The following is a 126,027-nucleotide window of genomic DNA, read 5'->3' as shown; positions in this document are numbered from 1 at the left end:
CTGGTTTTCGTTTCTGCTGATTTGTAGGTGACATTCCCTCTTGACACGCCCACGTGATGTGGTGCAGGAAGCCCACGATTTCAGTGTGTGTTGGATCAAGGTTCAGAAAACGCGCCTGCAACTCGCGTTTCCTGAAGTCGCGTTTCCTGCACAAATCTTGCAGGAATGAAAACGCGCTTCGACTCGCGTTTTCTGAAGTCGCGTTTTCTTCACAAAACTTGCAGGAATGAAAACGCGCCTTCAACTCGCGTTTTCATTCGAGTCGCGTTTCCTTGACTTAAAAAAAAAAAAAAAATTTCCCTTTTTAACCGTAGCCATTCTTTTTCTTTCTTTCTTCTTTTCCCTTCTTTCTTCTTTCTTTTCTTTTTTTTCTTTCTTCTTCTTTCTTTCTCTTTTCCTTCTTTCTTCTCCTCTGTTTAGCTCTGTCCGCCGCCCGTGCCCATCGCCATCTCCAACTCCACCGCGCGCCACCCTTTTCCTCCTCCAGCTCCACCTCGCCCACCTCTTTGACCGGATTTCAGGGAAGTGTTGCTGTCCTCTCACCCACTTTTGTTGGTTATTTGTCACATTGAGGACAATGTGTCCTATAGGTGTGGGGGGGTCTAATGGGGTGCTAGTGTTTTTAGTTTTCTTTAGTTTTTAGTTTTATTTCTAGTTGCTCATTTTCTTTCTTTCTTCTTGGTGCTTATCTCTCCTGAAAAAAAAAACAGAAAAAGAAAAGAGAAAAAAATTGATTGGATGTTGGCTCATTGACTCTAATTCTACTTTTGCCAAGTTTTTAAAATAAGTATGTATCGGGTTGATGTGGTTGGATCCAAGATATCTCCTTGGTGAATATCGGATTGCTTGGCTCTTTTGATTTCTTTGTTAATTTTTCTAGGCGTTGGGAATGACTGTTGGCATTTTAAGGTGAACTGGTCCAATATTGACTCCAGTTCTCCATGTTTGGCAATAATGAGGCGAGTTGCCCCTATGCTTAGTTGCTAGTGTTGGTATTTCGTGTTTTTGGCTTTGTTTGGCTGTGAATAATCTGGACTGTACTCCGCTATTAGTCACTACTGAGTAACCGGGGATCTGCACCTAAAAGTGTCGATTCTCGCGTCAAAAGGTGGTACTTTCTATGAGTATGTGGTCGTATAGCGGTAGAAGCTGAGTAACCGGGCTCCTTCATCTAAAAATGTTGGAGTTCGCGTCAAAAGGCTCCGGCGGCTAGAGACTAAGTCTTCTTGTGTCAAATATTATGATTGCTTGAAAAAACGTAAAACAAAAAAAAAAAAAGAGAATAAATAATAGGAGAGCTTGCTGGTTTATGGACTTAATATGGGAACTTGTGTGAATAGTTGGATCATTAGCTGATAAATGTTGCGTGCCATTCCCTTTCCTTAGATTAGTTAATTTGGAAATTGAAGAAGTTTGTGGTTTAGAGGCTAACTGAGGGGATGCCTCTCGGATTTTAATTACTAGTGCCCGATATGTGGTTCTCTCTTGAATATCTTGGCAGTTTGGTAGATTGGGGCAATGACCATTATCAAATTTTGGTGTCTTATGCTTGAGGACAAGCATGGTTTAGGTGGGGGGGGAATTGATAGGTTGCAGTTTCAGCATTTATTTTATTATTAATTCCTCCTATTACCTGACTTGATGTGGATTAATTGCGGGATTCTACTCACTTTTAGTATTTTGCATTTATTTCAGGGAGTAGAACGAAAATACGATAACAAGTGCCAAGTTTGACAGAAAAGAAGTCCAAGCCACAGAGCTTATTCCAGGGATATTGTTGGCAAAGAAGATATGATGCCCATTTTTGTAATTTCCGCAAGAAAGGACGGACGGAGGGCTTGTCACTCCTGGTGAGCCGCCGCAATAAAAAGGAAGAAAGAGGGATCAAAAAGGGAGAGCTGTTTTCTCCTCTGAGCTTTGTCGGCTGGAGCTTAGCACAAATTGTTGACTTTTCCTTGAAGTTTTACCTTTTGTTTTTGGGACTTACGAGCTTAGTTTTGAGTCTTCCGTCTATAGCTTAGCTTGAGATTGTTGACTTTTCCTAGTTACCTTACTTCTAGCTTTTTTGTCACACGAATGCTAGCAACAATAAAGAAACTCAATTGTCACTTGCAATTGCCGTGTGCCTTATAAGTGTTCGACGAATTGCGGATTCCTAAGATGCAGACTAGGGCCGCGACTCTGGCTGAAATTTTCTGCGGGCTTAGCTCATCCAATATGAGCTAATCCCCTCATTCTAGTCAAGAAACGACGAAGGCTCTGGATTGTCTGAAAATTGTGAGATCGATTTAATTTAATCTTTCCCTTTTATTTATTGGTATTCGCATATTCCCTGATTGCTATGCTTATGGTTATTTAATTAATTGATTGTCTTGGATCCAGATAATTAATTGATTGGGTAGTGTATCGCCAATTGGGGTATTAAATCCGTAATTGTTTAATTACCTCAAAATAGTGACAACTGGCACGATTAGATTCGCGTCAGGGGGATACGCGGGCTAACTTAAAATAACCCTGGTAGTGCGTTATTTGGTTAGAATAGGGCTCCTCTAATACGTAAGGCAATTGGGGAATTAAATTCTACGGGCGTACCTAGGATTATTTCTCAATTAGAGCAGTGATTAACGGGCGTACCTTGATCACCGACACAGTAAGGAGGGGTTGACTGCCATCGCTTGTTTGGTAGTTATAACCTATTTATTGATAAATAATTGGAATTGCCTTTGATCAATTAGGTGAACCATTGCTGAAGTTATTTCTTGGCTAGATCCTTAATTATCACTTTTTTGATTTTAATATTTTGTTATTTACTTTTTAGTAGTTTCTTAGATTTTATTTGGATTTCTTTGAGTGTCACCTTCTACACAAAAACACCCCCCTTTGTCACTGTGAATTTGAAAAGAAACAATTACTCCCAGTCCCTGTGGATTCGACCCTGCTTACCACTATCTACAGAAATTATTTTTAGTTTGAGCAGGTTTTTATTATTGCACAGGTTGACGACCTGTCAGTTGGTTAAGATAACTAGTATCCAAACCTCAACCCATAATTATTTAGTCATTTACTACTAATTTAAGTTACAAGCCCCATTCCATTATACATTTTATTTTTCATAACTTATAAACTTGTATATTTAACCCTATCTTACATTCACTTTGTCAATTTCCTATCTTCGTTGCCACTAATTTCATGTATTCTACTACTCTATTTTTTCTCTTTCTTCAAAATTCCTTATCATTTCTCATAAATTCTATCCACTTCACCACTCTATTTATTTTGTTTTTAATTTTTTGAGATTACATTTTTTGTTGTAAAGCAACCGATTATCCTCAATAAAAAATGAATTAATAGATTTCAAGAAGTAGAAAAAATGAAAATAAATATTTGGAATATTTTATGTTTTAATTATCTATTATGTTTTGATTTTTTATTTTGTTGGTGGTTTTTTTAGAATTGTAGGATTAAACACTTTTATTAATTTGGACAATTATTGTATTGTTTTTTTTATTAATCTAATTTTTCTTCTACAAGTACGAGAGAGTTAGATTACCCTGTATACCCGACGTTATTCTACGGAGGTTGGGGAATGGAATATTTTGTGGTTAAGTTAGCGATAAGGTTAGGGTATGGAATATTTTGTGGTTAAGTTCAGCGAAATTGCAAATAGAGTGGTTATCCGATCCATGAACACCCCTAATTATAAGGGGGAAGCCTCCTCCTGCACCTCTTGTAACAACTTGGGTCTAAAAGCTGGACCAAGCAAATTTTGGACCGAAATCCATTGGTTCAAAATGGTTAACCAAAATTACTATGTAACTCAAGCACCTAAGTCCTTAAACCATTCTTTTCCTCTTTCTCTTACCGATGTGGGATATCTCACCTCTGCTGCATCTGTTTGTCGACCTACAGGTTAATCAGTTAACGGATAGCCAATTGAATAGGGTTGAGGTATGGAATATATTGCTAAATTGCTACTTGCGTTTAGGGTCGACATTGCAATCGAAATTGCAAATAAATTGGTTACCGGTCCATAAACACCTCTAATAACAAGGGGGATTCCTCCTGCTGCTCCTATGCTATACCTAACTACTGAATTGCGAAGTTGCGAAAAAATTTGCAATATTGACAGATGTAGAAATCTTTCCGTCCCACATTGAAAGATCGTGGGGTAGTTACTCTGGATTTAAGGTCCACAGGCGCCCGTTCTGTCATCAATTGGCTGAATGTGGTTGATGTGTGGGTCTCCCTTAAATTGTCCTTTGGGCCGTTCTTTGGTGAACTTCCTGAGCGTTAATCTAACTGTGTGTGGAGGGGGATAGGGACTTCCCGTCCCACATCGAAAGATCATGGGGTAGTTACTCTGGGTTTAAGGTCCACAGGCGCCCGTTCTGTCACTAATTGACTGAATGTGGTTGCTTTGTGGGTCCCCCTTAGATTGTTCATTGAGCCATTCTTTGGTGAACTTTCTGAGTATTAATCTAACTGTGTGTGTGATTTCTTGAACGAGAAAAAAAAGACAGATGTAGAAATCAAAACCCACAGAGTTAAATGATGATGAATCTCAGATCCTTGTACGCGTGTGGATGCTGCATAAAAGGACCCTGTACAGCATCTTCCGTGCACTAGACAAACTTGACTTAATTCCCTTTAAAATCTGATCATGGGCTGTTGACATCTGACTGAAGGCATTTGAATGCAATTGCATCTTCCAAGTCATTAAGGTTTTCTTTTCAACAACTTTTAACCGTCAAATGAAACCCCGGTCAATGGGTTGGAAAAGACTGGAGCCAATTTTGTTGAACTATCAAACGCTGTCTACTACTCTACGTCTACTATCGCCCCACTGACAAACGCGTTCCTGAGGCTGTGGGCTAGAAAAGTTCTTCATCAGATCTTTTTATTGACATATAAAACCACCTGCTGCTACATCATGCATTAGGGGGAAAACCTTCTGACTTGTTTGAACAACCATTTTTCAAAGAAAAATTACTATATTTTTCGTGAACACATTTTTAAATCACCTTTTTATTTCACATATATTAAATCACTATAGTAATTTTTCTACAAAAAAATCTAAAAAAATGCAATCCAAACTAGCGTTCAGCTTTCCCTTATTTCGCTATCTCTCATTCTCTCTACACACATATATATATATATATTATATGTCTGCTAGTTTCCTAATGATTTAAAGAAGTTAATTGTCTTATTCTAATGAAGAAATTTTTTTGTCTTATTTAATTATGTGAGGCCGATATTGAATTGTACCGGGCTCGGACAAGTTATAAAATGAACAAAATTAGTTGATGAATTTGGTTCGATAAGAGCTCAAGATCTGCATACCAACTACATAAACCAAACACAAACAGGACTTAATTTTTGTTAAAGTTTCAAATTCAACTCGAGTTTGGCTTTATTAACACAATATTCAAATGTATAAGTGAAAAATAATTAAGATACTCAAGTTCGACTCAATATTGAATTAGGCTCAAGAGATAAACAAATCAAAATTTGAACACATGATCAAATTCACAAAAATTACAAAATAAAGTGTGAACAATATAGAATTCGATTTGATTAGGCTCATTTTACACCTCTAATCATGTACACACAGTTTCTTCTTGTAATGTTTTTAGTTACCTTTACTGGAGTATATAGAAACAGAACAGCATATAACTAACATACTTATCGGACAAATTATATATATATATATATAAAAGAACCAAAAATTACCATTTCACTAAAAAAAAAAAACATCAATTCTTTATAGGTCAGTTTCTTCGACCCAACGTATTATGACGGCATTAACATTGCTTTCTCTGTCGGTCTCGACATTAACAGCAAAAAAGAAGAAGAAGAAGAAGAAGAAGAAAGCAACCAAAGAACACATTGGTTCATTAAATCTTAGTGCAATGAAATTCATCTCAAAATCACAATAATTTATGTACGCACGCATAGAATGAAATGATAAGATTTCTATAGCGGTAGGAAGAAACAATTACTAATTAATTTTCTGATCATCAAGAACTGGAAACCATCATAGTCCTGAACTCCTCAAAATCAAGCAATCCATCCGAGTTTGTATCAAAAATGTTAATCATGCTCTTACAATCCCGGCCTTCACGCTCATCCCACAATCCAAATCTTGACAAAACCTTCTGCAATTCCTCACAAGAGATGAATCCATCTCCATTTAAGTCAAACACCTTGAAAGCTTCAGCTAGATCTCCATCAAAGCTGTTTGTTTGATTGCTTCTGCCAATGTTGCTCTTGACAACAATATCATAGAAAATGAAAAACTCAATTGAATCAAGACTTGTTGTTGGTCCAACCAGTCTTTGCAGCTCCTCAAGGGTAGTGTGGAATCCAATTCTCTCTAATAGCCACTTGACTTGATCAATGCTTATTAGCCCATCGCCATTTTTATCCAGTTTTGTGAAAATCTTGTGGAGGTCATTGGCACTCAGGGATGACATGAAATCAGGAGTTATAGCAGGCGAAAAATGTTTGTGGATATTTGGATTTACAACTTTCTGCTGCCAAGAGGAATGCTTCAAATATTCTTGTTGCTCAAGATGATGAATGCTTGAATGTCCAAACGGTATTTATCTGTAGTCTAAGGTTGAACATTGAAGCCAAGTCCAAGCGTGCGTTCTAGGCCATTAAAGTAGCTACAATTGTATGAAAGACAGATTCAAGCGTCGAGAAATTGAGGGTCAGGTGCCAGTGAAATTGAAAGGAAGGTCTGTAACGCTGAAAAGAAAGTGCAAAGAAATGAGAAGGAAATTTACCATCCTAGATAGGAGATAAAAAGAAAAGATATTGTTGACAATTATTTTGGCCTTTTTGTCAACAAAAGGAGGAACACGTCCTTGATTTCAAACAATCTTTTCCCACTCTTTATTTAGAAGCTGATCAGCTAACCAATGAGAGACTCATTTCCATTAATCAAACATAAAATGGGGACTCGTTAACATATGAAGATATATTGACTAAAGATGTTAAATAGCTGGATTGAAGTCCTTTTTCTCTCAAGCCCTCAAATGAAAAGTTGTATGCATATCTTAGCAATTTAATTAATAGCATTGGGTTATATTATAGGTCCGATGAAAAACGTAGGAGCAAGAGATGGTTGTAGTTATGCTTTAAATGGACTCACTGTATTGATCATGTCATTATCAGTAAAACAATAAGAACTTAATTAACAAGAATTTGTGTGGAAGTTTCCACGTGTTTATCACCATATTGGCAGCCAAACCATGACAAGGAGATTAGTTAAATGTGTGATTGATTACCTCAAACTTGGACGACTTGTGATACACGTTGATGGATACAAGAAACAACTCACCAAGTACCCCTTGCCCTTGGCCTTGGTAATATATCAAGGCAAAGGTCGTTCGCCACGTTCCTCAGGCACTACTGCTCTAGGGTCGTAAACCAATTGAATCCTAATGCCACAAGCTAGGCTGCATTTGACTTTTTAATATCGAGCTAGAATTCATCAATTTAAGTTCATCTAACTCCATTTGATGTTGCCCATGAAGACCATAAAAAACAAAAATCGATTTGATGTTGTATTGGCAAGGCTCGACGTCAGCTTGAAAGCTTGGTTTAGTTCTTGACATAAATAGATCTGACTTTGGTTTAATTCTTAACATATATAGATCTGACTTATAAATCCAAAATGACCTACATGTAACAAATGTTATGTCAACTACATGCTTCTTTTTATGTTAAATAAAATAAGAGTAAATCTTATATACACTAACAGTGTATATACTATATCACGGTTAAATGAACGACACATATACAAAATTTATGCTTCAAATTCAAATTCAAATTATGTGTTATGCATCAATAGGTGAAGATACATACACTGTTAACGTATAAAAGATTAATTTATAAAATAACCATATGCTTTCAATCCTAGTGCACGATCTTTCAAGATGATATGTATAAGTTCAAGTTTGATTTAATAAGTCATTAACAATATCTATGGATTAAATTTGATTAATACTCATTGGCATTTGAAATCAAATGAAGCCCCCTAAAAAATAGATTCCGAATTATTAGTTGCGAGCTCGATTTATTCACAGCTCAAGCGTTCATGCCTAAGTCTCATGCTCAAAGTTGTATCACTTAAATTTGGTGTAAGATACTCATCGAACTCTATATAATGAGATGAACAATTTTGCACATTTTCGGTTAAGAAGAACTGCAATGATAAGAGGCTCATATTCCTTTTAGGTAGTTCTACTATTTGCAGGATGTATGGTGAATTCCATCAAATATTTTCCAAGAAAGTGTAATCAAAGACTACTTGGCATTTATATATCCATTAGGTCAGTACCCATGTCATGCCTGGCTGTATCCAAGGACCATCCTGGATACGTCCCGCTTATAACTTATTGACGGGTTTACAACTTATCAGACGTCGATTTTGCTATTTTTTTTAATGAGCCTATTGGAGAGGAGGGTATATTCCCCCCGAATTTTCTTCTTCTTGTTTTTTTTTGTTTTGTTTTTTTTTTTGTTTTAAACAAAGGGTCTCTATCTCATTTTTTTCATCTACAATTTAGAATTTGAAGTATTTGAATCTGACACGTAGTCAAGTTAACATCTTTTATGGATTCAACTACAATGGCTGAACCTCCACTTTCTTACATGCCTAACTATAGTTTGGATTTTAGTAGCATAACATACACCATAACTACTTGGAAAGTTAGTACAAAACTCTCTCAATTATTATTTTTCTATTAGTTTAATTTCAGAAATTTATGTGGACATTTAAAAAAAAAAAAAAGTGGTAGAGATGCCTAATTTAAGGATAAGAAGAAGATAATCCACTAGGCCTTTGGCCCGGTGGTCACCACCAAAGGCTTAAGTTTTGGTGGTGTGGGAGGTCAAGAGTTTAACCCTATATGTGGCGGCCTTAATTGGATTTTTTCGATGGAGTCTATACTCACATCGAGTCCCTCTTTCCTATCCCCTAGATTAGGTTATATTAAACTATAGAAATCCTATCGTTGCGACAAAAAAAAAATTAAGGATAAGAAGATCGAATAAAAATAGGCTTGTAAGAATTAGTCATTAAAGATGGTTCATAACTTTCAAAATCACATACTAGTGTCTTTGTAACTTTCCCATTTCCCTTACAATTATTTTTTGGTAAAATAATGATGTGCATTGAATTAAATAGAGCTAGTTACAATCATCAGAAGAAATCAAACTCCTCTAATTAATATCCTCTAAACAAGTAGCTTTAAGAAAATGGGGAATCTGTTGAACAAGACAAAATTCCTATCAAATTCTAGTTCCCTGTCAAATTGAATTTCCTTGTAGTTTACAGTTTCCTAGTTAAACAATAGCGTGAAAGGTCAACCTTGAGATTTACCAATGTATTCCTTTTTACCAATGTATTCCATGGAAGCTACTTTTATCTTTCTATCTCTTGTGTCAGGTACCTTCAGCAGTGACATGATGACATGGTGGCTTCCATTAATGCACAATGGGAATACCTTTGTGCTGGGCAGCCCTTTGACCGCGCCTACCATAGGCACACGGTTTCCGTTTGACACGTGTTCAGAAGATTGTCAATGTGGACCATGCGAGGCAAAATGCACACAGTTCCTGCCATCAATGTTTTAAAAATCGGACCGTTAATTGAACCGATGAAATAAAAGAATCGAGGTTTAATCGGTCGGATCGGTTCAACTCCGATTCAATGATTTTTTTAAAAAATAATTTATATAAATATATATACGCACAAAATAAGACATGTAATAGGCTAATTTAATACTTTATATGATGAAAAGTTTACTATTTTTAATAATTTGGATTTTTAAAAATAAATTTTTTAAATTATAAGTTAAAACAAATAAATTTCATCTCAATTTCAATTATATCTAAATCCAACCCAAAAATATCACAATATTTTGAAATTATACAAAATTCACGTCTATGAGAATTTAGATATTGTGAACTTAAATTTTAATTTACGTTTTGGGATTTAGAAATTGCAATTTAAAAAAGGAAGTTTGGAGTTCGAAGGAAGTCAAGAGAATCGAAAATAGAAATGTAAACTTGATAAGAAACAAAAAATGAGGTAAAAGTGAGTGGTTGTAGCATTAAATAATTTGGGTTAAAGAAAAATAATTTTTTTTAACTTTTTTCAATTTAATGGACAAAAACAAAATTAAAAGATGGAAGAAAATATCAATAAATTAAAAATAAATAGGTTTGATTAAAAAGGGAGTGACAAAAGAAAAGAGGATAGAGAGAGAGAGAGAGAGTTGAAGATTAAAAAGCAAGAGTTATGAAAGGATGAGATTTTGTAAGAAAAATGGAAAAAAAAAATATGAGTGTTTGTTTTATATAAATAAGTTATCAAAAAAAACTAATAGGATGTGATGGTGCAATGGTTAATACATTGGTCTTCTATTACAAAGGTCTTGAGTTTGAATCTTGATAACTGCATTTTGCAAAACTTTTTTTTTTTTAAAAAAGGGGAAAGTTGAAAACTGGAAACCATCGGTTCAATCCAGTTCAGCGGTTTTCACGGTTCGACCGTTTTTTGATCAATTTTCTGACAAAGTCAACTATGACATAGAACCGAACCGGTGACATGGCCGGTTTGCGGTTCAACCGGTCGAACCCGGCCGGTCCGGTATGGTTTTCAAAACATTGCCTACCATTGCCTTAACTTGTATCTCTCTATATACATAAATTGTTTCACAATTAAAATTAAACAGTATTTAAATGAAGGTCAAAAACAGGGTTAACAATTCATCTGAGTAACTTGCGAATTTGGATTGACCTACTTAGTTCACACTTAACTCTACTGCTTTGTGGTTGGGGCAGTAATTGATCTGAAAAAATTAAATAAAATACAAAAAAAATCAAATTTTTACCGCCGACGAAGAACATTTTTACCGACAACTTGTAAATGCAAATGGTTATTTGTGCGTATCAACCAAAATTCGGCTGCCAAAATAAATCAACAGTACGAATTCCAATGTAAGTTTTATAAATGTTTGTTTTTTCCTTTTTACCCTTTCACCCCTTCCAACACCTAATTGCTAAACATAACATTTAAGTTCCAAACCTGACAATAATAACGAAAACCCTATAACTCAAAATTTAGTATAACATTACTTGTCATTATTTATTACAATTTAATAATGCAAATAAAGCTAAATAATAACACCCCAATAATGTATTACAATTACTATCAACCATATTTAAATTAAGTATACAATTTATCAAACCACAGTATTACATTCTTTTGACTTTTAATTATTAGACAGCATAAAATGAAGTACAGGATATGTAATTAAGGTAAATATAGTACATACATTACAAATTTGTTGTCATAAAAAAAACTACCACATGTGCAAATCTATATGATTTGCACATATAACCACTAAACATGTTTAATGTAATTAAAAAAATTCATAAATAGTCCATTTATTGATTTTTATATATAAATCTCAATTACTAATCAGTTCCCTTCCATATACATTTCAATTAAGTGCGGCAAAATACATACTTATTGCCGCACCATACCAAACTATCATCAAATATTTACATTTTATGACCTATTAGATAAATGGTGATAAAAATGGCCTATTTATCACAATAATTAAGCAATCATGGTAAAAACTAATATAATTATCACGGTATGTTACTATGACAGAAGAAAGTGAAGTACAGATTGTGACAGCCCCACCTTCCCCTAAGGCGAACCAGAGGGGTTAGCGGACTGCCTGCCCAACTCTCGCCAGAACTAACGGTGCAGTTTAGAGCGATCTATTGCGTTCCGGAACTTATAACGAGCGTAAACAAGTCAAAATGGCAAAATATCCCAAAATAAAAAAAAAATGAAAATCTGGAGTCGGTCATGAATAGTAACCGACCCGTCAGCCCCAACCAAACATCAAAGATACATATACAACATCAAATACAGCGTTTACAAGCCAAAATGACATATGAAAGTCACTCAAAAGTTAATACATGTACGGTTGCCAAAATAAAAGTGAAAACTGCCCCAAAGGCACATTTAGGGTTTAAATTCATAAACTATACAAAAAAAGATATTCATCTAGTTCATTCGGCAACCAATTATCAAAAGTCATTCCAAAAGCAGTCAGATTCCTGTAAGGAAAACAAAAGGAACGGGGTGAGCTAATTGCCCAGTGAGAATACTATCACTCAAGCATCCAAGTACATATAAGCATCAAACTTTTCATTCAATACATTAAAAGTAAGCAAAGGCACACATCACATGTGGTGATAAAAGGATACAGGTGGCTCTCAAGAGCCCTTTTTCCCTCATTTGCATTTCTTGATCAAACGTCATTGACTCTCCGTCAATTCAAAAGTGACCAACCGTAGACTCCACTTTACTTCCATTCCTTCCACCTAACATCCCACTTTACCGGGCTCGAACTCCAAACACTTGCACTTTGGTATTACTCGAGTAAACCGGAATCGAGAGTCTCGCATACTACAAGATCCCATATAACACTTCCCCAAGGCACATCAATTGGCACGACCAAGCCCTCGCCGGCTCGATTTAATCAACTACCAATGGGGTTGAGCTCAAAAATAACAATTGTAGTCGTTGGATACTCGTCCAAATAACACCAAGCCATGTACTTTCATTTCAAGTAACACTTTGTGTAACATTCCAATCACATGATAACAATGATATAAGGCATATAAGTGAAAGTGATAAAGTACACTTTCACTTCAAGCAATTAACATTCAAAGCACCAAGTTCAAGTATCAAAGCCATATATTAACACACACAAGTGAGTAGTACACTCACCAAGTTAGCAAATGAGGTTTCATGCACTTTCGTCAAAAGAACGTCGTGCACCACCGTCACGCCCTAAAACATGTAAACAAGTACAATGAGACTCGATAACGAGTCATAACCCAATGCCAAATACGATCCCAATAGGGTTCCATAAGTATATACAAACATTAGAGGAAACCAGAAAATCCGGAAATGCAATTAGCTTTGGCCCAGAAAAAAACAGTTTTTGACCCCATTTTCCGGTAATGGCACCAAATGCACTACGATTACCGGATGAAGGTGTAAGATACACCGTTTTGAAGCTAAAAGATAGGGCTACAACATTACAGAAGGTCACTCAACCCAGTTTTGAGTGCAACCATGTCAAAAATGCAAGATACTACACCAAAAACGTAAAACAGATTCACAAAACGCATTCTGGTGTAAACATCATAACTCAGCCTACTTAAGTCCAAATCCAGAAATTCCAATGCCTGCTGAAATCTAAGAAACAGGGATACATTTCATCAGAAGACCTCAACAACCAATTCTGAAGCAATTCCAGCCAAAACAACCAATTACAGGCGCAATTCTTACATTCGGATAAAACCAGAACAGCAAGGGTAATTTTGACTTTTCTCATTCTACGCTACTCCGATTGACCTGAAATTTTGTAGGCACCTCTAAAATGTCATTCCCTAAAACTTTCATGTTTTAAGCCAAGGCCAATTCGGCCTCTAACTAGGAGCTATAAATTCGGGCAGAATGTTCCCTAACCAAACCCTAACTTTCCAAAATTTCTTCCAATTCAACAATTGTTTGCAATTAACCACTTTTTCCACCTCCTAGAGTCATTATATACCATTTCCAATCATCATTGATACCCACACAATCATGTTCATATTAAAACAGAAAAATTCCCAAAAATAATAAAACTTCATCACTTCAACCACAAATCAAGAAATAATCCATAAACTTGCATCTCATACTACCACTAATCATGATTTAAGCATCAATAAAGGGAGGAGGGTGGTTCTTCACAACTCACCTAAGGAACAAGAGAGAGAGGGCAATTGACCACCTTAGCTTTCCAAATAATTCCACACAACAATTCACCAACATTTCCTTAAGTGGTTTTATGGAGCAAAATCAAGGTTGGATGGTTGAGTAAGTTGATTGAAGCAAGATTGAAGCCAAAATCTTGAAGAGTTTTCTTTCTTTTGTTGCTCAAGGAGCTCGGCCAAGATGAAGAGAAAATGGTGAATTTTTGGTTAGTTTTTTGATTTATTTGGTCAATGGTAAGAAAAGGAATAGTAGTCTTACTTAAGGACCAATCCAATGGTGACACTTGTCACCTCCATTAATGCAAGTCTATCACTTTGTTTCCTCTCACACCAATCCAAATTGCAATCTCTACTTATCTCTTAACACCCGGTAAATTAACTCCAGTATCCAAAACTTAACCTAGTTGGCCGAATTTTTCCGAACTTTTCGCACTAGTGGGTCCCACGTCCGGTATACGCTCTTAATTTCTCAAAATCTATTTGATACTAAAAAAATCATCTAAAAACTATATCTGCTCCTTAAAATTATCTAGAAATTTTCCTACTCACGAAAATGCAGAAAACAAGCCATGAAAAATAATAAAACCTAGAAAATGGAAAAATTTACGGGTTCTCACACAAATTCTTTTATTACCACAAATGCCAATACCTCGGTATTAACGTCACATATTCAGTGTTGATGCAAATGAAAAGGCATTAATGATATTTCGATGTTTTCAATTCAGTTACAAAATTGGTTTGAATGAAGAACTGACAATTGAAAGCTCAATCGGATGTTTAGGCTGAACATTTGGGTACTAAATATACGTATTATATAAATGTGTGAATCGTTTTCTATTTTAATTTGACGCCCAACCAGTACATTCACCTCCCGTTTTTTGTTCTTCCAACTTCTTTTCCACCACACGTGGCAAATTTGAAATTATTTTGTGTTCTAAATTCGGAACGTTCTTCACACACAATTACATTTACAGGGAGTTGTGGCATATTTCCATTCCTTACAGGTTAATTTGCAAATGCTGTGTACTTCTGATTCAATCCTGCAATTATCCCTTCCTCTACTATCTTAAGCGGTCAACAACGTACAGTATTCCTTGGGAATTGGATGATCCACATCCGAACACGGTATTTTGGTTCCATTTGTCCACGCGCGTTTGCAAATAGACAAAACGTCTCCGTTACCATAAAGGGCATATGGACCACATCTCATACTTTGCAGGGCTACTTACGGTAGGAACGGTCAACACCCTTCCTACCATAAAGGTTTTCGTCAAATTCACCAAAAACACTGCAAAATCTGTCTGTAAAAGATGGTCACCGGTAGGGGTCGCAAAATTATCTACTAATTCGAAAATTCATTATATCCAATCGGATTCAACCCGAAATTTAGGATGTCCGATTTATATTATTTGATCGGGTCAAAAAGGGTCGAGTATCCTCTAAAATGCGGTGCGGATTAGGGTCACATAATTAAAAATCCGCGGGTACCCGACCCTCTCCACATATTTTTATTTTTTATTTTTTATTTTTGTACACATCTTATAAAATAATAATTTAGAATTAAATAAGTAATTTCATTGAACAAATTGCATTACAAATATAAGAGACTATAGTTTATATACAAGATTCATTTGTAGATATCATGAACTTATGTTTTATAGAAAATAATTTAATTAGTGTGGAACATATATTTTAAAAAAGTGCGCTACTTGTTTCAAACTTTATTGATTTTGAATTCTTTTAATTTTTTTCATTTATCATGTATTCTCGTCGCATGCTTGTTTTTTGGTAGGAGACTTTTTTTGAAAAAAAAATCTTTATTAAATCTTAGATGAATGTGTAAAATATAAAATTAAATTATTATAAATCTTTTTTTTTCAAAAAAATTAAATAATAAGTAGGGCGGGACGGGTACCTACTGACATTGGGTCGGGTCAACGGGATGATATAATTAGTCATAGGTTTTAACATTTGCAATAACAACAATTATAAGTTGAATACAAATTTTGTGATGGAGTTGTACAAATTTTTCAAGTTTTGGCAATATGATGAATGTTTTTATTTTTGTGTCATAAAAATAATGAATAATATTATAATACTAATATTTATACTTGAAATAAATTAAAGAAACAAAAACTTTGTCATAAATTGAACGGGAAGGAGTGATTTAATGAAATCCAAATTTTGTTCAAATGAAAGGAAAAAAAAAAGAAGCGGTAGAATGGATTCGATGCGCGGTAGAATGGATTCCACGCGTGTGGGACTCTCCATGTCCATTATGCCTAGCATGGTCCACATTGACAATCTTTCGGACACGTGTCAAACAGGAACCGTGTGCATATGGTACGCACGGTCAAAGGGGTGCCTACCATAAAGGTATCCCAAACAAAGGGTGCTTTCGTGTGGTCATTTTGGCAGACTTTTTTAGAGCGTGTTTGGAGAGGTCGCAACTTAATACAAAGTCTACGCTCTTTCTTTATGGACTAAGCAATGCGATCATGAATAGAAGCTTTTCAAGCATGTCATTTTTGCCCCTTTCGCGGTCCGTTTAAATTTATTTGGTCCCTATTTCTCCAATTCCTACTTCTTTTCTTTTTCCTAAGGGCAAGTTATACTTGACTTCGTTGACAAAAACATATTGGAATCACCACAACCGACTTTGACTTAACTAGAAACTTTGATTTAAGGGCATCTGGAAGCTGTTAGACTCAGACCGGATCGATCGATTTGATCAGTCCGACAAGAACCGATATTCTTCTCGAGTTGGTTAGTAGTACGAAATCGTTTTGGTCAAAAATCAGTCAAATTTATCAGAAATAGACCAAAACAGTTGCCCAATTCGACTGTTTCATCCGGTTATCAGACTTTTCTTTCTTGTTTTTTTCAAATATAATTTGAGTTATGTAAATTATAAAATTTTTATTTATTAATAGGAATAAAAAACGCCATCTACCTAGTGTAAATGCCAAAATCACTCACATTTGTAAACGATCTCTAAATCAAGGAATTTTCATCCATATTATCTTATCAATTTATCATTGGTGATTCCAAATTGCATTACAAAGCCATATTCTCAATAAAAGGACATACTTTAGACATGAATTCACATTTTTATATACAATTTTTAGATGTATACTTGATTGCAAATCTAATATTTTTGGAACATTTTGTATGGTTGGCTGAAATATAACTAAGAATTTAATTTCAATATTTTTATAATTTATAAAAATATAAAATAATTATGACATCATGCTGATATCAACAACCTTTTTAGAACGGTCCGACTAATTTGACCAGTTTATCCCTAATCTAGTAGTTTAATCGAGTCGCTATCCAGTTCGAGTTTAACAACGTTATTTGGGAGCAGGGGAAGATTGAGTATGTCTGCCCAAGTTTTACTCACATTAAAAAGATACAAAAATGGTCACACATAACTTAAGGGTGTTGATTTAAGTATGATACAACTTGTTCACCTTTATGGAATTAAAAAAAAAAGTTGTTAACTGAAAGGGCTTTTAAATTTCCTTGCATATTTAGGAGAGCACTTAGATAGATAAATTGATAATTGTGAATACAAAGATGATTGAAAGGTGATTGAAACTTAGTATCAAGTTCTTTATTGCTTTCCCATACGTAAAAAATAAAGTTTATGAGCAGAAAATGTTTTTGAATTTTCTTGCATATTTAGAAGAGAATTCAAAATGAATAAGCAAGCAAATGAGTGTAGGGACGGATGAAATGTTTTTTTTTTTAAAGAGCGTGAATAATTAGATAAAGAGCAATTGATGCTTGAAATCAAGAATTATTCCTTGGTTTTGTTTATAATGCTCTCTTTTTTTTTTCTTTTGCTTTTTGTTTAAAATGCTTCTTCCTTCTTTTCTACCTTAAATTAAAGCCTTTATTGTAAGAGCTTCAATCGGGACTCATTCGATATTACATTCTTAACAGTTGATTACCCCAACTTACCACTTTTTCTTCGTTTTGGGGCAACCTAAAGTTATGAATTATTAGTATATTGCACCTCAAACTTTTATTTTGAGTAATTTGCGCCCTAATCTTATTAATTCATCCAAACTAGTAACATCTTTTCCACTACTAATGAAGGATGTATTGCTAATTTTTGTTTGAACAAATTGCATCTTAGAATTATCAATTCACCCCAAATTAGTATATATAGCCCATACTACTATTTTGAACCCTTCTTTAGCTTTTAATTTTGGAAAATCAGTTATGCAATATTTTCAACTATTCTAGACTTATCAAGTGTATTCAAATTCAATAAGACAGATATATAAGGAAAGAAGCGAAAAAGAACTGCGGGCTAGTTTGGATTTTCTACATTCATCTGCTTTAGTACAATTAGGGCTGTCAACGGGCCGGGTTCGGGCCGGAATTCATTATTCCAGGCCCGGACCCGAATTACTATACCGGACCCGGATCCGACCCGTTTACCCGACGGGTCTTTTATTCTATGTTCCGGATCCGGGTCGGGTCTACCCGAACAAATTTAGCAAAATTTATAATTTCTAATAAAAATGAGAAAAAAATATATTTGTAAACTAATTTCTAACTAATACAAAGAAAAAACCAAATAAGAAAAGAAATCAAATTGACTTTATTCAAATAGATCACCCTAATCAAATTATATTGATAAATATATATATTTTAAATTATTAATTCATTTATATCCGAATCCGGGTCTAATACGGGCCGGAATACTATATTCCGTATCCGACCCGTTTTTTTTGTTTGACAAAACGGATCCGGATCTGAATCCAAAAAATGGAATTAAATCCCTACCCATACCCGCAATAATGTCACGGATCCGGTCCGGATCCGGGTCTAGACCCGACCCGTTGACAGGCCTAAGTACAATGAACAAAAAATGTTTTTTTTTTAAAAAAAAAAAGAATAAAAGGGACATACATTTCTAAAATACTTATCAAAAAATTGTTCTCTTTACAGAAGTGATGGACTCAAATTGATAATAAATCATAAATCCACATGACAAACATCTTTTTCATGCCCAACATCTTTTTCAACTTGACAAAAGTCGCCATCTTCAATGCCTTGGTGAAAATGCCAGCCAGTTGCTCTTCAATTATACAATAATCAATTTTAATCTCCCTCTCTCGAACCAATTCACATATGAAGTGATATTTAATATCAACATATTTACTACGCCTATGAAGTACTGGATTCTTGAATAACTCAATCGCTAACTTACTATCACAATATATTTTCATAGGATCAATCTGCTTGTGTTGCAAAACACCAAGCATGCGACGTAATCACAAAGCATGAGTAGTACTATTAGCCGCTGTAATATACTCCTCTTGCAATCACATGTTACTTCTTAGAACTCCAAGAAAACACATCAGAACCAATAAAAAATGCATACCCTGAAGTATTCTTTTTCTCTACTATATCACTTGCCCAATCACTATCTATGTAGCCAAACAATTCAATTGGATCATTTCTTGAATAAAAAATGTCATCACTGCAAGTACCTTCAATATGTCTCAAATTTCTCTTGGTTGCCTGCAAATATGACTGACATGTATTTTTCATGAACTTGCTAATGAAATAAATAGCAAAATTGATATCTGGTCTCGTAGATGTCAAATACCTCAAATTTCCTACAAAACTTTTAAAGTAGGTAGGATTTACATATCCACCAGCACTCTCCTTGGTTAACCTCAATTTTTCTTCAATTGGTGTCATAATCGATTTCGTTGTATCTATCTTGAATTTTTTTAAAATGTTATCTGCACATTTCTTTTGAGATATAAAAATTTCACTGTCAGACTGAAAGATTTCAATTTCCAAAAAATATGACACGAGTCACATATCTATCATCTCAAACTATTTAATCATGACCTCTCAGAACTCTACAACCATCTCCAGATTATTTTTTGTATAAATTAAATCATCTATATACAAGCACACAATAAAAATATCACCACGAGCAGAAAATTTAATATATAAAGTGTACTTATATGGACACTTCTGAAAATCATGAGTTAGAAAATAGGAATCAATTCTGGTACATCACGTTCTCGGGATTTGTTTCAATCCATATAAAATTCTCTTCAATCTATACACCTTATTTTCTTGATCTCTCTGACAAATCTTGCAGGCTACTTCATATATACTTTTTCATTCAGAACTCCATTCAAGAAAGCTGATTTTACATCCATTTGATAAATTTTTCAGTTATTTTGAGCAGTTAGAGAAATTGTCATATGGACTATGTCAAACCTAACAACAGGTGCAAACACTTCAAAATAGCCAATCCCAAATTTCTGCTTGTATTCTTTCACCACTAATCTCGCCTTTTATCTATCAATTTTTTCCTTGGGCTTAAATTTTGTCTTGTATAACCACTTTACTTTAATGACTTTTTACCGGTTAGAAGAAATGTAAACTCCCAAGTGTCATTCTTCTCTATCGCATGAATTTTTTCCTCTTTCACCCAACAATCATCATGGGCTGCCTCCTCATACACAATTGGATCATAATTTGCAAACAAAACAAAATTAATAATATTTTCATCAGAAGGAACATCATCGGGTGTAATAACATAATCTTATAGACTAATTAACAACTATCGCTAATGCTGTGAACGTCTAATTAACTCAGTCTTAGACCCTAAGCAATTGGTGATGGTTGAACATCATCATTAGAATCCTCTTGTTGATTATTTAGAGTCACCTATGCTGTTTTAGGATCTCTAGTAGATTAGTTTCAAATACTTTTTTTGTCAAAAGTCATATCTTTATTCACTATCACCTTCTTTGTCATAGAATTATACAACTAGTAAATTCAAGAGATTTCACTATAATCAATAAAAACACATTTCTTCTCTTTGTCATCAAGTTTCTTTCTTAATTGATTAGGAATATGGGAATAGATAATACATCCAAAAACATTGATAAGACCAATAAATAGTCTTCTACCACTCCAAATTTCTTCAGGAGTTTTTTTGAAAACATTTCTGGTAGGATACCTGTTTAATAAATAAATTGCATAAGAAACTGCCTCTATTCAAAAAGATTTTGGCATATTTTTCAACTTCAACATATACCTCATCATTCATATCCAAAATTTTTTTATTCTTTCTTTCTGCCACTTTATTTTGTTGGGGAGTGTACTTGGTAGACAACTGATGCTGTATCCCATTTTTTTCAAGAAAATCATCACACATCAAATATTCCTAACCCTTATCTATTCTTAAAATTTTAATATGAAACTCGCTTTGCCTCTCAACAAATGTCTTAAAACTTTTAAAAGTGTTACAGGCATCAGATTTTTGTCTCAAAAAATACTCTCAAGTTTTTCTATTAAAATCATCAATAAAGGTAATAAAATACCTGTAACCACCATTAGAAGGAACATCTACAGTGCATAAATCTGAATGAATAATTTCTAATGATCTTTTGACCCTTCATGATTTGTCAGTTTGAAAAACATCCCTATGTTGTTTTCTTAAAACACATATATCACAGACTCTACCAGAATTTTTAATATTAGGCAACCCACCAATTATTCTTTTACTGGCTAAAAATCTTAAACTATCAAAATTTAAATGACCAAATCACATATGCTAAACCAATTACTGTTATCTATCACCGTACTCAAACAGAAAAAATTGGCAGAACTTAAATTCAGTGAAAATAAGCGATTTGAAATCATTGGTACACTAGGGTTCCGTTTGATAAAACTGAATCTGAATTCTGAAGTCTGAATTCTGAAATGTGAATACTGAAACAATTAATTTGTTGAATTTTAAGCACTGAAAAGAAATATATGAATGTCTGAATTTTAATGTTAAACCTATTTATACTGTTTGATAAACATTTATAATTGAATGCTTAATAAGTTAAATTTGACAAATTTGCCCTTATATCTTTTTATCTAAAAAAGAAATAGAACCTATGATTTAATTAGCTAAAAATGTTAGGTATGAAAATGACAATATTTATTTTTAAATCAAATTAATATAAAAGATGAAATATATTATATGAGAAATATGAAGAAGATATGAAAATCATTCAAAAGAGAGAAAAAAGAAATAGAAAATCATTAGATAGAAAATCATTAGATTGTTTAATTAGATAAGAACTTTAAACATAATTAACAAACAAGGGTAGATTTGGTAGATAAGATAAGGTAATTGAAGTAATTCTATTGATTCTTATCAGAATTAAATATTCAGTTAGGATTCTTGTGCTGAAAAAAATACACACAAGTTCAGCATTACTTAATAAGTTCAACAAATGGATTTTCATTTATCAAACACTCAAAACATCTGAATATATGAAAAAATTTAGATTCAGCACTTTTTTATGTTATCAAATAGACCCTAGGTATCATTCCAATATTTCTATAAAAAAATGGTACAAGTGTCATTTCGGATAAGAATATCATATTTTTTTCTTAGACAATTGGTCAATACTCAACAAATTATGATGTAATCCAGGATTATAGAAAACATCAGAAATAAAATCAGTAGACCTATTTTTCAGGCTCATAGGAATTTTTTCCTTGCCACACACTAATAAAATAGTATTATTCCCAAATTTAATTTCACCACGGACATATTTATCAAATTCAACAAATAATTCTTTCTTACTAGACATATGGTTACGGCAGCCTTATCCAAAGACCATTTACTTTTATCAATCATATTAACAACATTGCAGACGAATAATAAAGTTTCAAATTTTTTTATTATTATCTTGTACCTGATTGTAAGCAACATTAGTTTGAAATTTTCTATTTATATTTTCTTCAAGTCTACATTCAAATTGTCTATAATCCAAATTTTCACAATTATAACATTGAATTCTCTGTCCAAAATTATTTTGATTAAAATTATTTTCTCTACTAAAATTACTGCCCATCTGTCAAAATTACCACCTTTGCCTCTACCAGGACAACCTCTAAAATTAAAATTATTATCTTTACAACGTCTAGGATTTGATGCATCTCCTCTGCTTCTATTATTGTTGTCGTGACGACCTCTGTTATTATAACCACCTCTGTTCCTCTGACTGGATTCTTACTCTCTGGTATCATTATTGCCTCTCAAATTCAACTGTGTCTGCAACACCTTCTCTACTATGTTCTTCTTCGGGATATCTTTCAACTTTCCATTAATTTTTTGTTCATGCAGAATTAATGGTCCATGCAAATCTTCAATACTCAAATCCTCCAAATCCTTCATTTCTTGGATCACAGTTATCACATGATCAAATTTCATTGATAGAGTATTGAGAATTTTCTCCACAAATGTTCTATCAGGAAGGTCATACTGATTGAGTTTCATCTCATTTTTTATATTTGACAAACAAGAAAAATATGATTCAATAGATTCCAACTTCTCCAACGTCACAAGTTCAAATTTTCTCTTCAACATCATCAAATTATTTTGTTGGATCTTGTCAATCCCTTTGTATGTTTTCTCCAATATATCCTGATAGATTGCAATTTTGCTATTTTATTTTGTAATTAATTCCCCCTATTACCTTAGCAAATGTGGATTAATTGTCAGATTTTATTTACTTTTGGTATTTGTGATTATTACAGGGAGTTGGAACAAAATGTGGCGAAACTGTGCAAATTTTTCACTCCAATTGCTGTTTGCGTAGTCGCGTCAAGTTAAGGCTGAACGTGTCCAGAAAATGCGGGAAAGACGCGTGGCACCGACTGCCAATTGGAAGTGTAACGTGGGACCGCAAACATTCCATTAGTTGCTCGATTGATTTGAATTGACAAAGGAAGCTTAGTACAAATAGGAGATGTGCCAATTAGGAGATCTCCTAATTTGTTGGCCGTGGCAAAAGAGGAAATAGAAGTCAACAAAGACTAGGAGTCTTCCTTTATTATTCCTCTTAGTAGCCGCATGAGAGGAGACAATTATGTAGATAGGAAGATTCGACAGACCATTTTTCATTATTTTTAGCTTTAAACTTTTTCGTCTTATTGATTGTTCTCTATTCCACCGAATTGAATCATCTTAATTGCGAAACGATGTACGCGGAAATAACTTCTGCAAATCTGCGTGAGATTGATTCACCAGGGATGAACTAAATCTCCTTTTCTAGTCAACGAACAATGGAGACTTTGGTTCATCTAAAAATTATGAGATCAAATTAATTTTATTTATTCCTCTTATTTACTGGTATTTGCATGTTCTCTGTTTGTAGTGTTTGTGGTTGTTTTGTTAATTGAATATCTTGGGCCCGGACGTTGAATTAATTTAGCAACCTGATGTCAATTAGAGTGTTAAATCTGTAATTGTTTAATTGCTCTAAAATAGTGATTGGGGTTTGTGTCAGGAGAATATGCAGACTAATCTAAAATAACCCTGTTAGTGTCTTACTTGGTTAGAATGAGACTCCTCTAATACGTAAGGCAATTGGGGGAATTAAGCCTTACGGGCGTACCTAAGGTTATTACTTAATTAGAGTAATGATTGACTGGCGTACCTCAGTCATCGACACCATAGTTATTAAACCCGACTCGGCCCGGCGGTTCGACCGGTCAACCCGGCGAACCGGCCACTAAACCGGGCCGGTTCTTCAATTGGATCGTTTCTGCATATGAACCGTTGACTTTTCAACGGACCGGCGGTTCAACCGGATTAAACCGAAAACCTGGCCGGTTTTGTGGGCAGACCGGATTTGAGGAAAAAATGTTTGTCCAAACCTTTGCTTGGATTCGAACTTCAGACCTTCAATATTGTTTGTGCGTAGCTCACCACCAGGCCACTTTGTCACTTGTTCATTAATGGCCATTCTTATGCTATATGAATGTTTTGTTAATTTCATCTTTATTTTTTTAAACTCTCCAAAACAAATGTATTTGGAATCTTTTAATAAAACTTATGACCCTTATATTCTATAAATTATAAAATAGATTTCAAAAATAACATATTACATAATTTATTTTAAAGACAAATATTGTTTTTTAAATATTTTTTTGCATTTAAAATTTGTAAATAACCTAGATAATTACAATAAACATCTACACTTGAAGTTTGGTGGATTACTAATTAAATTTATATTTTGTTGATTCTTATATGAATTAAATATTCTATAGTAAATTAAATTAAATGAATATTTGTTATGACATTATTTATTACAATTTATCTCATATATCCTATATCAAAATTTATAAAATATAATATTTAAATATATGTAGTGACCCACTGGTTCAACCACTCACCCACCGGTTGAACCAGTGACCCGTTGACCCACCTCCTTCGCCGGTCTCCTCTCCGGGCCGAGTTTAATAACTATGATCGACACAGTAAGGAGGAGTTGACTGAGGTACGCCCGTCAATCACTACTCTAATTATTAAAACTTGACTAAGGGAATCCCTTTGTATGATTTCTCCAATATATCCCAAATCTTCTTTGCCGTATCAGTCGTAACAATTTTTTCAAAAATTAACAGGTTAATTGCCTGATGAATCTATGACAAAGCCAAACTATCTTTTACCTTATCATTCTCACTAATATCCTGAACAAGTGCAGATTCAATATATCAATGTAATTTATATGTCTTAAGATGGGTTATCATTTGTTTCTATCAAAAATTAAACTCCGCCTTTATTTTGAGTTTTTTAACAGAACGATATTGGGGTTAGAGTTTGCCATATTTTAATCTACGGTAGGTCTAATATCACTTTGATGGATCTAAATTGATAATAAATCATAAACCCACGTGAACAATCAAAGGAAAAAACGATGTAGAGGCAAAGAACTATCTCAATAAATCAAACGAAGTTGCGGCAACAACTTTTTACAAGTAAAAACAAAACAACGAGGCTACACTGGAGGACCAAAACTAGAGGCAACTTCTACTTCGTACAATGACCAGACACGAGACTTCTAACTCTACAATGACTAATATTACGGGATTTGATCACATGTGGTCAACTTTAGACTTGCCAACAAAACTAGCCAATAAACAAATGACATGTGGTCATTGAATAAAACTAACCAATCAATCATAACTTGGTTTATATTTTTACAAAAACGCATGGAAAACTTAACTAAAATCAGAAAGCATCATAAACTTGAATTCTTCAAAATCAAGCAGGCCATCTGAATTCATATCATACATGCTAATCATTCTCTTACAATCTTGGCAATTCTGCTCATCCCATAATCCTAATCTTGATAGTACACTTTGAAGTTCTTCACATGAGATGAATCCATCATCATTCAAATCAAATACCTTGAAAGCCTTGACTAGATCACCACCATCGTTCAAGTCATCACTGGCTTCATCACCTCCCTTCTTTTGCTTCTCGATGACAATATCATAGAAGAAGAAAAAATCAATAGAATCAAGGCATTTCCCGCTGCCCATCAAGACTTGAAGGTCATCAATACTGGTCTGGAAGCCAATTTTCTCGAGAAGCCATTTCAGCTGATCGATGCTTATCAGTCCAGCACCATTTTTGTCAAGCTTCTGAAAAATTCTCTGTAAATCATTGGCACTCAGACAAGACATGCTGGTGCCAAGTGCCAAGAAGACATTCGTGCTGGGGATCAAGCAATTGTGGGGGGAGGAAAAGAAATGCCTTTCATTTGCTGTGAGCTGTCGACTTGAGGAGAATTTTCATCAAAAAAAAAAAAATTGTCTCTCAAATATATTAAAATGTGTTCATAGATTTTAGCACGTGCCAGCTCTAAATGCTGACAGGTATGGGCAGATCATTGTTCTTAAAGACTTTAAATTAAATCACATACTGAACGTTGAAGCAATTAATATGTCGGTAAGTTTTCCATTATTTGTTGCCTTAGTCAATGTCATGACAGCAAATTGTTTGGTTTTTTGCCTTATGATGAAGAATGAGAGCAAGGCCACCTTGGCTTTATTTTGGGCTGGAATCAAATTAGATGTAGAAAAAAAATTAGTTCCCGAAATTAGATCAATTTAAAGTTTTGGTGAAATTTAAAAACCTAAATATTTTATTTGAATTGTAAGAACTGCGTCAAAATTACACATTCATTGAGAATTTGAAATAACTCTTTATTTCTTTTTCCCTTTCTATGAATTAGGAAGTGCAGTTGATTCTAATCTGACCCCAAGCTAATCTTGTCTCAGAGTGACATCCAATGTGCTGATACAATTTCTATAGTTCTTACTGTGTCGTTGGTTGCTGGCATCAGGTATGGTTATTAAAAACAAGACGACTTTCAATTTGCAATTTTATCAACATTCTCCTTTACCACAAATTAAAGGGATATAAAAAGGCTGGATCATGAAGAAGACAAAACGTACAACAATAAAAAGATAAAGAAAAACTTCCGTAGAGATATCACATATGGTGACAAGAATGAAAAAAAATACTTGTACATACATCAATTCACCTGGCAAAAACCTTACTTTAGGCTGCGTTTAGAGATGTATTCCTGATATAAAAGCTTTTGATCACACCCTCGCTAAGAGTAGACAGTAAAACATGAAAATACAAAGAAGCCGCTTAAATCCAATCAGATGAACCCAAGTTGAGAACACTGACCGAACAATAGAGAGTAATTTGTACAAGAAGCGAGCTGAGAACAATCTCATCTTGGTTGAAGTATAGCTTGCTTGCCTAAATAAAGCAAATTAAAGAGAAAGTAGAAACCTGTGTACAGAAAATTGGAGTTAAGGCTTCAATTCAAACTTTCCGGGTTCTCCAAATGATTTCTCCAACTGCTCAATTTTGTTGAATTTGAAACCCCTTATCCTTACTTCTTCAGGCACAGAAGTATCTTTATGATTCACTTTCTCAATGATCCAACCCTTGTTTCGGACAGAACCACTGACTTTAACCTGTTCATAAAGGGCAACAAAATATTAGTTAATCCAGTAAATTCTTGGAGTAGTATACTTATTTATGGTAGTTTGTCTTTAGCTTCCATGTTCGTTGTTGAAGTTAAATCATACCTCTGCTCCATCGACAGCATCAACAAGAAGAGCTCCATCCAAGGAGAGATCCTCAAGGAAAATATCACGCCCCTTGATAGCTATCGTAGACCTATCTGTAACAGTATTGTTTCCGCTCACTTTACTTTTAACTTCTGCAAATGTGATTGCCCACCGTGGCTTCCATACGATACGAGGCCAAACTTCCACCTCTTGTTCGTTGAATGTGTCCAAAACTGGGTCACCTACTTTAACACCAGCCTGTCCAAGAACACAAGACATTTAAATTATCATCCGCAAGATCTGCACAAGGTAGAAGAAATTTCTCTACCGTCACCTATTCTCATATATAATGATTAACCTGACTAATGATTCGTTTGCAATAACAATGTCTAAAGGCTTCCAGCAAGGAAATTAGTAATGCTTTAGAGACAATGACATCCAATAACCAAATCCTGAAGTTGTATTATGAAGTCTCTTTGACCTTTTCAGCTTGTCTTATTCACAGGTAATGCTTAATACAAATATAGTCAATAAGTTGAGACAAAACAGGATTAATGATTCCATGATCCAATTGACAGCTTAGAGTGCCACTTCACTGTAGAAATAAAATTTGTGCAAGTGTCCTCTAGTTTGGTAAGCGCAGCCCCTACAAGCATCCGTAACTATTATGGCCTCCAAACCTTGTAAAAGCGAATGAAAACCCCCCAAAAGTCAACTGTTATCCACTTTCAGCTGAACACGCGTTAATCCTAAACACACTCCCCCCTCTCTGTTGTTAAAAATTTTTAAAAAAAATACCCATTTTATTATGCATGAAATATAACAACAGAATATCAAATTTGAAGTTTCTGAAGAACAATTAATACCTTTCTTAGGATGAGGCTATTTGCCCGATATATGGCCATCTCTCCTGAAGTAGCACTATGGTATGGATTTCCTTTGGGGACCTTCCAGTGAAAAGATGAATACATTAAGATATTAAACTGAGACTCAGGTAAACAAAAAAGAAATGCGTTGCCAGAAAGAAGCAATTGTGAGAGTGACTGATTGGTAATAAAATAACACTTAGTTACAAGTACTGCACATTAATTATGAAAAGATTTCTTCAACCTTGCATAGCCCTGCTACCAAAAAAACTTTCAGTAGCTTCAAGTGATGAACTAATATCCTTCCAAAATTACTCATTCTGACTAGTTTAGCATCATTAAGCCACATTAGTGAGAATAAGAGCACCAAACATGTAATTTATCAGTTAATCATCATTCCGTAGTGGGCATTAAAACCACCTAACTGTATCTAAACTAGTTATTCTTGTGATATCAGCAACTTGTCCAGGACAAACAATAGAAAAAACGCAAAGCCATCTGGCTTGTCAACAATTAACGTATCAAACAACTTAGCAAAAACCTCAAATAAAGGCAACTGATGCAAATTAAAACCACCTAACTGTATCTAAACTAGTTATTCTTGTGATATCAGCAACTTTTCCAGTACAAACAATAGAAAAATGCAAAGCCATCTGTCTTGTCAGCAATTAACGTATCAAATAACTTAGCAAAAACCTCAAATAAAGGCAACTGATGCAAATTATCATTCTGCACCAACTTAAATCCCTAAAGTTGGGTGAAATATTTTAAGAACAAAAACTAGCATTGACTTTTTATCCTCCATGCATTGCCAATTTTCAATTACTAAATTTTCCCACTTCCACAAAATTGAATCAACCTTTTGTGCATGTCTTCACCACCTCCACAGTGCCAACCTATAACAAGCTACCATGCAACCTTTTCCTACTTATCGATTTCTTAGTTTCAATCTCTGGGTACCAAAAGTCACAATTTGTTATTGAGCTGATGCATGCGTATTGATATTTGTGCTCCATAGGAAAAGATATCAAGAAACCTCATTATGCAGAAAAGTGTACAAGGACACATATATGCATTGAAACATGCAAAGATAAACAAAGATAACAACCATCAGTTTGAAATATACCAAAAAGCATGAACAGCAGATCATTATGAATAAGTGACTTAAAAATGAAGAATCCAATTCTGCATATGCAAAACCAATAAAATAATAATCCTGACATTCTACTTAATCTGCAAGCTTCTAATTGTATCCAGCATGAATATTTTTATTACCCAATAATCACTGAGAAAATTATGTACATTTCCAAGAAAAGACATGATTTCCCAGTAATCAAATCACACTATTTAATGAACATCAATTTACCATTTTTTTTTGCAGGCATGAGAATATGAAAAAATTACTTCCTAACAGAAATTGAAAGGTTCAGCATATCTGAGGATAAATTGTTGACAACTATTTGAAGGAGCAGCGGAAAACATGAAACTAAGAGCTCATCATACCTTAGCGGCATCCTCGGGATTGTTCTTTACAGGGGCATAAGCAAGCCATGCATCCATCGCCTGTGATGAATTAAAAACTTGATAAACCAACTATTATGATGATCTGAAAAATAGTAAAACCAGACATCCAAACAAGGCATCATCAGGAAAGAATTGTCATTCTGCTTACTGTAAAGCCAACCCTTGCTGAAGGAGGTAATGTCTTTGGATAATCTTGCATCATACATTCAAGCCGAGTAGATGACTTAAATGCAGTCTTGGAAGAATCTTTATATCTGAAGTGAGAAAGGTAATACTAAAATCGGTCAACAAGTAATATGGGACAAAAGCAGCCTAAAGATATCAAAGGATTGATTAATTCCATTTTTTTTAATTCCAGGTTCTTAATTGCAAAACAAGTAGAATGTTCAGAATGCTCCAGGACTGGGATCACAACCATGGAAGGGGAAAAAGAATAATTGCTCAGCACAACAGTGTTTACCTGCAAATTTGTTTACTTTGATACATCACATTGGTTGCACTAAAAAGGTCTTGGAAAAAAGCATTCTTGGGGAAAAGCTTAAGATGTCATTATTGACCAACTCTTCATCTCTTAATTAATTTTTCATGCAGAAAAGAGTAAAAGCAATTGTGATCACTTGTAAGAGACTATAGGATTAAGAGTAAAAGTTCCTTCGAATTTTTGTCAACAGCTATAATAAATTAATCATGATAATATCAAATACTCATGTATCAACGATATTGATTATTACAATATTAGAAGTAACAATAGTCATAGTAGCAACTTCACAAGATTAACAATAACAGGAGATAACATATGATACATACATTTGAAGTGCAAGTAAAACAGGTCTTACAGTTTTCAAGTAAGAATGAGGTTTCTTCTAGGAACCAAGGTTCTTTGTTTCTTAGATCTACCACTTGAACCACCCTCACCAGAAAACAGCTTAATTTCTTTAACATACGCAATAGAAATTTCTTAATGAAACATATGACATAAGAACATCTAACCTTAACACAGTTTGCTGAGAATATATTTGATAAATCTTGGTTTATCAGTGTCTATCTGTGTGTTAGACCACCCAAAATAATCCACATAATTCTAGGTAAGTTCCTCTAATTCTCTTTAAAATGTGTGCAGGAACCATCTTAAGTACTAAACCCTCTATGAACAACATCAATATCATATCTGTCGTAACAAGATGAACTAAACAAGCACAGACACTACTATGTGAAATAGACAGGAAAGACCAACATCATTAAGAAGTGCAACTCCCTGTGAAACAATTCTGTACATGAATAACTTGTCACAAAACTAAATCTTTCCATTACAGTTTGCAGCACTCATAGATATTCTCCAGTGCAATGAGTAGGATGCATCATTTTTTCAGTTTTCTCAAAAGGTGTTACAGTATAAACTGTATTCTTCTTGAAACAGAATGAGGTTAGTGTGAATAAAAATCAAAATTAAGTTCCAAGGAACAAGCATGAGGAAACCATCACTTTAAGCTAAACACTTGCAGACCTGCAAAGTAGAACAAAGCCACAAAGAAAGAATGCACTTACTTGGGGTTGACAAACTCCTTTATGGAACCTTTTGTTCTGGTAAGCTCCTCCATGTATGGGCCAAGTTCCAAAATCAACTGCAAGAGCATAAATAATAAAATCACAGAATCAGTAATCATCTTATTGCTGGAAATATATCATCCAAAGGATCATATCACATAATCAGCTTGACCATCCATCAAAAGGGTATCAAAATCTTTACATTCCATATGCTGCTAGAAAATCCTACCTTCAAAAAGCAGGCACCAGACAAGCAACTAGAAGCCCAATTCAGGTAGTTTCGAAGATCCTATAGATTACTTGAACTTTTTAACATGCAAGCAAATAGTGGAAACACAAACTAAGAAAATCTTTTCCCCCCACCTAGTAGTGCTGAAAGGGAGAAAGTCTGCATTGGCCTCAGAAAACAAGTAAAGAGATGGCACAAGTAGTGTCCTTTTTCTTGTAATGCTCAACAAAAGATAAGCTGAACACCAGCCTCAGAGATGGATGGGCAATAAGTTTCACAAACAAAGTCATCAAAAATTACCAATCCATCTAGCAAGGTAAATTGAACACCCCAAATTAGCTTGGTGCACAAGGATATAGTAAATCTCAGAAGCAATCAGTTGGTAAAGAAAGCAAAAAGTATAAATAAAAGGATAGCATGTTCATGATACAAATTGAATTTTACCAACAAAACAACTCCTGAGTTGAACATCAGTGAGAACCATCCTAAACACTTAAAACCACCAAGAAAAGGCAGATATCTCAATCACAAAATATGAGACACCTCAGTTCCCATCAAATAATACTAGTTGTAGGGAAAAACAAACGAAAATACAGAGAAAACTGCTGCAAAGGACATACTTGGTTTATATTTCCAGGAAACGGAGAATAGCCTGTTTCAGAGTTGACATCACCATCAGGATGTCCCGTTGCTCTAAGCAAAGGATCCAGCTGGTTGTATTCCACATTAATCACCATTGTCCTCCCTGAAACCAATATATCAATTTGTGAAGCACACAAGATCCAAAAGGAAAAAAGTAGGTTATTGCAGATAGTTACAGAAACATGTTCCTGATGCCAATTATCTTTGTCATAGAACATAGTTTTAACAACACAGACACAATGTACTAGAAAAGCAACAAGAAAACTACAGCGGTAGTTGTGCGTCCATGGTACTGTTTTCCAAGTTAATTACAAATAGTCGATGGCCTGGAAAAGACCTAAAAGTGTGGTAACAAATGCAAAATCAAGACACAGATTTTTTGTAATTGACTGTTGATTACGTTATTAATTAGCATACTAAATCAAGATTTATCGAGTGTAACAATTGGTATAATGTTAAAATGAACAAAGTACATGAACGTTATTTTCATGCCTATTCCCTTTAAGAGGTCACCCTACCTTCTCGTCTATCTGAAAAAATTGTCTCACACAGAGGGCATCTCATCAAACAATATAGTCAATTGTTATAATTCACCATGTTGCACTGCTATGGGGATATTTGAATACCAGCAGTTATAGATTGAAGACTTAATCCAGCAAAGCTCCTGCTTTTCTAGTCACTACAATGGAAGCTATGGAAACATAAAGGCGAAAACAAAAACAATGAAAATATCTTCTATAAATCGCAAGCTGCAGAATATTTCAGATTTTCTGATTCTGTCAATATTTTACTACAATTTATGAATGTGGATCAAGTCCATACTGCCTAAAAGATCAAAGAGACACAATCATAAACTAGGCCAATTGCCTAAGGATGTACCATACTTGAAATCAGGCTCCTAGCACTGACTGGCGAATCTTGCCCAAAATAATCTGACTATGAGTGGAAGAAATTAAGACAGCAGACAATAAAATGGGACAATTCATAATAAAGAGAAATTGCAAGTCCAATCCACTAGAGCAGAAAATGTCACTGTCATGAAGTACAACAGTGCAGAGGAATGTCATAAACATGATATGTACTTTACCATCTTTGTGAGTAAGTCTAGTAATGCCTCCAATAGCTTCTTTTGCTTTGCGAGGAACAGCAAGAGAATTAACATGGTACCCTTTAGTGGCACTAACACCCAATGAAGCTGGAATACCCTAGAAATTAAATTGAAGGGAAAATCAGCGAATTCATTTCCAAACAAATTTCTTCCATACTGAAGGCAAAATCCACAAAATGATTTTCACTAACCTTGAACAGGAGACCATTAGTATCTTGGAAAAATAAAACCCACCTTAAACCAGCATCATGCCTGAAAGATAGAAAACACAAAACATGAAAATTGCTTCTTATTTTATGAGTGTCAGAATAATATTACCAGAAAGTCTCAAAAGCTGATGCTACCCATGTAAATTATTTTGCAGAAGACCAGGTAAACTACATTCTTCAATACCAATTGACTAGACTACTTACAATCCAGATGACAAAAGACGAATCCAAAGCCAATTTTGGTAGAGATACAAAAAGTAATTTTATTTCATGCTGAAAATGGCCTTGTGATCACACCAAAATATTAAAGTTCAAATGTATATTATTGCTGATAAGTATCACCTTCTTGGACCTCAAGCATTAGTCCGCTGAAACATTAATAGTCCCAACTATGTAAAGAAATGGAGAGTTTAACAAACAGGAAAAGATTACAGGGCAAGTTCAGGGTGTGAAAACCAACCATTTATTCAGAAGGCCACTTGAATAAAGAAGTGAGTGAACATCACCATGACCATGAGGTTTTGTCTGAAAAAAGATCAGATAAGCAGAAATTTCATGATAAATCAATTGCCTGCTTGAAATTGCATCCATAATCAACTCAAAACACAGAAAAACCTACCTGTATTCTGTATTTATTGTTTGGCTCCAATGCAAGGTGGGCATCATTGTCAATCAAACAAGCAACTTTTTCCTGCCATAAATCCAGAAAAATGTTAACACTGAAATGTTAGACTATCACTCCTATATGCAATGTATAAGGGCTCACCTGCTTCAGTAGCTTCACCTGAGTTGGTTTCATCCCAAAATAAGCATTAGATTCCAAGAGATCTACTGTCCTTGAATGTGTGTCATCAGATGTCATTATAACTAGAGGAATCTCAGCAGGGCAGTTACCTAATTGCATGAGAGTGAAGAGCAAAGTCCTAATTACTTAGAAATAAATAAATCTCTTTGATATAAAAAACCATTTTCAACGGAAAGATTTTAACAAGGAAAATTCAAAAAGGACTAATCACTGGAAATTATGTAGGATCCAGAAACTACGAAAAGAAACATCAGTCAGTCTTTAAGTATCATTAAAAGCATTATCAAACTATAACAAGACCATGCTCCACAAGTTTCTTTTCCAAAACCAATCAGAGGAAAAGGAACACTAATATGAAAAACCAACACAATGATGAGAATACAAGGAAATAGACAAAAATTCACTAAAAATTGATCAGAACTTAGCGAAGAAGATTGACAGAAGTGACCTACTATGAACAGTGAAATAATATATAACAACAGTTTGTACATGACGAGGAAGACGAATAGTATATGTGATGAGGTCATTCAGACAAATATGATCTTCCGTCACATCATAAAGACAAGATTTAACAGAGATTTAAATGGAGGAAAAAATAATTTATGCAGGCTTTCTCAGATAATATTTATTAACAGATTGAGTCGAAACATGTGGTTATAATGACTTCGTACAAATTTAAATATCACTGACAAAAAATGGTTATAATGGGCAAGTTAAAGCAAACAAAGACAAGGTAATATATCATTATACAAACAGCAGCAAAAGGTGCAGGAAATGAAAAATTTCTGTCCAAAATAAGATGACTAGAGTATAAATTCCCACTCCAAAAAGCTACAAAGAAAAGCAAACCTTGAACTAGCCTACAGCTAGCATCTTGTAGAGCTAAAATTGATTCAATATAGTGCTGCAAGAAACATGTTCCGGCAACGGACTCTGAAGGAAGAGCTACCTATAAGAGGTAAAGGATGATAATTAAAAGATGTTAAACTGCCAACTATTTTCATGACAATAAAACTGTAAGAATCTAATAAAGAGCAGATCCATTTTTCTGAATCAAGCAGGAATTTATAACATCAATCTAATAAAAGACACTATTTGCTTGAATCCTTGGGAAACTAATGCATCCTGAATCTGGAATTATGCAGAGCCGAAATGCTCATAAACAGCCAGTCTACATGTTTTACCTTTATACCATTGTATCCTAGACGTTCTCCAAGGCCCCCAGCAACTAGGACAAATGCAGCCTTTCGAGCTTCCCTAACACCAGCTTCCTCATATTGAACAAAGTTGTCATCACCAAAAGTCAGAACTTCTCCAGATGGAACCTGTGGAAATATCATGTAAACTTGTTTGATCAGTCATCATCACTGCTTGTGCACAAAGGACACTCAAGAGTCCAAACTCATAAGCTCATGTAATAACCACCATCACATGAGTTGATTGTGGATTACACTAACAGATTTAGCGAATACTCTAAGCATTCTGCTGAATACGCATATATGTCATTTGGAACTACATGCTTCATAGCAACCAAAGTTTTCAACCAGGACAAAGTTGAAAGTTGAATGGTCTTGGGGTAATATATAAGATTCCAATTCCTGAAAACTACTACCACAAGTTTAAAGATTTGAATACTTTGTCCAATTGACTTGTACTTGAATCTGAACTTTCTCAACACTTAAGATCATTTATTTGCAAATCTTTCAAACTTCCAAGTAAGAAGGAAATATGCTTCTGAAAAAATTATAAGATAAAAGAATATGGAATTCAGCAGCCTTCTGAAGAACATGGAATCCACAATAGACTGTATTATTGTGTAAAGTATCACTTATTGACCTGTAATGGGATATCTGTTTTGTTTGCTCATCTGGACCATTACCCATGATATCGCAATTCGAAATATTATTCCTTAGCATATCAAGTCAAATTACATTAAGGAAAGAAAAAAAATCAAGGAGCAGTGAATACTCCACTCCATAAATCACATGAGTGTTTCACAGAAATCAAAAATTAAAACAATACTAAGCTTTATAGAGGCAGTTACCAGAATAATTATTGTAAAATAATCCTCATAACACATTGCTTCCCTGAATAACTACACACTTCAACAAAATCAAACCAAAGCTATGGCCTAGTTGCATACACCACCACCACCATCCTCCCCCCCCGAAATTTCATTGGTGGCACTTGCTCACGCTGTTCAACATGTGTGGCGAATTGTTTAAACAACATAATTTTGCCAGACTGTTCGATTATATTACATATCTGGCCTTAAAAGTTGCCGTACCCACAGCCTAATGGCCTATGAGATATGACATTGTGGGATAAAAGCAATAAAAGGGATTGAAACACTGAAATCCATAAAGTGCATCATATGCAGAAAGTTAGAGTCACTTTAAAGTAACTACCAATAGAAAATAAATTGGCATACACAACTTTCTAGAATCCAAAAGAAGAGTATCTACTTACAGAAGGTGTAAATCCATCAAATGGATTCTTTCCAGCCTTTGAATCAGCTAGAAGTTCTCTAGCAGTTCTGATGTAGGATGCCAAGCCCCCAGGATAACTTGAATTGAGTCGCTCAATCTGAAAGGAACAATTAACTCACATAAGGATCTTTGAAAGAAATAAAATCTGCACAAAAATCTTGCTGAGAAAAAAAGCTCCCAGAGGAATGTAATACAATAAAATATTCATACGGAAAGTAAAATGAAACAAGAAAATTATAATATGCCCTCCTCAAAAACTTAACAGAGGAAAATGACTGCACTAGTTCCACATACTGACGTAATTTCTCAACTATCTCAAAATCAAAAGGCAGAAGAACCATCCATTTGACACAACAGCCAAGAATTATTAGAGAGAGAGAGAGAGAGAGAGAGAGAGAGATTTAAGAATGAAAATCTTAACCTTGAACCACGAAAAATCCTGTCTTTACAGAAATAACCCGAAATATCCACTATCCTTGTATTAGTATAACAACATGCTAAGTACATGAATAAAGAAAGTGCATATACACATCCATATTATAAAACAAAACATCAGATGAACAAAAATTAGGTCCTTTCCTCTATTAATTACAATTAGATTCCAAAATTAAAAATGTAAAATCATCTAAATTTCACCAATATAACAAAAATCATATCTTTTTCCTTATTTCATACGATTGAATTCCAAAATTTAGAAACTAAAAAGCCATCCAATTTCCATTTTCAGCATATGAATTTCCTCCTCATTCAAAATATCATTCAGCATTATTCTAATTCATTAACAATCTTAACAAACCACCATTCGAACTAAAATTCGTTGAAAATCAGATTATACAACTAAATCATAAATGATATAATTAAATACCAAAGCTTATAAAATCAAAAAGACAACATTCAAATTCACCAAAAAAAAAAGAACATAAAATGAAATTACCTGGTCGAAAAAAGCACGTTTCTCATCATCCTCGACCCCTGGCTGGGGCCACTGCTCGAACAAATGACTCTGCTCCATCTCTATCAACATCTTCGCCAGCTCAACCTGTTGAGGAGAGAGAACAGACAGATTCTTCCGGAGATTTTGTGGAAAACCATCGCCATCGATGGAAAGCTTAGCCAGGCTCTCGGCTGCGGCCATGACGTAGAACGGAAATACACAGCCGGAATTTGAATCCAACGGCTTTGAGGATGTATTGACGCCGACGGAATGAGGAGCACCGGAAAAAGCTTAAAAGTCGGAACAATTGTTAAATTAATTACTATGTAATTAATGGGAACGAATGCTGGGAATCAGAGTTGGAGGAGGAGACAGAGAAAGATGCGCAGAGTGCTCTGTAGTGCGTGTTTTTGAAGGTGTATTGGTGTGTGAGAAGAATGGAAGGCTAATTATAATCAGTTGGGTTGGTCGTATGATGGGACGGTTAACCGGTAATGGAAGTGGAACTGTCCAGGACTAATTTGCTTTTTCTCAATTTCCAAAAAAAAAAAAAATTGCAAAAATGAAAAAAAAACTAGTTTCTTTTTTTTTCCTCCAATAAAAAACCATATTCATTTTATACATAATTCCTTTAGACCATATTTTGTCATTTTTAAGAGATTTAATTCCATAAAGATAATGTGTAGCACATGATAATATTTTGAATCTATCCAATTCCAAATTGGAACTAATAAGATATATTTATGCTAATAAGATAAGATTTTATGATAAGGAATTATGCTAATAAGATAAGATTTGATGTTCAAGAATAGAAAATTTTCAAATAACAAGAAGATCATCTAAACATGGTAACATTAAAAATTTTGAACAATTCCATTTATTCATATCTCAAAATCCTGTCAAATAAAAAAAAAAGAGAGAAAGAAGAAGAAAATCTTGTGAATGAATTCCTTATTAAAAAAAAAAAAAAAAGTTTTGCTAACAGAGGTTCAATGGATACTTGTCATACAGACGCATCAAAAAAATATAAAAACAGACACGTAGATTTGGTTTACTGTTGAAATATCATGCAGACATGTACAATATCAACTTTAGATCTAAGTGGACTTTTCACGTTAGAACTTATTCCATGATCATGCAACCAATTCTGAGGCAATCTTTTTTGAGCATTATTCACATGAAAGGTTCTGTGGAGAACAGGTAAAAGTTGAAGGGAGCAGCAAGAATTGGATGCCAGTTTTTGCCCCAAAAAATAAAAAAAGTACATCTGAAAAGTAGTAGTGTAGTAGTAATAATAGTTGCTTTAAAACATTCCCTTGATTTCCAATCACCAAGCGACAGCAACGAATTTTTTTTTGTTCATTCCTCTTGGGATCCTTCTGTCCATCTGTTCCTCTTTAATGCTTTTATATTACCACTGATTGGAAGAATATGCTTAGTTTACTCATTGGCATATGCCCACCTCAATTGAGTGCATTCCCGTTTGAGCTTTTTCCCCGCTAAGGTAGAACAAGTAAGTGCATTCCCGTTTGAGCTTTTTTCCAGCTAAGGTAGAACAAATAGAAGAAGGGGAGGATTGGATTAGATGGTATGGGAAAAAAGATTAAAAATGAGAGATTTTAGACTCGAAATTTTACAAGTTATATATATATATAAAGTAGAAAAGATATTAAAATTGGCACAAGTGACCATTGTAATTTCCCTTTTAAATGGCGAATACATATTTCACGGATTAAAAATTGACATTGAATTCACTTTTTTTTTTTTTGAAAAGTAGTAGAATAAGGGGGAAGGGTTGCATTAGATGATACGAGAAAAGGGATTATAAGTGAAAGGTTTTAGACTCGAAACCTTCCAATTATACTAAAAAACGGTAGAAAAGATGTTAACATTAACAGTGATGGCCATAGTAATTTCCCTCACAAATGACGAATACATGTTTCACTGATTAAAAATTGTCATTGGATTCATTTTTCTTTTTTCTTTTTTCTTTTTAATAAGCAAGAGGGTTCATTTTTAATAATAAACGAGAAGTCCTGAATCAGATCTCTTACATACAATTCCTTCCACCTTATCATCCAACCCAACTCTCCCTCTGGCATTGGGCTCACATTGAAAAAGACAAATTTGTTATTTTGAAAGAAAATTGATTTGCCATTAAAATATCAGTTGCTGCATTAAGACTGATAATCTTCTTTGAAAATGACAAATGTACCTTCCACTAGTCAAATGCTGGGTTCACATTAAAAGGGATAATTTTTATTTTTATTTTTTATTTTTAGAAAACTAAGGGGGTAAATTTATCATTTTCAAAGATTCAGTTGACACGAAAAAGGGAAAATTTATTGTTCTCAAAAAAAAAGAAAAAAAAAAAAGAGCACCAGCCAAACTCATAGGATCCTCATCAGTCGCACGAGTATAGCAACAGAACAGAGGTGTACCACGTCCCTTTGTACTTAGAAAAGGAAATGCATCTGCAGATTAAAGTCCTTTGCAGTTGTATTTCATGGTAGCAGTACCAATATAATTAAAGAAAAACAACAATCCCAAGTGCAAAGTTGAGCTATTCTAAGCTTTGCTTCTTCCAAATGGACAAGGCACAGCTCAGATATCACAGTTTGGAACAGCAATTCATAAACTATTCCAGCAGCAAAAAGATGTGGCAAGAAAGGGCCTTGCACCACAGATCAAAGGAGACCATAAATGACAAGGGGTAAAAAGGAAAAGAAAAGAAAAAGACCTTTGATACATTATATAGCCCTGCCCTGTTGGCTTTCATCATACAACAAAGTAAACCCTCGTACAAATGCTAACTTACTGACTGAACCTAGAAAACAGGATAGGACACGCTTAAGGTTGAAGAAGAAAACTGGAAGAGAAAATATGGATATCCTTTACTAATCTTGTCGAATAAAATGGTATTACGGCTTAATTTGCATATATGTTGGCCCGGTCTCTTGCAAATCCCTATGCCAGGGTTGCTCTTTTGCCCTTGGCATCTCTTGACTGAAAAGTAGTAGATGTTAAAACAGGCGTCATGATTATAAAAACTTATGCACAAAGAGAGAGAGAGAGAGAGAGAGAGAGAGATACCTGTGCAGCAATAGATCTCTTTGAATCCAAAAATTGTCTGTATATGTCATACAACCTGCGCTTCTCGGATTCTGAGACTGATGGCTTTGCCTTGGAGGCAATGGATTTCAAAAGAGTGTCAGAGATTATTGGCATCTTCTTGCTCCTCTTATCATCTTCATTACCCAAAAGGTCATGAACTGCTTCTAGCTGTGCATCTGAAAGAAGTGCTTGGAGGTCAGCTCCACTGAACCCTTCAGTCATGCGAGCTACAAAGCCCAAGTCCACGTCACCAGCCAACGGTAGCTTTCTTGAAAGCACTCTAAGAATGTCCAACCTCTCATGTTCTGAAGGAAAATCACAGAAAAGAAGGCGATCCAGCCTTCCAGGACGGAGAAGTGCAGCATCAAGCAAATCTGGCCTACTTGTGGCAGCAAAGACAAATACACCAGTCAAGACTTCCACACCATCTAATTCTGTCAGAAATTGATTAACTACTCGATCAGTCACACCTGTATTATCATGCCCTCTCTTTGGGGCAATCGAATCAAATTCATCAAAAAAGAGAAGGCACGGTGCTGCTGCAGCTGCTTTAGAGAATATATCTCGAACAGCTTGCTCAGAAGCCCCAATGTATTTGTTAAGCAACTCAGGCCCTTTAACTGAGATAAACCGTAATGAACAAGCTGCAGCAGCAGCACCAACAATGTGTGTCTTTCCACAACCAGGGGGGCCATATAGGAGAACATTGGTGCGCATCCTTAAAGGAGCTTGAGCAAAGATGTTTGGGAACTCAGAAGGCAACTCAATCATCTCTTTTATGGAATTCCGGATGTCATCAAGGCCACCAATATCCTCCCAACCAGAATGACGACCTTCAGAAGGAGGCTTAGTAAGGTCACGCAAGGCAACTGGAAGGAATTCATGCATGGCATGCAAGAAATCATCCCTAACTAAAGTGGGCTTGACTTGCTCCTTAGAACCCAAATCACTGGACAGGAAGCGACCCACAGCAGTATGTACAGACCTATCAACAAGTATTTCTATATCATATGCATCATATCCATCACATTTGGATGCTATGTCTGAAATGACATCATCATGACATTCCAAGTGGCGCTTCTGGAATTCATGCTTCAACAATGCTGCACGTTCTGCAGCAGCAGGTGCTGGCAACTTAACATGACAGTCAAATCTTCCAGAAGAGCTCAATGTCTGTGGTACATTAGTCAATGATTGAGCAGTAGCTATAAAAGCAATAGGGCCAATTCCACACATCCTTCCCTGCTTTTCCTCATATTCATCCATAATATCAAGAAGAAATTGTGTGAGCCCCACTGAATATAATGATTGTTGCTGCACTTCTGGATTAGGCGAAGATGAAATGAGGCTGTCAAGATCATCAAATATAACAACAGAAGGTGCATGATCCAGAGCTTCAGATATGTAGCCTGAAAGTGCTTGCCGAATATTTGAGTGCTTTTCTGAAGTCAGTCTTGAACAACATACATTGACAACGTGAGCCAGAATTTCTACATTATCTTGAACAGATTTTGCAGCCACTGTGGCTAGTAATGTTTTTCCAGAACCTGGAGGTCCATAAATCAGAACATGCCCGGGCAAAGGAAGTTCATAGTTACTCAACATAAGCACAGAATTTCGAGACAGTAAAGCTGTTAACCTGTTTATTACATCAGATGCAGCTGTACCCATCCAGTTCAGTGAAGATATTGCCAAACCAGAGTTCTTGTCAGAGACTTGCTCATTAACAGCATATATGCATACACCGTCGCTCAAATGCAATTTTGGAAGCAAACTTTCTAAGCTTTTGTCTTCGCCATTTTCCTTGCGGTGATCAAAAGATATTTCATACGCATCCATCTTTTTGGCATGCATAGACTCATCAGTAATGGAAAGGATGAATAGGATGTCAGCAGATCGTTCACCAGCTTTATGTTGTCGTTTAAAAAGACCAACTTTTGGTCCTTGTAACTTTCCAGGCTGGTCAAAAAATTTTCCTTCCACTGTAAAGTGAACTAAAGTTTTACTACCTAGCATCAATGAACTAACTTGAAGACCCGAATTTGAAATAATTGCATCACATTGAGCTTGACACCATGCCTGCAAAAAAGTTAATAAACCCTTCTTAATGCCTGACTCAGTGCCATCTTTTTGGTCCTCGTCCCCAGGAGATTTATTACAAAGAGCAGCAATAATCCTCTCATGGATTGACCAATCAATCATACCCATCTCTGCACCGGAATTTGTCCTGAAAAGCATTTGATTGGCTTTGAAATTTTTCTGACCAACCAAAACATCTGTACCATCGTTTTCAAAAGCTTCATCCTCGTGAAGCTTTTCTAACTGGCAAGGTGAAAGTTTTATGAAAGGAATATCTTGCTTCAGATTACCACTCCATGTCTTCACATATACCCCTGAAAGCGGAAGAGAATCATAATAAGTATTTTGCAGATACATATGTACTAAATAATCACAGGCTACAAAGAACCACATACAGAGTTAAGCAGTGAACTTGGAAGATGTTCCTCTTCCTTTTAAAATCAATGATCATAAATTGCTAGAATGCTGTTAATAAAAGCACATTAACTATTAGATCATAGACAAACAGAAAAAGCCAAATTCCACAGGACTCAGAATTCCTCAGAAACCATCTAGATCAAGGGGAAAAAGGAAACCTTTCATGTAATAAGGTAGCATTTTTCATAATCTTCATCAAGAGAAAGCCAAATAAAGATTAGAGTATCGTTCATAGCTAGTTTATTTACAAAAATTAAAAACTTTTTCCAGAACCAACCAAAGATTGCATTTCTGAGTAATATCATGTGGGCCACCCACACTAAAGTAGAAAGTGAGATGGCCGTGACCATTTAGACTTCCCCTTTTAAGAAGCTTCAAAGGAATCAAACATCACAAGCAGATGATGACCATCAACCAAATCGGCAACCATAAGACCAATCAATAGCTGCTACTAGCCATGTCATGCAAGGATAAAGTAACTTCAAGCAACACATCTTTGACAAGGTTATATAACTCCTATCAAATGTGTCAAGTAACTGAGAATGACGAACATTGGTGTCCTATTTCTGTTTGTTTCACTTAATATGCCGAACTTACATGCCATTGTGCAACCATTATTTATGCCATAGTTTTTTCAGATTCCTCTTAAGTGCTAAACTTTAAATCATCAATTCAGAGCACTTTTGGTCATCATTATATTTTATACCAGCCAATAACCAGCCTTCATATCTTTATTTCAATATTGAATGAGTCAAACATTAAAGTAAAACATAATCTGCATAAAAATACACAAAGTTCTCCCAAAAAAAAAATGGTTCTGGGCGTAATACATTTGATTTTTTTTTTTTTAAGTGGGAGAGCTTGAACCCAAGATCTCCTACTTACAATCCCACCCGACTACTTACATTTGATGTTGATTATAAGTTTGAATGAATTTTGCCTTGAAAGGATCTGAAAAACCGTGCACAAGTGCGTTGGTTAAACAATTACAGTAAGTAAAATTTGCTGTGCCTGTACCCATGCAATAGCCAAGAGAAAATCATCACACAACAGAATATGAGAAGATTAATTGACCTATTTATCATTGCAAACGATAAAAAAGCTAACCAAGAAATATTATCTCTTTCAAAATTAATCAGTCCTGAAAAATAAAGCAGTCTAAAATGACAGAAAGATGGCTGTTCAACATAATAAGAATAAAAAATGTTAACCCATCATTGAAAGAAAAACCTACATGAGTGTAAGCCTGCTCTCAAATAAAAACGAAGAGGCTGAGAAAGCATTACATGTCCTTTGGCCACTGATTCTGATATTAATAGTCGGACAACTGCTTGACTGTGCTCCTGTTTATCTATTGAATTCCCATTGTTGGCTTCTTTTTCCATTCTACTACCTCTCATTCTCAGGTTATCCTTTCCATCGTTACTTTTGTTCTCTTTGGACAGAGGTCTGCGTACCATCAACAAAAGCTGAAGAGAGTTGAACGAATACCTTGAAGCGGTCTCTGGATGAAGGAAGACAGCAGAAGTTAGTGACACCTCCATCTCAACACCATGGACGTTATGTCTGCTAACATATTTCTTATCTAAATCCTGGACCCGCAGAAGAGCCTTTGTTTCAGGATGCCGACTCTCTGAAGTGGGTATAGACGAGTCCTTATGAGAATCAGAATTCCTTTTACGCCTTTTTGGAGCAACAGCAACCTCAGTTTTTGGGACGAGTTGAACTGAAAATAATCTGACAAGTTAGAAATTATATTTACCAAAATCTTCAAAAGCTTCAAGAATGAAAAGAATCCAAAATGTCTCATGATGCAATCAATACGGATCCCATTTATCTGTCCAATAAAACAGAATGACCTCCTAGATAGAACTGATGCAGAAACACTAACATAATGTAATTCAACAACCAACAACAGTACAACTTACATACTCTTTAAAGAAGAACATTTGCTTCTACTTGTCTCACTAATTTACTAGTTTTGATTTAGTTAGCAATGTATCAAGCCTTTCCAGCAACCCTAGACGCAAGTTTCTGGTTGTGAAGGTAAGAACACTTAATAAAACCCGTTAAGCTTATCCTCAATTGCATTTACCATGTAGAAGCAATCATTTCTTGAGTTGACACTTATACATACTAATATTTCCACTGATCAAAAAATCAATCACAAAACTAGAAGTCCTTATATCAAACCACACCTCCATCTCTTTCCTTAAAAAAAAAAGTGGTTTTTGTTGAAAGGTGTGGGCGGTCTGGGATTGGAAACAGCATTGAGGCACTATCTTCCGAATCCGTATAGGCATGGGGAACATTATCACTATTTTCAACAGGTTGAAATCTATAAATTCAGAGGCCAGTAAACAGATCCATATTGATGACAAAATAAACGTCATAATAGAAATTTTCATTCATAACTATGTTACAGAAGAAATAAACAAAGGATTAAGGTAAGATGTTCTGATGTACTTAATGGAAACTTGGCACAGATTTCCATGGAGTTTTACAACCATAAATAACAATGGAAGAGTGATACCAACTACAAATTAATAGCTGACGATGATGAACAGGAAAAGCTATCCAAGTGAAAGATTCTCAGAATCCAGAAAAGTGAAGCAGGATCATGCATTAAAATTCACAAAACTGGAAAAGGTTTCATCTTACCTACCGGATTCTTTGGCAAGGTTGAGACAACAAGAAATGTAACACTAGTTTGCCCATGCAACCACAAAGGAAATCTCATTGCTTCATGCACAATTCCCACCTGCGCATTATATCAGATTGATTAGAAGGATACACTTAACAGAAACTTTCGGTATCTGCATCAGAACAAACTATAAATTCTGGTTATCCAACAAATATAGCTTGAAAAGCAATCCCTTCTCCATCCCTCCACCTAAAATTTTCTCTGTCCCCCTCCCTAAAGGGTTATTCTATCCTAAGCGCTCCTCACAGACGCAAACAAATGAAAGAGCTGAGAAAGTGAAATAGAAAAGGACTTGGTTAAACAGTGATCATCAAATTCCCATAAGTATTCAGCCCCAACAACAAATACTCGAACAATCAGGCTGAAACTTCATATTAGTGTTTTCACAAAACATTAAGAGACTTCACGTCTTCATATAAAGAAACAAAACAAGTATTATTTTACTTCAACTACGACACTAAAAATCAATGCAAAATTTTTGCAATCCACCTGCTTCAAAATTGCTTCCTCAGCATGCTCGGAATTAAGCTCCAGAATCTCCCAATCATCCTCAGTATGTGGCTCTATAGTCACCAGAGTAGCTTTTGGAACATTTGGGGTCACCTTTACTTGAACAACAGTACGGTCTAACAACTCAATACACTCTGCATACAGCTGAGCAATCTAAATCCGAAAAAACACAGAAAAGAAAATCAGAAGAAAATTCAAACTTTAAGGGAAAACCCCAATAAAGATTGGAACTTTACCTCTATGGCTGAAGAAGATGAAGCACACCCAGACCAAGAAACATGCCAGAGTTTATCATGATTGCGGATTGAACGAAGTTCAAGAGGGAGAAGTGGAGGGAGGGAACCGGAGATAGAGGTGGATTGAAGAGTATGGATTAAAGAAAGTGGCAGAGAAGCAAAGCAGCTCTCTATTCCTCCTACCACTCTCACCTCAAATTCCATGGTTTTTCTTCAATTTTCTTTGGGTTTTCTGGGTTTTGTTGGATTCTCTTGTTTGTAGAAATTTTTGTTAATTTAATTGATTCATTGACTTGGGGCGAGTGGAGTATTGGTGACTCTGTTATCTTTATGGAAAGGTATGATGGAGTTGCTTGAAAATTTAAAAATTACAAAAGTTGCCTCAATAACAGGAGGTTTATATCATTTTAGTCCTCTGAATTTCTTCGTGCTCTTTTCTCACTATAGTATCCAAATTCATTTTTATTTTTTACACCTTCCCACCCCTCCCTACAGCCTTCTCCTGCGACACTCCCACCTTACCCTAGGGCGAATCCTAGGATTTAGCAGATCACTTGCTTGACTCGTATCAGAATTTACTCACATTAACTTAAGAGGTAACATTCATATAGACTAAACTACTAATAAACCATTCACACTTGAGTATATACTCCATCAAAAGCAAAAATTGTTCTAAACTACATAATTTAATATGTACACCCCTTAAAAGAAAATCGGCATAAATACAAAATTCACCTAAGCACAATTTTAAGTTTCGAACTTATACTACCAGCTTCTCTTTATATTTGTCTTCCACTCCTGTAAGGAAAACAACTATAAGAGTTGAGCTATTGTCCAGGGAGGTTCTAATTAAACCAAACAATCCAACAGAATCACAGAGTTCACAACCCAACAAATAAACAAGTTACAACAAGTAATGATCAAAACAAGTAACACATTTAATATGAAAGGATACAGTACTGATACGGACTCTAGAGGTGGCTCCTGTCCGTTTTGAGATGTAGCACTTACTCCAATCAGTAATTCAATGTCACATCCCCAAGTAAACAGTATCCAACAATCTCCTTCTTCCAGTGTTTGGTGATCACCTCAGTAGGTAATACTCGAGTATACCAATAAACGGTATCCAAAGACGATTGACCTATTCGACCAAATCCATTACTGGCTTGAATAGGCCGACTGTCAATGGGGTTTGGCCCCAAGTACGGTCATGCACAGGTAACATTGACAGTTAAGCAATTAACAGTTTCAAGAGTCGTTAGGTCGAAATTCTTTTAAGGGGAAGAGAGTGTGAGGGCCCGAAAATTATCTGTGTAATCTATATTTTCATTTAAAATTTGAATGTATTACAATCTGCTTGTTAGTATTTAACTTATAAATTTACCTGTTTCTTGTGATTAAACAACTTGATTGTACCTTAAATTACTGTAAAATTAACCCTTATAAGAATTAACACTAACTAGAATAAGAAATTGATAGGGACATAACATGATAATAAAAAAATGTGGAATAATTATTAGAATAACTCTTGACAATTTATGTATACTTGACAAGTGGATTGATGACTATATGCCAAGTGTCAATACCATGCAAAAGACTTAAACTTCTTTAGTCCAAATTTTCCTTGCCTTGCTTCATTTAGCCGAGAGAGAAAAAAATTAGTGAAAGTTTCCTTTGTCTTGCTCCATTTAGTTGAGAGAAAAGTAGAGAGAGTTGAGAGGAAATCTAGAATCTTGCTTCCTTGTTCCAGCTGAGTGAAACTAGAAAAAGTTGGGAGGAAACTTGGTGTCTTGTATCTTTGCTTCAACCGAGAGAATCAGTGAGTAAAGGAAGATAGGAAGCTGACCATTCTCCAAGTCGGGATTGAGGAAAAAGGAAAAGGAAGGAGAGCTAACTTTCCTATTTGTTTTGTAGGAAAATAAGGTAATGTGACTTAAAAACTTCAAACTTTTTCTTTTCCATATACTTTAGAGAAATTTGGATGCATGCTTGGTTTGAAGTTAGTGTAGACAATGGAATTTTAATTAATTCTTAAAGTTACCATTGGTCTATAAATTATTTTTTGTGGCTTATTTCTATCCAATCGGATATTGCCGTATGTCATGTACATTTGGAAAAATTGGTTATTAAATGGCCAATTATATTTTGCCACGTGTCGAGTTGAGGTATTCAAATCAATTGAAATTACTGGGATGTCTCCGCCAACCAAATCATATCATGTCACATGTCTATTGGATAGATATCTAAATATTTATTTCTTATTAAAGAGATAATATTTAGAGTTGTTTAATTTGTATGTATTTCTTATATACTGCAATAGCTTGTCCAATCAAATGGTGCCACTTCATGAGTCCCTACAAGTTTGACTAATCAAGAAATTATTTATTAGTATTATCTCTTTATTAGTAAATATAAAATTAAGAGATAATATTTAAGTTGGCACAGTCCTAATATGACTGCATGTCTTGTAAGACAAGTAAAGTGGTATACAGATTTTCAACCTCTACCTCATACCACAGCTATAAATAGGGGTCTCTCTACCAAATCAAGGACATCAGGAGGTATCTCATACACTCAAATAGTGAAGCTCCAAATTACGAAAGTCTGGGTCTTCAAGCTCTTCAAGTCTTCCATATATCAAGGTTTGAACCTCCAAATATTTTCAAGTTCTTCAAATCTTCCATTTCAAGATTTGAAGGAATCGGTGATTGATCCAAAAACAAGGTGCGAAGCCTTTGGATTGGCGTTCGAGGAGAAGAATCGAAGAAATCTCTCTATAAGTTCGAGAAAATTTCAAAGATTGAACCCATATATTTTCTTAAATTTATATATTACATATTTGTCGTGTATTTCTTTTTTCTTGTCGTTTTACAGACTTGAAATTTTAATTCCGTACAAAGTTTTGGCACGTCCAGTGGGACCCATCTCTGCCTTCTATCTCTTCTTCTCGAATATTCAACTATATATATCACCAATGGTACTAAAGAACAACAAGTCCATGACTACTCGTTCCAAGGCTACAAATACCAAATCTGTTCAGGAAGTTGCACATGTTGTCACCAGTACTCGTGCTATTGGACCTGTAACAAGGAGTATGACGAGAACTTCCACCCAAAGTAACATGGAAGCTCCATCGATGTCAACTTCCGTCTTTAGTTCAACATCACCAATGAGCTATTCTTTCACGGTGGGGATCAAAGACATTCCTGCCTCGATTGAGAAGGCTCTTGCCATGCTCGAATTTGGATCCGGGTCCAAATTTTCTAAGCATAATGATGATTCATCAAGCACTGGATCGGCCTTTTCACATGAAACTTTTCAATCAAAATTTTCTATGGAAGATTCTGTTGCTTCTTCTGCTGCAATGCTTGCAATGATGACAAACACTTTAAGTCTTGAAGAACAAGTTTCGAATATGTCTAAAATGATAGAAACCATGATGAAACACATTAAGGACCAAGATGCTCTTATCGCTCAACTGCTCACTCAAAAAGATCACGCTCCTGAAGAAAGCCATGTGAACACTAAGGAGTACCATGCGTGTGAAATTTCCTTATCTAAAGGCAAATACAAGGTGAAGGAAGTATATGTGACCGCCGAGAAAACTATCCCCGTAGAATAATTGAAGGAACTTGTTGAAGACGTGATTAAGGACAAAAAGAAGGGTGGCTCAAAGTCAAGCTTTACCTCCTCCAAGCCTTACACTGCTAGAATTGACAACCTATCAATGCCTGCTGGATTTCAACCGCCTAAATTTCAACAGTTCAATGGAAAAGGCAGTCCAAAACAACATGTAGCCCATTTCGTCGAGACCTGCAATAACGCTGGAACCTATGGTGATTTGCTAGTCAAACAATTTGTTCGGTCCCTGAAGGGCAACACATTTGATTGGTACACTGATTTCATACCGGGGTCCATCGACAGTTGGGAACAACTGGAGCAAGAGTTCTTGAATCGCTTTTACAGCACTAGAAGAACCGTTAGTATGCTGGAATTGACTAATATTCGCCAATGGAAGGATGAACCTGTGGTCAACTACATCGATAGGTGGAGGAGTTTGAGTCTTAACTGCAAAGATAGACTGTCTGAACCCTCTGCCATAGAAATGTGCATCCGAGAAATGCATTGGATCTTAAGTTATATTCTACAAGGTATACGTTCAAACACATTTGAAGAATTAGCTACTAGTGTTCATGATATGGAATTAAATATCATGGCCAATGCAACTGATGGGTTTCCTATTCAAGCTCCGCGAGTGCAACCCCATCGTCAAAGCAATGAAAGACAAGAAAATAAAAAAGGGGCCAAGCTTCCTTCAAAACTCAGTAATAAAGAGTCCATGACAATAAACACAGCTCTCATAAAAATTGCTACCAAAGTGAGCCGAAAGGTCACTGCGAAGTTAGATTCCTCCCAAAACAAGCCGATGAGATGACCCACTTTGAAAGAGATGCAAGAAAAAGAATACACATTCCTTGAATTTGATTTACAATGGATGTTTGATGATCTTTTCAAGAAGAAATTCCTTGAACTTCCCGAAATGAAGCGCTCAGAGGAAGCCGGTCAGTTAATGATCCAAATTATTGCTGTTATCATCTCCTGATTGGCCACCCTCTCACAAAATGCTTTATTTTTAAGGACAAAATTATGGAATTAGTCCATCAAGAAAAATCCTCCTCGAGAAGGATAAAGTATCGGCAAATCAAATAATAATAATATTTGGGTCTGTGTGTTGTCTGATAGAAATTCCATCCACATCAAGCAGTGCTCTGTTTGTAAAAAGAGAGTTTGAAAAATCTTCAATTGAAAATGTTATTGATAATGAGGGATGGACTTTAGTCACTTGAAAGGGGACTAGCAAACCAAAGATAAAGAAGTACATCTTTTCGAAAAGCATTCGTTCGACAAAAGTTAAAGTGACAATGAAACAACGAAATGTAACAAAGAAATAAAAAGGAGTGATCCTAACACTAGTCTTTTCAAATCATCCACTGCTTCAAAAGGTTTGACAACCTGTGACACTGAGAGAATTTATGCTCAAGGGGTATTTAAGTGACGATGATGATAATTCTACTTCTTGTCATGTCATCAAGGCTGAAAATCTTCAAGTCGCACAAATTAGCACTGAATTTGAGAAAAAAACTCAAAATCGATGATAAATCATCGATGATGAGTTGTGTTCAAGTGCGTTGTTTCATTGGTGAGTTGTGTTCAAATTAGACTTGAATTGCTCATTGGTGAGTTGTGTTCAAGTGCGTTGTTTCATATTATTGACGTCAAAACTTCTTATAACATGCTCTTGGGAAGACCCTGAATTCATGAGAATGAAATTATACCGTCTACTTTTCATCAATGTTTCAAATATTATAAAGATGGTATAATTAAGAAAGTTACTGCCGATGATAAATCTTTTACTGAGGCCGAAACTCACTTTGCCGACGTCAAATTTTATCTTCAAAAAGAAACAAAAAAAAAAAAGAATCAGTAAGGAAAGAAAGTCAATATTTCAAAATATCCATTTTGCATTATATTTCAAAATCAAAGAGAGAAGAAGGTCAGTCTTCTTTTATCCGAAATAACGCATTAAATGTTCCGCTCACTAAAATAGAGTTTGTTAAAAGTGAGAAAGCAAACTTGCAAGGGTTTGTCCGTCCCAAAGAAGCACCTGCAGTGAAACATTACTCACTATCAACTAATCGAACTCAAGAAGGTTTTGATCAAAACGCATATAGATTTCTTATTAAGACGGGTTATAACCCAAATGAGAAGAATACATTGGGCAAACTTTCTCCTGAAATGACTGGCGAAAAGACTCATGGATTGATACCTAGGCAAAAAATGTTGAAAGAAAGAGGATATAATGTTGAAAGTTTGTCGATGGGTCTTGGTTATCAACCGTCTTTTCCTGTTCGTATAATGATCAAAAGGGCAAGTTATAATTATGTGAACGAAGAAATGGAAGTTACAAGGCGAAAGAGATCTATTTTCGATAGATTGGAAAATAAGTCGAAACGTACTTCTGTATTTGATAGAATTGGCCCGCAATTGAAGAATTTGAAACCGCCCGTCTATGAGAGATTAGGCAGTAAAAAATAAGAGTACCAAGTTATCAAGAAAGAAAATCTTACTCCAATAAAGAAGAATGGTCCGAGAAAAAGAGTTTCTAATTTCTTTATGCATTATGAAAGCTTGTTTAACGTAAGAATCGAAACCATCTTTGAAGAACAGGGTCAAGAAAGTATTGCTTCTTGCCATTATATTACGATCAGTGATCCTAAAGAAAAAGAAGAAGATACGGATGACGCTCCTACAATTTGAATAAGGAGTAAAAAATACAGTCAATATGTTAAAAGAAATTAACCTTGGCACGAGTGATGACCCTCACCCAATTTACATAAGTTCTTGCATGACTCATGAAGAAGAGAAAAGGTATGTTAATTTGCTGCTCGAATTCATGGATGTTTTTGCCTGGAATTATTCAGAAATACCTGCTTTGGATCCAATGATCGCTGTTCATAATTTATCTATCAAGCGAGGAACAAAACCTGTCAACCAAATTCAAAGACGCTTTCGACCCAAATTGATTGAAACTGAATTCATACGGGAAGTAAAATATCCAATATGAATTTCAAGCATCGTCCCTGTGAGGAAGAAAAATGGGCAAATCCGAATTTGTGTTGATTTTTGGGACTTAAATGAGGTTTGCCCCAAAGATGATTTTCCATTCCCCATCACAGAATTGACATAGATGCTACAACAGGATATGAGCACTATCTTTTCTCGATGGATCATTTGGTTATAATCAAATACGCATGACAGTAGAGGACGAGGAGCTCACTGCCTTTCGCACTCCCAAGAGAATTTATTGTTATAAAGTAATGTCGTTTGGCTTGAAAAATGGCGAAGTAACATATCAAAGGGCAATGCAAAGAATTTTTGATCATATGCTTCATAGAAATGTGGAGTGTTACGTTGATGATCTTGTGGTGAAATCAAAGAAGCGAGAAGATCATATTCAAGACTTTCGAAAAGTTTTTCAACGCCTTCGGAAATACCAACTAAAGATGAATCCTTTGAAGTGTGCATTCGGAGTCACTTCTGGCAAGTTTCTCGATTTCATCGTTCATCAACGGGGAATAGAGGTCGATCGATCTAAAATTGATGCCATTATGAATATGCATGAACCATGAAATATCCATGAGTTGAAGAGTTTTCAAGGAAAATTGGCTTACATCCAGAGGTTTATCTCTAATTTGGTTAGACGATGCCAACCTTTCAGTAGATTGATGAAAAAAGGGTATCTTTCGAGTGGGATGAAACTTGTAGAAATGCTTTTATAAGTATTAAAATGTAACTCATGAATCCCTCTGTGTTAACTGCGCTAATTTCAGGTAAACCATTGATCCTCTATATTTCTACTCAAGAACGGTCGGTTGGGGCCTTACTTGCTCAGGAAAATGATAAAGGTAAGGAGAATGCGCTGTATTACTTGAGTCGGATGATGACATCTAATGAGTTGAATTACTCACCCGTTGAGAAGTTGTGTTTGGCGCTTATATTTGCCATCCAGAAGTTAAAACATTATTTTCAAACACACACTGTCTGACTCATATCCAAGTCTAATCCCATTAAGTATGTCATGGCAAAACCTGTACTGTCTGACCAGCTTGCGAGATGGTACCTTCAGTTTCAACAATTCAAAATTATTTATGTACTTACGAAGGCTGTCAAAGGACAAATATTGACAGACTTTCTAACCAATCATCCCATGCCTGTCGAATGGGAGTTGACTGATGAGGAGTTGAGCAAGTGAGCAAGCGTGACTTGTCATGGGCTGTGATTATGTTTCAACAAAATGATAATGTAATTTATATGGAACTCCTCCTTGAGTTGTCGGATTCAATTCAACAATTTACCAAAGACGCAATTCCTAGCTTTGAGAGGATATCCAAAAGAAAGAATCCTTATACACATGATATTTGAATTTGAATTCCCGAAAGTGAAAAAAAAACATCTATAGCCAAGGCCGTGGACTTGAGGCAAGTGCATGATGTGATTTGGTCTTGAAAATTGAGATCACTAATTCACCAAGCTTTGCATGCATTCAGTGACTATCGTGGCATTTTGCATGGCTATTTTATATAATTGAGCCATTGCCAGGAAATTTGTAAAAACCTTGAGTTCGGTCCAATTATTGGCTTGCAAGACACGAGTTTGTCACAAATTATACCACGTTCAAGGAGAATTTAGGTTGAAAAAGTTCTAATTTGAATCCGAATGGGTTTCTGCTCCTAACGGAAGTTCAATTAATAAGCTTGGGATTGGTTCGTCCAGACATAGTTTCCTTTTGAAAGTTGATCTCTTATCTATAAGAGTCGGCACCGAAATATTTCCCAAGTTGCCAAGAGATTGAATTCACAAAGGACAAGAATTCTTGTGCATATGGTAGACTAACAAAAGGAAAGCTACGGACATCGGACATAAAACTTCCAAATGAAGTGATCCGGCCTTGGAAAATTAAAAGCACTAGTGATATTGGAAATTGAAATCATTAAGGGATGCATTCGTGGTATTTCACGTAGAGTTTGAGACCACTAAGTCATTGGACTTTATTTAAGATCACTAAGTCACTAAAGCTTCAAGTTTAGTCTATTTATGGATTTATTTGAGAATTAATATTCCGATGGTGCTCAAATTAAAAAAAAATGTCGAAACTTGTCCGTTCGAATCTTGCTTCAATCTTCAGCATTCGCGAACAAGTTTCGAGGGGGTATTTGTAGATAATGAAATTTTAATTAATTTTTAAAGTTACCATTGGTCTATAAATTATTTTTTATGGCTTATTTTTATCCAATCGGATATTGCCGTATGTCATGTACACTTGGAAAAATTGGTTATTAAATGGCCAATTATATTTTGCCACGTGTCAAGTTGAGGTGTTTCAATCAATTGAAATTACTGGGATGTCTCCGCCAACCAAATCATATCATGTCACATGTCTATTGGATAGTGTTGATCTTGATCCCTATCTTTTGATGTTTACAAAATAAATGGATGTTACTAATGTCTCTTAAAAGATCAAGTACAATTGAAAGATGACAAAGTATGCTGAAGCTGTCGGACGCTCAAGAAGTCAGGATCGGACGTCCGATAATCATTGCACAACTTCGGACGCATGCTTCGGACGTCCGATAGGATCCTTCGAAGTCGACGAAACTATCGGACGCTGAATATGTCTCTACCGGACGTCCGATAGAAACAAGATAATTTCTCAAATCTGTTTGTTTGCTGTCGGACGCACAAAGAGCTTGCACCGGACGTCCGAAAGAATTGAAGAAAATCTCTGAAACTCACTACCTGCTGTCGGACGCATAAAACAGGGCTATCGGACGTCCGACACTCCAACGGCTAGTTGACTCTTCAGCTACTTTCTATCCGTTGGAAGCTTTAATGAGGCTCTTTCTTGGTCCTATATAAATAGTGATTGGTCAGATACTTCAAACAACTTTGGCACACTGAAGATACAAAAGATCTAGAGAGATTTTAGTGAGAAAATACTCTTCAAAGAAGATTTGTAGTCTTAGTGGTGTGAGGTTCATTGTAAGCTTTTCATTTGTGAGTGAATACTTCATGAGTGTAGCTCTGTGAGGGTTGTCCTGAGGGATAGTAAAACGTCCTGGCTTGACCGAGGGAGTTCGGGGCAAGGAGGAGGTGAACCTTCCTTTGTACACAAGAGTGATTGTAATTCATCAATTTGAAGTAGCTTGTTTGAAGCTCAAGAGGAGTTGGGTAGTTAATTGGTTTGCAATTCTTTCCTTTTACTTATTGTTACATTTATGATCTTTAAATTGTTTATCTCTTCTACTCACAAGCACTTGTGCTTTCTTATCAACTGCTCCATTGTGTGGTCGCCTAGAAAAGAGTTGTTTTCGGGCCTTACAGATAGATATCTAAATATTTATTTCTTATTAAAGAGATAATATTTAGAGTTGTTTAATTTGTATGTATTTCTTATATACTGCAATAGCTTGTTCAACCAAATGGCGCCACGTCATGCGTCCCTACAAGTTTGACTAATCAAGGAATTATTGATTAGTATTATCTCTTTATTAGTAAATACAAAATGAAGAGATAATGGATTTGTTTGGATAGGAAGAATTTGGGTAATTTGGATTGCAAATTTGAATTGTGTGATTTGTTGAATGTGAAGGTAGTTTTGTTTTGGACGTTTGCAATTTGAATTGTGGCAGTCCGGAGAGAGTACAATTTAGTGCGTAATTATGAAATTGTCAGGAATGAAACAGATTTCACTTCCTTAGTCAAATTTCGTACATCGGTCCCACAGCAAGAGAGAGAGGGATTCTTGAATGATTTTGGCACTTCACCAAAGTGGTGTGTATGGGCCAATTATATGAAATTGTCCGGGTCCCACAGTTTCAATTCACTTTAGGATTCATTTAACAATCCACGGGGATTGGCACTTGATGAATTGGTTCGAATTCCTAGTTTATAACATGCCAACATTTTTGGTGAGCTGAACAGTTCCAGAATTGGCAGTGGTGAAATTTAACAATTCGATTTCTGGGAAACCCATCAAATTTACAAAGGACGATTAAAGTACTCCGAGTATTAATTTTCATTGGGCAGTAGCAGAGGATTGTATTTCTTTGATTGGAGCAGGGAATTTCCACGTTCGGGCAAGTGGGTCCACCATCTATGGAGGAGAATTCTGGTATTCTTTGGTATGCGTGGCCTATGCCACACCTTTGATTTCGGTTTTTTTTTTTTTTTAGTTTGCAATTACCTGTAATTCGCGGGACGGCTTAAAGCGTGAGCTAAACAATTGACGCATTGTCTTATTTAATTTGTAACCATTAAAGTGCACCAAGAGAATTACGAAAGGGGTCTGAGTTTTGGATAATTAACCCTAAGTTTTGCAGCGAGGCTTGTCTAGCGACCAACACATAAAACTCTTTACTTGCTGATATAAATATCAAACGACATAATATAGAATTACAACGACAGGCAACAACCATATTTGGCATCACGAGATATATAGTTGGGTATGACAAATTATTAAAGTTACACTTATTACTCTAGGAGCCTCTAGCGAATATCAAATCATAGGTTCAACTGTTTCATGCACGTTGTCGCCTATTTCTATAGGCATTGAACATATGCATTGCCAGTGTATCTCTCATGGCAATCTATTGCTCAACAGCTTCAGGCGGAGAATGCAATGGCTATATCTCGGGATAAGGAGGAATTGCACCATGAATATCTGGATTTCCCTCGTCCGCGTCAGCAAAGTACATATCATTCAGTTGTTGATCCCTGATGAAGTTATGCACGGCACAACAAGCAATAACTACATTTATCTGTGTTGTCATCATGTAGTTCGGAACGGCTCCCCTTAAAATGGCAAATCTCCTTTTTAGGACACCGAAACTTCGCTCTATGACATTCCATAGTGCAGAGTGTCGGTAATTAAACAGTTCTTTCGTAGTTGCAAATCTTCCCCTCCTGCGACCACTAACATCCGCTTGGCGTCCCCTATATGGTGGTAAGAAACCGGACAAGTTTCGATACGCGGAGTCAACCAAATAATATTTTCCAATGCCAATTATAAGATACGATCGAATTAGTTTTTTGCAGTTGTATTTTTCGTCTCTTTTGTACAATTTATTGAATATCGGTACGATTTGATAAACAATATGACTTGCGCTTTTAGCCCAGATTTTTCAATTGAAAAGGGCAAAACAAATATAAATGCTAAGTCAAATCACTGACAGCAAGAAAGTGAAATGATAAATATCATTCAGTCTGCTAAGGATTGGGATAAAGATATGCAATTGCGGTCTTAATTTACGTGAATGGAGGGATTACTTGTAATACTTGTAGAAGGCACGGGAAAGTGATTTGGGCCGGTCAAAACCCCATCTAAGACTTGAGCATCATGTGCACTTCTCTCCCAACCAGCATACACATACACAAATCACATATCATGATCGCACACAGCCAAAATATTTTGCGATTGTACACCGTGTTGATTAGTGTATGCCACTTGCTGTCCTTTTGGGGTACAAGCAGATATATGTGTCCCATCAATAGCTCCGACGCAGTCCTGAAATTATAAATTATTAAAATGGACATATTGTGGTGATTCATTAAAATGGACTTGCATTAAAATGTCATTAAAAACAAAAGGTGAAAGGGCTAAAGAAGAAAAAAGTTCAGGTTCGCTTGGGGACAAGTGAGAAGGCTATGAGGATGCATGAGAGGATTAAAAACTGTATGTGAAAAAGAAAGGCATTTAACAAAAAGAAGGCTATAGAGTAAATTAAAATAATGTCTCACTATGCACATCTGACGTATTTATTTCCATGGAGTACGTACGTATTGTAGTGCACTTTTGCCCTGTGAAGTAAAGTCATCAAAAAGGGTAATAGCTACGGTTGAGCTAAATGAGGATAATAGGGCCAACAAGTAGCCCCCATTATTTTTTTTTTAAAAAAAAACTCATCCTCGTAGTGTTGTTAGACAAAATTTCAAGTCAAAAATTCCCCAACCTACTCAAACAAGAAAAGATATATGACATTTCCTTCTTTGATAATTATTTGATGACCTACAATATTAAGGACAGAATTACATATCCAACCAATAACTAGTAAAAATTCTTAACAACAACATTAGGTGGTTCCCTTCACATCTTGTCATGTTGTTTATTTCAGATAAATGTAGATGATCATATAAACATCAATCCAAAAACAATTAAGTTAATGAGTCAATGTAAATCAATCATTTTTTCTAATAGTGTAAGTGCGACGGCTCCAATCCAAAACCTCTATTGAAACCAACCATTTAGATTGCTCTTGACGTTTTTAAAATATTCATGCCTATTTATAAGTTATGAACATGAATGAATAAAATGGTTGGGAGATTAGAATGCCACCGTACTTGAAAAAAAAAATTTATAAATAGAGGACAGGATTTTGAAAAAATTAGGATTTTATATATAGAGGATAGGATTTTGAATGTCACCATAATTCAAACCAAGGATAAAACCTCGTGTCATTAAGAATTTTTGGATGAATTTCATCCTGCCATCTTGGAGTAATTGCGAATTGCGCGAATGTGCATAGGCCCTGAATGACTTCATGAATATTTCGATGCACTGTCTCCGTTGAATGGTTAAATCGATCAGCAATGATGCGCATTCTCATATTGTGGCTCATCATGACCAATGTCATCGCGAGTGCCTCCTCTATTGTAACCCTTTTCTGATGATTTTGGGGAACAAATCCACATTCGGCCAAATGCTAGCACAACCTCATGAAAGAATCAACGTTTAGCCTTGTTGCATCCATGATCCGGGTATGGTGGCCTGACATCACTTCTTCAACCCAGTGTCGTCTTGACATCGCAGACGTCCTGCATGGCACCTTTTGGATTGGACCTCCGTATGGTTCTGCATTTGGTCCGAATAACAGTGCAGCACCCGCAGCAAACAGAACATCCTTTTCGTTCGAAGATGAGCTGGTCCCCTGCACATCCATGAATTCGCTCATTTGGAACTCTTTCCACCAATTCGCTGCTAGAAACAAGTGCTTAGCCCGAATAGATTTGCTATATGAGAGCTGTATGAGGTCTGAATTATCACAGGCTCTCTTTTCTTTTTGTTATTCTTAAGCTCCTTTTAAAGACCATGAATGTATGCTGGACTGTGGTCCTTTTTGCATGGGGTCCAATGGCCTGACATCACGTGAATAATAGTCTGCAATTATTACCAGCTCGGGTAAGTCGTCTTTGGATTCCAAAAAGAATGACCTGTAAGCAGCTTTTGCCAGGCACAAATTGACGTGCGCTCTTGGAGTAACATGCCAACTTTTGTAAGGGAAAACCATTTTACCATAATGCCATCTACTTTCTTGCGCCTCCTTTTTGACTTTTGTGTAGATGGTGGCCTTGCATAATGAATATGGTAACGTCTAGGTGTGTACAAAGCTCCTCTACATATGCTTGACTCATATGCAGCTATTCTTATCATTTATATGAAAACTCGAGTAAAAAAAAATTATTCCCTAATCTTTTGAAGTGAATTTGGATTTCAACCTAAAAATTGTTACATATCATGAAGCACTTTACTTCTGTGGTATAACTCCATCCTACTGAGAATTATTAGATCCATAATAAATAAAGTCCTGCGTGTTCTGTCGTAAAAAATGCAGTCCTGACATTTATTTAAATTTTTGCTCATTAAGGATAAAATAAAATGCCACGATTGATCAAAAGTTTAAATATAACCCCTATATGGTAATAACCTCTTTCATTCCAGTCTGAAAGACAACTTATAGTCCAAGATATTTAAACCGGGGACTTGAGTGTGTGAAATTAATATGTATGAATATTAAGCTTCAGTCCAAGACCTTATCGAAATCCTACCACCGAGCTAGTTGTGATGATTTATCAAGCATAAAGAAACACAAAAGCAAGACATTTGATTTTGTTTTGGATTCCAACTACTGTGTAGAAAGTTAATTGAGTAGTAAAAGTCAAACTTATCACTACTGATTGGTCATGAAGACTATTCATGTAATAACTTTGAACTTCATTTTCTTTTGTAACAAATCACTAGTGTGAAAAGAATTAGAGTAGACAAAATGCAAATAAACCAAATCAACAAAAGATGTGCTTATCTCAGTTGAGTAGGCAGATGAACTGATGTGTTAAATGGTTCACATTTAAATGGAAGCATGATATATCTTGATAGATATTTATTTTATATATTTTTAGTGTGTTTTATTACTTAATGGTTGGTGTGTTTTTAGGCTACAATGATTAATTTGGCTCCTTTAAACAAAATTTACTTCAACAGTTTAACTTTTGCCAAAACTTGCATTAAAGGCCATGAATGGATCAGACGTATATGAATTTTGTAGGTTTTGGTGCATGAATGTTTGATTTGAATGTGAACTCAAAGGCTTGCTTTCTACAATTTCTACTAAGCAATAGATCTAATACCGGAACTATAAGTTTAACTATTTTGTATACAGACTTTGGTCAACTCAATTTATGAGTAATCAAATGTCTATTTTGTCCTGCGTACAAAGTCCTGACATTTCAAGAGTTTTCTTTCAACCAGGACAGAACAACAAAAGAACTACGAACGAAATCTCGTGGCATCCATATTGTCCTTCAAAGAATAAGGAAATGAAAAAAGGCAATGAAAAACCTGCAATTGAGTAAGCATAATAGAACTTATAATGGATAATATCAATTTCTTCCAGTGAATGCTAGAGCCCTGATAATGTATATATATATATTGGACTTTAATAACAATGCGAACCAATATATATGTCAGACGTCAAGTCCGGCAAAAAACCATTTTACTCCTGTACATAGCAACATATATTTGCAATCAACCTGAAACCATAGCTACTTAAGCTCCTTTAATACAGGAATAACGATAATATATATAACTCCAAGCCAAAGTTTTAAACCAAACAGTTCCAATACAAATAACTGTGGAAAAGGAAACTCAACATCGACAAATTATACAAACTATATTATGCATGACAGTAGATAGAAAATCACTGCCGAGGTATTAAAAGTCCCAATACAAATCTTTTTTCCATGGTGCTTAGAATCAAATGAAATAGCGCAATTTTCGAGCAGCTATCAGTCCAAAGTAAGCTATCCCGAAAGGACACAAGCAAGGCCAAGTGTCGTATACTTTCCATCGGGTCCCTTCTGAGGGGCACTCTCTAGAGAACTCAACCAATACTCCTGCATCTCGCGACTGAGACTCAGGAAAGTCTTCCGCCACTTGTCATCCTGGAGTGCCAAAACTGCAGTGAGCTTCACCCCCTTGTCCAGCCCTTGGAACGATTCCACAACTTGGGCTGCCATATCCGGTCCAAATTTCTCATTTTCAGATTTTCGGCGACTCCTGATATGCAGTTTAGAATTTGCTAGGGTGGATAGCGAGTTAGCACACTCGACAAATGGATCAGACGTATTTCTACTTGACTTGCTTCCCCAGGATGCACTCGGGAGCGAGCTCGTTATCTCCTGACTGCTCGAACCTCGCTTCACTCCAGCAATTGGAGCATCTTTATCGAATCCGGTCTCCTGCCCGACGTTGTACATTTCATTAGCCAGGGGCGATAACAAAACCTGCCCACAACTTTGCCCAACTCGCTTGCGTGGATTGTAAATTGAAGGCGGTACTGAAGATGCTTGAGCTTGACTCCCTGTGGCGGTTTCTGCTTCAAAGACCTCGTGTAGGATTGCATATTTGTCGACGCATTGGCCGGATCTGAAGTATCCATAATCCTTGTTCTCCTGAATCAAAGGCAAAACAACTATTGATGGCACATGAGTATGCACATCTGATGTAAATTGGTTTTTTTTTTCAGAGGACAAAAAGTATATTTCAAGAGTAGTATATGTTCCCTTAATCAACTAATAGATAGACATTAGTTCGATAAACACCTCCCTTTTGGAACAGAATTGTAGGCAAAATTACAATAATCCAGCCTTAACATATGATGTGCATGCATACAGCTATCCACCAGAATACAGTAAGTTTCGCCACTTTTAAGAATAATATTATAGAGTAGGTGACGAATAATCAGTCCAAAACGCATGGTCAGGACTTCTTTTGAGCACAGCTCGAAGATGAATCTGTCGTGGCTTTATTATTTTACAGCCTATTATGGAATATGCAGTCTAACATACATCGATACGCGAAAAAACATGTCATGGACAGGTAACCGAATAGTGAATGATGGCAAAAAGATATGGCTAAAGTTTTTAGATGCTTTGGAACTGAATTTTACGTCGAAAGGAAAAAATACCAGGCATAAATTGTTCCATCGAGAGGGTTCTCCCAAGAAGTACCTCCTATTATCGTCCCAACCAATACCAGTTTCAGAAGTTTGTCGCAGACCCTTTAACTTGGCAAAACAACACCAAATCTTCTTCAACTGTGAGAGTTTAGAATGGTACACAGTCCATGCATACTGCTTCCCCTAGGCGGCATTCAAGTGCGCAGCAAGCTTCATCCAATTGGCCTCTGATGCAACGTTTGGATTCTACTCCCCACTCCTTTTTCACTCGACGAATTTCATACAGAAATGAATCTCTATGTTTTCATTCCAATGGGCCTTTGCAGTGGTGTGGTCTCGTGGCATCTAAAAGAAGGAAACCAAACGGGCGGTCAGCATTAATAACAATCTGGTTGAAGGAAGAAGAATTGACAGATTACAAGATCATGGCAATTTATGAACCGGCTAAAATCCTGTTTATCAAATGTTTGCAGCAAAGCAAGTGCAAAGCCAGAGTATGTTTATCAATGCCCACCAAATCTGAAATCTGGTTTATCTAGTGAGACGATCTCTATAAATTCGAACCCATCAAATTCATAGACATGTTTTAAATATGGGACAAAGTGATAAGAATGAAAGGCTTAAAAAAACTGGTATACAAATACTTATACAAACTATATTATACAGTAACAATTATAGAGATCATGGTCGCATACACCAAATAGCAATACTTATCCATGGACTCGGGAATGGTCCGAGATAAAATCTGGTCTGCCTAAGAATATAAGAACGCAGGTAATTAGCTTTTACTACTCAAAAATTTTTATTTGGGATTGATGAATGGACTGATTTGAGAACGACGGGCATTTAACTTGGATAGAGTCCAAACTTACTCTGAAATAGTTGACAAGGGACTGGATGTAGTCGTTCGAGTCTGTGACGGAGTGGACGGATGAAACTTCAGAAAGACGGGGTGGAGTAGTAGGGCCGGACAGTGATCTCTTCCGCTTGTTGGGCATTTACTGGTGCTCTATTTCGGCCAAAAGGTCATGGCATGCACGGACCTCAAACCAGATCATAAACCACCTGTGGAATATTTGTTACGGCAGGCAGATATGCTGTTTACGTTTGGAGGTAATATTTGAGAATGTCAAATTATTATAAAGACAGGATTTGGAACTACTACTGGGTTTCAAATATTTCGCTATGTATCCATTCGATATTTTGTAGCAGTTGGGAGCCTATTTTGTCACTTCGCAATTATTAATATGGCCGGCAATAGAAGGCAAAGTCTTCAAAATGTTAAGTGGTTGAGTGTGAAATCTCGGGATATAATTGTAACCCATCAAGCATGATAAATGGATTACATCAACAACAAAGGCATGAAGAAGCATGGCAGATGAACATTCCAACAACTATAACCGAACCAAATTCTAGTCTCTTCACTATTCTTTATGGAATTCATCATAAAACCAGATGAGACCGAAGGAAATGAAAGACAAAAGACAACCGGGAAAGTCTAAGGTGAATAAGAACCGCATAATAAAAGTTGTACCAGCAGCTTCAACCAAAAAGTAACGAACACGACAGAATCAAATATGCTCACTGGTACTTCTCGGTGATTGGGGAATTAATTTGCAAATATGAAATTTTAACATGATTAGTAGATCCAATAACCGGATCTGAATTATATAAAGGGAACCTATTTGACAACAACGATACCAGCAATAGCACCAACAATTTCACAACTGAACATCGTATGATTTAACTTATCTAAATTAAAGAAACAAAAAAGGGGCCCTTGATTAAGAAGAAAACTGAACTGGGATGGCAAAAAATTATCCTTTTTCTGTGAATATTTGGGGATGTAGATATATATGCGTAAAGAAATAAATTTTGAAGGGCCGGTGAATGTATATTGGGCAAACGAGGGAGGGGCTTTGGGATAGAGAGTAACAAAATACACACTTAACAATCCTAGTCAAATTATGAAATTGAGTCGAACAACCATATTACCAATCTCGGACAGGAAATGATAATATCAAAATTATACCTGCCAAATCTGATTTTAACTTTATACCAATCTGGCCTTCCGGTTTTTTGCTGTTAATTTCAGGATTTCTTATTTCTGCATTCGGTATCCACAACACCGTCTGCGCCTCTGGCTTTTAAAAACCCAGATGGTCCCCTTCTTCGTTCAAACCCACAAGAACAAACCAAGCGCTTAATCAACCCACTTTGACAGCCAACTGACTTCCGCAAGTATATTTCTGAATTACTTGGTCGCACAAGCAAGTTAGGCCGCAAGATTTTGGGGTGAATGCTTCTGCAGGAGGAGAGAGATGCATCGAGTGGTTTTGGGGGAGAGAAGAATTAAACGAAGGTATTGCAGGTCGTTTTGTTAGAAATCCCAACGGAAGAATCACGGGCCAGACAAAGCATGGGTGTCTGACCCTTGATGGGATATTAAATTCGCTTTTCTGACCATGTCACGTGAATGAAAGAATTTCACTTCCTTTAAAAACTTTTGTGGGGTCAACCAACGAAGCCAACCAAAACTTATAGTCTGACGTGTCCAAACAAGAATTTCCAAAATTAACTTGCTGCAGTAAATTAAGTTAACTTAAATTACTATCCAAACGAAGTCAATATTTAAGTTGGCACAGTCCTAATATGACTACATGTCTTACAAGACAACTAAGTGGTATACAGGTCTTCAACCTCTACGTCATACCACAGTTATAAATAGGGGTTTCTCTACCAAGTCAAGGACACCATGAGGCATCTCATACACTCAAGTAGTGAAGCTCTAAGCTACGAAGGTCTAGGTCTTCAAGCTCTTCAAGTCTTCCATATATCAAGGCTTGAGCCTCCAAGTATTTTCAAGTTCTTCAAATCTTCCATATCAAGATTTGAAGGAATCGGTGGTTGATCCAAGAATAAGGTGCGAAACCCTTGGATTGGCGTTCGAGGAGAAGAATCGAAGGAAGCTCTCTATAAGTTCGAGAAAATTTCAAAGATTGTACCCATATATTTTTCTAAATTTATATATTACATATTTTTCGTGTATTTCTTTTTTTTTTTTTGTCATTTTGCAGACTTGAAATTTTAATCGTGTACAGTTAGATTGAAGTAAAATTGGTGGTAGGAACCTGCTTAATGCTGGAAATTTCTCTAGCTTAGACCGAGCTAAGGAATCTTGTTCTTTTTCCAACTTTAGGTCCTAGAAAATCATTTAATCCTTTTGGTAAATGAATCTTGGTGAAAATATGGAATGCATGTGAACTTTATGGCTACTGAAATTTCCAGGATGAAGCCAAGAATTGAGCTGTGCATTTTCGATTTCTAATTGCAATTTTTGTTGACTTTTGCTGGGAAATGCATGATTACTACTTCACTCTATGCTATAAGCATATTAGTATGTGATTTAAGGTTGAAAGTAAGTAAGGAAAGGTGTTGTTTGGTGAGCAAAATTGAAGAAAGTTTGCTGAAAATTTTCAGCCTAAATTGTGGGTGGTGAGCTGTGATTTCTAGCTTGTAACTTGTACTTTGGTTAAGATTTTTTTTTTCAGAAGAGTCATGTTTGGTAGTCACCTTATGATTTATTGTGTGATTTATGCTTAAATCAAGATCTAAAGTTGAGATTATGGCCGAGGGAACTTGCTGGAAAATATGTTGAGTTAGCCGAGTCAGAGAGGAAGAATTTTTCAGTTTTTCTTCATGAATTTTGAATGTAAAATTTCATATTGTTGTTTAACATACTTTATAACACATTAATGTTGAAATGCATGTTGGATTTGAGTGAAAAATAAAGAGTTTTACTACAGAAAAATTCATTTTTCTAATTGTTTGCTTGCTGGAAATTTTTTCAGATTTGAGCCGTGGAGAAGTTTGAATCTTTTAGCCTAAATTCAAAATTTTAAAATTTTAGACAATATTAGAACTTTAAACTTGACAACGGAAAAAACGGTAAGAACTCTCCTCTAGCCAGTGATTATATGGTAGCACCAGATATATGATCTTTCTTTCTTTTTATCGACACGATAATTCTTATTCTATACCTACTTCTATTCTACACTATGGAAAAAAGGGTAGATCTAAAGAGGCCAATGGAAAACTCGGAGGAAACTAAAATCCAGATGGGTGCACAAGCACCCATTGGTGAAACTTCCAGAAAATTCTAGAGAAGAATGCAATTCAAAAGATTTGATCCTTTAACTTACACTCAATGAGAGTTTTAAGTCTATCCCTTCTTTGGTGGCCAACTCAACCTAGCTAATTTGGTTATATATAAACTCTTAAAAGCCTAAGAGTTATGGTTGCATGTATTTAGCAACATATTTTACATTTTCAAGAATGCTGATAAATACTTTTGGAGGGTTTTTAATCTTTGTCACAATATATGTGAGATGGTATCTTTTTTGATAGCAACAACAAATTGATGCGACATAAACACAATGTTCTTCAATAATTAATTCTGAATGATATATATATTTTCTCACTTTTGTATCTTAAAAAATATGATGGCAAGATGTGTTTATGTATATGAATATGTAATTTATTTCTTTAATGCATGAATAGATATTGCAAACAAGTTCCATAAAGTTTATTATATCTTTTTTTTTCTTTTTGCCCCTCGATTTAGTTTGTCAAGTTGTCTTCTCTAATTATCTAGAACAGGTTTATTATAATATAGTCCTTAGCTTAATCCATAATTAAGTAGTCAAAATTGAATCCCAGAAAGAAAAAAATAATTTGACTATTTGTTTAGGACTATGTATTGGTTATAGTTTTTAATCTTGCACAATATATAAAAAGAGTTCACTTAATTATTTTCAATCATTTTGTCATATGGATGAGAATAAGCTTTCTAAAAACCAATGGATTCTAAAAAGCATTACAAAAGCATTAAGGTATTTTTAGGATTTTAATTATTTTTAAAAATGCTTTTAATAGATTATTAATTAGAGTTTTTTAGCAAGAGGAGACAAAAATGGGGTATATTATTTTCAAAATTTTTTAAAATGATATGATTGGATGCTTACATTACATGTGTATTATCTTATTTGAACATATGGTTGGTTTATTAGTTAAACTATATTTCGCATGCTTATTGCCCTTATAAAAAAAAGAAAATTATAATGATCAAATCGAGTTAAACAAACAACAAGTGACATCGCTAATTAACTCTGGGTCCGTTTGGTTCACAGACTGGATGAGATAGAATGACACATTCTCAGATTATTAATTTTGGGTTGAGTCATCCCCAAATAAATAATCCAAATTATCTAGTATTTGGTTGGTTCTGAATTGGATAGGATATGTTAGAAAATATTAATCTTATCTTGTGTTTGGTTAGAAATTAGATGAGGTAGGATTACTATTTTAATGATCAAAGCACTCCTTAATTTGTAGATTCTTTTTAATAAAACAATTTAATATTTTATAAAATATTAATAAAATAATTTAATAAAAATTCAATATTTATAACTTTTATTAAAATAGAGTAGTTTGAAACTTTAGAATTATAAATTAAATCAAGTGTTTTGATATATAAAAATTTGCACCCACTCAAACTTTGCCCATAAAAATAGATTTTGACCAAGTTTTTTAACCTAAATTTGAAATTCAATTAAATAATGGGCCAAGTTTTGACTAAAATTAAGGTTTAATTGATTAAAACCTAACTCATTTAAGAGCTTTAAATGAGTCCAATTCAAACTAATATAGAAGATTTTTCTTTAGATCGAGTTTGAACTTATTGAAATCCTTATTCACAAAGCCCAATTGATAAGATTATGTATTTATATAAAATTTGGTTTAGAAAATAAGCTTAGTAAGGGTAATTTAGTTTAGGGGCAATATAGTCCTTCTATTATGATGTTAGTATGGCAAATTAGTCAAAAAATTTAAATTAATTAATAACGGTAAGTCAAAATTTTTAAAATAATAGATAGAGGCAAATTAGTTAAAAAATTTTAATATAATTGTAGGGGCTAATTAGTCCATTTATTATCATATTATTATATGAAAGTATGATTATATATTAGTCAGTATGAATTTGAATTATTCATAAGGGGAAATTAGTTCAAATATTGTTATGTTGGTAGTAGGGGTAAATTAGTCAAAAGCTTTAAAATTAATTAGTAGGGGCAAATTAGTCTATTCATATTATATTATTGTGTGGGAGTAGGGTTATATAATTATAAGAGTATAAATTTGTATTTTTTAAAAGGATAAATTAGTCTAAAATTTTATCATCATATCTGTCAGTCATTTCTGGATGGCTAATGCCACCTTCCCCATGGGATTATTTTATCCTATAAATAGGGGATTAATTGAGTTAGGTAAAATGTGTCATCCCATGTATAAAATGCAACAAAAAATGGGATGACATAGGATGATTAATCCAATCCTAAGTCATCCCATAAACCAAACGGACTCTCTCAGTATGAGGATAATATACCAATACCAAATGTTATGTCAAAGTACAAAATACATGCTTGAATATATTCTTCTATTTCATAATGAGATAGTTTGTTCTTTTTTTAACTTTATAAAATAGAATACGATATTTCTCCTGCATTTGCCATGTTCAGGTCATTAACTTAGAAAGACCAAAATACCTCATTGTATGTACAAGCATGTAATTTGTGCTTTGACATGAGACATTATACATATAGTTGTTAATTTAGGATGTGAAACATTATGATCTTTCAGCATTGCAATTTGGCGTATGTTATTTTTTAATTTTTTTAAAATGATAGTAATTGGCATAATTATGTTTAATGTATAATATCTCAAATCAATATATGATTTTGGTTTATAAGTTAAATTGTCTTTCGTATTGTTATTGCCTTTATAAAAAAAATAAAGTTATAGTGATTGATATGGGTTAAACAAACAACAAGCAGTATCACTAATTAACTTTCAGTACGAAGGAGATAATTTTTTAAAGTTTTGTTTGGTAATCTCTCACAAGAATAATGCATGATGCATACTACCGATTCCACTATATTTTTCAATGTAAGATAAGTTTGGCTGAATTCACATGATACATATTAGCTTTATAATTATTGGATTATTTAAGACATTTGATATCTTATTTCATGCCAATAATTGATATATAGTGCATCTGTATCAGTGACTATATCGATACATAAAACTAAAATTAAAAAAGAAAAAAATAATAAGATTGAATTAATTAAAGACATCTAGTTGTATAGAGAATAAATAAATAGATAGAAAGCAAATATTTAAAAGGTGTTCTTCATTACACATATGTTTTATATTAATTTCAACTTTGATATTTCAGGAACCTGGAGATGTTGTAAATAATATGGCTAGAAACTCCAATCATGCTAATATTAGCAACAACAACAATGTCAGAATACTAAAGCCAATACAGAAGGCGAGAACCAAAGCATTTGTTTTCAATAACCAATATCTTTCACATCATGAGGCGTAACCTACCGCTCAATGCCAAGTTATTCAAAGAGGCTAAATCAACCATCCAAAAATGTGTTTCGGAATACATTAACTTTATCACTGCGAAAGCAAATTAGCATTGTCATCGTGGCACCATAAGACGATCATTGCTAAGGATTTGCTGTATGCTTATGCAAATCTTGGATTTGATAACTACGCTGGTCCTGTTACTATTTAGCTAGAGTGATATCGCCAAAATAAGGCTGCTCAAAATGCCGTGCATGGCGATCCTTCTGTGAAGTGCACGGCTTTTTCCCTAGATGTGCATACACAAGGCCATCCTTTCACGCTTGCTCCTGCCTCACCCCCTTCACCTCCAAATGCGACATTTCAAGTTGATGCTGATGAGCAAGCATTCTTTGATCCAATATTGGTGAGCAGCAAATTCTATTTTTAGAATGCTCTTAGTGCTGGTTGAGGCAATGGCTTTGACGTTGTTAGGCCTTTGTCAAATGTTGAGCTTTCAGGGGCCTTCTTTCCCCATGATTTAAATCCAAAGGCTTCTCTATCACAAGGATCTTATCCTCATGGTCAAGGCTTTGATGGGCAGTGAGACCATAGGTTTTGCTACATATGTAATAAGAGTAAATCTTTCTTACACTGACGGTGTATACACTATCATCATTGGATTAATGACATGTGTGTAAAAGTTGAATTTCAAATTTAAAATTTGCATGGTTGTCAATCATCCAACGCTGATAGTGTATACACTGTCAGTGAAGGAAAGATTAATTCATGTAATATACGCTATATAGTTAAGGCACTATCATAAGTGCCGCGTTTTTCTTGTTATTTATTGTGTTATTATTATTATTGTTAATGCTCTAAGACGTAAGATGTTATGATGTTTGAATATTGAAACTAGTTTTATTTTCTCTTACTTGGTATGTTATTATTGTTGTTGTTAATTTAAGACATGCGACATTTTTGAGTATTGAAAATTAGCGTATATTATTTTTTTAAATTTTTCAAAATGATAGTAATTGGCATACTCATATATAATGTGTATTATCTCATTTCAATACATGATATTGGTTTATAAGTTAAATTGTATTTCGCATGGTTATTGCCCTTATAAAAAAGAAAGTTATAGTGATTGATTTGATTTGATTTTTGTAGTCGAAGCTATTTAGTCTGCTTTGAAGATTGATAAAGCTTCTTAGCAAATTCTTCAACATTTTGTGACATCCGAAGCAATTTTATCACGACTAACTAATTTTATAAAAATCTGTTGCCTTTCCACCGAATCCTTATTGATTCTATCTTTGAAATACATGAATTGTTAAAGGAGGTGAGTTTCCTTTCTTTCATATCAAAGTCTTGACCAGTTGCATATCTTCATCCATCTTCATCAAACCAACATAGAATATACAATGCGGTTTCTTCACTTTTGTTGGACTTCTATATGCAGATGGATTTGGAATACAACATATTTCTCCGCCGGTCCCTTTCTCAATCGTATCAATCAAATGCTTTAGGTTAGATAGACGTATTTCTTTGCATGACTCCAAGTGCTGTTTAGCATTATGTGATGGCAAGCGTAGTTGTTCATCATTAACAGCACGCAATTGTTCATCATCAGAGCAACAGGAGTAGGCATAAGAAACTTAATTTTTACGAACTTCTCACACTATCCAAGTATTGACACGGGATTAAATAAATCCTCCCAATTGGCATTTTCCACCACAAAGTCCTGACATATATCATGTCCCTGCCTCAATTTCTTGCATAAAAATCTAAATGTATTTGGAGTTACTCGGGAGGTAACATTGTTGCAGGGATATGCTAGATTAATTATGGGCATTTTATGATTAGAGTGCTCAAAATCTCTCTTCCAATCCCAAACAGGAAATGCTCCATTTTTCTCTTCTACATCATATAGGAAAACGGGTTCAGGCCAACCCCATGTACTATAGATTCTAAAAAACTCACAAACTAGAAAATCACAAGAATGTAAGCGATAGTGTTGGGGAAGGTGTGCAACCATAATAGTAATAGCCGTGCCAAAAAAAATCCAATCATAATTCCAAAAACTTTTTCATGTCCTTGCACAACTATGGACCTATGATTAAATAAACAACAAGCAGTATCATTAATTAACTTCTGGATTGAAGATAATATACTAATACCACATTAAAGTACAAAATACATGCTTGAATATATTCTTCTATTTTGCAATGAGGTATTCCGTTTTTTCAACCTAGTTAAGTATTTAATGACAAAAATTATAGAGTTTGTAAATTTGTCAGGTGTACAAAACTATTGGAATAAAGTAAAGATTCAATTAAATGTTAAGTGGAAGATAGAAAATTACCATTATGCTAGTAAGGGGAAATCAATCAAAATTTTTAACATTTTATCAAAATCGTTAGATTAAGGAAGCAAGTCAAACTGATACTCATTTGTACAAAAAAGTATAATAATCAAATTAATAAATTTTTTATTACACGAAATTGTAATAATAGGTCAAATCAATAATGTCAATGGACATATATTTTTATGCAATATTAATGAATAAATATTTATGAGCTTTTCCAATTGTCTATACATTTATTAATTAAACATGTAAATATGATGTTTAAAATGTTTGTATTCTTTAGCGGACAATTATTCAGCTTCTGACAAGGACACAGGAACTATTTTGAGCCCTAGAACTATAAACTATTTCATTCAAACATTGGTGACTGGTATACAGTTATTCACTAATTCAAATACTAAAGTCCTAAACTTAAATTGGAAAGATATAGGGGTTTGATGTGCAAATATATATGTCTACAAAAAAATAAATTTTGTATATTTTATTGTATATCAACTCTTGATATATATCAAATAAAATTTTGTTTCTCCACCTAGCTATGTATCTATCTAAACAATAAAAAAATATATTCATCTACTCACAGAAAAAGGAAAAAAAAAAGAGAGAAAATGATTAAGATCATTTGCTCAACAAACTTTTCAGTTTTCTAAAATTATAAGTAAATACTTCCAAATCAATTCTAATCTTTCTAGCCCAGCTCGCCTTCTAGCTCCAAAAAATTTCTTTATTTTTTGACAAATCATAAGAGCTTTCAATCTTCCAACTACTAATTCAAGGTTGCTTAAAAGATCTCCAAAAATAAAAGGGAAAAGAAAATGCAAGCAAACGTAGTTCTTGACATTTTAGCAATTTATGAGAGTTTTTTATTCTTAGGCTATGAATTGGGCATTTGGCTATTATCCGTTCTTTGCAAAACAATCTCTTCTTAACCTTTTCAAATCACTAGTAAATATTTTCAACATTTCTTAGACTATCTCCAGACCAAAGTTAAGAAAAGAACATAAGCAACCCAATTTCTTAATTTTATGGCACATTGTAAAAGCTTTTAACTCTTCCAACTACTACACTAGGCTATCGAAATATACTAAAGAAAATGGAAGAAAACCAAAACTCAAGTAAACAAGTTCTTGATTTTTAGATGACTTTGTGACAGTTCTTGATTTTTTAGCTACCAAACAAGTTACTCCAAAAAAATGAAAAAACACAAGTGAACGATCTTCTTGACTTTTCGATGACTTGCAAGAGTTCTTGATTTTCTGACTACTATATTGAACTGCTCAAAAAACATAATTAATCAAACTTAATGATTTGCAACAACTAGCTAGAGCTCTTGATTTTCTAGCTACTGCATTAGGCTACTCTAAAAGAGTAAAATGCAAAAATGACAAAAAGAAGGACAAAAAAAAGAAGCAAACTTCTTGATTTCTCAATGATTAGTGAGATTTCTTAATATTTCATTTATTGAATTAGGCTGCTATAAAAAACACAAAAGAAAAATGAAAAAAAAAGAGCAAACGAACTTTAATTTTTCAACAACTCACAAGGGTTCTTGATTTTATAGCTACTAAATCAGGCTACTCTACAAATGCATAAATAAAAAGAATACAGGCAAACAGACTTGATTTTCTTGACAATTCGCTAGACTTGTTAATTTTCTAGTGATCAAATTAGTGCGCACTTAAAACAATAAAAAGTAGGAAAAAAAAATAAATAAGCAAATGATATTCATGATTTTTTTGGAAACTCATGAAAGTGATTGATTTTCTAAAAACTAAATTGGGTTGTTCCAAAAACACGAGCAAACTTCTTGATTTTTAAATCATTATACCAAGTTGTTGTCAAAGCACAAAGAAACAATAAAAAAAAAAAATACAAGCAAACCATTTTTAAGCATTGTGAACTTTTGCTATTACTAAATTATATTCAAAACCTACCCCAAAAGGAAATGGAAAGTGAAACAAAACAGAATAAGTTCTTGATTTTTCAATAGCTCGTGAGAGTTCTTAGCTATCAATTATATTACTCTAAAAAGGGAAAAAAAAAACACAATCGAACAATTTTCTTGACTTTTGGGATGCTAGCTACAGTTCTTATTTTTTGGCTATTATATTGGACTCCTAAAAAAACAAAAAAAAAAGAAAATATTCAATCAATCAAACTTAATGATTTTTCAACCATGAGCAAGAGTTTTTTATTTTCTCAATGACTAAAATGAGGACAAAAAAAGAAGTAAACTTTTTGATTTCTCGATGACTAATGAGAATTCTAGATTTTTTGACTGCAAATTTATGCTGCTATAAAAGAACAAAATAAAAAAATAGAAAACAAATAAATGTCTTAATTTTTTCGACAATTCACCAGAGTTCTTGATATTACGACTACTAACAAGCTACTCTATAAACCTTTGGCAATACAAGCAGCCAATATATTACTATTACTATTTCTACCATTCTTAATATAAGTGAAAAGGTTGTAATGAAACAATGTACAAAGAATGGGGAACAAATTACCACAACTTCACTCCTCTAGGCTGATAACATCGATCAAAGAAAATTAATTGACCTATCCAATAACATTTTTAACCAATAGTCATCTTTAATTCACATGAAACTACTATAGTCACCTAAATTTTGGTCGGGTATAAAACTCCGAAAAATAGTCAATTTCGAATATTATGGATAATAATCGGTATTAAAATAAAATATTTTTTAAGCACACCACTTGTAGCTCTTCACCATTAGAAAATAACTTTAATAGTAGGTATGTGAGTTTATCAAGATTTGAAAAAAATGCAAGTTTCGTTTTGCTTACGTCATAAACATAATTTTTAACCTCCTTTTATCTCATATACATCACATCACAATAGTGTTAAAGAATTATTTTAGATAATTTTTTTCAAATTAGCTCCTATCCAAATTAACCCAGTATGTTTTAGTGTAAAACTAGCCATAGATCACAACATTTTCAAGTGAACATGATGGTTTGAACTTTTTCTTTGAGAAATTAAATTATTTTACCAAATAAATTCATTTAAAAAATTGAACAACGAAGTATTCAATATTTAATTTTTTTATGAATTTAGTTTTCTCTCACCAACACAAATTAAAAACAAACAATATGGCTTTCTTTGTTCTAAGAGTACCTTTAATTTATATTAGTATTAATATTTATTGTCTTTCTATTAGATTTGGGTGACTTGAAATTTTTTGGGTGTTATTTGACTTGAAATTTATATTAGTATTAATATTTATGGTCTTTCTATTGTATTTTGTTGTTTATCTACATTCTGGTAAATTTTCTTTCCCTTTTAAGTTGATAGCTGCTCCTTTTATATACTTGTTTGTTGATATATGCATATAAAAACTGATATGTTTCTTCTTGGACTTTGTGTGCCACATTTAGGATGTTCAGAGATGAATTTTAGGACATGAAATTGTCCAAATGGATAAGACATCTTATTTCTCCAAATTTTCTTTATTTAATGTATCTTTTACTACGGATAGATGTTGTTGGACTAGTTATTTTTCCTTGATTTGTTATTATCGTTATCTTTTCAATCTTCTTTCAAATTGATTTTTCTAATGCCTTTTGATTTAGGGAAATCTTTTTGTCTAGTTTATACTCTTTAGAGATAGATCTAATTAACAGGCAAATTTTTTGCAAAAGATTTTTAATACTTCTTTATAGATATAAGTGACTTTAATTATATTGTTGATAAAACTTCTAATTGTTGTAGAAAGTGCAAGAAAAGTCATTTTTAGGTATTGAAAAAAACATTTTAAGCATTGAAGTAAAAAAATATAACTATTCTTTTTTTAGGCATTCAAGAAAAAATATAATGATTCTTCGAAATATATTTTTAAATGACAAATAATAATTTTTATTTACTCTTCAAAGTTTTGATTGTTTAATTCTAGATGTGTTAAAAAAAATATGAGTGTTTACTCGTATATGCATTAATTACAAATCTTACCTTTCCAAGTTAGTTGTAACGATAATACACCTTTTTAACCAATCACCAACTACTTATCTCAAATATAAATCAAATATACCTCTGCGAATAGTTGTGTATAAGTTTTGCTGTGTGTAAAGAGGGGCTAATTCAATTTTGATTGAAAAAATAAAAAAAGTACAATTGTTTTTGTTATTGTTTCAATCTAGAATTCAACTTTTCTGCATATTATCTTAAGGAAATATATCTTGACTATTTTGCATAATAAACATTTTAATTGTTAATATTAATTAATTGATTAATGGAGTAGTACTATTAGAGTAGTTGGTCTGGCCCTGAATCTAAACAGATATAAAAGTAGATTTTTCTCTTGCATTTGCCATATCTAGGTCATTAACTATATGAAAGCCATAGTAACATTTGGCTGAGGTGGAAATTTTGGAAATTAGAGGTCTTGGGTTTAGATCTCGTGCCACCTCCCCGCTTCTCAAGTCCCATCCTTTTCCTACTAATAATTTTTTTAAATTCTAAACATCATTTTAGTGCATACTCTCTAAAATAAAAGCATGCTTTCAATTTTCTAGAAGGGTACAAACTTGTAAACTTCACTTACTCGCTTGTGGGACCAACACCATGCTTTGCATTCTGTAAAAAATTGTCATTTTCTACTATTGACGTAACATAATTCTGGATTCCTTGTTCAGTTTCGAACTCCAAATCCAAGGCATCCGTTACAACTCATAGTCACATGGCTTGTCAAGACTCATTGCTCCTTAGTTTTATAGTAGTGGACAATTGGCGTGAAAAATGAAGGAGATAATTTTTTGAAATTTTGTTTGGTAATCTCTCACAAGAATAATGCGTGATGCATATTGCCAATTCCGGTATAATTTTCAATGTAAAGAAATTTAGCCATCAAGAAATGAATTCACATGATACATTTTACCTTTATACTTGTTGGATTATTTAAAACATATTGTTATCTTATTTCATGCCAATATTTGATATATAGTGCATCTATATCAATGATTATATATGATACATGAAACTAAAAAATAAAAAAAATGAAAAAAATTAATAATATTGAATTAATTAAAAACATCCAGTTGTATATAGAGTAAATAAATAGATAGAAGGTAGATATTTTGTAACCGTCAACTTAAGCATGGAGGAGTTGCATTTGATGCCTCCTACTATAGACACAATGAAGATGACAGCTTAAAGGCTCCAAGCCGAAGCCCGAGGGACAAGCACAAGTCAAAGCTAGAGCCACAGGATGAGTAACTAAGATTCTTATCGATAGACTCTAGAGATATTTTGTGTTGGTTGATAGACTGTTATCTCTAGGAGTAGATTAGGAGTGGCTGATATTTTGTGGAAAAAAAATAAAAATAAAAAAAATTTAAATTGTATTCTTCATTACACATATATTTTATATTAATTTCATCTTTGGTGATTCGAGAACTTGGAGATGTTACAAATAATGTGGTTAGAAATCTTTGGTGATTCCTGCACCACCTCCTTTACCTCTAAATCCGACATTTCAAGTTGGTGCTGATGAGCAGGCATTCTTTAATCCAACATTGATGAGTTGCGAATTCTACTCTCAAAATGCTCCTGGTGTTGGTCGTGGTGATGGCTTTGACATTGCTAGGTCTTTGTCAAATGCTGAGCTTTCAAGGGCCTTTCCTTGTGATTTTCATCCAAAGCCTTTTCCATCACAAGGGTCTTATCCTCATGGTCAGGGCCCTGATACGAAGTGAGATTATAATTTTTACTATATATGTAATATATGCTATATAGTCAAGGCATTGCCATAAGTGCCGTGTTGTTCTTCTTGTTTGTTGTGTTACTATTATTGTTATTGCTCAAAGATGTAAGATATTATGATGTTAGAATATTTAAGCTAGCTTTATTTCCTCTTTCTTGGTATGTTATTATTGTAGTTGTTAATTGAAGATATGAGACATTATGCTGTTTGAGTATTTAAAATAGGCATATATATTTTTTGAATTTTTTTTAAAATGATAGTAATTGGCACACTTATATTTAATGTATATTATCTCATATCAATATATGATATTGGTTTATAATTTAAATTGTATTTCGCATGGTTATTGCCCTTATAAAAAAGAAAGTTATAGTGATTGATTTGATTTGATTTTTGTAGTCGAAGCTATTTAGTCTGCTTTGAAGATTGATAAAGCTTCTTAGCAAATTCTTCAACATTTTGTGACATCCGAAGCAATTTTATCACGACTAACTAATTTTATAAAAATCTGTTGCTTTTCCACCGAATCCCTATTGATTCTATCTTTGAAATACACGAATTGTTAAAGGAGGTGAGTTTCCTTTCTTTCATATCAAAGTCTTGACCAGTTGCATATCTTCATCCATCTTCATCAAACCAACATAGAATATACAATGCGGCTTCTTCATTTTTGTTGGACTTCTATATGCAGATGGATTTGGAATACAACATATTTCTCCGCCGGTCCCTTTCTCAATCGTATCAATCAAATGCTTTAGGTTAGATAGACATATTTCTTTGCATGACTCCAAGTGTTGTTTAGCATTATGTGACGACAAGCGTAGTTATTCATAATTAACAGCACGCAATTGTTCATCATCAGAGCAACAGGAGTAGGCATAAGAAACTTAATTTTTACGAACTTCTCACACTATCCAAGTGTTGACACGGGATTAAATAAATCCTCCCAATTGGCATTTTCCACCACAAATTCCTGACATATATCATGTCCCTACCTCAGTTTCTTGCATAAAAATCTAAATGTATTTGGAGTTACTCGGGAGGTAACATTGTTGCAAGGATATGCTAGATTAATTATGGGCATTTTATGATCAGAGTGCTCAAAATCTCTCTTCCAATCCCAAACAGGAAATGCTCCATTTTCTTCTTCTACATCATATAGGAAAATGGGTTCAGGCCAACCCCATGTACTATAGATTCTAAAAGACTCACAAACTAGAAAATTGCAAGAATGTAAGCGATAGTGTTGGGGAAGGTGTGCAACCATGATAGTAATAGCAGTGCCAAAAAAAATCCAATCACAATTCCAAAAACTTTGTCATGTCCTTGCACAACTATGGACCTACGATTAAACAAACAACAAGCAGTATCATTAATTAACTTCTGGATTGAAGATAATATACTAATACCACATTAAAGTACAAAATACATGCTTGAATATATTCTTCTATTTTACAATGAGGTATTCCATTTTTTCAACCTAGTGAAGTATTTAATTACAATAATTATAGAGTTTGTAAATTTGTCAGGTGTGCAAAACTGTTGTTGATTTTTTTAGGAAACCTATGAAAGTTATTGATTTCTAAAAACTAAATTGGGTTGTTCAAAAAACACGAGCAAACTTCTTGATTTTAAATCATTATACCAAGTTGTTGTCAAAGCACAAAGAAACAATAAAAAAAAATATAAGCAAACCATTTTTTATGCAATGTGAACTTTTTCCATTACTAAATTATATTCAAAACCTACCCCAAAAGGAAATGGAAAGTGAAACAAAACACAATAAGTTCTTGATTTTTCAATAGCTCGTGAGAGCTCTTAGCTGTCAATTATAATACTCTAAAAAGGGAAAAAAAAAAACACAATCGAACAATTTTCTTGACTTTTTGGATGCTAGCTACAATTCTTATTTTTTGGCTATGATATTGGACTCCTAAAAAAACAAAAAAAAAGAAAATATTCAATCAATCAAACTTAATGATTTTTCAACCATGAGCGAGAGCTTTTGATTTTCTCAATGACTAAAATGAGGACAAAAAAAGAAGTAAACTTTTTGATTTCTTGATGACTAAGGAGAATTCTAGATTTTTTTACTACAGATTTATGCTGCTATAAAAGAACAAAATAAAAAAATAAAAAACAAGCAAACTTCTTAATTTTTTCGACAATTCACCAAAGTTCTTGATATTACGACTACTAAATCAAGCTATTCTATAACCTTTTGGCAATGCAAGCAACCAATATATTACTATTACTATTTCTACCTTTCTTAATATAAGTGAAAATGTTGTAATGAAACAATGAACAAAAAATGGGAAACAAATTACCACAACTTCACTCCTCTAGGCTGATAACATCGATCAAAGAAAATTAATTGACCTATCCAATAACATTTTTAACCAATAGTCATCTTTAATTCACATGAAACAACTATAGTCACCTATATTTTGGTTGGGTATAAAACTCCAAAAAATAGTCAATTTCGAATATTATGGATAATTATCGGTATTAAAATAAAATATTTTTTAAGCACACCACTTGTAGCTCTTCACCATTAGAAAATAACTTTAATAGTAGGTATGTGTCTTTATCAAGATTTTTAAAAAAAATGCAAATTTTGTATTGCTTACATCATAAACATAATTTTTAACCTACTTTTATCTCACATTTATCACATCACAATAGTGTTATTGAATTACTTTAGATAATTTATTTCAAATTAACCCAGTATGTTTTAGTGTAAAACTAGCCATAGATCACAACATTTTCAAGTGAGCATGATGGTTTTGGACTTTTTCTTTGAGAAATTAAATTATTTTAGCGACATAAATGCAATTAAAAAATTGAAGAATGAAGTATTCAATATTTAAATTTTCTTTTTTTTATGAATTTAGTTTTCTCTCACCAACACAAATTAAAAACAAACAATATGGCTTTCTTTGTTCTAAGAGTACCTTTAATTTATATTAGTATTAATATTTATTGTCTTTCTATTAGATTTGGGTGACTTGAAATTTTTTGGGTGTCATTTGACTTGAAATTTATATTAGTATTAATATTTATTGTCTTTCTATTGTATTTTGTTATTTATCTACATTCTGGTAAATTTTCTTTCCCTTTTAAGTTGATAGCTGCTCCTTTTATATACTTGTTTGTTGATATATGCATATAAAAACTGATATGTTTCTTCTTTGACTTTGTGTGCCACATTTTGGATGTTCATAGAAGAATTTTAGGACATGAAATTGTCCAAATGGATAAGACAACTTATTTCTCCAAATTTTCTTTATTTAATGTATCTTTTATTATGGATAGATGTTGCTGGACTAGTTATTTTTCCTTGATTTGCTATTATCATTATCTTTTCAATCTTCTTTCAGATTGATTTTTCTAATGCCTTTTGATTTAGGGAAATCTTTTTGTCTAGTTTATACTCTTTAGAGATAGATCTAATGAACAAGCAAAATTTTTGAAAAAGATAGATTTGGATACTTTTAGCATAGATGATGAGAGAGAAGAGATAATTTCATATCAATAATCATATATGTTAGAAAATGAGATAATGATAAGATGTTGGTGATGCTGAGGCGGCCAAAGATTAACTTAGTAAGTTAGAAATCAGTGCAGTGGATGAATCTTTATCTAATCTTCTCAAGTCTTTGACTTTTTTTTTAATTCTTTCATGGATCTAGCGACTTTGGGTGTTAATGTCTAATATTTTTCTTCTGGTTATTATTGTATTCTACGATGATCTATCATGTTAAAAAGTTGTGGACTTTGCTTTTTTTTTTTTTTTGGTGGACAAATTATTATATCAATATTTCCTCAAGAAAAATTCCATAAGCTCTGCATTTTAAAATATTTTGGTATCTCTTTTATAGTCTATTATTTTTTATCGATATATTTTTTATTTCTAATAATTAAAAAAATAAGTGAACCGATAAACCTGCCAATTGAACCGATTAAACTGAAAAAATCGAGAATCAGACACTTGATTGATTCACTTGCCGGTCCGAGTTTGAAAACATTGTTCCCAGCAAGAGAATTTTGAACTATTACTCTATGATAAAGCAATAATATGGAATATTTAGAAAGTACATTAATTAAAAATCTACTCATAATTAGAAACAAAGAAATTTAGAAAGTACATTAATTAAAAATCTACTCATAATTAGAAAAAAAAGAAGGAAAACATGAAGTTAGATCCTTTGAAATATAATATATACTTTAACCAACCCAAATTTTCAAACCCCATCAAATAGCCTACTTAACCTTCTACTTAAGCCTATGCCATTGTGCTCCAAAAACGGCCAATTCCCCCATCCTATCCTTTCCCGTGCTCTTTAACACAACGCCCATTCCTTTTGTGATTAACCTTCTCCTTCCTTGCTGAAGGAAACTTTGGTCCCCATTCTCAATTATTAATCTGCTGTTTCTTCAAAGGCAAAGGGTTTAAAGGAGACGAAGTTTTGTCTACGTACTGGTAAGGACGATTATTTCTTAAAATATTTTTGGTATGTTTTTCTCACGTTGATTTTGTCTGGTGGATTTTTTTTTAAATTATTATTTTTGGGATGTTTGGGATTGGGGATTGTCATTGTCAGCAGATGGATAGATTTATTTATTTATTTTATATTTTATTTGGTGATGAGCTGGAACAGGCCAACTTGGTTAGTTCAGCACTTCAGCTGCGTTTTTTACTCACTGAGTCAACTTACCAGAGTCCAAGCGAGTTTTCACCTGATTCTAGAGTCTCCCGACTTGTAGGCACCGTTCCAAGAATGGCCTATCAAGTCCTGGTGATGACTCACCTGAGTCAACTCCTACTCGAAGTGTTTGAGTCATCAATTTATATTTGAAACAAAGCTTTTGTTATTTAACTTATAAATGTGAAGAAAATTCCAAACTTTTATATTAAAATGTGGCATTATTGCTGGAATTTTTGTGAAGAAATTTTAAAGATCACTTATTTGCAGAACTTCTTGCTTAGAACTTGACCATTTCTAAAGATGTTAATGCAGGATGAAAATTGCTGAGTTAGAAGTTGATATGGGTCATAATCCTGTTGATGACAGAAACCCTGTTTTGCCTTCTAAGAGAAAATGTAGGAACATTAAACGTCATGGGTATAAGAATTGCAAATCTGATTTCTTGAAGAAAGGGTCGAAAAGTTTTGATGAGTTTGGGGCTGGCGTAGACGAAGACTCTAGGCGATTTTTGTCCAGTGATGCGATACCATTACTGACAAATGACGGCTACAATGGTAGAGGTGATATAATACCATCACTGATAAATGATGAGAGCAATGACAATGGTGTCAATGATGATGATCTATACGAGGATCCACATTATAAGATTTTTCTGGATAGTCTAAGAGTAGAGGGAAAGTCATTCGTGATTGAAGTGAATGAAAAAAATGGCATTTATGAGCCTTTGAAATATGATGCTAAAGAGGGCTATGATGCTGGGTTGGACTTAGGCAACCAGAGGAAAATGAAGGCAATGGTAGAGGGATATGTTGACGATGATAAGTCTAATTCTTTAAGTGGTTCTAAACTGGATTCTCTACTAGTATTTAGTAGTACTACTAAAAGACAAAGGAGGCAGTTTGTGGTTGAGGATTATACGAGCTCTGAACCTATTCATTCTAATCCTATCAAGAATCAGGCAAGCTTGGTTGAAGAAGTTGGTAATGAAGGCACCTCTTCATCTAACAGGAAATGCAAGACTAATGTGCAAGGTGAAAAGGGAAAGTCTCGAATCTTGAAAAATTCAAGGAAGGTCACCAGAAGAGGGAAGTTGGAAGCCACGGCAAATGTAGAGAAAAAGAATGATCATGAATGTGATGAAGATTATCAGAGTTACAAGAATCATTTAAGCATTGATGGTAAAAATATGGTTCTGAAATACGAAAATGCATGGCCCGTAATATATGAGAATGATGAGCTTCTACTAAATGTCGAAACAAATAATAGGACATATTCCGTGAAGAAAGAAAGAACTCAGCTCGATGCAGATGCTGGAGGACCTGATGCTAGTGTACATGCAACTCTTCTACCATCTTGCCCTTCTTTAATTTTAATTCTCCAAATTAATTGCATGATTTTCGTAATTATGACCTTGCAACAATTTTTCTGCAAATAATTAAGGTGATTGGAGATGATAGCTGCCATTATGTTGGCACTCCAAGTAGGCATTCCCCATTCAGAGAACAAGTGATGAGGACTTTAAGAAAGCCCTATGACTCAATGGAACATAAAAAACTTTCACAAGATATCCTAGCTCGAAAGCCAATAGCACGCAATCTGGACTTGCGTAATGGGAGGGAGCAGATCTATTTAATGAATAAAGAGGGAAAATCATATCTTGATCACTTCTATGGTAATTGAACTATCTTCCAGTGTTCTGCGCTCGATATCCTTTTACATTTAACGATATTAAGTTTTGTTACAAATGTTGTCATGTTGTTTTTGTTCTGATGAGTTTTTGCAATATGAATATTATATATTTGTCACATAAGTCGATTAAACATGTCATTAAATTAAATTTGTAAATTTTTTATGTGAATATTCTGCTTTATTAGCTTTAACCCTCTTTTAAATTGTCATCATTGAATGACATTTTTCAATTGAGGCAATAGGAGCATTAGAAACCTAAAGTATTATTCGCTTGTTTTTTCAGTTACATATCATGTGGTAAACCTTTGCACATTTGCCACAATAACATGTTGACATTTGCAGAGTGTGAGTCTCAAATCTTCATACATTTGAACATGATTGTATTTTTCAAACATCGTTTTGGTAATTGCTATGTTAGTTGGAACTCTTGCACATGCTTTCTCTAAGTTCGAGGGAGACAAGACTTTGTAAACCTTGCTTGAACTAAACTATTGTCACTACCACAAAGGGGAAATTTTAAAAATAGAAAGAAAGGAGAAACAGTTGTAAGGGATATAAAGTTGTCAACTGATTCTTTGGAATCAACATGTATTAGCTTCTTCAATAAGGATCGTCATCTAGCTTTGTCTCAAGTATAGGCAGAAAGATCAAACCAGATATCTGCTCTGTTATTATTCCCTTTTTGTCTCAAATTTCTTGCTGTCTTTTGGCTAGCTAATGTTTCTTTACTATGCTGTCTTACAATTTCAAGCTATACTTATCACCTAGATAAGTGACATACTCGTGCAAATTTTTCTAAAATGGATGAGTCATAAAATAGTAACCTTTTCAAGAGAGAAAGCAATCAATTAATCTTTGTATTATCTTGCAGATCTTAAAAGGAAGCTTCAAGCGGCTAAAACTGCCCATGAAGAGTTAAATTTGTTACGCGGGTTCTTCTTTTGGTTACAGGCAAGTGGCTATTGGCTCATTGTTCACTCTTTTTGCACTCATTCATGAAAATATAGTCGTATCTTTTTTCTTAGTTTTTCTATCTCTCTTGACAAATTGTCAATATTCCTGTTAAATGGCACTAGAAGTATTTGAAATATGATAGGTAGTTCCTATGAACTATACTTCTGAAAGAAGATTTTAAACTTTCAAAATGCACTGCCTACCAGATTTTTAGAAGGTAAGAAGTAAAATTTTTCTTTGCTTAAATATATACTTATTGTGTTTGAAGGTTAATACTCTGCATATATGTTATTCTATTGTTGTATCTGCCTTGGTGGATTTTCAACATGAATATCCTTTACTATCTCCTTAGTCCTTCCTTGGCTGACTGCTTCTTACCAATGGATAAAATGATGTTGTTCTTTTCACATTCTATTTTGGCCTGCTTTCATTTATACCATGAGGAATATGAAAGTCAGAATCTTACTCTCATTATCATCACAAGAATGTAGCATTCCACATATTTCAATAGTTATCAAGAAAGGAGAATAATAACCCATCACTAGTAGGATTGGCAACCTTTTGTTCTTTTTAGTCAATCTGATTGTCCATTTTAGGTTTCTATTATTTGAAAAAGACGAGAGTATTACTCGGGGAAATGATCTCATGGTAGTAGCACCTTGGGCCTAATTTGCAATTTCATCTATGTTCAGTTGCATTCTCTTGGCTTTTCCACCCTCTTTTTGTTGGGGGAGGAGAATTTGGTGTTATGGTTTTGCAAAGGCATTGTCGAGAGGAGTTGCTTGTTTGGCTGCATCAATAAATGGTTCAAGTACATGAACATGGCTATTTATTTTGATTGAAGTAATTAGTCACCATTCTTTGCCGTGGCTTCCTAGAAGCAATAATGATCCCACTTGTGCATCTTGGATCAGCATCACTAAAATACCATAAGTCCTGGTTTTTACGCATCTTATCTTGTCCTACAGTTACAATTTCATATACTTGTGGTAGCATCTTCTGATCAAACATTTGGTAGGTGTTGCCACAGAATCTAACTCAGGAAGGAGCATTCAGACCTTGGAAGGATGCATCATGTCTTGTCCTATAGCTACAAGCTTGCTTGATGTTTTGGCACTTTGGCTATTGCATATTTCGGGAATATAAATTAACATAGTGGTGGGAGCACTGCATGACCATTTTGTAGGGCATAATCTTAAGCACTCTATGATTTTTGAATTGGTTATTGGTTTTGCATGGGGCTCTCAAATGTTGCTACCCCTAAGCCCAACTATTGTTTGTTAGGAACAAACAAAACAAGATTTGAAGCAAATGTGTGGAATGATATTGGATGTGATGAAATTTAAAACCTTCTTTTAGTTCTTTGCTTTGTGTTTTTTGTTTTTTGGAGGGTGCAGTTGTTTTTACTATTTTCAAGTTTACATCTTGAATTTGGCGACCCTTGTGTAGTTAAGGTCAATTCATGGTTTTGGCATGCTGAGGTTGAGCACCCTTGCATTCATGCTATGTTATGTTTTTCCTTCATGAAGTAGATTCCTTATGAAGTGCTCTACTTCTGAACCAATCAAATGAAATGTATAGTCCGTCAGTGTAGCACCCTGTTCCGATGAATGGAATCATTCACTTGGGCATGCGTTGGCTGGGGGGTGGGTGCTGGTTGCAGTTGTTTTTGCCATTTTCCAAGTTTACATCTTGAATTTGGCCATCCTTGTAGTTAAAGCTAATTCATCGTTTTCCCTTGCTGAAGTTGAGCACCCTTGCTTTCATGCTGTGTTGTATTTCTCCTTTACGAAACAGATTCCTGATTAAGTGCTGTATGTCTGAACCAACAAGATGAAGCATGCATTTTGTCAGTATAGCATCCTTTTCCATGATATTGTCAGTTCTTTCATCAATCTATACTGAAGTATAACTGGAAAAATGCTGTGAAGGGAGTAGTCATTCAATCTATCCAAAAGTAAAAGCAAATAATTTTCAATATGATGTGTAGGGAAGAACTGCCTGACCAAAAGGTAGAGTTTGAAATTTGCATTTCTCAATATAGTCAAAGCACTTGGAGTGAGCTTCTAATGTCATTCTTGATGCATTTGAGCTTCTACTGAACATTTTCTTTCTTTTCCTTCTTTCTCTTTGTGAGAACATTTCTTGAGGTTGGCATGGGTTTCAAGCTATTGTTTCAAACTTGATTGGAGTGGCCTGCTGCAACATGTCCAGACTCCACTATTTTTTTGCAATTCCACTTAAGATATAGACATTTGAGAAAACTACAAACAAAAAAAAGCATATGCATTGCACACTAAATGAACAACAGATTTAGTTTAAGATAATATTGAGAAAATTGTCAATTATAAAATTGATAGTTGATTTGAGCATGTTAAGAATTGATGAAGCAATTATAAAAGTGTAGAAGACAATTTTATGTGTTTGAATCAATCTAAGGGCCATGGTTTCTTTTTTTGCTTTGTTTTTATACTCCCTCCATCCCATTTTGATAGTCCTGTATTCCTTTTTCATCTGTCCCAAATTGTAGTTTACTTTTCAATTGAAGAATGTAGTTGTATTTTAATTTTCCTAAAATACCCTTATTCAATGTAAGTAGTTGTTACTATAAACCTACCTCATTTAATGAGAGTTGATTCTTTTTTTACCATCAATTCAAGTTCCCATAAAGTTGTACCATATTTAATGTGAGGGTATTTTAGGAAAATAGCAATTTAAATTTACTTTTCCAACAAAGTTAACTATTTTTTCTTAAACTGTGTGAAAAAAGAAACAGAACTATCAAAGTGGGACGGAGGGAGTAATACTCTACCATCGAGAAAGTTTGCATGGATCCATTTCATACTAAAGCAGCCAATTTTTATTCAATTTTTTGAAATAATCTAAGATGCTTTCTTCTTCTTTGGTAAAATTTCCCCTAAAAATTAGCAATCAATTGTTAGATATTGATGATTCATGTTTGTATTAGTACCAGTATTAGTATTTGAATAGAAGACCACCGAATTCGTTCAATCGGACACCAAAGAACAAGAAAAATACCAAAGAAAAGGAGGCTAATAAAGTCCAAATTATAACCAAATTGTAAACCTCAATATATAGGCAAATTGTCTTAATTGTCCATGATACTCAATCTTACACTCAAGCTAATATTTATATAAATTTTAGGCACATTAGGCAAATCAAAAGGGTAATAAACACCCGTCGATAAATCATTCAGGGCACTTTTATATATGGTATAGATATAGATATAAATACAACTTGGGAGTGTAAATGCTTGGTAAACATGATATAGGACCTACTACAGAACCATGACCAAAATGGCTAAATGTAAAAGAGAAGGAGAATGTTGCAGTTCAATGAATTGAATTGTGAAGCAAGGGGGAAATTTGTTAGCTCATAATGACCCCTGTATAGTTCTTTTGTGTGCTGGGAAAATTATGATTGACCCTGAAAATGTTTGGAGCTGAATTGCCTCAATCAAAGTTTATATGATATATAGATACAGTCTTCACGATGCTGCTACAACTGCTTTTTATTCTTAATTAGTTGTTAAGGATGGGAGTGTTTTTCAAATACAATAAAATTTTTTAAAAAGCACTCTAAAAGGTAATCTAAAAATTAGTTTAAATTTTTTTAAAATTTTAAAAAATATCTCAAAATATATTCTAGAAACTCTTCTACTCTTAAATATCCCAAAAATATGCTCTAAAAACTCTGCTACAGCAAAATTTTTCAAAACTACCCTCAAAAACAGCTAATCCAAACGGAGCCCTAATTTTTACTTCAAATGTCTTTAAATGTCATAGAGTTGAGAAAATTATAGGAACATTCTGATAGCTAGAACAATAATATGTCAAGCGTTATGAACTTGAAGTCTCTCCTAGCATTGTTTTTGGTGTAAATAGTTTTTATTTTTTAACATATTTCCATTCAAGACACATACTCTAACAAAGCTTGATCCTAGTTGAATTTGGAATTCAGTTTTCAAAATCAAAAGCTTCTAAAAGTCCTAACTAGTAAAACGAATAATGCTTATGCAAAACTGCTCCAATCTTGAAGGTCCTTTACCTTTTACCTTGTGAATGATTATTCATTTTCGGCAATATCTTGTGAGTTAACTGAAAAGAAGTTAAAGTTCCACTTCTTCATGTAATATTCCAAATAAAGAGATTTTAATTTTCCTGAAAAAAAAAAGAATTTTATGGTAAAATTCATAATAATATATATTTCCATATACACATAAACTAAAAATTTGTATAAACAGATTGAAAGGAGAAAAAGAGAAGAAGAGCAGGAATATCTTTACATTCTTGAATTGCAAGAAAGATTTTATAGTGTAGATTTTTTTTGTTTTTTGATAGTTACAAGCATTGTAGAAACAGTTAATTTTGACATATTGTCGTGATTTATATGGACATGAGAAACAGTTAATTTTTTAAAATTACAACGAACTAGCCAATTAATAAAAAAGTATTAGAATTGACTTTAGAATTAGTTCGTAGATCGAAACTAACTTTATGAATTCGACATCAACGGTCAAAATGTTTTATTAACATTGCATTAAAGATTCACGCCAAAATATCTTCAAAAGCAGAAAAGGAAAATCCTTGTCGACACCACAAAGTACAAATTACATCTATAAGTTCATCTACAATATCCTAATTAACCCATTTTTCTTAAACATTATTCAAAGAAATATATTGAGCTTTTCCCTCAAAATGTCAAGAAATAGCTTGGGCTGGGTCAGCCAGGAAATACCCAAATTCCAAACCCAACAAGATCGAGTTCCTTTACTTACGTCTGCCAGGCCCCAGACCCACAAAAACTTATTCAGACGCTCGCCGTCGCCTCTTTCTCTGTCTCTGCAATCTTGCCGGCCGCCGAACTACCGGAAGCGCTTCCTGCCATTTGTCCGGCCGCCCAAGTCCCGGAGTTGCTTCCCTTCAGTCTTTTCTGAGGTGGGTTTCTCTTGCTATTCTTGGTAGACTTTATACTTTATCGCTTCCCATCACAGAGCAATTTGTTATGGTATTAACTTTTTGGAGAGTTTATAAGCATTGTAGTTTGTATCGTTTGGGATGCTAATTCTCAAAATCAGCAAAAGAGTGCCTGAAAGTATGATTTCCCAGCTCAATAACCTGTTAAAGTTTCCCCCAATCACTGAAAAAAGATTAGCTTTACAGAGCCATACTCCGTTTTTTCTTTCTTTAAGAAGGATTCAAATTAAGTGCTTCCATAGTTCTGGACCAGTTCGTTGTCCAAAAGTTGCACTGGTTGAATCTCCGTTGCCCATTTCTAGTTCTGTGATTAAAATTTCGCGGGTTGCGAGGAGTGATGCACAGGCTGCACTTTTTGAGTACTTGCACTATACTAGAGGATTCACTTATATGGATGCAGAGCATATTAGTAAGAATTCGCCCCATTTTGTTGAAAATTTGGTAATGAAGGTGGAAAATGAGCAGGATGTTTCGAGGGCATTGTCCAAGTTATTGAGATATTATCCCATAAATGAGTTTGAACCATTTTTAGAGAGCTTGGGATTGAGACCAACTGAACTTTCACTTTTCCTTCCGGCCAACTTGATATTTCTGGCTGATGATCATATGCTTCTTGATAATTTTCATGTTCTTTGTGATTATGGTATTCCTCGTGTGGAGATAGGGAAGATCTACAAGGAAGCAGCTGAAATTTTTGGATATGAGTTTGGAAGGTTAAATACCAAGTTGAGGGCTTATGAGGATTTAGGTCTTAGTAAACCTACCGTGATAAAGTTGGTTACTTCTTGTCCTTCAATTTTGGTTGGTGATGTGAACAAGGAACTTGTTGACGTTCTTAATAAGCTGACAGAACTGGGGTTTCAAAGGGACTGGATTGGGGGTTATCTCTCCAGCAGACACAGTTACAGTTGGAACAGGATGCTTGACACAATGACTTTTCTTGTTGAAGTTGGTTTTGGTGATATGCAGATTGGGGATTTGATTAGGAAAAATCCTGCATTTCTGCTTGAAGGTTCAGGGAAGCAGATATATGTATTGTTTGGTCGGTTACTCAAATTGGGCCTTAAGATGAATGAGGTCTATCTTTTGTTGTTGGAAAATCCGGAGATTCTATCACCAAAATGTGCCAAAAATGTTTGGAAAGCATTGTATTTCCTGTTTGAAATAGGAATGGAAACGGATCATATTGCAAAATTTCTACGTACCCACATTCAACTTTTGGCTTCACATTCTTTAAAAGGGCCAAAGACTGTGTTGAGAAGTTTAAATGGTGACAGGCAGAAGTTACTTCAAGTTATGAGTGAAAACCCCTCAAAGTTTTTTGCTTTGGCTTTTAAATCAAATATCAGTAGCATTGAGCAGATACGGGCCAAGAATCCGGGCAAAATGTTGCAGAAAACTGCATTTCTGTTGAAATTAGGTTATATCGAAAACTCAGATGAGATGGGAAAAGCATTAAAGAAGTTCCGGGGCAGGGGAGATCAGTTACAGGAGAGGTTTGATTGCTTGGTGCAAGCTGGATTGGACTCCAATGTTGTAGTAGATATGATCAGGCAAGCTCCTACAGCTTTAAATCAGTCCAAAGATGTGCTTGAGAAAAAAATTGCCTATTTGATAAGTTTAGGATACCCTGTTGTGACCATTGCAGCATTTCCCACATATCTCTGCTATGATATAGGGAGAATTAACCGGAGATTTAATATGTATTTGTGGCTGAAAGAAAGAGGTGCTGTAAAGTCCATGATATCTCCAAGCACACTTCTTGCTTGTTCAGAGGCACGCTTTACAAAATATTTTGTTGATGTACATCCAGAAGGTCCATTGAAATGGGAAAGTTTAAAAAAGTCATCATTGTCAAGCTAGATCAAAGTTCATTGTATTTGTGGCATCCCATTTTTGACCTAAGGGGCTTGTAAGTGTAGAATTATAAACATGCAGCTTTAATAAAATCTAGTCAAATTTTATGCCTGTGCCTAAAAAATGTTGAAGCTCTGTTCAATTGTTTATTCATTTCCTTTCTTTTTCAAATCACTTAAATATACAACTTGTGTGTGTGTGTATACAACTTCCTTTAGTAACCTGCTATATCTTGTTCCAATAATCCATCCATTGAGGTGGTTAGTCACTGTATGCTGTTCTTCAGCAGAATCACCGGTTGCTGCCTTGTCAAACGCAGGAATCAGATGTAAAATTCCATTTTTGTGAAACTAGGATGTGTTTTTAGCTCCAAAAATTTTCTTATTATGTGATCTGAAGTTCAACTGGCTGGTTATGGGAATAGCCTGGAATGAGCTATTTCATTTATAAATATGTATCCAAAGCTTGCTTTTGTCAATTATTAGGGTTCCATTGATCATTGCATGTCTGTCCTTCGCCTCATATTAGATGGTCACTTTTTGCACCAGAATTTATGTTCATCAATTTAATTGAAGATATATTCTGTTTTATCAATTCATTTGGTCATGCCTCTTGGCTTGTATAATTCATCAATTCAAGCATCCAGTTAAGGTACTCTTTTTGATGATTCTGGAACTGGCTGCATTTTGACTATATCTCTTCGTGTTTTTACTTTGTTTAGTTGTAGAAATTCTCCAACTTTTTGAGCATCAATGCCAATAAAATTTGAAAAAGGATGTAAACATGTTTTTGGCAAAATTGCGTACTTAGGCACAGTTTAAGTAGCCTTAATGTTTAGCTAATAGAATGCTACCGTTATCATTTGGCCTAAGATGATGGTGAACCATATTTGGGCCTTGCTTCCTTGTCTTTTTCTATATGCTCTTGTTGCTAAGTTGAATTAGAAATGGTACTACCTATAGGACTCAGTTTGAAACTTTCCAAGTTCCCATGAAAATTCCCTAATGTTGGTATTTGCCAGGTCCTTCATGTGCATATATTTTTGTTCTGGGTTCAACTTTTCATTTTGTTTAGGACTGTGTTCTTAATTTTCAAGTTTCCGTCAACATTGTCTGGTGTTGGTTCTTGATGGGTGCTTCCTGTTAATAAATCTTGGATTTTCAATTTGGCTGGTCATTTTGTTGTTCTTTTAATTGCTTGGAAATACTTCATGCTGGTGAGGTTTGTGATCCTGATGCTACATTACAAGTCGCCAGTATATCATGTTGGCGCAGTTTGTGATCCTAATAGATAACTTGTGGAGCCCTTTTAGATGTGAATCTGACCTGCCAATAGCATTGAAGAAACAGATGCTTCTTTAGACGCAAAACCTTAAAGATACTGTATTTTTGCCTTTTTTCTTTTAGTTTTCTTGTGTCTTTTTCCAGTTATAATTGTAGCTGCATTTTATTTCCCTACAAAACCATATATTCTACTTAGGGATGGCAATGGGGGCGGGTGACTGCGAGCACCCACCCCGCGGGGGGCTAATGGAGAGGGGGTTGGGGCGGGGACGGGGGGAATTTTTTTCCCCCCGCTTAGAAACGGGGCGGGGGAGTGTACCCCCGCCCCGCCCCGCCACCCGCTTTAAAAAAATAAATATATAAAATATATATGTATATAATATATATATAATATAATTAGTTACAAACTTATGATAATGATATTATTAGTTATATGTATTATATAATGTCTATTAGTATATATAATATAATTGATATTATTAATTATACTAATAATTATATATGTGTACTAATACAAATTATTAATTGGTTATACTAAATTTACTAATACATTTATACTAAATCCCTAATTACACTTAATACAATAACATTTTTTTCTTAAAAAAAGCACAAGCACAATAATGAATTAGTGATTGTATTTGTGCCAAAAGTGAAAACTTGACTACTTTAGTTATATTTATTTCATCATGTTGGATTGTATTCAAATAATTTTTATTTGATTGTTTTTATAAGTTTCAATTATAAAATTACAATGAATAATAATTTGACGATGTGTTGATATTTTAGTACTTGATTATTTGCTAAAATTTAACCATAATAAAATTATATAACAATTTTTTATTAGCCCCCGCGGGGGAAGCGGGGCGGGGCGGGGGATAGGGGAGGGGTCCCCGCCCCAACCCCGCCCCGTTGCCATCCCTAATTCTACTTGTACAAGGCTCCTGACTTCTATATGACTCCTGTAGCCAAGCATGTTTATGCATATATATATATCCAGGTAGCTCTCCTAATTTCCTGTTTTTATATAAATGTCTGCTTGACAAAGTTGGGAGTATTAGATGGTTGTTACCAGGTTTCTTTCATATGATATGCGATTGAATTGTATTGAGCTGTCATAATGTGATGTTTTCTCATCAATAATACTGGTTACTTGGATAATGTAAGGAATTTTTAACAAGTAAAAGACGTTCAACTCTTTAACAGATGAAATGGTACCTTGTAAATTGTTGGTTGCCTTAATTTGAGAGGTGGAATGAGAAATATTGCATACTACCAGGCAAATGCATTGTTTTACCACTTGCGCCTAACTTGTATTGCAATTCCTTAAATGATCAGTTGTATTCTCGTTTTTTTAACCCTTTCTTGTTTAGGGAGGAGGACTTGGTGTTAGTGTTTGGCAAGGGTGGAGGGGAATTGCTTGTCTGGCTGCTTGAACTGTCAATAAATGGTTACCCTGATTAGTAAACATGACCACTAATTCTGATTGAAATAATTAGTTACCTTTCTTTGCCATGGGATCCTAGAAAAAAATGATGATCTGACTTCTGCATCTTGGATCAGCACCAATAGTATTACAAAAGGCCCTGCTTTTATTTGCATCATATGTTGTCTCTGTCTTACAATTTCATCTACTTCTGTAGCATCTGGTGTCTGTTGCCACAGAATCTGACTCAGGAAGGAGCTCTTAAACCTTGGTCAGATCAGGCATGTCTTGTCCTGCAGCCAGAAGCCTGCTCGATGTTCTGGCAATTGGATGTCTTCATATTTCAGGAATATGAATTATCTTAGTTTTGAAATCATTGGATGACCATTTTGTGGGGCAATATTTTGAGCACCCTGTGATTTTTGAATTAATAGTTTATTGAAATAGGGGCTCTCAAGCATTGCTGCATATACAACTACCATTTGTTTGGAACAAAAAAACTAACAAGAATTTTAGTAAATATGATGGAATCACAAACCTTCCTATGGTTCATTTCTTTCTATTATGCTTTTTTGGGTTTCAGTTGGGTGGGGAAGAGGGTGAAGGAGGGCCAGGGGGTGAATTCTTTTACCTCATTTACAAGTTTACATCTTGAATTTGTCCATCCTTGTAGTTAAAGCCAATTCGTGGTTTCCCCATGCTGAAGTTGAGCACATTTGCATTCATGTTGTACTGTATTTCTCCTTTATACAGTAGCTTCCGTATGAAGTGCTCTATGTCTGAACCAATCAGACGAAGCGTATATTCCGTTAGTTCAGCACCCTGTACCATGATATTGTCAGTTCTTAGCATCAGTTTATAGTGAAGTATAACTGTGAAGAGCATTGAAAAGAATCCTTCACTCTCTCGGGCAAGTACAAGTAAAAGCCAACTGCCTGACCAGAAGGTAGTGTTTGAAGTTGGGTCTGTTAATCTAATCAAGTACTACTTGATTGATCTTGTTCTATCTTTGTTTGAGCTGATTATAACTAAACACTTTCTTTTCCTCCTTTTCTATCAGCGTTTCTCCTATTCTGTGGGAACTTTTCTGAGTGGCAGAAAGAGGGAAGGAGAAAGTGCAAATGGTGTAATCTGTAAAGTTCATTTTTACTGGGGTAAAAAACAAAAAAGCCTCATGTGGTAAACATAATATACAGAAAATCTTCCCGTGGTTTCAAAACGTACAACACGAGACCTTATGCTTTGAACTAAATTATAAAGGTAACGGAATCCGTTAAACTTAATGGAAATTGACGAAATAACAAAAATGTCCTGATATAATTAAGTAAAAGACAGTTCAATAAAATCATTTGCTTTATTCTCTAGAGAAAGAAAATTGAGAACTAAGGGGTAGAACATGTATATTTGTTAAAAATTAGGTATAAATTTTTTTTTAAGTTCCAATAAGTCATTTTCGTTAAGTTTAACGGATTTCGTCACCTTTACAATTTAATTCTGAGGTATTGTATTGTACATTTTGAAACCATAGGAGATTTTTTTGTATATTAGGTTTATCACACGGGACTTTTTTTATTTTTTATCCTTTTTATTGTGTTATTGGCTTACTTGAAGGGAGGAGATGGGCAAAGAAAGGAAATTCCGGTCTCTCTATGGGAGTTTCGTTGTTTAATATGTTTATAAAATAAAGAAACAATGGATCATTGATGCATAATTCTTAAATATTTGAATGGTTGAATGTTTAACCCTGGATCAAAAAGATTATGGTTGGGAATCAGATTGACCCTCTCTTCTTTCGGTTCCTCAATTTGTCCCACTTCTAGTACAACTAATGAGATGCATGTGAGAATCTTGCAAGATAAATTATATAGTTGTAAATGACATCAATTATAGTTCAATACCAAGAAAACATAAGAAGAATCACATTATGCTTCCAAATTGTGATGCCTAGGACAGATGGTCCAGAAAACAATATAAACATAATTTAAGACCTGCTGTAGTACTAATCATCCTAATTGAGCCAACATGACAAAAATTGGAAAAAAGAAAGGAAAAGCAAGTTCCTGTTCCATGAATTAAATAATTAAGCAAAGTGAAAAAAAATAGGGAAGTTACCTCGTAATGATCCACAAGTTCTTGGAAATAAGAGTAAACTTGATTACAAGTATCATCAGTCCAAACGAACTCATCAGTAGGATCAAGAATAAGAGTGAGTTTGTCCATCTGTGTTTGATCAAATTCACTAGTTTCAGGGTCAACATAAGCTGCATAGATCCTAACATGTCTTGTTGCAGAGCTAAGCCATTGCCCACCATATTCTCTGACCATGTTCTTGCTTCTCACGTTGATTTGTGGTTCAACTGGTCTTGGCTGCTTTAGCGTTTGCTGCTGTTTCTGTTTCTCCTTTTCTTCTTCCTTTTCTACCTTCATGTCCTCTTGAACATCAACTTCTTGAGCTGAAACTGTCAAAACCTTCCTCTTTCTTAAATCCCTCTTTCCCCATCCTTTAAAGTGCAGCATGGACAAGTTTGTTGAAGCCATTTGAGAAGTAGCAGCAGCTGCCATAGCTGACAGAATCATTTCTCAGCAGTTTGAAATTTTCAAGAAGCCCTTTTGAATTCCCTAGAAGAATGCCTTTTTTTTCATGTCCGTTTATTACTGCAAATTTGGATGGATAAGCTTTCTTGTTCTCAGCAGCACTCCGTAGCTTTGTGCTCAGAAACGTGTCTGATAAGGAGAGTGCATTTTTTGGAGCCCCTCAAATTATATTCTGTCTTTTTCATGCAAGTTATTGTTGCTGTCTTTTTCTTCTTGCAACTTTGCCAAGTCCTCTGAATTTCGACTGAGCTTTTATCATAAGGGAAAATCATTCTAAACGGGAAAATCGTTCTAAACGTTTCTCACATTTTACAAGATGACTTTTTTCATCCATCACTTTTAAAAGTATAATTTTACGTCCCTTACAAATTCACATTGACCAAATTTGGTCTCTACCTAGGTTTCTGACTAGTTTTTTGCTGGAATTCACCACGTGACTTGCATGTGGGGCAAAATTGTCAAATCAAATTTTTACGTAATTTGATTCATAGTCCCTCATATTTCACAAAATGAATTTTTTCGTCCCTAACATTTTACAAAATGAATTGTTTCGTTCCTCACATTTCAAAAAATGAATTTTCCATCCCTCACATTTTTCAAAATGAATTTTTTCATCCCTCATTGATCATGTGTATGAATAGCTTTTTTTCTATAAACCCCCGTATATGTCGATTTGATTTTACCTGAACAATATGAATAACATGTAATTTATCTCTATTGGATTTCATCTAAACATGCTAATCATAGTTATACACATGCTATTCAATAGATATATATATGGGTTTAAAACTAATAATTTTGTTTGAAACCGATATCTATATTTATATGATTTCATCATTTGAACCTATTTAATATTTGTGATATTTCTCTTTTGGTAATAATTTATTTATTGAATTGTATAATAAGGTCATCTAATTAATGGGTCCTAACTCGAATTCTATAATTGTACTAACAAATTTCAGTTTAAATATGAAATTTCTACTCGACACTTTTAAGACCAACAGTTGAATTACTTGTCTTATGATTGTCTTAAAATTTGAAAATGCCAATCACTTATTTCTTTTTGTTCATACTTTTCTTTTGTTTATTTTTTCTGTCCAAATTTAATTTGATATAAACACTCGATAATATTTAGGATTAAATGTCTTCTTTATTTTCAAATTTCGAGTAAAAGAAAATGAATATAAGTGAAAAACTAATAATTTTTTTAAACCCATATATATATTTATTTGATTTCACTTAAGCAGTACGAATAGTATGTAATATATCTTTATTTGATTTCACATGCTATTCGTACTATTTAGGTGAAATCAAATAGATATATACATAGATTTAAAAAAAATTATTCACACACATGATCAATAAAAGATGAAAAAATTCATTTTAAAAAATGTGAAGGATGAAAAAAGTTCATTTTGTGAAATGTAAGGGACGAAAAAATGTATTTTATGAAATGTGAGGGATTATAAATCGAATTATATAAAATTTGATTTGACAATTTTGCCCTTAAAATATGATCACGTGCAAGGCACGTGGTGAATTCCGACCAAAAATTAGTCGGAAACATAAGTAGGGATCAAATTTGACCAATGTGAATATGTAAGGGACGTAAAATTATATTTTTAAAAATGAGGGACGAAAAAAATTATTTTGCAAAATGTGAGGGATGTTTTGAACGATTTTCCCAATAATAAAGCCTTTATCTGTAACCAACGGTCAGAAATTCTGCGGGTTTCTTGTGACGAAGTAAAAATGTCCTGAGGTCAAAATTTCAAGCATGTTTTTCTGGTTGTATAGTAGTATTTTAAATTGGTATAGATTTGATAATTACATGGCACATTGGAGAGATGAAAACTGCAGGGTTTTTAATATACTGGGCTGTGCACTATTAATAATTTCTTTTCTCAGTTAAATTTGTACTTTTAATCACCTAAAACTGCCAAATAAATTCCAATAGTGAATGGTGATTCGACAACAATTAATGACAAATTTCACTCGAAACCATGTTCCCCACAGCAGTACCTTTCTGGGGCTTTCTTTGTCTTTCTTCTTTACCCTTATCTGACAGAAATATAGACATGAAACACTTCAGAATTGAACGGGTACAAGCCAAGTCATTCTCCTGCCAACTGCAAAGTCACTGGCAAGAATGGCTGGCAAAATCGGAAAGTGCATTTTGCCTTAAAAAACACCTAAGCCATAAATCACCAATACAAAGTCATCAAGTAAAATCTCAATTTCATTACTGAGCTATTCTGTACACTTTCCTGTTATTATACAACATCATTTATCCTCTATAAAGTATAAACCTATACATGACTAAACTTAAAAGACTATCAAGGAACTAGTCACATAAAACATAATCCTGCAATAGCACAAAAATGTGAATCACCTAATACTCCTACCTCACCTACAACAGAGACTCCTCCGAAACATAGCTGGTGGCCATATCACTTGAACTATTAACTGCAGGAGATGAAGCCGTAATTAAATTTTTGTTCATTATGCGGACAGGTTTTATCAGTTCATCGACCTCGGCTTCTTCCATGTGTGAAGGTTCTTCATTGTAGTAAGTCGGCTCGCTTCTCAGCTCAAAACTTCGTTCCATTTCTTCAATGCTAACATCTAAGCTAATATAATCACTGAACTTTCCATCCTGAGCAAAAATGTCATCACCCTTTCCAGATATTATTTCAGAAACAGCTGCTTTTGAGACTGCGATATCTGGAGGCTTAGCTCCAAAATAGCGTCCTCGCGCATTTTTCTGAACACTTGCAGCCTTCCTTTTCATTCCCTTCCGTTTCTTTTTGGGATGGTGAAGCTTGCACTTAGGACCTTGCGGACAATCTCCTGTAGCTTCAAATGCAGGACATACATATGTGTGTTTCTTCTGGCACTGCAAATATAAATTCATAATCGATTTCCCCAGGTTGAGGGTCAGCAAACTGCTTGCATGTGATGCAGGGTGCATGTGGATATGCCAGGGTGGGTGCATGTGCATGAGCCTCTGCATGCGTATGTTGTGTACGTGTGCTTGTGCGAGGGCAGAGAGAGAGAGAGGGAGAGGGAGAGAGAGAGAGAGAGAGAGAGAGAGAGAGAGAGGCAGAGCCAGAATTTCAAACTTATAAAACATATTCTCATTTTGCAATTCATGCAGAGTGAAATGTCGCAATAACTTAAAATCCTATGCAGCATTAAACATGATTTAGATCATAAATAACTTGCAAAATAAGCAGTGAACAATATTTTCTGGTCCAAATAGACATCTTTTCGAATTACCTTAACATTAACAAGAATTATGTTCAATACAATCAACCTATTGTTTTTATAAAATAAGTATACATCTGATGCTGGAATTTAGAAATGAGGAAAAAAAAAGTGTTTCTGTTGTAAATAATTCAGTGGAATGTCCAACTATTTCCAAACTTCACAAAAGGTGGAGATTACAACACCTAGAATCAAAAATGAAATTTTTGTGTAGAGAGAGAGAGAGGTTCATAAAAGAAAAAAATCAAAAAAAGGCATCGCAGATAATATGAATAAATTCATACAGTTGAACACTGAAACCAAATACCTCATTGCCATCAGCACAATAACCCCTTAGAAAACCTTCACAAATAGGGGAATTTGGGTTCACATTAACATGTCTATATGGACAACTTTCATTAGAGCACAATCCTGTCAAAAAAATGAGTTAGAGCTGTGCGAGTCATAAGTTGTTAAACTAAAAGAAGAAGAATATTCACCTTGCAGAAAATAGGAGCAATCTTGCATCCGCTCAGGAATGACCTACATGCATAATCAAATATAATATGCAAAGGTGGTGGAAACAGCAATAGATTGCAAGACAACCACAAATCATACAAAGCAATTACAAGGCAACATACCTGATGAGTCAACTTGCAATCAGGATTGGAGCAAGAACCATTCAAAAATTTAGTGCAGACCGCAATTTTTGAGGGATCGTGGATGTAAGGACATTTTTTATCATCCTTGTTACATTTCCCAAATCTTGTAAAAAACTGACAGTACTTTTTCTTTCTAGCCAATCGCAATCTAGCAGTGTGCAGACTCCAACGAACTTTCTCATTTGCCAATATTCGAATTCTTCTCTTTGGATCTCTAACTAACTGATTACCATTTCCAATTCGAATGTATCTACAGCATATATTCAGCATAATAAATAAAATACCCCTTTTTCAAAAGCTGAAGTACCGTTCAAGGTAAGTTATAGGTAATCAACGTATCTCATTTCTTTCCTTTACCTTCCATGTTAAAACATCAGTGCCCAAAAATAAATTTGACATCAGTGAATATAACAACTAGTTATTGGACTTACTCATCACTGCCAATTAGTAATCTCCTTGGAACATAAAACTTCTTTCTTTTGTTTTCAGTCGGGTCATCTGAGTATGAAGGTCGCTCATCTGCAACAAAGGTGAAGGAGATAGGAAGGAGAGTCATGAGGGCAGGTTAAAGATCTTAAACATTATAGCAGAGCAGAAGACAATCAAAGTATTCAAACAATAAAGAGGACCATGCATTTTTCTAAACTACATATAGACCCAAAGTGAACGGCTAGAACCATGAAAATACATCATAGCTTTCTAGGAACTATGCTACTCAAGAAAGGAGATGCATCTCAAGACTTTGGGTGGGATATTCAAGCCCCCTTCCCCCCTCTCTTCCATCTCCTGTCCCCCAGTTCAGCTACATTAGAGCAAAGAACAGAGATAAATCAGAGGATACCTGTCGTAAGCACCTGTGATGCAGGATGGGAAGACTTGGAAAATAATATGTAAGAAACTTATGTTTTGGGGACAAAAATTTTCAGTTTGCAGCCGATCTAGATCAAACATTTAGGTCTATTTTTTTTATTTTGAGTAGGATGCAGGCCAAGGTAGTTCTTTTAGAATCAGGTAACAGCTATGTAGGGACAGAAGTTTTGGTGGCCAACAAGGCTAAACTCAAATGCTAGTACTTTCTTGAGCCAGCTTTCAGGTAAATAAGTAAGTCCAATTCAGCCTCCCCTAACTTTTAGCTTCTAGCTTTGTTATTTGTTGTGTTTGCTTAGCCTCGAAGCTTACTTAAATCTTAAGATCTTTACTTCAAGTCTTGTTTCCAATGAAATTCAGTTGTCATAGCTTCAGGTCAGACCAAAATGCTAATATAGTATTGACAAATGAACACCCTCTCTCTCTTAGAGTGAAGCCCTATTTCTCTCTCCTTCCCTCATTTCTGCAGTCTTCTGAAGTCTATTTTCTTTCACACATATAAATCCAAAGATATATTCTGCATACATATTCATCAGGTGCAGAACCTAAAAAGATCATGCTTCAACGTTGTCATAAGTTGGAAGCTTTGTAGAAACCATATACCCAAGAGAAACAATAGAAAACACCATTTCCTGCTAAGCAAGAGCTTGAACCATGCTCTTCACAGGCATTGGTGGAGTCATAAAAAAGCATACCAACACATTAGGCTCAACCAATCTCCATTGGCCCAATGTAGTCCAGGATGTATTTCAATATCATATTATCTCTTACTTCAGTCTCAAATTTATATCGAACTAGATGAAGTCACACCAGGCATCCAAAAGTGTCATAAAACACCAAATACGTGGGGTCTTAAGATTCAACCCTTCAAATATGGTTATCCAAAATTTCACATTCAACAGAGTGCTTTAGAACATCCACCTCCAAAACAAAAAAAAATCAAAGATCAAGTCACCAGAACTGTGCATTTCTTCTTCTATCTTGATTTAGGAAATTATCGAGTGAAACCAAGTGGTGAAGGCACTATAAGGTACAAAGATTGCACTTCTAACTAAAATGCGCCATTAACCTAAGAAATCAATAGATAAATACATACTACTCTGGAACAAAATAGAAACAAGAAACAAGAACAAAAAATAAGCTCTTCAAGTGAAATCAGAACAAGCAACCTGAGATCCTTTGTAACGTCTTCCTGGTCGGGTCCATTCTATATCTCTCTGAACCAATTCGGAATATCCGCTCGCCTGTAAGTTACAGGAAAAGAAATGAACAAACAACCTTGGTCTACTGAGTAAAGAATTCCAACAAAGAAGGAATTCTAGATAAGGCAGGATGAGCGAGCAAAATAACAGTTATCAACTGAATCCAAAAGGGTTACCAAGAGTATTAACAAATATAAGTTTGCCAGGACCAGGATTGCTGACTGGCCTACCTGGGCATAGCTTTACACTATACACTGACTTACGAGAAACATAATTTCTGCTCTTAGACAGAGTAAAAACAGCACCATTTCGTGCTCTTTTCCGCTTCTCAGCTGCAACAACTGCTAGTGTAGCATCCTACAAAGAACAAATAATTAAGGGGGAAAAATGAAAAACCAAAATTGCAAATGTTTAATTGAAAACTCACATTCCAAGAGTTAAATGAGTTCACATGAACAAACCTCATTAGCTTTTCTGGATTTCCTCTCAATGGATTTTGACCACTTCAAACTACGACCACCCACACTAAGTACCTTGGATCTTCGAAGGGAGAATCCACTAATTGATTTTTTATAGATTGCATCCCTCTTTCTTGATAACAGCAGTTTCTGGCTGAAGGAAGAAACAAACGAACTCATCCATTTTATTGCCCGTAACTGTAAAGAAAAAAAATCTAATCCAACAGCAGGAGCAGCAGAAACTGGATAAGATGAGAGACATACCCAACTGTAGAAGCTGCACTGTCAATTGGAACGGAACTCAAACTGTGCATGAAATTGGTCCAGTATGTAGCCCTTCTCCAAGGAAATAAGTATGGCAGCACTCTCTGCCATCTCTCTGAACTACCATCTTTCCTTGATGACATTGTACCGCACAGTGTCCAAACCAGAGAAAACTTTTTCTTCATAAACCCTGCAAGTGTTAACAGAGGTAACCATATTTTACCTGCTGTCCCAATCAATCATGAATTTTAAAAGGAGCAATTTGAAGTTCATAAAAAGAAAAAGAAGAAGAAGAAATGTAGGCGATAATCTAACAAACCCACGAAAGCCACCAAGAAGAATGCAATGTTAAACACCCAATCCCAACTTCACCCTGCTGAAAACATCACTTATGCTAATAACAAATTAACACATTAATCAAAAAGCAACTTGACTTCCATTATTTTCCTGTTCATTTTTTTTTCCAAATTATTCCTTCTACCATCAGTGATTACAAGACAAATGGGTATAACTTTCTATGTCTACCATCAATTGAAATGCTATCACGATGTCACACAGTGATAGAAACAAACCAGAATTGTAGTTCTGATTGTGTAAATGTGAGAGCATCATAAACCAGTTGACTATCTATATAGCCACACAAATACACGACAAAAGGAAAAAAAAAAAGTGTCTGCACAAAAAAGTAAAAAAAATGTATTTGTGGTCAAATGAACTTAAAAGACCACAATGAAATTGAGTTCTTGATTAGCATCTTTACCAGGCAGCCTCTTATTAGAACACCTAGTCTGGATATTCTTCTGAGCATCCTGCTGCTGCAAGCTTAAGATCTTATCCGGGACGACCCTTTGCCTTACACCTTCTTCCAATGATGTCCTGATCAGCTGATTTTTCCTCCTCTTATAGTAGCCACCAGATGATAACACTTGGGCCTTCTCTGCACTATGGAGAGATATATCATCCGAATCAGAAGCTGCAACCAACTGATTTGACTTTCTCTTACATATAGTATCTTCTTCCCATTACTGCTTTCATCTGCATTATTCTGGCAATCCGAATCTTTCCCTACACCAGTTTGGCAACCATTAAAAGAAGATTTCGCTTCATCCTGAGAAGACCTCCCCGTATTCATGTGCTCTGAAGATTTGCAAGGAGTTTCGAAAGGACACTTATTTATTGGTGGATCAGCCAGGAGTGAGAAAGTCAAATCCCCTGGGTTGGGAGCCAGGCAATCCAATAATTTTACACTACTTATTAGTGGCGGGGTTTTTGGCCTCACTGGACAAGCATTGGATGCATCCAATGATGCAGAGCCTGGTGGGTCAACAACCCTAGTTGTATTCTCAGATCCTCCACCCTTCCTCATATCATGGATACCAGAATCCAAGTGTCCAATAGAGGACCTGGAAGCCTTTACTCCTTGGGGGGTAGCAACAACTGGAGATGGCTTCCTAACAAGACTGTTTCCCCTACGAACATAAGAGCTTTGAACCTTAGCAACCTCTTTCTTATTAATAGTCTGTGGTTGAATGCAGTTTCCATGTGGTTTTTGTCCCACAACAGAAGGGGAAGAGCTAAGAGTTCGATGCCATGTTCGTGGTCTTGCAACATGGTTGAATGGAGATACTTTTGATGCAGAGGGGTACTTGATAGATGTAGGTCCAGAAAAATTACCAATGAAAGATGAGTTTGGCACATTCGTTGTCAAACTTGATTTCTTCGGTAAAGGATTTGAATCCTGAGTTACTTTAAAAGTTTTCCGAGATAACAGTGAGGCAGCTTTAAGATCTACAGCCAGATCCAAAGGAACTGCATCACCTAATTTTGTGCCCCTTTTTGAAGTATGTGAAGGTGGCTTTACTGAAAGTGGGATCATGTCACCCCCAGAAATAGGATTCTTGTTAGATATAGGATCCTTCCCCTCAATAATTTCTGATAAGTTGCTAAGTCGTGTACCATCATTCAACATACCTGTGCTCATACTAGAAATCACATCTTCAGGAGAACCCATACAGGACAATGTATCAGGAACAGAGTCCATCTGTCTATCAGTAGAACTGCTAGCAGAGACACCACCTAAATCAGAGCATAAAGATGTATTACCACGAGCAGCCAAAGTTTCTTCTAGAATCAAGTGATTTGCATGATCAGCATCTCCAAAACATTGCTTCTCATTCATATCAGACCTAATAAAATTTCCCTCACCACTTCCGCTAAGCGTATCATCAGCAATTTGAAGGGCAGAAGCAGGAAGACTCGAAGAAGCATTATCATTTTTATCAGCTTCTAACTTTGCTGGTGAAGGCATCTCATTTTCAAGTATTGCAGAATGCCCCCTAGTGCCACCTCCAGGTGACTGATATGATTCCCCAGCAGTTACGTCCTCTCTCAACAAAATGACTGATGCCTCCGAATAAGGTGTCACACCAGCAAAAGCAGTATCACATGAGCTAGAAAGATCAACTCTGTCTTCTGGTTGAATAGTATGTTCTTCAGGATCAGACAAACATCCTGGTTGAGTTGCATCTTTAGGGTCTTGGCTGATTTCAGAAAGTGCCGGAGAGGGCAATGTTAAAGAAAAACCCTTTCTCTTCTTCCCACTTTGAACAGAAGGATTAAACTCTGGAGGGCCTTCCTCTGGACAGCCTGTTTCCACACCATTAGATCCATTTCCCAGACCAATTTCCTCCTCTGCAGAAACAAGATTCTTTGCCACCCAAAGAGTTGAGCTTCTATCGCCATCATCTAGAGCACTAGCAATAAACCCATCTGCTTCACTAGTCAGTTTATCATGAATACCTGGTTGATCATCTCTAGCCTTCCTCTTCCTCCCGACCTTCGGTGAATGAGAAACCATCGACCTTGGAAATCTTTCACGAGGAGCATTCAAAGGTAATGATGTAGCACAGCCAGCAATTGACTGCTTGCCACTATCCTCCAATAAGTAGGTATCAGAAGCAGCACTTTTCCCTAAAGGATCTGAAAAGAAGCTTTTAGACGATGCAGGGCAATTCAAACTATTATCATACAAATCATGATTTTCAGCAACTTCACAGGTGGTTGGTTTCTCAATCTTTGATGGACCAAGAATTCCAACATCAGTAACCAATAGATTTGGATGAGGCGAATCTCTATCATTGTCATTCTCATGCGATACATTGACCTGAAGTGGGACAAACTCCTCAGAACCAGTATCTATATACCCCTTATGTGCGATAGGCATACTTCCTGGACTTTTACATAAAGTTGAAGCACTACATGCATTGAGGGTTGAGGTTGATGCATCTATCTGACCATCATGAACCTCGTTCTCCTTCAAAGTTGACAAGCTAACATTGCTGTGGACTGACAGAATGTCCTTTCTAAGAAGATCATTCTCAACCAGTAAAGATCCATTCAAACAAGGAAGCTCAACAGCAGCATCTGGATCACCCATACAAGAAGGAACAAATGTATTTTGTGATTCAATTAGATCTTTGTCAGAATTCAACCCAAAAAGCTCATTATCAACCACTTTATCTTCATTCCTGGAACCCCCATGTAAATCAGTATCACCAGGATTCAATGATACAGACAGCAAAGCGGAAAATTGAGATGGAATTTTCTGACTAGAACTGATGCCAACACCATCTTCCTTTATATCAGAAACTACATTTTCCGAAGAATTATTTACTTCCTCAACAGCAAGATCATTTGTAAGAGATGGCGAAAGAACATCATTCGTTGCATCCAGTCCAGCAGAAGAAGTACTATCTCTCAAAAGTGTAACACCCTCATCCAGATCAGAGGCTGCAGACTGACTGCTTGTAGAAGAATTGTCAACATTAGTAGTCTCATTTTGAATAGAAACTCTAACAGTCTTCTTCTTCCTAGCTCTTTGCAAATGTACTCCATCAGGTGCAACACGTTTAACACCCTGATCAGAACATACCAACGCCAAAGATTCATTACCTGCATTGTTTTCTTCAACAACATCTGTCCTACAATCACACACTGATGTTTCCTCGGTCAACACTTCCAGATCTTTGCCTGAACCAGAAGGAAAATCCAGCCCAGGTGCAGAGTTGTCAGTTTTAACCACAATAACCTTCTCTGCTGATCCTTTACCACGTTTGTCAGAACTCGACAGAGAATCCAAACCGCCTGTAGAAGTGTCAGGTTTGAAAGAAATAATCTTATCCGATGACTCCTTATGATAAAAAGATGAAGCATCAAGTTCACTGGCAAAACTTGCAGCTTTAACCGAATTCTCACTCATTTTAATTCCTTGGCCATCATTGGAATTAATTTTCTTGAGCTTCCTATTTCTAGGTGCTAAACTCTTATCCGGCTCAGCCATAGGGCTTGAGGTAGCCTTTATAGCCTTGGCAACAAGTGCATTTGATTTAAATGAAACATCCAGCTCCACAGGGCTTTTCTCCCTCTGCCCCTCTGTTTTCCAATCCGGATGTACAAAATCATCTTTTTCTTTCCCCTTGAAGCTACCACCGAAACTCAATTTTGAGTCATCATAATAAGCCCTCGAATAACGGCTATTATCATGGCTTTTATTCCTGTTGTTGTTTCTGTTGTTACCCTTTCCTAACTGAATCCTAAGCAAAGCGCTCTTTTTCTGCACTTGTTTCTTCCTGAGAGACCTACTGTACAGCTCTTCTTCAACCCTATCACTATTCAACCTATCGTCATCATCATAGCAACTATCAAATAACTCCCGCCGCACACCATAAGAGGCTAATGAAACCCTATCATCCTCAACATGCTCGTGGTCCTTCTCTAACCGGGAATAAGCCCATCTAAGATCGTCCGCTCTATCATTATACGACTCATAATTTCCTACATTCAAGGAAAATTTTCTAGATGGGCTCTGGCTGATACAAATGTCTCGAGAATCAGCAGCTACAATATCCCTGTTGATTCTATCAATACCCCTTTCAAAGCCAGGACTAATATTCCTCTCGAACCCAGGATGACCGCTATGATACTGGTAATCATTCCCATCATCGACTACTTCAAAATCTCTCTCTTTCCACTCACCCCACAAAGGAATTTCTGGATTATCAGCATTTCTAAACCCCTCAGAGATCCCATCACCCCTATATCTAGCACTACCATCAAAATCCCTCATTACATAACTATCAGTTCGGGGCGGAAGAGGGGAAAGAGGCCGGCGCTGCTGCTGCGGCTGGTAACGGAAGTCAGGCTCAACCGGAGCCCTAGCCGGCGCAGGCAAGTCCAGCCAAGGGTCAGAAAATCGAGAATTCTCATTGTAAAAGCTTGGGTTTCGATGACGGTGGTCGTACTGGTGGTTAGATGGAACCCTATGAGGGGATAAAGGCGGGCGAGCTGGTTGGTTGAGAAGATGGGGCGGAATGAAGTTGGAAAATTGGCCGGAGGGAGCAGGGCCGGGGGAGGGGGAGGGGACAGGGTCAATCGCATGGTGGCGGGGGCGGAATTTGAATTGGGACTGGGGAGGGGTAGGGAGAGGGGGAGGGGGAGGGAGTTGAGGACGGAGGTGTGGTCGGTGATGCTGCGGCGCTGAAGGTGATGGAAGGTGAGGGAGGGGTGGCGGCTGCTGGTGGTGTTGGTGGTGGTGGTGCTGTGCCGGCGCAGGAAGACGGTGGTGGGATTGGGGGTGGTGGTGAAAATTAGGGCTTTCAGAAAAATTTGAGGGAGGAGGAACGTACCTGTGGTGGTGGAATGGAGGGACCTCCATAACAATACCAACAATCTCTGTATGTGTTAGTGCGTGTTTACGAGGGTGTGTTAGTGCGTGTTTCCTTTGGATTTGTATGAAGAAAAAATGGGACCTTACCTTTGGGTGGCTTGATCTGGATTTCAGAAGGCGGGTCTAATCGCCGGAGTTGAATGAATTTTGAAGTATTCAAATCTGGTGGGCTTTGCCTTTGTGTTTTGCGATCGCTTTCTTTGTTCCAAAGGCTTTGTTTGTGCCCATTGAGGAGTGGCAAAATCAAAGTCAAGAGTACAAAAACACCACAACAGTCTTCTAAAGATATTTTTTTGGGAATAAAATGAGAAACTAGAAAGGAAAGAGGAAACCCCAAAATTAAAAGAATTGAAAGGCTAAAAAAAATTGTATTTTAGGAAAGTGATTTGAATATTTTTTTAATCATTTAAGGAGAAGATAGATCTCTGCAATTCCTCTTTTTTAATTTCAATCATTAAGGTGAAGATTTTTGTGAGAAAGAGGAAGAATTAAATAAAGAAGAAAAAGGAAAAAAATAAAAGAAAGGAAAACAAGGTAAATGAAAAGTCAAAATAATGCAAGGGCATTTTTGTCCTAAAGGGGGTTAAGTGAGCTAAATTAAAGGTTAGGGGGTAAACTGAAAAATGGGATATTCTTTAAGGGGATAAAATATGTTTAACCCTACAAATAATAATATATTCACACGATGTAACGCAGTTTTTGTCCTTAATGTTTAGACTTTCTTAAAGTTTTGAATTTAAAGTAGATTTAGCACGTTTGTATATGTTCTCAATGTATCCAATTTAAAGTACATTTAGGACGTTTGTATAATTTTGTTAATTACTGACAGAATTTAGTCATATACAGTCATGACGCGTTGAATTTAAAAATAAAGTATTAAAATAGCGGTTCACTTTAAACAATAAGATCACTGACTAGTAACTCGTGTGGTAACTAATTAGCCTTTAAAAGAGAAGAAAAATTTTGTTAAACTACAAAACTAAGATCAATCGAAACACTCAATTCATTAATCCAAGACTCATTTTTGCTCTTTATTCCCATCGTTCTCAAGCAAAAAAACTCTATCAATCAACATTTACGTATAGTTTAACAAAAAAAATTTTCTTGGCTAATTAGTTACTTGTGTGTTGTCAAGTGAATTATTAATACTGTTCAAAGTTAGCCACTATCTTACTCTATTTTTAAAAATTTTAATTTAACAAATATGTGACTACACATGATGGATTTCGCCAATAATTTAAAAAATATCTGTTAATTGTTCTAAATCTATTTTAAATTGAAATTATTGGGATTAGATTTGTTTTTGCTAAAATTTTACACACTAAAATCCCACTAGTGCCCAATATTGGTGGATTAGATTTTTTAAAAATTTTTGCCCTAATTTTATTATTCTCTTTTTTCCCGTTACCTATTTCTTTCTAATTAAGGGTGGCAATTTCTAGTATCACATGAAAACACAATTCAAACACAACCCAAAATTAACAGGTTTTAGCACAACTTGAACTTTAGCGGATCAATTCAATTGGGTCAATATGTTAGTGATATGAATATAAATGGGATGATTTACTAGTCCAATGACGTGCTTACTTTATGATAATAATTAAACCCTACAAAAGGCCATTTTAAGTATTTAGTAAAAACTAACAATGATCATATTTGGTTTGAAGATTTCAATTAGATGTTTTAAAAACTCACAAGTTTTATATCTCATCATGTCTGGAACTATTTGATCGTGTTTTTAAAAGGTTGATTTGATCTCATTTTCTAGAGAGTTTTTGGAGAAAAATTACTTTAGTACTTTTTAGAGTGTGATGTATATGAGATATAAGATGATTGACAAATGTGTAGCAAGAATATTCACAAAAAATGGAGAATTTTTTTTTTTTTTTTTAAAAGGCAATCCAAACAAGGCTATCATTGTAACTTACACTGTGCTTGGAAAGCTTCATCATCATTTTTTTTTTGAATGTTTTGAAAACTTTAAATTTTATGTTGACTATGTACTTCAAAAAATTTATAGTGTGTTTTAACGATAGCAACATTAAATCAATTATATGATTAAACGGGTTAAAATAAGTGACTAAAATGCTAAGGTATTTCTAGCGTAGGTTAATAGGTTGATTCGGCAAAATAATGCATCATATCAAAACTATTTTAATCATATAAAGTGTACATATTACGTAGGTTAGATTGAGTCAACCCGTTAACAAGTAGGTCATGACATATACAAAGCGACACGAAAGTTTAATGGATTGTGTTAGGATTGAGATTTTCTAATACAAACACAATAACAACACAACACAGTAAGTACACCGCACAACCCATTGCCACCTCTATAAATCTAATCTTCTTTTTCTTTTCCTTTTTTTTTCTTCTTTACATTTTTCATGCATTTCTTTTAGACATAATCTTGTGGGTTAAATACATTAAATCACCCTGACCTGAACTATACACTGAGTTGCAGTTTACACCTCTCAACTTCTTTTACAAGTACTTTGCCCACTTGATGATATGTTTGGGCAAAACTAACCCTGTTATATTAATTAATTTATTTTTCTTTTTTCTATTCTTTTCCATTTTCCTCTTTTCTTTTGCCATTTATTAACCCATTTTTTTTTCTTTTGCCATTTATTTTCTTATTTTTTCCATGTTCCACTGTAGCATTAAGTTACTTAATCTTTTAATTTTCTTTAACCAATTTTTCTGAAATTTGTTTATTTGTTAAATTCAATCTAATTATTATGTCATCAGAAAGTTTATACTACTAGAAAACATATTTACCTTACATTGTAAAGATTTGTTAATTGGCAAATTCAACAATTTAAGTACATTAAACTAATTAAGTTCGAAGTTACTCAACTATTCACATTAACAATAACATATTACAAATCACCTAAGAAAGAAAGCTCAATTTGTTTATTTGTTATTTATTACTAGTGATAACTCATTAATAGTCATTCTATTTGATACACACACACACATATATATATATATATATATATATATATATCTAAATAATTCAACTTCTTAGGTGAAATAGACTTCACAATGTAAAAAAACATAGATCTTGTTATGATAGGAAGTTTCTTATGAATTTTCGACTTTGAAAGCTAATAAATAAGCAAAGTATCACCCATCTATTATGCCAAGATAAACAAAATTAAAAGAATTATTCTATGTATACAAATAATGATAGCATGGTAGGTAAAGAAAGAAAAAGGAAAAAAAAAAGAAACTAAAAGGATAATGATAAGCAAAAAAAACATATAATATGACAAGGGTTAATTACATCTACCTCCCTTGAGATTTAACCAAACTACCATGTAATCCCTAGTTTGCTAAGATTACAAGTACATCCCTTCTCAACAACTTCGTCAAAGACATCCAAACAAAAGCACTGAAATGTCAGATTTACCCTCTTTGCAAGAACTTGTAGTAAGAGAAAATGTAATGTCAAAAGATTGAAGACGGTTTGGATAATAAGGAATTAAAATAAGAGTTTGCTACATTAAAAAAAATAGTTTTTAACTAGTAAAGCAATAAAAGAAAAAAATAAAATCAAACATGTAATACTCAAATTTGATAAAATATGTGCAAAAAGGAACAAGAGAAAGAAAAAGAAGAAAGAAAGAAACCAAGATATGGAAAGCAAAGAATTGGGAAAAAAAGAAATGAAAAATAGGGAGAGAAGAAAGGAAACCTATGATTGAGCGATGAAAGAAAATTAATCCTTTTTATATTATTTTTTTCGCTTATCACTAAAAGCCTATATCAACTGGCTTTGATTCATGCAGGCATTTAGAGCTCCAAATAATCTTTTTTTCAGTGCTGTAGGTTGTATCTGTGGTTGACCATGGGGTGTGGTATTTTCAAGCGGACTTTTTCTCTGCTTATAATAGGGTTAAAATGATGGTAGATGCGGGAATGATAGAGATGAAGGCAATTAAATTTCTATAAAGCTTCGTCTAGATTGAGAAATTTACTAAAGGATTTGAAATCCACCCAAATCATTCTAATTGTTTATATTGCTTGAGAAGCATTTAGATTTATAATTTAGAAATCGTCAAAATACATTTTAAATACTATAATAATTTGTGAGTCACAAATTTAAATACATCTAAATAATTTAAATAATTAGAAAATTTTGAAAGAATTCAAAATTTTTGTCAAATCATTCAACCCAACTTACTGGGTTTGTTTGGATAGGAATGATTTGAAAAAAAAAAAAAAATTTGTTTGCATCACAAACACAAATTTTAACACGCTTTTTTATCTTTCCAATCACCTTTCAAATAAATATTTCAAATAATCTCTATGATTTTGACATTGAAATGCATTCACCTTGAAAATGGTGTCACGCAGATTGACATGAAAAAGGGCATTAATAGTATGGTCCCGATGATTAACCACCATAATAGTTATGTCAACGTTGGTAAATTCGGTGGGCTAGGTTTTGAAGAAGAGCAACAATGGGAAGTGGGCAATCTAGGGATTACATTAAATTTGTATGATGACATCATTATAATCTTAACGGTAGCTAATTAACGGGAGGGTTATGTCTGTTACACATTTTTCATTTTGGGGGATCTTTTTGTAGTTTGGCTAAATCTTAAGGAGTAAAGGATAATTTAGTTAAATCTCAGGGGAGGTAAATGTAATTAACCCAAATAATTAAGATGGAAAGAGTAGTTTTGTACAAAGATACCATGAAAGAACTTGCAATTCTTTTCAAAATCCACTTAACATGCATCTTATAAGGTAATTCCAATTGTTGTCTCAATAGATAAAGATCAATTTGCAATTTGATCTTCACTACTAGACATGCAAGAGATGAATGCAATTTGAATAGGGCTTGGGGAATCATTAAAATGTCATCACAGAAGGCAAATATAATGAAAGATGCAGCCCAAGAAACTTAGCAAGTGCTGAAAATCCAGTTGATGTCCCACAAATAGTAGCCACATGACCTAACCTTTACACCTATCTTGGTGGACTTTGTGTAAATACTCATCATGTTTTAACCAGATATGTTGCAAGTTTGTTGTTTTGGAGGTATAATCTTATTACAAAAATAAATTGCAATTACTAACAAGCTGTATTTCAAGCTTTACACTAAATATGAAATATTGTGAAAGCATCAGTGACCATTAATGGAATGAATTTGCTTCCATTTATATACCGAATGCATGAGCTTTTATATGTAATTTTTTTTTTGTCGATACGATAGATTATCCTACTCCAAGAGAGTAGGGAGGACCTGAAGAGGTCCAAGAGTAATTTGAAGGGAACTGAACTACAACCGGACCAGACAGGTGCACTACGCACTCACCTGAATTTTTTAAACAGAGCCACTTTATTGTGGCAAATTGCCTTACCTCCCACCTCACCAAGCTTTAATGCATTGGTGGTAACCATCATCATTTGACCACTATTCTACAGAAAGTCAGGCCAGATCATCTGGTATAATCATAATTTCTTCTTTGCTCTTCAACTGTCCAACGAGAACAATAGAAAACACAACAGGCAGGGAGGGGGGGGGGGGGAATCAGAAATATATCAAATCTGTAATTGCTAGTTTGCCATTGCTCATGAGGGGAAAAACAAGAACTTGTGCCATGTAGGTCCCAAAATACCAGTAGTAAGTTGCAGACCATAGAACATCTATGGATGAATTGAGTTGCAGATGTTGGAGGTAATAAAAGGTAGGTAAAGGTAGGAGTCAGTCAATATATTGTTCCTGATTGGGACTTCTCATAAGCAGAATCACCATAGACTTTCTATGGTCTATGAGAAAAAGGTGACACTGTAAAGCAGGTACAATTATTATACTGGGAATCCCATAAAGGATGGTGATGAGAGGGCCAAATTAAAAAGTAGTAAACACCTAAAGCAACCACCTAAAAGCATTGGCTCAAGTGCAAAGTGCATGATTATGCATATTGGTCAATATAGTACTCACCCAAAAAGACATATCAAGCAATGATTTAGTCTGTAAAGATATGTATCCATGGAATTCTGCTGCCTGCATCGGCTGAGCAACTTCTGGTCAGTGAACACATCAGGTAAACAGAAGAAGAAAAATGAGGCAAGAGACTGGTGAATGGCTGCCATGGGAAGTGTTGAATCGAAAAAGAAGGGAATTTTCTTTTTAAAAAAACTCAGTAATAGATTTACAGTCACGTTATATATGCATCGTATAATTACAATTGACATTATTTCTTAATGGGATGAGGCTCTCATAACACCGAGAATGGGGATGAGGAGTTTCAGAAAGGTAAGGGAATAGGGGAAGGGAGTTAAAGTAGAGACACAATTCTTGAGAAAGGTATTTATTGATACTCATTTGTCATTTGTGTACACTTGACCAACAATCTTGAACAATCAAAATAGGTTCAGTTCATCATTCAGATTGAGAAGAGAACTGACCAAAAATACCAAAATCCTAGCACATCAATTTGCTACATAGAATACAACGGGAAGGAGGAGGGCAAACCCGCAAACATCCTCTCATCCAACACCCACCAATGAGCAACACAAAGATGCAGCGTAGAATCAGGAATTGCTAAATCAAAGTAGGGAAAAAGGCAATTTACAAAAGAATGAGAACAGAATGTCCACTTGCATTCTGTGCAGTAATGCAGTTAGTCAAAGCTTGATGACCGGCTCCATCTGCCTCGTAGATAGTCCTCCAGTGAAATAGTTTGCTCGATGCTGGAAAGAGAATCCTCCACACCATGGAACGCAAGGTTTAGATGGGATTGGAGATTGGAATGTGAAAAAGTTTCATCATCTAAAGCATCAGAGCCCTCCAAACTATCAACTAGCTTAACAGTATTAGTCCCTTCTAAACCATTCACTTGTAGCCTTGCCCAATTAGTCACCTCGATATCACCTTGGAGGAGCTTCAGAATCTGCCAAATGCCAGTAAACAACATAATTGAACCACAAATGCATAAGCGTCAATCTAGTCAGGAGATGATGCTTTAAAAATATATCACCATTCTTTTGAGATAAGAGACTGTGAAAATGTCAACTCCATTATAGGGCAAATCATCCAATAGAAGAATTATAAAGTGCAATCGAACATCAGGAGAGGATTAGAAGCTACTTACAAGGCTCATCTGAGGTCTAGCTCTTGCAGCACGTCTAATACAAAGTGCAGCTGCTAAAGCCATCCTCTCCAACTCCTCACCATCATAATTGCTACTTAAACTTGGGTCTGGCAATTGGGAAAATTTTCCAGAGTTTAGAATTGGTTTTGCCTGCAAAAAAAAAAAAAAAAAGAATTTCGCCTTCAATTAACATCCCAAGATGAGGGAATTAGAAGTTGGTAGACCAACACGCAAAAGAAACATACCCACATAACAAGGCTTTCTTGGCCCTTTGGAGAGTCATTGCTTATAGGCTTTCTTCCTGAAATAAGCTCAAGAAGGACCACTCCGAATGCATACACGTCAATCTTGTCATTAACTTTTCCATACATAAAATATTCAGGAGCCAAGTAACTGTCAAGCAGCACAAATTACTAGATAAGAAACACAAGCAAATATCAAACTCCAAGAAGTTCACAACCTTCTGATTTCTCTTAACTTCACTGCTTCTTTTGGTAGCCAAGATTTTCAACTATAATCTAAGAATTTCCTTTACAATGTACAAATATACAATATCTCCAGCTGCTACTTGATTTTGCTATGATTTGAATTGTAATACGCATTAGAAAATAACAGGTTTAGTCACAAACCCAAAAGTTCCTGCAACATCTGTGCTTGTTATATGAGTTGAAGTGGTTGAAGCCCATTTAGCCAGTCCAAAGTCAGAGAGCTGGAAAAAATGGAAGCAACTGTGAGATACGCGAAACATGAAACCTGAGCTTAATATTAAGACAAACAAAAAAGCCACTACCTGAGGCTCAAAATCATCAGAGAGTAGTATATTAGAAGATTTCACATCCCTGTGAATCACAGGCTGAGCATCTCTATTGTGAAGATATTCAAGTGCCTCAGCTACACCAACAGCCACCTTATATCTCTGGGTCCATCCAAATGCACGTGGATCCTTCTTGTTACCTGATTCATATGCCAGCAACGAAGGATAAGTATATTGAGATAGAAAGGAGCCTTCCCTAAAGTGCACGTCTAAACTGAAAGAATTCTATTACAAATACCATGAAGGTTCTCTTCAAGGCTTCCTCTTGACTGGAAATCATACACCAAAAGGAGGTGGTTGTCCTCAAAACAAAAACCAAAAAGAGAGATTATATTTTTGTGATTCAATGCAGTAATAATCTCTATTTCCAGAAGAAACTCTGTCAACGCAACTTCAGATGGCTTTAAAATTTTGACAGCAAGCTCCTTTCCATCAGGAAGGCAACCCTTATAAACCTTACTGCTTCCACCTTTACCAACCATGTTCTCTACAATTCCAAAATGACATTAAGTTAGTCAGAGGTTCAAACAGTTTCAAACGTCTTAAACAAGAGGTTGAGGGAGATGCAAACCGGGGATGAAATTTGATGTTGCTGAGACAAGTTCCCCGTATTTAAACAATCTACAAGTTGCTGAGTACTTATCATGGAGACCCTCCAACTCCTTTGGTAAGGCCTTCGATATGCCATCTGAAGAAGCAGGAGCAGGCGGAGTCTCATTGCCAATGGGAACAATTGCACCACATTCTCCATCTATTTTGGGGGATTGATCTTTGTCATGATCACAAACTCTTCCTTTTTCATTTGAATCAATTGACAGAAAATGTCTGCTTGGTAAACGCAATGCCCACTGAACCACAGAGATCTGACGTACTGAGGAGTTGCTAGAATTTCGCTTGTTTGATAATATTGCTCGGCGAAGAAGTGGCCAACCAGGTCTAACTTCAGGCAATTCCCTCATCAACAGTGAAATTGAACTAGATGCAGCCTCTATCTTTTGTAATGGCACTATCGCCATTGAGTCTCCATTGCTGCCATCACAGGAAGATTCTTTTGCTGATTGTGTATTGCGATCATCTTCAGATACTGTAGCAAGAGAACAAATAGGACAACCCTTTTTTAAGAAACCATCCTCATGTTTAGAATCACCATCTTTTGGCGCTAGATCTAAAGTCCCATTAGTAACGTGGTCAGATGCTATCATTCCCATTGCCAAATTGCCATCAGTGATTGCTTTGTTATTTTTAGTCAGAGACCTCTGAAGTGCATTAAATAGACCATTCCTATGATGATGTTCAATTTCTGCAGCCAAACAAGAAAAAAGAAAGAAAATTAATTAAAGTGATTATTTCCACAATATCAAAAACCATGTTAAATTGCATAAAATGAATTCATAAGCAGAATTACTACCTTTTGCGATGATATTGGATGAAGATGGAGCCCCTTTATGAAAGACAATTTTCCCATTATTCACAGCTAAAGTTGAACAATCCTTGGCCAACTTCTTAGCACAGTACTTAGCTACGGAGGCTGATGACCTGATGGTATGATGATTCCTTGAAGTTCCAACTATAAGCTCAGTTGCTGAGTAAGATTTTGCTTCACGAACTAAAATTTTGCGAATTGATGATCCTCTGCAGATCTTTAGCTTGAGATCCACCTATATTATAACCAAAAAAGGATATTATTTCACCTTCAAATTAAGGAACCAGAAAAATTTATCTTCCACCGACAAAAAATTGGAGTGGACAAGTACAGTTTCTTTGCAAATAATTCTTTACACATCTCAACTAACAAAAGGAGCCCAAGTACATTACTTTGAAGAAGAAGCAAAAGACTACCTACCACCAATAGTGTTACTATTCTTCAACGAAACCCAAACTTGCTCAATTCGACAGATAACAACCTTTTATCTACAATTAAGGAACAAAACAACCGTACAATAAACAATTTTCACCTGTCTGAGGTTGCAGAAGCCTTCATACACTGCAAGAACAGAGTCAAAAGCTTTCACAAGAGACAGCAGAGATGATTTCCCATCACGATCCACAATTTCTGCACAATCCCATTTCACCATAATCATCAATCAATCAAGCAACCATTAAGTAAAAACAGAAACATTAGTGATAAGCTAAAATTTTCCTCAACAACTTGATTGACATTTGCCCACACCAAAAATGCATAAAATTCACCAAAAAATCCCTTAAGGCGAAAAGGAAAAAAAAAAAAAACCCATTTCACCAAAGACGTGATAATCAAACGGAGAATCAAAGAAATCCCCCCACCACCACCCCCCCCCCCCGGCATTTTGCCATGTCATGGTGACTAATCAGAAAACTGCATTTCCCAATTCATCATTCCGGAGAAAAATACCCACCAAAATCTACTTGTTGTTAGGCCATGAAAAGATTTTACTACAATACCATTACTATCAAGAACATGAAGGGCAATGACACGATCCCCAGGCTGAGCAACCTTAACCAAAGCCCAAGTGAGCAGTTCTCTACTCTGAGCATCAAGCTTCACTCCCACCACCACCGTCCGGGCATCATCACTGCCACCTACGCCGGAGCAGCCCTTCACATCTCCTCCGGCCACCACAGCCTGCTGAGTCATACTTATCAATAACACTACAAAAACAGACACAAATTGAATTACTTTCCGGGCTGTTTTTCACGTGAAAGAAGGTAACACTGAGAACCCATTTGAGAGATGAAAATGATTTATAAAGGGGTGCTGAAAGGCTAGGATCTTGAGACTCTTTTAGCTAACTGTCGATTGGTAATATTTAGGTACTGGGAAGGGTGGGCCGAGGTCTGGGGAATGGGGCTACTGTTTCTTTTCTGTTTTATTTGTTGCTTTTGGTTGTAGGCTCTTAGGCTTCGAGCTTGCTTTTTTGTTGTGGAGCTTCGGCCACCGGTTGGGGTAGCCCGGCAGGGAAGGAGAGAATAGGGGACTTCACTTGGAAAGAGAAAATGTTGGTATACATTTTTCTTTCTGATCACTTTATCAGTTACATCAGATTTTGAGTTGTTATATGATTTTATTTATGATTATGATGATTAAAGAAGATAGACTTAGACTATGGGTTGATTGGGGTCCACTTGCAAGCTTTGCATGGTATCTCTAAGCAAGCAAGAAAGCAAAGCAAAGTTTTTATTCTTGGATTGTTTGAGAAAACAAGAGATTTGGTTGAAGTAATTTGATGCTGATTGGAAAGCAAGCTTAATCAAAGGATGTGTTCGAAAAAAATTTTATGACTTGAGTTCATTTGATAAATTTTTGGTGTTTGAACAAATCAAACTTAATAAAGCATATTATTGTGTAACAAGTCGAGATATTCAACGTAGATTCCAGATTGATTTAATAAAAGATCGGGTAAGATTCAAGATTGATTTAGTAAAAATTCGTTTGAATTTAAAAGTTATGAACATTGAACCGAGTGCAACACACAAATCTCAAATTTATCATATAGTGATATGATAAATGTGAGAATCTTTAATGTCATTAAGTATGTGAGGAAAAAGCTTTAACACATTGAATTTTTTTTTTTTGTATATGTATAAGATAATTGAAATGTGACAGCATAGTATTTGAGCACAATTTTGTGCTTTTTTTTTTTAAATTCTTGATAAGAATTAAAGATATGTATGGTACATGGTATTAGATATATCAAAGAAAAGAAAACATAAAAATAAAAAGATTAAGAACTACAGGGAAGGAAATCAACTAAATATACATGACAGGATAAAACATAGTAATTAGTTTGTATAGTAGATAGCTAATCATTTGATTCTTTTCAAGTGAATATTACTCTTGGTGATTAAAACAAAGGTGACAAGATTTATAGCCACTTTTGACACTAAAATGCGGTTTTTTCACTTTTATAGATTTGGAAGATTTTGGATTATGATAGTTTAACAACCGTTTTGTTTTTGAGCAAATGGTTCTCTAACCAACATTCACAAAACAAATGATAAGTTTAAGAAATACCAATCTGGCATCATTTAATTTGGATATAGATGAAGTGCAAGTTGTAGCCAATAATTTCCTTTTTGTATTATAAGATGATTATTTTGGCCCTTTCTAATTACCAAATTTCATTGTGGAAGCAAGATCTTTAGCTTAAGTGGGCAAATATCACATTAAAACGGATGAAATATCCCCATCAATTCACTAACAAATTTAAGATGACCAACATCATTGTCGAAGAAAAAAAAAAGAATTAATGGAAAAAATTCTCGGTCTTAAGGGATAACCGTTTTAACTTCTTATAGTCTTTAGTATTAAAAAGATAATAGTGATATCCATTTAGCACTCCCTTTGTCTAGTAAGGTCCATGTACCTACTAGCTCCAAACACAGCCTCTTTAGACTCTCCCTTCCCTGTAGTCTAGAATAGATATGTTATACAATAGTTGTCGTTTTCGGAAAAAAAAATAAAGATATCCATTTAGGCTTTTTGTGTCTAAAATGCATACAAATCTACTAGATGATAGAGTAACTATGTGATTTCCATGTTTACACATTTTTTTCCTTTAGTTATTTGTTGCTTAGGCAAATGGTTACCCAATTAAGCAGCATGTTAACATCAAGAATTATAAATTATAATGAAGTCAAAATATCTGAGACATAGAATAATATACTTGATGTTGTTTGATAACCACATAAATGCAAAGCTTTTCTTTAGGAACAAGTGGAATGTCCTTTAATTCTTATGAACCTTAAAATAGAAGCAACTCGAAACAAAATCAAACATTGAAGAAAAATATTCCTCTCTTCTGATTTAGGTAGATAATAAACAAACTGAAGATGAAAGGAGACCTTCTATGAATTAGTTAAAGCACAAAGACCTAATGCCCCTAAACTAATTGAGCATATGATGGAGACACTGGACTGAAGTTATCATTGCTAGCAACATACCTCTGTAGATATAATGTCACCATTTGATCTAACTTTAATCAAGATATAAGAATTCTTCGTACAATCAAAAAGTGATTCTCGACAAATCACAATGTTAGGTTAAATTTTTTATATACTGACAATATATACACTATCATCATTAAACGTGTGATAAATAATCTGTATTTGAATTTTAAATTCAAATTTTGCATATACATTATATGTTCATCCAGGATCATATATAAACTATCAGCGTATATAAGATTAATTCTAAATGTTATTTACATATATTTTGTCAAGGAATTACTAAGAGCAAAATACACTCTTCCTTGTACTATAATATACACATTCCCTCCTCAGCAAACATGCACCTATATAGTGTTGAATACTTGACTAAGTTTCATTTCATCATCACACCTTAAATGAATCCTTTGGAGTAGAATCAAGCAAAAAAGAATAATATCTAATAAAAGACTTACAAACAAATTATAAGATTAATGCACTATAATGTACTCAAGAATCTCTAATTTAATTATGACTTCACTTTTATTGCACATTAAAAATACCAACTTAAAAAAAAAGAGAGAGAAACTTTTATTACTATTACACATACCAGACATGATTTTGTGGGCTAAAAAACTACTGCCCCCACAAACCCTTCTCTTGATTCTCCCTCTAGCTAAATATCCACGCAAAAGCAAATAAGTGTATCTTCATGATCATATAGGGTTTCTTGTCCCATCAGGGTCAAGGGGTCCAATAGAAAAAAGCAAAGGAGAAGAAAACAATTAGGCAACTTAAACTTGCTTTTTCTAAAACATAAAATTTGGCCATGGATTGGTTCCCAAAATCAGTGACAATTTCTAGCTTTTCCGAAACAAAATGATGATGATAATGAAGCAAAATATTTAATGTTGTGGGGGCTTCACGAAAGATATATAGAGTATTTGCATGTTCAGATTCATGGTGGCCAATGGGGCAAGAATACTGCAAATAGTAACTCCATTGGCCTGTGCCTGTCTTGGCCATGTGATTTCTCGAGACTTTATTGCATGTATTCCTCTTCAATGTCTGCAAGAAGTCGTCAACTATTTCCTGAGGAACAAATATACAATTTGGCCTACCTAATCTGATATTTTATGACCCGTACGAAGTTCTAAAATTCAATAGCATTAAACAACCAGGTGATTTGAATTTTTACGAAAATACCATTGCAAAATATGCAATTTTTTTTTCCAATAATGTTTTCCTCAACTACGTAGGAAGTCGAGACAAGTGTGAAATGTGAAAAAAAAAAATTTCCAATAAATGTCTGACATCCAAGCAAAGGGATGTCAGTCTTAGATTAATTATGAGAACCTTAATTTTGTCCTATGTAACTTTAACCTCCTCAATCAACAAAAGAAATGTGGGACAATGGGGCAACCATTTCCAAGATTTTTAAAGCTTTGCTAGCTGAATATTTCTTTTATAAAAGCAAGTATTTGCATATTATTTGGTTAAAAGAGTGAAAATTTAGAAAATTGAACTTTGACCCTAGAAAATTTTAGTAATAAACTAGCCCTTTGATTTTTGATCGGGAAAAAGGGAAAAAGGTTTACAAGGAAGGAAATGTTACGTTATTTTGAAACAAAAGCAAATCACGAATGTATTCTTTCAAAGATTGATTCAAACTTATATCTTTCAGAAACGCGATTCAACACAAACT

The 126,027-nt window shown here is 34.8% G+C and overlaps 10 protein-coding genes across 14 annotated transcripts; 3 read left to right on the top strand and 7 right to left on the bottom strand.

Moving 5' to 3' along the window:
- Positions 1 to 5,869: 5,869 nt before the first annotated feature.
- LOC113749954 (probable calcium-binding protein CML44) lies at positions 5,870 to 6,662 on the bottom strand. The gene has a single exon (XM_027293843.1). It carries the CDS (start codon positions 6,471 to 6,473, stop codon positions 6,018 to 6,020), a length of 456 nt encoding a protein of 151 aa, XP_027149644.1. The 5' UTR covers positions 6,474 to 6,662; the 3' UTR covers positions 5,870 to 6,017.
- A 19,029-nt stretch (positions 6,663 to 25,691) lies between these two features.
- Positions 25,692 to 27,101, bottom strand: LOC113750055 (probable calcium-binding protein CML44). Its single transcript, XM_027293972.1, has one exon. It carries the CDS (start codon positions 26,386 to 26,388, stop codon positions 25,921 to 25,923), a length of 468 nt encoding a protein of 155 aa, XP_027149773.1. The 5' UTR covers positions 26,389 to 27,101; the 3' UTR covers positions 25,692 to 25,920.
- A 108-nt stretch (positions 27,102 to 27,209) lies between these two features.
- Positions 27,210 to 38,576, bottom strand: LOC113748901 (UDP-sugar pyrophosphorylase). The gene is made up of 16 exons (XM_027292493.1): positions 38,147 to 38,576; positions 37,193 to 37,309; positions 35,908 to 36,048; positions 35,573 to 35,672; positions 34,685 to 34,812; positions 34,538 to 34,609; positions 34,379 to 34,443; positions 33,901 to 33,961; positions 33,689 to 33,806; positions 32,580 to 32,704; positions 31,731 to 31,807; positions 30,334 to 30,439; positions 30,165 to 30,224; positions 28,662 to 28,742; positions 27,814 to 28,053; positions 27,210 to 27,699 (listed from the first exon to the last, which is right to left on the bottom strand). Exons 1-16 carry the CDS (start codon positions 38,345 to 38,347, stop codon positions 27,532 to 27,534), a joined length of 1,860 nt encoding a protein of 619 aa, XP_027148294.1. The 5' UTR covers positions 38,348 to 38,576; the 3' UTR covers positions 27,210 to 27,531.
- Positions 38,577 to 40,615: 2,039 nt separating this feature from the next.
- Positions 40,616 to 47,450, bottom strand: LOC113749591 (peroxisome biogenesis protein 1). Its single transcript, XM_027293380.1, has 6 exons — positions 47,207 to 47,450; positions 46,950 to 47,123; positions 46,418 to 46,517; positions 44,991 to 45,482; positions 41,240 to 43,653; positions 40,616 to 41,152 (listed from the first exon to the last, which is right to left on the bottom strand). The coding sequence occupies exons 1-6, from the start codon at positions 47,408 to 47,410 to the stop codon at positions 41,114 to 41,116; spliced, it is 3,423 nt and encodes a 1,140-aa protein (XP_027149181.1). The 5' UTR covers positions 47,411 to 47,450; the 3' UTR covers positions 40,616 to 41,113.
- A 3,483-nt stretch (positions 47,451 to 50,933) lies between these two features.
- Positions 50,934 to 51,641, top strand: LOC113750841. Its single transcript, XM_027294781.1, has one exon. It carries the CDS (start codon positions 50,934 to 50,936, stop codon positions 51,639 to 51,641), a length of 708 nt encoding a protein of 235 aa, XP_027150582.1.
- Positions 51,642 to 84,595: 32,954 nt separating this feature from the next.
- Positions 84,596 to 88,230, top strand: LOC113750035. The gene is made up of 4 exons (XM_027293952.1): positions 84,596 to 85,602; positions 85,713 to 85,944; positions 86,833 to 86,912; positions 87,946 to 88,230. The coding sequence occupies exons 1-4, from the start codon at positions 84,613 to 84,615 to the stop codon at positions 88,003 to 88,005; spliced, it is 1,362 nt and encodes a 453-aa protein (XP_027149753.1). The 5' UTR covers positions 84,596 to 84,612; the 3' UTR covers positions 88,006 to 88,230.
- Positions 88,231 to 91,764: 3,534 nt separating this feature from the next.
- On the top strand, positions 91,765 to 93,879 carry LOC113749505 (transcription termination factor MTEF18, mitochondrial). The gene has a single exon (XM_027293263.1). The coding sequence runs from the start codon at positions 91,994 to 91,996 to the stop codon at positions 93,773 to 93,775; it is 1,782 nt and encodes a 593-aa protein (XP_027149064.1). The 5' UTR covers positions 91,765 to 91,993; the 3' UTR covers positions 93,776 to 93,879.
- A 2,576-nt stretch (positions 93,880 to 96,455) lies between these two features.
- On the bottom strand, positions 96,456 to 99,202 carry LOC113749008 (NAD(P)H-quinone oxidoreductase subunit M, chloroplastic). 5 transcript variants are annotated; one of them, XM_027292630.1, is made up of 3 exons: positions 98,588 to 99,202; positions 97,107 to 97,297; positions 96,456 to 96,809 (listed from the first exon to the last, which is right to left on the bottom strand). In XM_027292630.1, exons 1-2 carry the CDS (start codon positions 99,050 to 99,052, stop codon positions 97,112 to 97,114), a joined length of 651 nt encoding a protein of 216 aa, XP_027148431.1. In that variant the 5' UTR covers positions 99,053 to 99,202; the 3' UTR covers positions 96,456 to 96,809; positions 97,107 to 97,111. The 5 variants fall into 5 exon arrangements, with proteins under 5 accessions (XP_027148431.1, XP_027148430.1, XP_027148429.1 ...); XM_027292629.1 differs by having other exon boundaries at positions 96,456 to 96,794; XM_027292628.1 differs by having other exon boundaries at positions 96,456 to 96,768.
- Positions 99,203 to 101,288: 2,086 nt separating this feature from the next.
- Positions 101,289 to 111,482, bottom strand: LOC113750840. Its single transcript, XM_027294779.1, is given in 11 exon segments — positions 101,289 to 101,966; positions 102,645 to 102,748; positions 102,817 to 102,859; positions 102,958 to 103,228; positions 103,410 to 103,497; positions 105,015 to 105,089; positions 105,278 to 105,404; positions 105,509 to 105,659; positions 105,770 to 105,959; positions 106,530 to 106,772; positions 106,775 to 111,482. Coding segments are annotated over 11 exon segments (6,486 nt in total). The 3' UTR covers positions 101,289 to 101,480.
- Positions 111,483 to 117,807: 6,325 nt separating this feature from the next.
- Positions 117,808 to 122,405, bottom strand: LOC113749093 (probable receptor-like serine/threonine-protein kinase At5g57670). Its single transcript, XM_027292748.1, has 10 exons — positions 121,842 to 122,405; positions 121,376 to 121,473; positions 120,829 to 121,078; positions 119,992 to 120,720; positions 119,659 to 119,907; positions 119,397 to 119,560; positions 119,236 to 119,315; positions 118,852 to 118,999; positions 118,607 to 118,756; positions 117,808 to 118,405 (listed from the first exon to the last, which is right to left on the bottom strand). Exons 1-10 carry the CDS (start codon positions 122,032 to 122,034, stop codon positions 118,136 to 118,138), a joined length of 2,331 nt encoding a protein of 776 aa, XP_027148549.1. The 5' UTR covers positions 122,035 to 122,405; the 3' UTR covers positions 117,808 to 118,135.
- Positions 122,406 to 126,027: the final 3,622 nt, after the last annotated feature.

Source organism: Coffea eugenioides, chromosome 10, assembly GCF_003713205.1.
Source record: "Coffea eugenioides isolate CCC68of chromosome 10, Ceug_1.0, whole genome shotgun sequence".
Classification (NCBI taxonomy): Eukaryota; Viridiplantae; Streptophyta; class Magnoliopsida; order Gentianales; family Rubiaceae; genus Coffea; species Coffea eugenioides.
This window is presented reverse-complemented; position numbering and strand designations above follow the sequence as displayed.

Bases quoted from the DNA above. Each gene is read 5' to 3' on its own strand.
- LOC113749954 (XM_027293843.1), bottom strand. From the start codon at position 6,473: ATGTCATCCCTGAGTGCCAATGACCTCCACAAGATTTTCACAAAACTG.
- LOC113750055 (XM_027293972.1), bottom strand. From the start codon at position 26,388: ATGTCTTGTCTGAGTGCCAATGATTTACAGAGAATTTTTCAGAAGCTT.
- LOC113748901 (XM_027292493.1), bottom strand. From the start codon at position 38,347: ATGGCCGCAGCCGAGAGCCTGGCTAAGCTTTCCATCGATGGCGATGGT. The intron at 34,610-34,684 runs GTGAGCCCTTAT...GATTTATGGCAG, and splicing joins AGGTGAAGCTACTGAAGCAG to GAAAAAGTTGCTTGTTTGAT. The intron at 28,743-30,164 runs GTATGATGAGCT...TTTCACTGGAAG, and splicing joins ATCCCGAGGATGCCGCTAAG to GTCCCCAAAGGAAATCCATA.
- LOC113749591 (XM_027293380.1), bottom strand. From the start codon at position 47,410: ATGGAATTTGAGGTGAGAGTGGTAGGAGGAATAGAGAGCTGCTTTGCT. The intron at 45,483-46,417 runs GTAAGATGAAAC...GATTATTTTCAG, and splicing joins CTTGCCAAAGAATCCGGTAG to TTCAACTCGTCCCAAAAACT. The intron at 43,654-44,990 runs GTAGGTTTTTCT...TTCCGCTTTCAG, and splicing joins GAGAGCAGGCTTACACTCAT to GGGTATATGTGAAGACATGG.
- LOC113750841 (XM_027294781.1), top strand. From the start codon at position 50,934: ATGCCTGCTGGATTTCAACCGCCTAAATTTCAACAGTTCAATGGAAAA.
- LOC113750035 (XM_027293952.1), top strand. From the start codon at position 84,613: ATGGGTCATAATCCTGTTGATGACAGAAACCCTGTTTTGCCTTCTAAG. The intron at 85,603-85,712 runs GTACATGCAACT...CAAATAATTAAG, and splicing joins CTGGAGGACCTGATGCTAGT to GTGATTGGAGATGATAGCTG. The intron at 86,913-87,945 runs GCAAGTGGCTAT...GTGTTGCCACAG, and splicing joins GGTTCTTCTTTTGGTTACAG to AATCTAACTCAGGAAGGAGC.
- LOC113749505 (XM_027293263.1), top strand. From the start codon at position 91,994: ATGCTAATTCTCAAAATCAGCAAAAGAGTGCCTGAAAGTATGATTTCC.
- LOC113749008 (XM_027292630.1), bottom strand. From the start codon at position 99,052: ATGATTCTGTCAGCTATGGCAGCTGCTGCTACTTCTCAAATGGCTTCA. The intron at 97,298-98,587 runs GTAACTTCCCTA...ATCATGGTACAG, and splicing joins AACTTGTGGATCATTACGAG to GGTGCTGAACTAACGGAATA.
- LOC113749093 (XM_027292748.1), bottom strand. From the start codon at position 122,034: ATGACTCAGCAGGCTGTGGTGGCCGGAGGAGATGTGAAGGGCTGCTCC. The intron at 121,079-121,375 runs GTGAAAATTGTT...GTTATAATATAG, and splicing joins GCTTCTGCAACCTCAGACAG to GTGGATCTCAAGCTAAAGAT. The intron at 119,316-119,396 runs GTAGTGGCTTTT...CATTTTTTCCAG, and splicing joins CTGATGATTTTGAGCCTCAG to CTCTCTGACTTTGGACTGGC.